The sequence below is a fragment of the Cupressus sempervirens genome, chromosome 7, assembly GCF_028749045.1.
Source record: "Cupressus sempervirens isolate cs-2001-9-10 chromosome 7, ASM2874904v1, whole genome shotgun sequence".
Lineage (NCBI taxonomy): Eukaryota > Viridiplantae > Streptophyta > Pinopsida > Cupressales > Cupressaceae > Cupressus > Cupressus sempervirens.
The window spans coordinates 290,369,104-290,513,282 of record NC_143124.1 but is presented as its reverse complement, the minus strand read 5'-3'; the positions used below and the strand labels follow the sequence as shown (position 1 = coordinate 290,513,282).

The 144,179-nt window shown below is 34.8% G+C and overlaps 1 protein-coding gene across 2 annotated transcripts; it reads right to left on the bottom strand.

Annotated features, from left to right (window-relative positions):
* Positions 1–80,798: 80,798 nt before the first annotated feature.
* Positions 80,799–115,526, bottom strand: LOC149546566 (uncharacterized). 2 transcript variants are annotated; one of them, XM_089791264.1, is made up of 3 exons: positions 115,450–115,526; positions 110,870–111,591; positions 80,799–81,251 (listed from the first exon to the last, which is right to left on the bottom strand). In XM_089791264.1, the coding sequence occupies exon 2, from the start codon at positions 111,541–111,543 to the stop codon at positions 110,896–110,898; it is 648 nt and encodes a 215-aa protein (XP_089647390.1). In that variant the 5' UTR covers positions 111,544–111,591; positions 115,450–115,526; the 3' UTR covers positions 80,799–81,251; positions 110,870–110,895. The 2 variants fall into 2 exon arrangements, with proteins under 2 accessions (XP_089647390.1, XP_089647389.1); XM_089791263.1 differs by having other exon boundaries at positions 110,870–111,565.
* Positions 115,527–144,179: the final 28,653 nt, after the last annotated feature.

The window sequence follows — 144,179 nt, the reverse complement described above, 5'->3', positions numbered from 1 at the left end:
ATATATGGATTCTTCAATTCTCAATGGGTCCTTAGCAATTATAATATCTTCCTTAGGATGAGAAGCAATAACATTTGAGATATTCCCTATAATAAATGAGTTCTTACTAGCCTGTAAACAATGAGAAGACTTATGAAACCAAAACTGGCATTGCTAAAATAAATCATCCAACTATCTCTTGTTGTAGTTAACATCTAGGAATCCTTCCTCTTCTGCAATATCGAAAATTTGTTGGAGGCTATTTTTGAAAATATTTTATCTTCAATTTGACAATTCTTCCAATCAGCCAATCCTTTACAAATGTTAGAATCTGATGGTTGAATAGGAAATAAAGATAGTGTGTTTGGAATATTCAAATGATATGTAATCAAATCATCTCTCTTGAATGGAACAATAGCAGTCCTATTAGAATGCTCCATCAAACAAAGAATAGAAAACATAAGTATTTTTAACAAATAGGAGAACATTGCATCTAAAAATTTGTAATGAATAGAAGATGTGGATGTGTCCGGAATGGTATCATGATATGGAGTGTGGAAATCTTCTACTAGAGTACCTTTTCCAGCTGAAATTTGAGGATCTTCTATTAATCTCTGAAATGTGAAAATTTTTGGATCTGTAGTATGATCAGAGCACACTTTTATTGAATCTTGAACACCATTTAGACATTGGGTGTTAAAATGCCCAAGAGTAGATTGGAATCTCTGAATTGTGTCTACATCCTGAACTAGAATAGGTTGATTCCATAACCCCATGGAGAATTAATTTGAATATTAGATGGGATGTTTTTTCTCATATCTAGAAGCACACAGACTCTGACACACAGATATGGTCGATCATATGGGATGAGATCATGCTTCAAGAAGATGCCAATTTTATTTGCAAGAACTTCAATAATATTCAGATCCCTGTATTCTAAAGGCAATCGTGGAAAGGAAATCCAGAATGGATAGAACTAAATCTGTAATGATTCTAGGTTAAAATTTGGAATCTTGATCATAGTATACAAGCCATACCCCAAACAAAACCATTCTTTAAATCTATGCATGCAATCTCTACCTTCTTTAGATTCAAAAATTGCAACAAAAAACTGTGATTGTTGGTCTATATAAAAAACAACTTTAACACCTATCTAGTTTTTAAAAGCCCATTGTTTAATATCTAAAATGTTAATGGAATCCAAATTTATCTTACCAATGAGAGCAGATTGTCATAGAACATCAACCGATTCTTGCAACATGTGACTTGGAAATGTGATGGACAAGTGATCAATATTATGCTACTGAATTTCATGTGCTGTACCATCTGGGAAGGATTTATTTCACCAAACTAGCCTTTGCTTCTTTGGTTTGAAGGGAACTTGATTTGAATCAGGCAAGGAGTCTGAATGCAAAGTATGATCAGTGGCATCAACCGACTTAATAGGTTCTTTACCAAGTGCTTCATTAGGAACAAACCCTTCATTCGGGGGCTTGGCATTTAGTATGTGAATAGGGGACCCTGGTGGAGTTCCATAACAAATGTCGAGGATAGGTTGCTTGTCAAAATGCCTGGGCCCTAATGAAGAATGGCTTCTTTTCCAACTGTTGCGATCTTGCAAATGATGCCCTGGATGAAATTGATTTGAATTTGTGGTTGTCTGCCTAAAATTTTTGAATTCCCTCATTTTCAAAAATCTTTGCATGGCCCATTTAGATGTCTCACCAAATTCATAAGAGAAAAAACTTTGCCAATTCTATTTGTCACATCCTTCATCAACAGGTGGAATCTTCATCCTTGGCATTGAATCTAGAACTCCATTTTCAAAAGATTTACCTCGATGATCAGTGAAGAGTGGATTGACAAAAAAAGGCTTTCCAGGTTGAACCACTGCCTTTCTGTGAAAAATAGACTTGAAACCCTGACCTAAGTTCTTTATAGGAAATTTGCAACTCTGAAATTGGGAAGCATGCATGATAGCCTTAGCTAGTTGAACAACAGGTGTGGAGGAAAAAATTTGAAATGGATCCATTACGATCTGAAACCCTAACCCTAGATTTATTCTGCTACATTAATATAAGAGTGACTATTTAAATTGCAGGTGTGGATTCTGTTGCAATGGTCATGAAGAAAAAATTGTCCGCTACCACCTATCCAAAATTGTTACTCGAACACAAAAAGAAAGACAGACAGGAGGGACACCAATTCCTCCTCAAAGCTAATTCAGATCAACCCTAAGAACATGAATTGTCACAGGCACACCCTTAACATATATATTATTATTATAGCTATAATAGTATTATTATTATTACTATAGATATAACAGTGTAAATATTTAGTGTTTATTTATATTATTATTATTATTATTATTATTATGCTACAATAGTATTAATAATATATAAATATGTCATCATTTAATGCGTCAAAGGGGGTCATAGATCACCCTATGACCACCTTTGACCCATATGAACAATTCTAATATGTCCCTAGGGGTCCTAGGACCCCTAGGGACATATGTCGTCATTTAATGGGCCAAAGGGGGTCATAGGTCACCCTATAACCCCCTTTGACCCATAGCAACAATTCTAATACGTCCTTAGGGGTCATAGGACCCCTAGGGACATATGTCATCATTTAATGGGTCAACGGGGTCATAAGTCACCCTATGACCCCCTCTGACCCATATGAACAATTCTAATATGTCCCTAGGGGTTCTAGGACCCCTAGGAACATATATCGTCATTTAATGGTTCAAAGGGGGTCATAGGTCACCCTATGACCCCCTTTGACCCATATGAACAATTCTAACATGTCCTTAGGGGCCCTAGGATCCCTAGGGACATATGTCATCATTTAATAGGTGAAAGGGGGTCATAGGTCACCCTATGATCCCCTTTCACCCATATGAACAATTCTAATCCGTCCCTAGGGGTCCTAGGACCCCTACGAGCATATGTTGTCATTCAATTGGTCAATTGAGGTCGTAGGTCACCCTATGACCCCCTTTGACCCATATGAACAATTCTAATAAGTCCTTAGGGGCCCTAGGACCCCTAGGGACATATGTCATCATTTAATGGGTCAACGGAGGTCATGGGTCACCCTATGACCCCCTTTGACCCATATGAACAATTCTAATACGTCCCTAGGGATCCTAGGACCCCTAAGGACATATGTCATTATTTAATGGGTCAACGGGGGTCATAGGGTGACCTATGACCACCTTTGACCCATATCAATAATACTAATACATCCCTTGGGGTCCTTGGAACACTAGGGACATATGTCATCATTTAATGGGTCAATGAGGGTCATAGGGCACCCTATGACCTCCTTTAACCCATATGAACAATTCTAATATGGGATGTCCCTAGTGGTACTTGCATGCTTATGGATATATATCATCATTTAATGTGTCAAAAGGGGTCATGGGTCACCCTATGAACCCCTTTGACCCATATTAACCATTCTAATATGTCCCTAGGGGTCCTAAGACCCCTAGGAACATATGTCATTATTTAATGGGTCAAAGGGGGTCATAGGGTGACCTATGACCCCCTTTGACCCATATTAACAATTCTAATATGTCTTTAGGGGTCCTAGGACCCCTAGGGACATATGTCATCATTTCATGAGTCAACGGGGGTCATAGGTCACTATATGACCCTATTTGACCCATATGAACAATTCTAATACGTCCCTAGGGGTCCTAGGACCCCTAGGGACATATGTCATTATTTAATAGGTCAAAGGAGGTCATAAGTCACTTTATGACCCCCTTTGACCTATATGAACGATTATAATATGTCTCTAAAAGTCCTAGGACCCTTAGGTACATATGTCATTATTTAATGGGTCAAAGGGGGTCATAGGTCACCCTATGACCCCCTTTGACCCCTAGAAACAATTCTAATATGTCCCTTGGGGTCCTAAGACCCTTAGGGACATATGTCGTCATTTAATGGGTCAAAGGGAGTCATAGGTCATCCTATGACCCCTTTTGACATATATGAACAATTCTAATACATCCCTAGGGGTCCTAGGACCCTAGGACCCGTAGGGACATATGTTATCATTTAATGGGTCAACAGGGGTCATAGGTCACGTTATGACCCCCTTTGACCTATATGAACAATTTTGATACGTCCCTAGGGGTCTTAGGACCCCTATGGACATATGTCATCATTTAATGGGTCAACAGCGGTCATAAGTTACCCTATGACCCCCTATGACCCCCTTTGACCCATATGAACAATTCTAATATTTCCATATTGGTCCTTCATAGGTCACCCTATGACCTCCGTTGACCCATATGAACAATTCTAATACGTCCCTAGGAGTCCTAGGACCCCTAGCGACATATGTCATCATTTAATGTGTGAAAGGATGTCATAGGTCACCCTATGACCTCCTTTGACCCATATTAAAAATAATAATACATCTGTAGGGGTCTTAGGACCCCTACGAACATATGTCATAATTTAATGAGTCACAGAGGTCATAGGTCACCCTATGACCCCCTTTGACCCATATGAACAATTCTAATATGTTCCTAGGGGTCCTAGGACCCCTAGGGACATATGTTGTCATTTAATGGATTAATGTGACCTATGACCCCTTTTGACCCATATGAACAATTCTAATATGTCTCTAAGGGTAGGGACATATGTCATCATTTAATGGGTCAAAGGGGGTCATAAGTCACCCTATGACCCCCTTTGACCCATATTAACCATTCTAATATGTCACAAAGGTTCTTAGGACCCCTAGGGACATATGTCGTAATTTAATGGGTCAAAGAGGGTATTAGGTCACCCTATGACCCCTTTTGACCCATATGAACAATTCTAATACATCCCTAGGGGTCTTAGGACTCCTAAGAACATATGTCGTCATTTAATGGGTCAACGGAGATCATAAGTCACCCTATGACCCCCATTGACCCATATGAAAAAATTTAATATGTCCTTAGGGGTTCGAGGACCCCTAGGGACATATTTCATCATTTAATGTGTCAAAGGGGGCCATAGGTCACCCTATGATTGCATTTGACCAATATGAACAATTCTGATATGTCTCTAGCGGTCCTAGGATCCCTAGGGACATATGTCATCATTTAATGGATCAAAGAAGTTCATAGGTCATCCTATGACCCTTTTTAACCTATTTTAACTATTCTAATATGTCCCTAGGGGTCCTAGGACCTCTAGAGACATATGTCATAATTTAATGAGTTAAAGGAGATCATAGGTCACCCTATGACCCCCTTTGAATCATATTAACCATTCTAATATGTCCCTAGGGGTCCTAGGACCTCTAGGGACATATGTCGTCATATAATGGGTTAAAGGGGTCATAGGTCACCCTATGACCCCCTTTGACCCATATGAACAATTCTAATATGTCCCTAGGGGTCTTAGTAGCCTTAGAAACATATGTCATCATTTCATGGGTCAAAAGAGGTCATAGGGTGAACCTATGACCCCCTTTGACTATATGAACAATTTTAATATGTCCTGTCATCATTTAATGATTCAAAGGGAGTCATAAGTCATCCTATGACCCTATTTGACCCATATAAAAAATTCTAATACATCCCTAGGGGTCCTAGGAACCCTAGGAAAATATGTTATCATTTAATGGGTCAAAGAGGGTCATAGGTCACCCTATGAACCCCTTTGACCCATATGAAAAATTTAAATACTTCTCTAGGGGTCTTAAGACCCCTATAGACATATGTCATCATTTAACGGGTCAAAGAGGGTCATAGGTCACTCTATGACCCCCTTTGACCCATATAAACAATCCTAATATGTCCTTAGAGGTCCTCGGACCCCTTGGGACATATGTCGTCATTTAATGGGTCAAACACCTATGAACCCCTCTTATCCATATTAATCATTCTAATTTGTCCCTAAGGGTTCTAGGACCCCTAGGGACATATGTCATCATTTAATGGATTAAAAAGGTCATAGGTCACCCTTTGACTCATATATATTAATAATATACATATATATTAATAACATAAATATTAATAGAATAATATATGTATATATTACGTTATTATATTTAATAAAAATATTACATTATTATGTATATTAATAAGATACATATTAATATAATAATATATAATACATATTATATATATATATATATATGTTACGTTATTATACATATATTATATTTAATGAAAATATTACGTTATTATATATATATATATATATATATATATTAATAACATACATATTAATATAATAATCTTAATATAATAATATATAATACATATTTTATATATATATTACTTTATTATATTTAGTAAAAATAATAATAATATAAATTATATTTATAGGTTATAATAAGAATAACGTAATATATTTTTATATATTACTAGATTATTTCTTATATCTTTACATTACGTTAGTGTATATATATATATATATATATATATATATATATATATATATATATATATATATATATATATATATATATATATATATATATATATATATATATAGATATATATATATATATATATATATATATATTAGAGTACATCTTTACATAGTAATATAATTCAAATGATTTATAAATCATAAGCTATAACTCTTATACTCGATTTTCCCTCCAAAATGGGTTGGCATTTCAAATTTTTCAGCAAAATTCACTGAGCCATATCGGATATCCGATTAGGCTTGGTATTTACCAACCCTTCCCGGTCGACCCAAAAGACGTGTTTGAAGAGGGTTTTAGTGATACTCAAAGTTTGGGTAGCCGTCTGACAATGTTATTTTGATCAAAATTGAATGAAATGAAAAGCGTTCTTTAATATCGCTCTCAAGATTCCATCAATATAATTTCTGTCAAATTCTGAGTTCAATAAGTATTTATTAGTTAATTATCAATGAAGATTATTGTAAAGTGTTGATTGACATACTGATTGAAAAATATCTATAACTTTCAAACGGTATAACATTTTTCAAATCTAAAAGTTGCGTCACATTCTATGCTTTGCCTAGTATAAGGGAAAAAATTAAATTAAATTTGGTAAAAATTTTCTATTAGTTAAGGTGGTCAGACACGGGACTTCTTTTTTTCCGAAAAATTTTTGGTAGAATATTCATATTTAATTTTTTATTTTGAATAAAAATACCAAAAAATATGCGTCTCATCCGGGCATGAGTCTACTTTTCATATCTATAATTATATTTAAAAAAATAATCATTTGATTTTGGTTAAAGTGGTTAGACATACACCTACTTTTTATTTTTGCCTTGAAATTTTTGTAGTATTGCATTAAAATTCAAACTTTTTACCAATCAATTATTTTTTTCTCCTAATAAGGCCTAGTAGTTTAGAAACTACATTCAATTTCCTACAGATTATTTTCTTACAAATTTTTGATATAAAGTCCATAACCACGTTAAAATTATGTGTCAAGTTGACATAACCCTAATTTGTTGATTTTTTACTGCCACTTAAGGCCATAGTTTGGTTGACCATGATCCTGCACATACCCTATTCACTATATGTTAAACATGGAAAACATCTTTTCTTTATACCATGCTCAATAATAGATCCTTAAGTTAGCTTCCCACTTAATTATAACATGTTAATTAAATGATTACACATTTAATTAATGTTGTCAGCTCACAGTTATAAACAAACTTTCACATGTGCGACTTTTGTACATGCACACTCTCTGACATCATTAACGGCTAGTATACTATCTCTAATTAACTGCTCAAGCCTTCACTATATTTGTGATGAGCTATAACAATCACACAATAGGAACTGGTTTCCTAATTCTTTGTTTCCATATGGTTCTCTATAGATCAATCCTATCTTTCGTACACTATCAAATTAATTTCTACACACTTGCCCTTGTAACAAATACACACTGTAGTATGTGCTAGAAAGTGCACATCATCAGATAAGTAATATAATGTTCTTAATGCAAAAATCATAGTTTGTTGCTTTTTCAGTCTTTTACAAACTCAATACTATGTTGTCATCAATGAAAAATGCAATCATGAATACATTATATCAATATTCTACAATGCTCCCCCATACCATTAGTATTAATACTAACAATCCCCCCTTTGGCATTGATGGCAACATAAGATGAAAAACATATAAGTTCCAAGAATACCAAATATACATCTTCTTCTTCATCATGTTATACTTTCTTCCCAATTGAACTACATAAAATATTTTTCATGTCAATCTCTCTCCCATTGACATCAATGTCAAAGATAATACACAAATGGTTCAATTTCTTGAATATACAATAATTTATCAACATGACCAAAAGTCAATCTGTTGCTTTACAACTTTTGTATACAAATCCATAAACAACTCAAGTGTCTAGAGACACTGTTGTATACCAATTACCAAGAGTCCTTTGTTGACTCTGTTCATCACAAATGCTCACTCATTGAGGAAGCATCAGCATTTATTCTAGTCTAACAATGGTGCTATGTACCCTGGACTAATGCACTTTTGTATCTTTTATTTAGAAGTAGGCAGGGGCATAACCCCAAGCATACTTCTTAGGTACTCAAATGAGTCCTTTGGTAAGGCCTTTGTGAAAATGTATGCAAATTGTTCCTTAGTGTTAATATATTCCAATCTAATTTCTTTCTTTGCAACTTTCTCTTTCAACACATGATACTTTATAGATATGTTCTTAGTCTTAGAATGCAAAATAGAACTTTTAGACATACTTACTATACTTGTGTTATCAGAGTAAATGATGAAAGGTTCTTTGAATTTAATTCCAATATCCTTCATTATCTACTTCACCCATATGAATTTATTATAGTTTTTTGCTACTGCAACATATTTTGCCTCTATAGTACTCTATGAAGTGCAATCTTGTTTCCTGTTATGCCAAGAAACTAGTTTTCCACCAAGAAAGATTGCTCCTCCATTGGTTCTTTTTCTATCATCTATATCTCTAGCCCAATCAACATTAGTATAAGTGCAAAGAGTAAAATCATTACTTCTATCATACCAAGTGCAATAATTAGATGTTCCTTTTAGATATATGAATATCCTTTTTACTGTTGCATAGTGATATTCTTTACAATCAGCCTAAAATCTTGCAACAATTCTAACTGCATTAGTTATATCTAGTGTACTATGATTCAAATCTTTCAATCCTCCAATCATAGATTTGTATTTCTTTTTTTCAATAGTAGGTGTCTCATCCTTGCTTAATAACTTGTGACCAATTACCATAGGAGTTTCAAAAAATTTACAATTTTCTAGTCCAAATCTTTTCAGCAAATCTTTCAAATACTTGGTCTGAGAAATAAAGATACCTGCTTTGTTTTGAGCAATTTTTAATCCTAAGAAAAAAATTATTTCTCATATCATACTCATCTCAAATTCATTCTTCATATCTTCTAAGAATTTGTTACTAGCTTCATCATTTGCTCCAAAAATGATATTATCAACAAACCATTTCTATTTCTTTCAAGTAAAATTTAATATTTGTTGTTCCTTTAATAAATCCAAGCTTTTCTAAGCATTTATCTAACCTTGTATATTAGGTTCTAGGTGCTTTCTTTAATCCATAGAAGGCTTTCTTTAATCTGCAAACCATATCCTTCTCTTCTGTCAAAGGAAAACCTTCTAGCTGCTCAATATAAACTTCTTCTTCAAGTTCTCTATTCAAGAATGTTGACTTAACATCCATTTGATATACCTTGAAATTTTTATTTTCTACATATGCCAAGAACATTCTAATTTCTTCCATTCTTGCTACCAGTGCATATGTTTCCTCACAATCTATTCCTTCTTTCTGAGAGTAGCCTTTGCATACTAGTCTCACTTTGTTTCTTATTACTTTTCCCTGTTAATTCATTTTGTTTCTAAATACCCACTTAGTGCCAATCACATTCTTTTCCTTAGTTCTAAGAACTAATTCCCATGTGTCATTCTTTATTATCTATTGAAGTTCTTCTACCATTGCTTTCATCCAATGATCATCCTTGATTGCTTCATCTACACTCTTTGGTTCTACTTGAGATATTAGGCATAGTTCTTCATTGATTCTACTTCTTGTAATTACTCATTTTTCTTTACTTCTTATTATCTAATCAGCAGGATGATTTCTCATCACATTCTTATTGGGGTGGGAGTTGTTGCTTCAACTCTTATTTCAGGTACTACACTCTATTCTTCTCTTACTTCTTTAGTTTGCACATTATTCTACAAGTCATTGTTAGTCTTGAAAAATAATTTATTACATCTATTGGTCATCCTAGAATAATTATCTTCATCAGAGTTATAATCCATCATCTTTTCTTTGGTGCCAAACTTTTCATCTATTCTCACATTTGCACATTCTACTATAGTTTTTGTTCTATAGTTGAAACATCTGTGAGCTTTACTTTTTAATGAATAGGCAAGAAACATACCTTCATCGCTCCTTGGATCAAACTTACTAATATCATCATCTCTTTTGATGTAGCATCTGCTTTCAAATATTCTAAAATATTTGACCGATGGTGAATATCCAAACTATAAATCATAATGTGCCTTCTCCATACATTTTCTAATTTGTACTCTATTTAGAGTGTATACTATTGTATTGATTGTTTCTCTCCAAAAATTATTTGGTACATCATTCTTGAATAACATAGCTCTTGTTGTTTTAGCAATTGATCTATTTTTTCCTTTAGCAGTCCCATTCTACTCAGGTGAATGAGATGAAGATAACTATATCCTAATTCCATGTTCTTCATAGTAGATATTGAATTCTCTAGAAGTGAATTTTCCTCCTCTATCAAATCTTAAGCTTTTGCTTTTAACTCTAGATTCATTCTCTACTTTGTTTTTGAATATCCTAAATTTATCAAATGCCTCTAATTTTTCTTTAAGAAAAGCTACCCACATTATTCTGGTAAAATCATCAAAAAAATCATAAAACACCTTTCTCCATAGAATCCTCTTGTTCTTGCACAACCACTCAAATCTATATGGACTGATTCCATCTTTTGTGTAGTACCAAACTATTTGCTAGGAAATGAAACTTTCTTCTACTTAACCAAGATAAATTCCTTACAAACAATGTCAGTGGGCTTAATGATCTTAGGTAAATCTCTCACAGCAAGTGTGTCTTTGTCTTTCACAATGTTATCAAAGTTTATGTGACAAAATATTCTATGCAATAACCAACTGTTGTCAACGTTAGCTACTAATTAAATATGTTATTTTGGTAGTGTTCAACTGAAATACATTACCTCTAGCTTTTGTGCCTGTACCAAGAAATTTTCCTTCCTTGTCCTTGATGATACATGTGTTATTACCAAACTGTAATTGGTAACCTTTGTCCATAAGTTTTTCGACACTTAACAAGTTATGTTTCAGTCCATCAACAAAATAAACATCATTAGTATTTAGTTACCATCAAGTGTGATAGATCCAATTCTTGTAATGTGATAGGCTGCATTGTTCCTATCTCTAAAAATCCCTTCATCATTTCTTTTGAATTTAACAAATTTTCTCATATCACCAGTCATGTGATGTGAACAACCACTATCAATGATCCAATCTTTTCTTTCAATGTGTGAAATCAGCATACTTTCTTCTCTAATCTCTTTGTCAAAATCATCCTTCTTTATAGCTATGAATCCCAATTCATCTTCACTTTTACTTTGATTAGATTCTTCTTCTTCTTCTTCTTCTTCATTAGCATATAAGCAATTCCTAGGTCTTCTACATTTGAATCTTCCCTTATACTTCCTTTCTCTTTTATGACACTTAGATGTATAATGATCATATTCATTGCATGTCCAACATTTAAAGATATTCTTACCATTTTTTCCTCTTTCCACAAGAAGAGACACTCCTTGATTTTTTCCTCAACAGGCTTGTTGCTACTAGCAATGTCTCCTTGTGCCTTTGTGTTCTTTGCTAGTCTAGGTTTAACACTTAATGCACTAAATTTTATCTCAACTTTTGTTAATTCTCTAGATTATTTCAGATCAAATTCTACAGCTTCCAATCTACCAAGCAATGTTTCTTTGGTGAAATTTGTAATACATGGTGTCATTAGCCGAATCATCTATGTTATTATCTTGAAAGATGGTGTCAAACTTTTCAAGATCTTTCATATTACTTCATCATCAAATTTATTTCCATGATGAGATGTGATTCCTATAAAAATCTCAAATATTCTGCCAATATAGCTTATTATAGATTCATCTTTCATCATTCTAGCATCTTGAAATGCATAATGCAAATTTTGTAATCTAACTCTTTTTGCATGTGTATCACCCTTATAATTATCTTCTAAATTTTTCCAAATTTCATGAGATGTTTTGATTTGTTTTACCTAACTATACTTACTTTCAAGTAGAGCTGACAATATTTCTTCTCTTACCCTTATGTTGTACATAAATACTTCTCTTTGCTCCTTGGTACAACTTTCAAGATTGTCTTCTTCCACAATATTCTTAGATGCCTTGGTTACAATCCAATATCCTGGACCCATACAAAAGATGAGTCTTCATCTTATTCTTCCATTTGTCATAATTGGTGCCAACAAATTTTAAACTTTCCTTTCTAAACATGTTCGCCATAGATCTCCCAAAGTTGTTAAACTTTTTCTTCAAAGACTTGATGCTCTGATATCAATTGTTAGAAATAATAGTCCACCAAAATGACTAAGAGGGGGGCTGAATTAGTTATTTAAAATATTCATCATCTTTAAACAATCTTAAACATTCAATCAAAGTAAACAATAACCATAAAGAGATGTACATAAACAATTACACTAGATATGTTGACTAGGGAAACTCTTGATTAGAGGGAAAATCTCGATGAGAATGATGCCCACAAGATGATGTACCAATATGAATATTATTTTTTAGAGGATGGACCTGTTAGGAGTCTATTACAATATTTAGTACAAAGAATCCTTGTCAGGAGACTTTGAATCCCTGTCAGGAGTTGTGGAAGGCAACTAAACCCACTATCTAAATAGCTTCAGGATCAAATCAATGAACCCACTATCCAATTGATCTTGGTACTATTCCTTTCAAAATAATAGATATGAGACAAGATTTTACTTCTTCCTCTATCTAGTACATTGCACTCATTCTCCTTCATACCATGCAATCAAATCTGGAACTATATACTTAGTAACAATAACCCTTACGGTCACTTACACGCATTGGTAGGTTATTCTACTCTACTGCTCAATAATTCACAAGTCTCATATGTTCACTATATGTTAAACATAGAAAACATCTTTCCTTTATATCATTCTCAATAATAAATCCTTGAGTAGGCTTCCCACTTAATTATAAAATGTTAATTAATGATTGCACATTTAATTAATGTTGTTGGCTCATAGTTATAAACAAACTTTCACACATGCAACTTCCATACATGTGCACTCTCTGACATCATCAACAACTAGTATATTGTCTCTAGTTAACTATGCAAGCCTTTACTATATTTGTGATGAACTATAATAATCACACAATATGAACTAATTTCTTAATACTTTGTTTCCATACAATTCTCTATAGATCAATCATATCTTTCATACATTGTCAAATTAGGTTCTTTGCACTTGCCCTTGTAACAAATACACACTCTAGTATGCACTAGAAACTACACATAATTAGATAAGTAATATAATTTTCTTAATACAAAAATCATAGTCTGCTACTCTATCAGTCTTTTACAAACTTGTTACTATGTTGTCATCAATGACAAACATAGTCATGAATACATTATATCAATGTTTTGCAATGTTCCCCCATAGCATTAGCACTCATGCTAACAATTTCTTGATCAAAAATAGAGATGAACAAACACATTATTTTTGGTTTATGCCCTACTTGCATCCATTTTTTCATGGAGATAAGTAGCAATACATTGCAAAATTACCACCAAAAAAGAACAAACCATCAAGCAACCTTTCTGTGTAAAAGAAAGATAATTTTATAATATCTCTATGAAGATTTTTCCCGCATAGGATTTATTTTCCTTATGATGAGGGATCATGTATCCCTCAAGCATGCATTAAAATCCAAATTGTTGGAAATACAATAGGGAAGTAAAATCTGAGAGGGGGGGTTGAATCAACACTTAAAACTTTTACCCTCCAAAACTATTCACCACACATCCATCTCACAATCTATGCATATAAACTAAAATACCAAATTAAGCATATACATCCATAGCTTTAAAGTAAAATATTCAACACATGTATGACACAAGGTATTTGGTTACAAAGAAACCCTCCAAGGAGAAGGTAAAGTTGGGGTGGGGATGACACCCACAAATCTTCAAAACTATGGTAGTAAAGTGTATCTAATGAAGGTTACAATATTTGATCATGACACATGATCTACCCTGTGAAAGGTTTTCCCTATTAAAGCCTTACAAGATTGTTAGATCTTACCCTGTTAATGGATTTAAACACCCTTCTATATGTGTGCCCAATAAAAGGACTTTAACTTACAATGAAATAAACAACCTATTAAAGGATTTACTATAGACTGTTAAGACTACTCTATTAAGAGATTTAACTAATTCACCTATTAGAATGTCTCAGCAATGATTCTGCGGTTAGCACTCTATTGCTTGATGTTAGATCACCTCTATATTGGTGTGTACTTGATCCTATATGATCAGAATTATCTTTGGTGTCCTCTAATTCCTTTCCTTTGTTCTCCTTTAACTAATTATGCTGTGTAACTCAATTCATAACACCTTAATCACCACAAATGCTATGTTTGTGCATGCAAAACTCATTTCAATTCTACTTAGAATTATTTTTAAAGTTTAGGGTTTGTCTTCTTTAAGAAGACCTAGGTGACTTAGGGTTAGGTATGAATCAATGGTAGTGATTCACACATATTTTCACTTAAACATTCTCTTTTTTTTATTGGATACATGTAATGCATAGCAATTCACAATTAATATTCATCCTTATCAAAAAATATTATAAATCAATCCTTAAGTTAGCCCAAAAAATAGTTTACATAGAAGTTTGTACCATTACAAAGAACTATGTCAAAATTGTGTAATTCAACACTTGAAGTCCCTGATGCTCCACATCAACTACAACTTCAATATTGTCACTCAGAATTTTAATGAATTGGCATGCACTATCTTCTCGGCACTTGAATCACTTAGCACATACTATCTACTCAACATCTACGTGACTTGGCACTTGAGTGGCTTGGCATATACTATCTGACAACTTATGCTTGACATGTATTACTTGTTCGGCATAAACAAAGTAAATGACTTAAGTATATTGTCACTCATATGTCATAACCAATCTGAAATTAACACAAATATGAGACCCAAGTGATGAGTAGTGTGCAAATTTAATGGTAGTTTAGTACAATCATATGCTATTGATCATTCTCTCTTTTTAATTGTGCTTTGAGTAAGGAGTTAGGATATTTGGGTCCAATATTTGCAAATTCTCCTAGCTAAATATTATGAGTGAATACATGGTAGAGGCCAATAATGGATTGATTTTATTAAATGGTCATGTTGAGGTGTAGGTGGAAAAGAGTGTAGTTTGTTTCTCATATATGGAGTGTCTATCCATAATATCCAAGGATGATATACACAAATTTTTGGGTTGAGGTGTTAAAAATATTGAAGACTACTTTGAGCTCCTATATTTTAACTAATCACTTGGGAAAAATAAACCATGTTTTAGTCAAACACAGGTGCATAGGCCTCCTATCATGTAGGATATGGCCTCCTATATTATTCTTCATTGTACACATTATTATTGTTTGTGGTTCTTGTAGAGTGGTTATGATTATAGTTGATGCATAATTGATCTCATCCAGTATTTTATACAACTCTACCACCTTAGTGATAATGATAAGAATTCTATAAAATGTGCTTTTAGCTTGCAAAACAACCATAATTTTTTAGGCAAAGTTTGGTTTTTCATAATTCAAATTATTGAAGATTCAACTCATTTATTTTGATAAATTCTTCTTAAGAAGGCCCTACCTTCCTTAATAGAAAAAACACCAAAACTCCCTAATTCTATATTAATGTGATTCAGCTCTACAAACAGTGGAAAATCCCATGACTATATGTAATTAGAGCCACAATCATTGCTAGTGTGATCTAATCTTTATTGTAATGTCAAAATAGATTCAAACTATTAGATTTTTTATATTTTTGTTAAGAATGATAGATAATTTATAACAAAATAATGCTAGTTTCGGACTAGATGTAAAAGTTTGTGCATTTTTTACGTTATAATTTATAATGGAGAGGAGCCATGTCATAAAAGACTAACATCAGGTGTTTTATAGACTAGCCAGTCTTTCTCTTATTTTACTCTCTTTCACAATTCTCTTTTAATTTGTTGTTCCCTTCTTAATGCAATTCAACAATCAAGTTTGCATTGTAGGTTCTTGTGTATTGTATATTAATGTATAACTTGCAATGTTCAATTTTATAATGGATGATAGGGAATGAATATTATCTTTCATAAGTCAAAATAACTTGATTTGAGATTTCCAAGTGAAATCCATTGCTTAAAAATAGTTATTTAAGCCACAAAGCTTTCCATTTCATCACCTCAAATAGTCCATGCACTATTTTCCATTTTGTCATCAATGGTGGAACAAGTAAATTGACTACTTGTGCTTCTTGTTCCTTTGCGCCCATCCTGTCATATTCTTTACATGTAATAATAACTGCGATATACCTAGATTAGAAATAGTAGTCATTATAGCATCAGTTTTCCTTTAAATGGTTTTGAATTGTTTGGATATCAAATCAATCTCCAGAATATCCAGATTTTTGTTGCTCCCACAAGAATGCCTATAGATATATTATTTCACCTCCATTACATCACATCTACCACTATTCAAAAAATAACACTAGATAAAACCATTATAGCTACATTATAGCTCTATTACTTTAATCAAAACAAGAATTTTTGTTTGGGTACATCTGGTAGATTGACTAGTATACATTCAGGATCATCTAATTTAGTAAAATCAACACTATTTCATAGTTAACAATCCTGATGATTGGTAAATTAATAATTTTGATCTAAAACATGTATATGAAAAATAAAGATGGGATTTTTATCTAGATGTTTCAAATAGAAAATGTCACCTAATCCTCCACCCAAAACATCGTGAATGCTCGGTCTATTAAAGAGCCAAGAAAAATCCTTATTAGAACCCTTATGGTTTGAATCCATAATACATACCTCATTGTAGTGTTTCCAATTTGAATACCATCGTAAGAGGACCCCACAACATTATTACCTTAATGTGAAATGGGTGCAACCTTATGATTAGATTTTTTGTTGCAATAATCTGAATAGGTGTCACACCTTGGTATCTTGTTTTCATCCTATCCAATAGGCTCATCCATGGTTGTAACCATTTCCACTTTCTGATCAACATGTTGACTCAATGGCATGGTATGAATCATTGGATCCAAAGTTGTTTCTTCATTAGAATACCCACCTAATGACTAATTTGGGTATTCATTGTGATCACTTCTATGTTACAAGCTAGAAACAAGTGATTCACCCTTGTTTGGTATACCAAGAATTGTGTGAAAGGAAGTATATCCTATATCTCTTAAGGAAGAGAGAAATACTTGTCATAGCTAGTAATTATCACTTTATTTTTTGCTGAGACACAAGGGCTCTTCTAAGTTGTTTCTTTCTATCCCTCTTTATTTACATAAAACCATTCCATAATGTGCAATTCTACTACCCATAACCAAAACTAAAATTGAACTGAAATGATAATAACTTCTCTTTAGCCTACAAGCTAGAAAGATCATGCGCTTATACCACTAAAAGATCCCTTGCCAAATTCAGCCTCAAAATTAGAGACTCAAGGAACTTTGTTAAATACATTGCAAACAATATTTCTGCATGTTGTTTCAATGTTTTAGTCTATTAAAGATGGCTTGAAATGATGTCAAATGTATTATAAATGCTCTCAAATTGTTACTAATATGTCTATGTAAAGAACCATAATGCAAATGCAATTTTTTTTTTACTTTTGAATGCATATAGATGATCCACACTATGTAAATATACAAGTAGACATTAATACAAATAGTTTTCATGCAAACTAAATATGAGAGAGATAACTTTTGACATTTAAACACCTTGTGACTGAAATAATGTCAGAATGCAATAAAATTGATTATATAGTGAAATGACAGGAAAAATGTCACCTTTTGGTTTACAATGATTTATTTGATGTAATTACCAAACTCCATAAATTCCTATCAAAATGATGAACATTGAATTGAACCATGCCAAACATGCAATACTTTATTAAATTCCATCTGTTAATATGTTGCAACTTCATTCAAATATTTATTGCAATTGAAGGGCACAATACATTTTGGTATGAGATATTTAGGGAATGATGAATTGCTGCTATAGGGAATTGTGGGTTTTGACTAGGTGGGAGATACAAGTGATAGGAAGAGGATGTTAGGATATTGTTTTAGAATATGACTTGTCTAACAATGATATGCTACTTAGTGTAAGTCTAGTTCAACTTTTAAAAGTTTTGTTTTAGATAAACTATTAAATACTAAATGCCTACTTATTTTCTAGACATCGACATGAGGTAATGATTAATTTTCATTTTTTTCATGTAAGCTTTAAATAATAGTAGTGCTTGATATGAAGTTTCAAATTTTCTTAGTTAAGTTGTGTACTGGCAAGACCATGAGAATGATGATGCAGGGGACGAGGAAGAAGATGTTGATGATGAGATTGTAGACATTGAAACTCTTAATTATGATGATTTTGAAAGTGTTTCAAAACTACAAAAGACTCAATGCTATATTGATATCATGCAAGTATGTGTACAAAAAATATAGAATATATGAAAATAAAATAAGCATATAACCATTGAAAACTAAATAAATCCTACAATATTGTGAATTTGGATTAACCATCTAAAATTGGAGTTGGCATAATAATTTCCCAAGTGAGAAAATCATTTTGTATAAGATTATTGGATTAAATATGATTCTAGAAAAAGTGAGATTTATCCTTGATATGGAGCCCCCTACGGATGTCACTGGACTCAACTCTTTCTTGGACACATTAGGTACTTCTAGAATTTCATTAAGAACTTTGTATAAAAATCTTATTGGTTGGATAAGTTGACTCGAAATGGAAAGCCATACGCATGGCAGATTGCACAAGGAGAGGCCTCGAAGGAGCTCAAACAAGGCTAGTGTGTATGCCCATTTTGATTGAATTGGCACAAGTATTTATAAATTAGAGGCATCCACATGAACATAGAAATCCTTGTGCCAATTCAAATATGAAAAAATAGGTATACTACTCGAAGGCCTCTCTTTGTTCAATCTCCCATGCATATGGCTTGCCATTTTGAGTCAACTTATCCAACCAATAGGATTTTTATGCAAAGTTCTTCATAAACTTTTGGAAGTACCCAATGTCCAAGAAAGAGTTAAGTATAGTGACATTTGTAGGGGGCTCCATATCAAGGATAAGTCTCATTTTTCTGGAATCTTCAATCCAATTTTCATTTTTTTTAAAACAAAGTAGGTTGCTAAAAAATTCAACCAATGCTAGTATGAATCTATCACAATTTTGACCAAACTTGGTTGAATTTTTTACCAACTCATCAACCAAGATGTTGTCATGGGTTTGGCATCCTAGTCAATCAAGGATTATAATTGGTTGAAATTTTGACCAAACTTGGTCAAATTTTTGACCAACGTATTGACACTATTTCTCATTGGCAAAGATGACATTTTTGACAAAATTGTGTATCAATATTTCAAAGCTCAGAGGATTTGGCCAAAATTTAGATGACAAAAATAGAGACGAAACTATTGGTCAAAAATTTGACCAATATGAGTCAAAAATTTGACAATTTTTGGTCAAAAATGAATCAAAATGTACTAGTGCAAGAAGATTGAGGAAGGAATAGCCATTCTTGTAAGAAGAGAAAAAGATGGTAAGAAAATATTTAAATTTTGGACTTTTGATGAATTTGGTCATTATGCATCTAAGTGTCCTAAAAGAGAGAAAAGGTATAAGGGAAAGTTCAAACCTAGAAGAGAGAGAGATAGAAATTGTGTGTATGCAAATGAAGATTAAGAATCTAATGAGAAATGTTAGAGTAAAACTGATGATGAATTGGGATTTGTGACTACCAAAGAAGATGGTCTTGATAGAGAAATTAGAGAATAAAGAGCTCTAATTTCCCAAGTGGAAAAGAAATCTAATTGGATAATAGACACTAGTTATTCACATCACATGACTGGTGATATGAATAAGTTTGTTAAGTTCAAGAATCATGATGGAGTTATTGTTAGAGTTGGTAACAATGCATCTTGTCATATAATAGGAATTAGATCCATTACTCTTGATGGTAAAACTAATACTGATGATGTTTATTTTGTTGATGGATTGAAGCATAACTTGTTGAGTGTTGGATAGTTGGTGGACAAGGGTTATTAGCTACAGTTCACTCGAAAGACCTCCATTATCAAAGACATAGATGGTAAGATGATTGGAACTAACACTAGATCCATAGCCAATGTATTTCAATTGAATCCTACTAAAATGACATGTTTGGTAGCTAAAGTGGATAACAATTGGTTATGGCATAGAAAAAATTTTCACATCAACTTTGATAATATTGTCAAGGTTAGTAGCACTTTTGTAGTCAGAGACTTGTCTAAAATTACAAAGCCTACTAATGTTGTGTGTAAGGAATGTATTTTGGCTAAGCATAAGAAAGTATCATTTCCTAGCAAGAAGTTCACTACCACAGAGAAGTTGGAGATCATTCACACAAATCTGAGTGGTCCCTCTAGAACAAGAGGATTCTATGGTGAAAGGTATTTTATGATTTTTGTTGATGATTTCACTAGAATGATGTGGGTAGCACTTCTTAAAGAGAAATCTAATATTTTTAGAAGTTTAAGATATTTAATAATAGAGTTGAGAATGAATCTGGTGTTAAAATAAAGTGCTTGAGATTTGATAGAGGGGGGAAATTCACCTCTAGAGAGTTTAACATATTTTATGAAGAGAATGGAATCAAAAGACAACTATCTTCACCTAGAACACCTAAGAAAAATGGGATTGCTAAAAGAAGGAATAAGTCAGTAGTAGAAGACGCAAGAGAGCTGATGTTTGAGAATGATATTTCTAACACATTTTGGAGAGAATCGGTCAATACAAAAGTATACACTCTAAAGAGAGTGTAGATTAGAAAAGGTATGAACAAGACACCTTATGAACTATGGTTTGGTCATTCACCATTAGTTAAGTATTTCACAATATTTGGGAGAAAATGTTACATTAAGAGAGATGATGACATTGGTAAGTTTGATCCAAGAAGTGATGAAGGTATATTTCTTGGTTATTCATTAAAAAGAAAGGCATATAGATGTTTTAACTATAGAACTAAGACAATAGTTAAATGCACAAATGTAAGGATTGACAAAAAGTTTGGAACTAAGGAAAAGATGGTAGAATATAATTTAAATGGAAAAGAAGATAATTCTAGAATTGTTAGACAGAATGCTAAAGTTTTCTTTGAGACTAACAATGATTTGCATAATTATGTGTAGATCCATGATCCAAGTTTCTTTTAGACTAATAGAGAAAAAGAAGTACATTCCATGATTGGAGATTTGTAGTATTTGACTCACACCAGACTAGATATAGAAAATGCAGTTCAGATTGTAGCTAGATTTTAAGTTGATCCTAAGGAATATCATTTTGTAGTAGTGAAGAGAATATTCAAATATTTGAAAGGGACATCTGACTATGGAATTTGGTATGACAAATTGAGTGATTTTACTCTATGTGCATATAGTGATGCAGATTGGGATGGTAGTATGGATGATAGAAAGAGCACCAGTGGTGGAGCATTCTTTCTTGGAGGAATATTGGTTTCTTGGTTAATCAAGAAGCAAGATTGTATTTCATAGAGTACTACTGAGGTAAAGTATGTTGTAGTAGCAAATAACTATAATCAAGTTATGTGGATGAAGCAGATGTTGCAGGATATTAAAATTCATTTTGAAGAACCTATTATCATTTATTGTGATAACTCAAGTGTAGTGGGTATTTTTAAGTATTTGGTATTACATTCAAAGACCGAGCATATATCTATTAAGTATCATGTGTTGAGAGGGAAACCAAAAGAAAAGGATATCAAATTAGAGTATGTGAGTACTAAAAATCAGATTGCATATATCTTTACGAAGCCTTTGCCTAAAGATAAATTTAAGTACTTAAGAGGTATGATTGGGGTTATGCCCCTACCTACTTCTAAGTAGATGATGTAGAAAGTGCATTAATCTAGTGGTACAAAGCATTATTGTTAGCCTAGATTGAATGTCGATGCTTCCCATATGGGGGAATATCTGTGATTATCTAAGTCACTAAGGACTCTTTGGTATTGAGTAGTATATTTGGACACTCGAGCTAGTTCTAAACTTGGAGCAGCATATTAGAAATTGATATTTATCAATTGGTATGTAGTAACATTGAGATTGAGGTCCATGAAAATGATGTCAATGGGGGAGAATATGCATTGAAAAACACATCTCTTTGTTGATCAAATAAGTAAGATTGACAAATGAGTTTCAACACACTTAACCATCTTCACTATATATGTTGAGTATACAATGGAAGTCAAGCCAAAACTCTAATACATGTTGAGTTGCAAATAGTGCCAAGCAAAGCAGAAGTTAATAGGTGCCGAGTAGAATAGGAATTCCATAGGAGCCGAGTAATCAGGAAACACAGTGGATGTCGAGTAATCCAGAATAGATGGTGTCGAGCATCAGTATTACTTCATGTGCCAAGAAATGTAGGATCAACATGAAAGTTTGTGCAATCGCAAGCTAAGATGTGAAACGGTTATGCATGACTCATGATAGGATAAAAGGATAAGATCAAATCCTCACAAATGCCTATGCAATCCTCATGCAACCAATCAAAAAATTAGAGACTGTATGCAACCAATAGGTGAATTTCAAGGGTTTGAACGAGAACATTTGAATCAAGGATGCATGATGAACCACTAATATTTATAGCGGAGTCTTGACACCATTGAAAAAAGAGAGAGATAGAGGAGTCCTGAGAAGAAGGAAAAGTAGATCCCATTATTAAGGTCATTGCAGAACATTGGTGTCAAAGATTTAGTGGAAAGGACAACATTTACACATCTAATTGATCAGAATAGAATAAGGAACATAATCAAAAGATTAGATCTAGCAGAGATTAGTGATAGAAGAGCATATCAAGTACCTGAGATTAGCATCAAAGATTGCATTAGATCAGGTGCATTATTCTAATACTCTATCACAATTATATTAGGAACTTGGAAATCCCATGGATTTGGGTAGGTTTAATAACCTTATGTAAATCCTCTAATAGGGTGACATTCTAAGTTGAATGTTCTTAAGTCCTCTAACAAGGCACACTCCTGATAGGGTGTAGAAATCCTTTAACAGGGTCACATTTAACAGTGTATTGTAGCCTTTAACAAGGCAAACCATTAGAAGTGGTTGAAATCAATTACTGCAATAATTTTGTGGGTATCATCCCCATCGTAGTTTTAGCTTCTTATTCATGGAGGGTTTCTGGGTCATCAAAATATCAAGTGTTATGTGGTGATGCATGTTTGTTTCTCATAATTGTTTAATGTTTATATGCATGTATGTTAATTCCAATTATATGTTATTAAGGGTTTAAATCAAAAGAAAAGGTTAGTACTTATAATTCACCCCCCCCACCCCCCCCCCCCCCCCCCCCCCTCTCAAAAGAACTCTTCCCATTAAGACATTCCAACAATTGGTAGCAGAGCCTATTTCTCTCAAGAAGAAGCCTAATAGCTTGGAGGAAAAGATCTGAAGATGGAAGTCTTCAAACTTGGGAAGATCATTGAGAACCAAGTGATTGATGTGCATCTTGCTCTACACAAGGTAGAGGAAGCTAGAGAGGAATTAAGAAAATCCTTTAAAAGAAGGAAGGAAATAGCTATAGCCAAAAATGATATTCACTACAAGGAGATTGACACCACACAAGTATTTGCCAAAGGAGATTCCAAAAATTTGATGCAACAATAGCAAAACTAATGGAGAAAAATAGAGTACAAGTAGAAGAGATAAGTCTCTCAAGATGGAACATGAATCACAAGCCATAATGTTATGTGAAATCACTGAGCAAAAGAAAAGAGCAGTTGAGGATGGAGTCATGCTTGAAGATGACAAAATAAATCTTGCAAACAAACTTGAAGAAAAGTCTGTTGAACTAACAAGGATCTCAAAAATGTAGATGGATACACTTGCCCAACTGATGAACCTTCATCATGAACTCAATATGAAAGATATTGAGATCTCTACTTTGAGGATGCAAAATGAACAACTACAGAATGAATTAGAGAGAGAAAAATAAATAGTAGAGATTCATCTCAACAAGTCAAGTGAAGCTATCAAGTACTTTGAACAATTGCCAAAATCTCCAAGATCAGCCCATGATACATCAGGACTTGGATACATTAGCACTGAAGTTGGCGAATCATCGAAGAATGTTGAGCAAAGAAGTGACAAATATAAGGATTTTAAACCTACTTTCCATTACTATAATAAAAAGGGGCATTCTACTAATGTTTGTAGGAGTAGAAGGATGAATCAGCTAAACATACCCAAAAGCAAGGGTTGCTATCACAAGTGCAACATACAAGGTCACATGACACAAGATTGCAGATCTAAAGTCACAAAGACGCAAAGATTTGATGGACACTACCATAATTCCAAGAAGAATGGACATAGAGCCTTTGAATGTAGATCAAAACCTATGTGGACACCAAATCAGCATGTAAGGAGGGACAACTATGTACACGATTACAATTGGGACTACAATACAAGGCAAAGCTATCACTATTGTCAAGAGTATGGACATATACCCTAGAACTACATAAGAACACACTTCAAGGGGAACTATAAAAGATGGTTGAACCAAACTACTTGCTTTAGTTGATTGAAAATTGGACATGTCAGCGGGAATTATCCAACAAAGGCCAAGGTACCCAAGACTGAAGTAAATAAGGGCAAAGAAAAGGTTGATGTGGAACACATTAGAATAGACATGAAGAAGACATGGCAAAAAAAAGATGAACCAAGTACATCCAATGAAAGGGTCACTTCACCCAAGAGGTCAAGTGGTCATATCTCATCCAACTAATCACAAAATGAGCCTATGATGTTGATACATATAAGGAAGTATCATACATCAGCCCTAAACCATGATGAAGCACTGCAAAGTATAAATTTGCATAAGATAAGATGATAAGACAAAACTAGAATGATAATGTCGAGTTTTCTTTGGTTGCCAAGTGAAACTGCTTTGGCAGTCGAGTTAAGAAGTTTAGTGGAAGTCGAGTAAAACTGCAGTGGTTGCCAAGTTATTAAAAAAGTTAGTAGATGCTGAGTGAGAATAGCTACCAAGTAAAATGGAGTGGATGTCGAGTTTAAAACCTTTGGAAGCTTAGTGATAGGTGAAGTTACAAAAATGCATTAAATGCAAGGTTTTGAGTCACTGAAATGTGAAAAATGATTCATTTTGAGCTATTTAAACAAAAAGTGATTACCAGGAGCACAATTGAGCAATTTTCATGCATTCAACCAGTGATTTCTAGTAATTCAGCATCTACCCAAGTGATTTAAGCATTTAACTAGGTATTTCCTTCAGGTGCCAAGTTGTACAGTTTGAGAAATTTATTTTAAACATCAAACCCTAGTTTGGTTTAAAATGGCATCTAATTCAAAGTCCACCAAAGGGAAGGAAAGCCATGAGATTTAGATTGTTAGTAACAAGGTTAAGCAACTTGAATTTAGGCCAATCCTAGAAGTTGCATATAAAAATGATCTTGTTGGTGCCCTATCTACCATCCTTGAAAAAGTTGTTATGGTTTCGGATGTGTGAAAGAGTTATAACTACAAAATAGGAGCCATAGGAGACTTGGAAATCTTTAATGCCTTTGACAAACTTTGTGACAATGGTATATTAAAGGATGAATTTTCAATCATAGAGAAGAAGTGTTTAACCAAAGCCCTAGTTTTCCCAATTGTATTCAAAACTGAGTGGCTACACATAATACTTAGCAAAATCCATGATGGATCATTTTGGTTAGAGAAAGGACCAGTTAAAATTACTAAGAAAATGGTTCATAGGGTCACAAGTTTTCCAACCCTAGATCAGCCCAAGACACTTAGAAGTGACAAAAGGGAAAACATTGAGAAAAAAAAGGAGCAAAATGGAATAACAGAGGCTTGACCATAGACACCATTACTGAACCCCTTCTAGATTTTGTTGTGAGGATCATATCACACAAATTTTATCAATCTAGTAGGTTGAATAGTGTACCCTGCATAGTAGTGGATGTGGCATATAAGCTTGTAAAGAAAGACCACACCTATGACCTCGTAGAGCTCATGTTGCAAAAAATAAATGAAAATCTTGGAGAAATAAGAAAATCCAAGGGGGCACAATGCAAATTTGGGTCATTGTTAGTTTGTATGCTCTTCTATGTGATGAAAGAATTCCCTTCATTTGGCAAAGTCAACTAGAGTCAGAATAAAATAATTGTTGATTAGATAAATGATTTTATTGCACAAATGGGAGACAGTTTTGATGATCAAATGACTATATATTTTGATAATTTCAAGAATGCAATGAAAAGGAGAATGAGGATACAAGTTTCATTGGTAGAAAAACATATAAATGACATATTCTTTCTTGTTGATATTTACTAAACTTATATCCAAGTAGTCCTTCCAAGAGCAAGATGGCTCAGACCATTGGGATATGAGCTTGATGTGGATCAAGCTTATGTAGCTATTACAATATTACTTGCAAAGAAGATGGATAAGACTACAAAGGCATTTGGAACATATGACACAATCAGATCAAGAGTTGTTTTAGAACTCAAAACAACCACAACAGTCAAGAAGAAGGAGAAGCTAGCAAAAAAGATAAAGAAGAAATTTGGTGTTGAAGAAACAAGTGCAGCAAGAGAAGCAGAAGAAATTAGTGGAGATGAAGAGGAAGGTGATTATAAGAAAGACAAAGATGAGAGTGTCAAGGAAGAAGAAGCCAAGGAAGCACCCATCAAAAGAAAATTCATCAAAAGGAAGGCAAAGACGCCTCTTGCTCCTTAGCCTAAACCAAAGAAAGCCGCCATGCCAACACCCAAGAAGCCAACAACTAGAGCTACAAAAAGGGCCTCCACACAAAAAGCCAGAGAGGAAGCCACAAAGAAGAAAGCAACCAAGAAGGCACTGGAAGAGCCAAGAAAAAGAAGAAGATATATGGCTCAACTTGATACTGATGAGAAAGATCAGATTGAAAAGGTAAGTCATCCTCCTAAGTCTTCAGTTGATACATTATGTGAAAAGATTAGGAATGGAGACTTAAGTGTCATGAAAAAGATTGATTTCAATAAGTTCACCAAAGAGGAACAAAATAGGATAGAAGAATCAGTCTATGTAATGATGGCATAGTTCAAATATACACCTCTTGAATTAGATGGACAACTGCCAAAGGAATTCTCTAAAATTGTAGAAGATAGATGGCATTTTTGTCTAAAAATGGAGAAGGAGATGAGAGAATCAACCCTAGCAAGCTTACTACCTAATTTGACAAGGGAACAAGTAACTAAAGTAGTCAAAAGGCATAACACTAGGTTTACACCTAAGTATAGGGCATTCTCCATTCTCCAAAATAAAGTTGAAGAAGTTGTACAAAGAACCACAAGATCGTGGAAGAATTTGTATAAGAAAACTGAAGATGTCTTTGAAGAAGAGTACAAAGAAGAAGCTACTACAAAGCCAGAAGAGAGAAGAAAGAGGAGAGAAGAGAAGACAAAAGTAGAGAAAAAGGTTGAAGAGGAGGAAGGAAAAGATGAAGATAGGGGTACTAATAGGCAGCAAGACCAAAGTGTGCAAGACACACAACTACCACCTCCTAGCCCTCCTCACTCTTCCATCACACTTGTAGAAATCATAAAGATTAAGGATGTTACTGACACAACAAGTCAAAACATCAACCCATTAACTATAGAGGATCTCACTAAGATCCTTTACCAAACAACTCTTCAAACACAATTGTGTACAAGTCCCATAATGGTCAGTGTTGATGAGCTCCAAAATTCAAAAGATAAAATCAAGAAAGGTGAGGTGCCACAACAAGAACCACCTCAAATCACTCAAACTACTAGACTTTGATTTTTGCCACCTCCATCACCACCAAGAATAGCCATGCAAGCTCATTAGGAGCCAAGTACAACAACATGAGAAGTCACAGGTACACCAGTACAGATAACAAGTACACCCCCAGTAGTAGTGGTACAAGAAGAGGATAAGGATGAAACACAAGATAAGGAGGAGTCTGCAATACAAACTTTGGTTGAATTGTCAAAAAAAAGAACTCCTATCAAACCAGTTTAGAAGTCGAGTACTAACATTTTGACTATACAAGTCAGTACACCAAGCTCAAGTTCTACTAGGGTAGCCAGGACCATTCATTATGGTATTCCTGAGCTCGATGAAGAAATTCAAATACCCTATTATGATTCAAGCACTTTAACTGAAGAAAAGATGAATTAAATACAAAGTGCATTGGACAAAAGAAGGAGGCAAGAGGCAATGAGGAAAGACTTCAAATACAAGCAAGCAATGAATGAGATCAAAGATATATTCATGGATGTATTCAACCTACAACCTCCAGATTCAAGCAGGCCAATCCTTGAGCAACTATCTAATATAGTTGACCAAGTGAATAATGAAGACCATGATACTAATGTAAAACTCATGGAATAGTCAGAAAAGAAGTTTCTAGGCAAGGTCAACCAAAAGATAGCTAATAATATTATTTTGGGATAGGTTGACCTAGCCAAGAAATTGTATAAGGTAAAGATTATACTAGGGAATATCTTTTCCCTCTATAGAAAATTGTGTGATTTTTCCAGGTTCACACAAGAAATAAATCCAAAAAATTTGAAACTTGAGAGAAAACTCAAGCTCTCTAGTATGAAACTACCCCCAAATCCTACACAGAGTGTGAAGCAATTTTCTCAAACACTTCACACTCAAAGGGAATTAGTTGCATTATCAGCAAAAGAGGTCACTATTAAAGAAAAGCTAATGCAAATACAAGCCTCAATTAATCTTCATTTGGAAGTATTACACAAGGAGAAAATGTATGCAAAATAGTCCTAAAGAAGGATCCAAACATTTCTACACATGAAGAACTTGTTGATCTAGCAACAGAGCTTGCAATCCAACACAAGTCATTAGATATTACACTAAATAACTAGGATGCATCTCTCAAAATTCTCCTTGAGGTAAATTAAATAGTTTTGACCAAGCATGGCATTACCATTTAGAACCCTTTGACATAAGTGTCAAAAAGGGGGAGATAATACTCTAACGGGGAGTTATATTAAAGGAGAATAAATTTAAGGGGAGCACAATTCAATTGAAAATTTTTGAAATTTTGATCAGCTTGAAGTTGAATGATTGTAAATAGCAATAAAGGAGTGAAGGGACATGCACATTTTGGTAATCACATAGAGACAAGGTCATCAAATAGATTTGATACAACAAACAGGATCAGAAGGCAAGAACAGGTCAAAAATAGAGAACATCAGGAACAATGGCACAATTTTCATTACATAATAAGGCATAAACAACATAGGAGGAATCATAAGTTAAGTATTTTTTACACTAATGTCAAAGGCGGAGATTATTGATCAAATAAGTAAGATTGACAAATGAGTGTCAACACACTTAACCATCATCACTATACATGCCAAGTATACAATGGAAGCCAAGCCAAAACTCTAATACATGTCGAGTTATAGATAGTGCTGAGAAAAGTAGAAGTTAATAGGTGTCGAGTAGAACAAGAATTCTATAGGAGTCGAGTAATCAGGAAACACAGTGGATGCCGAGTAATCTAGAATAGATGGTGATGAGCATCAGTATTACTTCATGTGCCAAACAATGCAGGATCAACATGAAAGTTTGTGCAATCACAAGCTAAGATGTAAAATGGTTATGCATGACTCATGATAGGATAAAAGGATAAGATCAAATCCTCACAACTACCTATGCAATCCTCATGCAGCCAATCAAAAAATTGGAGACTGAATGCAACCAATAGGTGAATTTCAAGGGTTTGAGTGGAAACATTTGAATCAAGGATGCATTACGAACCACTAATCTTTATAAGGGAGTCTTGACACCATTAAACAAAGAGAGAGATAGAGGAGTTGTGAGAAGAAGGAAAAGTAGAGCCTATTATTAAGGTCATTGCAGAACATTGGTGTCAAAGATTTAGTGGAAAGGGTAGAATTTACACATCTAGTTGATCAGAAAAGAACAAGGAACATAATCAGTAGATCAGATGTAGTAGAGATCATTGATAGAAGAGAAGATCAAGTACCTAAGATCATTATCAGAGATTGCATTAGATCAGGTGTATTATTCTAATACTCTCTCACAATTGTATTAGGAACTTGGAAATCCCATGGATTTGGGTAGGTTCAACAACCTTATGTAAATCCTCCAATAGGGTGACATTCTAAGTTGAATGTTCTTAAGTCCTCTAACAAGGCACACTCCTAATAGGGTGTAGAAATCCTTTAACAAGGTCACATTTAATAGTGTGTTGTAGCCTTTAACAAGGTAGGCCTTTAATAGGGAAAACCATCAGAAGTGGTTGAAATCAATTGCTGTAGTAATTTTGTGGGTATCATCCACACCCCAGTTTTACCTTCTTATTCCTAGAGGGTTTCTGGGTCATCAAAATATCAAGTTTTATGTGGTGATACATGTTTGTTTCTCATGATTTTTTAATGTTTATATGCATGCATGTTAATTTCAATTATATGTTATTAAGGGTTTAAATCAAAAGAAAAGGTCAGTACTTTTGATTTTGCACTCTTCCCATTAAGACATTCCAACACTCCTAAGGTATGGGGGAGAGCATCTCTTGGGCATGGAGGAAAGATATCTCTTTAGAGATATTTTGAAAGATTCATGAAAGGAAGTAGGAATATTCATTTGATGTATTGTGAATTTTTTAGTGTGATGTAAAAAATTGATGTCTAAGAAGAATGAGTATGCACCTGTTGTGCACCTTTTTTTTTAGATTCTTTTTAGCATGTGGACAACTGATGTTGGTCAACATGAGCAGTAGAACAAAGTTTGGTATTCTTGGAACTTAGATGGTTTTTTCATATATTTTGTCATCAATGTCAAAGAGGGAAATTGTTAGCATGAACGATGATGATACTACATTTGGGGAGTATTCTAAGCATTGTAGAGTGTTGACATGTTGCATTTAGGACTATGTTTGTCATTGATGTCAACATAGCACAATTTGTGTAAAGACTAGTTGAGTAATAGATAGAGATCTTGGTGGTACAGACAATGGTTTGATTATTTGGTGATGCAAAATTATGGACATGTTTAGCATAGTGTGTTGATGATGTGGTTAAGTGTGCAAAGTCTAAGTTGAAGATATATGAAATTTGAACCTAATTTATAGAGAGTGGTTTAGAGATAGAGTATTGGGAAAGTAGTTCCTAATGTTTTTTTTGCTAGGTTACATTTGAGATGCAATAAGAAGATTTGTAGTCATGCAGTGATAGAGGATAACTATCTAATGACATCAGTGAGTATGCAATCCTTAGTATCACATGAGTGAATTTTCGTATAGACTATGAGCCGATAGTGCTATTATAATTGTAATTAATTAATTATCTTATTATAATTAATTAAGAAAGCCCCAAGGCTGACTCAAGGAATTATTATGAAGATATGGTATAAAGGAAAGATGTTTTCCTTGTTTTTAATGATGTATGAAGTCTTGTGATCATTGCATGAAGCGTGAAGTTTTGACAAGAAGTAGATTGCTTATTGAATGCATGTAAGAAATCCAAGGGATTATTGGATATAATATTTGTGATCTAGTTATAAGATAAAAAGGAGAAAAAGTTTGGTTGATAGGACAGAGAAAGAGGAAGGAATAATATAGCATAGTTCTATTATTTTTCAAGGAATAATATAGAGATCATTTGGGCAGTGGGTTCATTGGTCTTTCCCTTGAAGCTATTTGGGTAATGGGTCCAGCTGTCTTCCACAACTCCTAACAGAGTTGGAATCTCCTAACAAGGATTCAAAGTCTTCTAATAGGGACTCATATGTACTGAATGTATTCATGGACTCCTAATAGGGTTCATCCTCTAACGAGTAATAGTTATATTAATACATCATCTTGTGGGTACCATCCCCACAAAGGTCTTCCCTCTAATCAAGGGTTTCCCTAGTTAACATATCTGGTTTGATGTGTATGAGTAACTTGTTGTGATTTTGGTTTATATTGCTCATATGGTTAAGTTTGTTTAAGGTTGATAATTGTGATAATAGTTGGATAACTGATTCACCCCCTCCCCCCCCCCCCCTCTCCTATTAGTTATATCAGTGGACTATATATTCTAATAGCTTCAATCTATCAACAAAGTAAACATACTCAATGTTAATTTTACCATGAAGTGTTATAGATCTTTTTCCCTTAATAGGACACGAGGAATTATTACTAACTCTAACTACTCTATCATCATAAACATTGAATTCAACATTTTTTTTCTATCTCTTGTCATGTCATGTGAGCATCCACTATTTATTATCCAATCAAACCTTTTCTTTTCTTTTCTACATGTGGTACAAGTTTTTTTTCCTCTTGTTGGAATTCTTTAGAATAATTAAGAGGGGGGGTGAATCAGTTATCCAAGGTCCAGATGTACAAATAAAACTTTTCACAACTTAGTAGACCCATATCCATAAAACCTTATTATGCATGTATCCATTAGATCATACAACACTTAAACATTTGTAGGTTACTATCCTAGGTCAAAACAAGTTTGCAAAAATGTAAACAGGAAACATGATAGATTCAATAACACATTTGACAAATAGATTTTATGTGGAAACCCAATTTGGGATAAACCACCAGTAACATGCTACTAATTCTCACTCTTCTGAAGTGATTGTGACCAAAGGTGCCCTCCTACCAAGGATTGAATTTAAAATATTTAAACCCACCCAATGGTCACAAGTTTCAAATTCATGTTATGTTTCAAGTCTCGAAGTTGTGACAAATTGGTATGGTCCCGATCTTACGATAGCTCATGTATCAGAGGATCATCAAGAAAATCAATAAATGATAAGATACTATGAGACTCATGTTGATCAAGTGGTCAGGTTTTTATGATATTGCAGATAGTCAAGGGATCATAAGCCAAAGAAAGGTCTTGCCCAATGTTACAATAGTAAGCAATCGTAATATCATAGGTGCCACAAGGATGTCTTCCAAGGATATGGAGTGGAGGATTGGAATAGCATCAAGTTATCATGATATCAAAGACCTCATTAGATCATGAGCCAAAGGGATATGTGTTTTGACGTTACAAAAGTCAATGATCGTAGGATCGTGGGATTGACTTCCTAGGTTCCTGAGGCTATGAAGGGGAAGGTTGGTCATATGATCTTAGATTTGAAAGGTCACGAGCATAGGAAAAGATGCCTCCCAAGGTCACAACAAAGGATAGTTAAAGCATGATCATAGGATTGTAAGGGTCATTGCCATGGCTGCCAATATTATGATAGACTACAATTACAAGATTGTAAAGGTTAGCTCAACCATGTCTGTGACATTGCAAGGGGAGAATAATTGTACGATGACCTTATGCTAGGGACTTTTTATGTCATTGTTCTATTGTGAGATCGTAGGACTTGTTGTTGTCAAAGGATTGTATAAAGAATAAAGGATGGGCTCAATTCTAGGAGGTATGGTTGATTGTAAGATCATAGAAGTCAAGGTTATGAAAAAAAGGTGACATGAAGGGTTTTGACCATAGTTGATGCTCATAGAATCATAAGTTTCAATGTTGACCAAAATATATAAAGAGTTTCACCCACCAAGCTAGAAAAGGAGGAGTTCCCGACCAATCAGGTAGTAAGAAGAGTTTAGAGTGACAGTTGAATACAGTTGACCTATGATTTCCTATCTAATTTAGAAAGTGCATGATAGAGGAAGCAACTCTTTGATGATAAACCTAATCTTTTTTATCTCCTACAGCTAGTTTCATCATTTCCCAGGCCTAAAAAATGCAAAAGATCACTCCATCATCGATTGTTAATCCATATACTTAGTTAGAAGATTAATGGTCATCATTCTTATCCTCTCAGTGATTTTTTGGTAGACAATTGATCTTCTCATGTCTAGATTTGTGTTGTGATTAGATCTTTTATAGTTTTTAAAGTAATTCTTCTCTACAAATTTGAATGCAATTGTTGAGTTTCATCTTAGGGTGGAAGCTATCTAAGTCAAGCTTACACTATAAAAGAAGATTTTGTAATCTTTCTTAGGGTTGGGTTGTCTCTATTTCTTTTCTATTTCACTAGCATACTACTATAAATTCTATCTTTTTCCTTTAAATTATATGACATCCTATCTTATCTCCTTCAACCACTGATGTACTGTGCAAGTTTTATCTGCCTCTCTTCAATGTACTATGGATATCTATAACATATATTTATGTATCTATTTTGGCCTATGAATAATAAGAAGTGAATCTCTTTTTCCTCATGTTATTTATTTGGTTATCTAGTTTATGTGTGGCTAATGGATTAAAGCAAGTTTGAATCCGTATATTTTTGGACTGTCATGATAATTTTACTATGCATGTATGTGTAGAGATTAGGCTAGACACCCTATTTTGGTGGATCACCTCCTTAGAATAGATTAGGTAGTTACTTTTAATGTATTACTTTTCCCTTTTCTCTTCAAGTGTAGTTTAAGTGCATCTTGATAGTAGAGGAAGTCAGCCTTCTCCGAAGACACAACCTCATAGTTCAAGTCCCATAGCTTGGAGGTTGTTTCCATGTTTCATAAGGTTGTCCTTAGGTAAAAACTTTGGACCAAGGTGAAAGCTTTTGTGACAATAGTGATGCCCTGTGAAAGTCCAACCTTGTTAAAGGTTACAATATACATTGTTAAATGTGACCCGGTTAGAGGATTTCAATCACCCTATTAGGAGTGAGCCTTGTTAGAGGACTTTAGACCACTCACATGGAATATCACTTGGTTAAAGGATTTATAAATGATTTTTAGGTCAACCTTAATCCAAAGGATTTACCCTAGATTGATGCAATGATTAGAAAGTAATAGTAAGGCTTGATTTAATAAAAAATTACAACTCACTTGTAGATTACTAATCTTTGTTTTAGTCCTCCATTATGCTTGTCTTTCACACACTTTAGCTCTGATAGTTTGTTCACCATTCAAGCATTCATACTCTTAAGCCTTCTTGCTTTGCTTTCTAATAGCAATCTCTTCTATTTGACCACTAAATGAAGCAATACCCTAGACTCCCTGTCTTCCTTAGGTTCTCACATATAACAACCTTTGCTTCTAACTAGTTCTCTCTATAAATAGAGATTTAAGGCATTTTTTGGTTTTACCTCAATCGTTCATTTTAAGGTTATGCAAGATTAGGTAGCATACAATGAATCTGCCCACTTTTTTATTTGGTTCCTCTAGAAATTTCTTCTACAATATTCCTTGAATTTGCCTCAAAATAGTTTACCTTGAATTCTATGCCACTAGCTCATCATAGTTATTTTCCACACACTTCACACAATTCAAGAAAACAAAATAGTTAGCTTAGATTTGTCAAACCTATGATTTAACATGAATACTAGCACTTGGCATGAATATGATGTCAATTTTCTTCCATATTTTTCTTTCACTCAGCTAAGACCAGTTCACTTGGCAAACACTAGAGTTTACTGATGCTCAGCACCAACTAAACTTTACTTAGCTTACACTATGTTCACTTGGCCTACATTGAATCTTCACTTTTCTTGGCTCCAACTAATTTTTTGTTCAGCTTATACTAACTTTTCTTGACACCTACTGTGCCCTTGGTCAAGCTTGATAGACACAATTCTTCTTAGTTGTTCTTCTAGACTTAATCAGTGTATCCAACATTTACAATCTTAAGTAGATAAATAGTACACTATATCATCATTGTCTTAACTAATATTTGTACTTCTTTTTCATACCATAACTCAACCTTTGCTCTAGGTTCTCTTGTTACCCCATTTGATCAAATCTTCTTCATCAATCAAACAACTAATAGTACCCAAATCAACTAAGTAGTTATCTTACTAGCAAGTAGTAGGTTTGACATCAGTGACAAAATAATGATTGTTCCATTACAAGTTCTTTACTTCAAAACAATCTCATATCAATATTTCTTTCACAAGACCTTCTTTTATAGCAACAAATCCTATTTCATCTTTTTTATCATCACTTTCTAAAATAAAAAAAAATTCTTGAAATCAAATGTACATCATCCTCATTGACAAAAACTTAATTTTTTTCAATCTTTGATTTCTAAGGCTTCTTAGGTTTCACTATATTTTCTCTTTTAGGCCATTGATATGAAAAGTGATCAAACTTTGTGCATGTCTAACAAGAAAAACCTCTCTTACCTCTTGGTTCTCTCCTTGCAACTAATGAAAGAGCTTCCTCAATCTTCTTATCTTCCTCACTTACATATGTAAACATTCTTGCAGAATCTCCACTAGTGCTTACACTTTCGATTAGTATTTTCTTATCCTTTTGTAAATTGGTCCTAAAAGAAGTCTTAGATCTAGGTAAGTTCTATTTCAATCTTGACTTATATGTTTGCAATTTCCCAATAAATATTTCTCTATTATAGTTTTACATAACTCGTATAATTTCTTCAATAGCTAGTACATTATTCTCATAAGAAGAGATCACATATCTCAAAATCATATAACAAACCTAAGTTTCTTTAATAGTTCTTTGATAGCTTTGATGTTTGCAACAATCTCAGAGATTCTTTCTGTAAATTCTCTAATTGATTTGTCTTCCAGCATCTTTGCATTCTCAAGTATAGCTTTCCAATTTTGCATGATGATCCCCTTCATAGAGAACTTCTAAACTTATCCAAATATCATGAGAATGATGTAAACCTTTTGCCTCAAATAATTTTGAATATAGAAGTGTTGAAATTAGTATTTCTCTAGCAAACATGTTGTTCATGAGTAGGTCATCATGTTCGGTCAAGAGTTTATCTTACTTTCCTCTATCACAGTCTTCTTATCCCTTTTGATCATCTAGTATTCAATTCACATGCATAGTAGATGTGTCTTCATCTTATCCTTCGAACTGGCATAGTTCTCCCCATCAAACTTTGGACTTTTCTTCTTGAATGATATCATAGATCTCCTTAAGCTATGAAGCTTTCTAATCAAGGACATGATTCTCTACTATCAATTATTAGAAAGTAAAATCTACTAATATAACTAAGGGGAAAAAATTAGTTTAATGCTTAATTATATTCTAATTACCAAAATATGCAACAACCATAAGATAAGAAACATGCACAGATATACAAGATTTGTTAACTAGGATCATTCTTTATTAGGGGGAAAATCCCAATGGGAGTTATGCCCACAAGATGATGTACTAATATAAATGGTCCTTGTGAAAGGATATGACCCTATTAGAAGCCATTTCAAAACAATCACTAGATATGAGTCCCTATTAGTAGACTTTAAATCCCTATTAGAAGATTATGATTTTGTTAAGAGCTACTTCAACCCTATTAGGAGCTAATAAGAAGTCAACTGAACCCACTGTCCAAATTGTTTTAGGATTGTCTTCACAAAAATTCTTTAGGATAACATATCCAAGGGTGTTCTGAGTAATATAGAAACTTCTTTATCAATAAAATTCCTTTGAAGTTCTCAACACATCATCGTATGCCTTGATCTCATCACATTGGCTTTAACCACAATAATCACAACATGACCTTTACAACCAAGGAAAATAGCTTTTCTTTATACCAAGTCCTTAAAACTAACTGAGTTAGCCTTGAGGATTCCCCAAAGTACAATGAATAACATAGAACCAAATTAAGATAATATATTACACGTTCCATCATATTTACAACATCCAAAGTAGATCCTAATACATAGTCAGTATGACAATGAACATGTGACATGTTACACTTCAGAGATCATCATAGAATGATCACTAGCATCTTTTCCTTGAAGTTATCATCATGAACATGAATTCAACCAAAATCCAATATTACTCAACTAGATTCTATCTCATTAAATAAATACAATTCATTTACTAGTAAACTACTTCCTACACACTAGGTTGCAACCAGTCTCCACAAAATCTTTTGAAACTCATGCAATACTTTATATAACTTTCATGATTATAAACCTACAAAACTAACTTATACATCATGTGATCTTTTTGGCCAAATCTTCCTCTGCAACTCTAACTAACATAACTAGAAATCATATGTGTTGACATCAATGACAAATCAAGTCATGAATGCAACACATAAGCACTTAATTATCTCCTTAAACATATTGACAATCTATCCCATAGGAATATCATCAGCATTCATGCTAATAGCATGTATTTCTAGGGGGGTCTTGATTACTCCATTCATCCATGCATATTATGTATTTTTATCTCTCTTTTTGAGATAGGGCTTTCCCCATGAGATTTTCTATCTTTCTTTGCTTTAGGAGAGATTGCATTGCATATTATCATGGGTACCTAACATGGCCTAGTAATCAAGACCCATCTTGCATTGTGAGTTTAAGTGCATTCCCCTAAGTTTCACTTAAGGGGGGTGGTGGGGAGGTGTGGTAATTAAATATTCACTAATTATACTTTACCTAAGCTTACTTAATATAATGTATTGCATGGTATTTTTTCATTGAGACACCTAAGAGTTTGTACCTCTACTAAGCACATGGTATGGGAGAATTTTGGCTTAGGTGGTAATATTATTTATTCAAATTCACTTTATGTGTGAGATCTACCTTTAGCACACATATCACATTTGGCACATACTTCATTTCATATGGAGGATGGTCCACCTTTGGTGGCATGTGATTCCACCTTGCATAGGTGATAGTTTATCTTCTCCTTATTACCGTCTCTTATTCTCTTTCCTATATAAGTACTCCTATTATATATTTTTTAATTATGTCTAATATCCATGTCCATTACCAATAATATCATTATTTCATTTTAACACAATTATCTTGTCATTCTCATGTTCAAGTTGTATTTTTTTTCCTTTGATCGTAGGACTATTGTAAAGTCACCTAAAACTCTAACACTTTGACCAACACGAGGTACAAAGAAAATCTTTTAAATGTAAAAATGTCTAAGCATGATAATTTTTTCTTTTTCATTTAGGATTTTATTGCAATTAATTTAGATGATGATATGGATGATAATGATGCTAATAATTTTGATTCTACTAGATTTTATGATACATATAAGAATTTTAAATTAAGCATAAACATTGTTCAAGATTTTCCAAAGCATTAATCCTAACATATGACTCATCATTAGATCATGGTCCTTGTTTGGAACTTGTGATAGCTCCATATAGTGTGCTTGATGTTGTTCCTTTTGCATCATCTCCACCATCATTAACTAAGCAAGATTTAAAGGTGGATGGTATATTTCACTATCTTTTCTTGTGCAATAGACTCTTTTATGTATTTTTTTTAATCTAAAATGATGCCTTCATAATATTCATATTGATATTGTCATTGTACAATGTTAAGCATTATTTTCACAACCCTTTTTTATCTCTTAGAAAAAATAAAAGGACCAAAATTATCATGGCATTCTTCTATTTCTATGTCAATTCTTCTATGTTGTGCATTTTCTATTATCATAAGTGTGCATTTTTGTTGGCTACTTTGGATTTATGAAAAGTCTTGAGATTCATCTCTTATTTCTAGTTGAGCCACCATGTTAACCTAAAAAGACTTGTGTATGTTCATCTTATGTGCTCTTCTTCCATTGCGTTAGTAGTTCAACTTCCTTTGTGGGATGAAGTCAATTCAATGAGATATACTTGATATACATGAGTTATCAATCCCACATATTGACCCCAGATATGGTATCTCTTTTTTACTCTTTTTTGTCATGTGTTATATTTCCCTTGGGTGTCCTTTCCTTGGGGCATATCTTTGTGAAAAAATATTCATCTTTTGGATGCATGTAACCTACCTTAAACTATTCCTCTCTAGAAGGCATGTACAATCATTTTAATGTGGAAACATACACTCTTCTAAATGCATTTTTCTCTCTTGGTATTTGATGATAACCTTCAAAAGAGAGAATCCAAGGGAGAAAAGAGATGATGGAGAGGCCAAAATCAAGACTTCAAACAAAAAAATGCTTGAGGATAAGAAGGATGAAGCTCAAATTCAAACTGAAAATTCAAGGCAACAACATAATGTCCCCAATATTATTTAATAATTATGTATATGGCCCCCAAAATTATTATTATTATCTGTCAAGTCCCTTTTAATTTTATTAATAGTAATGTTTTGGTCAAATTGGCACATACACAATCCTTTGAAAAGTTTCTTAGAGCCATATAGAAGGTTAGGTTAGTTATTGTTGTAGGTATGTGAATTTGATATTTCCTTTTATGTGTAAATTTTAGTTAGAGTTCAATTGTCTTTCATTTCAAAGGTGAAATATTCTCCCTAATTGGCACCCATTATTTTGATGGGATAAATCCTCAACCAATTCTTCTTTAGTCTTGATCTAATATTGTTGTATTGAAGATATATTTGGTATAATCTGAAGTGCTATCATTATTTCTCTTGCATTTCTATTTGTGCACAATAGCTTATACCATAGTTCTTTATCTATGGTGATATTATATTTTATGAGTGTGGAAGTTGAGTCAATAATACTGTAAAAAGAAAGTAACCTACCATAAAGATTGTAGAGGGGAGAAAAATGTTAGAAGGTGATGTATAGTCACCACCATACATAACCAACCATCACCACCAGAAGTCCATCACTATATGGGTATTACACACCACTGTTCAAATTGAACTATTGTATGAACTCCATTCATTAATGTATAGCTTAATCCACTATGTATACATCATCTGGAGCCATCATCCATTTTTTCATGGTTTTCTAGTCAACGTAGGGACACAAAATAGGGATTTTTTATCATTACTATATGACCTTACTCAAGACAATTGTGTGTGGAGGTGGTTTCAGATAAAGGTCACATTTCTAAATGTGGTAGCCTGTTGTCATATGAGACTTGGGGACTTTGTTCCCCCTATACCCAACGGTGCCACTAAATTTTTTTGCCACTATTGAGGATGGGTGGGCATCCTAGTGTTGACTATTTATTGATTTGACTCTTTCGGTTCAATGTTCCAATTCAATGCAACATCCAATTATATACTTTTACATTTTTATATCTTATATTTCAATATATCTTTTCATAACTAACATTTTAAGTGTCATATATATAGTATATACAACCCTCCTTTGTCCCTTACCATCATCCCCTTTTCATCCCAAAATTAAGGCCCCTCTATCCATCCCATCCCAAAAACTTGCCTCTTATCCCCCAAGGTAGTGTAACTATACTTGCAAGGAATCTCTCACGAATGGTGATCATGGAATGGTCACTCTCAGCCACAATCAAGTGTCCTCATGTGTTGAATTCATGGAGAGGCTCATAGATCCTTTGATAGGAAGGATCCATAACTTAATTTTAAGGAGTTGGTGCAACTAAAGTAATATGGATTTTTCAACAATTATATTACAAAATTTTAAAGGGTGTTTATCTTGGTAACTGATATCTAGGAGATGTGATTAATTGTTGTATTCATGGATGGGTTGATGGAACATCTAACATGTAAGGTGAAGGTTTCAACCCCAACACACTAGTTAAAGAAATTAAGAAAGCACACGGCATGGCCATATCTTTTTTTAATAATTACACACATTCATCACCACATATTCTACAAGAGGACAAAGACAAGCAGCCAACTTAGAATAAGTCACTAATGCATAAAGTCACTTGTTTGGAGCTCTAAATGAGGAAGCTTTATTTTACTTGTAAGGAACCTTAGGGACCGTGTCACCATTTCCTTGGAAAGGGGAAGATTCACTATCTCAAGGTGTTACCTAATGATGAGGAAGAAAGTAAAGTACACAAAATATAAGAGGTAGAGACTAATCATGCAGAGAATATTGCATTTTTTGTACAAAAGGGGCATTCCATTACTATACTTTCTATAGTTTCCAGATGTAGTATATTTTGGGTGCATGCCACAATTTGAAGGGACCAAGTCATACTCATGCTTGATAGTGGATCCACACTCAATTTTATCAATTCATCATTGGTTGATAGGAGGGCTTTGCATTTACTGTACCATTGAGGCTTTGAGGTCAAGGTGGAAAGAGGAACTTTACTACTCTACATTCATGTGATTCCATAGTTTAGCATTACCATGGGACACTATACAATGATGGATGATTTCTTTGTGATAGATCTCAATGACACATATGTCATTTTTGGCATTCAATGGAAGGAGACCCTAGGTATGAAAATATATTCTTAGTATCTAGAAGAACATCTTTCAAGATTCAACACATAAACCAAGAACTATTTACTATGCTTTTGTTCCTTTTCTTCAAATCCTTTCCTTCAATAGACAACTATTTACTATGCTTCTTCACATCCTTCCTTAGTGTACCATAGGTTTGTCTTCCACACTAATCTCCACCCCTTCAAAAATCCCTCAACTCAACTCACCAACCAAAAATTAGGTTCCTCCTACCAAGTTCCACATTTTGCAAAGCAATTATGGAAAATTTATTGCCACCCTTCTCAATGAAAAATACATTCTTACCACAATCATACACTGCCCTAAAATCATACTTCCAAGGTCTAAAAAGTAATATATGACAACTACTCATGTCCACAATATCGCATAAAACCTAATTCTTTATACTATCCAATCTAAAAATTAACAAGACATTGCTCCCTCACTTTGAAATCATATACATATTGCAACTAACTAATCCTATAAGGACTAGGATGGCTCACTCTCTTCAAACCAAGTTTCTAAACCATCTTCTTAGAAACAAGGTTATCACTACTATTGTAATTTCACAATACAAGCCCCATTTTTCCTAAAGATGGGGATCCCTAGTATAATATTTTTCTTCCCTAGACCCATAGTCTAGGGTTTGAGTCTTTTTTAGGGTTCTACTTGGTGTCTAAGCCTAGTCTAGCCCTCTACTTTAGAAACTCAATTGACAAAAACTGGAGATTTTGAGAGAAAAGTGAACTTTGGATGTCAAAGGTGTGCATTAGTGCAACTATCACACCTAGCACACCTTTGAAGGTGCATTAGTGCACTAGTGTGGCAGCACTTCCCTTTGGAAGTGCACACATGTATAGTTGTGCACCTCCAAAGGTGCACTCCATCTCAGGCCTACAAAAGCCTAGGACCTTGCCCCTTCCTTACTTCATTTTTTTCCTCTATCTTCTAGTGATTGCACCTCCACACCCACAAAGGTGTGCATCATCTTTTGAACCTACACACAACACAAACAAACATATAAGGAAAAAGGTGCACACCCTACACACCTATCCAATGTGCGCAACATGTGCACTCTTTTTTCAAAAAAGATTAATAAATCTTACAAACTTTTAAAAACTTAAGCATTCACCTAAGTGAAAGGTGCACATGTGCTCACCTATCCAAAGTGCACACATATGCACCTTTCAAATACAAAGTATTCTCCTATGCACAGTAAGGATACACACATAGCGCACCCCAAAAGGTGCCCTATCTGTGCACCCATTTTTCAACACTTGGCCTACTTTTTTGCATTAGATGTGCACCCCTCAAGGTTTGTTATGTGCACACCCATAATCTCTAAAATATTTCCAAAGGAGAAAGGAACACCTAGCATGCTCTTAAGGTGCACAAGCTGCACTAAAGTTTTGTCTAAAAAAGTATAGAATGATATGCTTTTAGCTATTTTTAGGTTCTATGTTTGACTTTTTCCTAACTAGGGTTTGTTTAAATTGATTTTTTCCACCTACTAGACTAATGTATTTTTATTTTGTGTAGATTAAATGGCTTCCTCCTCATCCTCCCTTGCTAAAAAGATTGCTCCAAAATTGGTGGTCTTCAAATTTCAAGGTGTTCAATCAAAATCACACTTCTAGGATGCACATTCAAAAGTTTAGGACACTGAGATGGGTCAAATTGACTAGAATTCATTCTTGGTTCTATGAAACAAACCAAATGAGAGGCCCCCATGGTATCTGCACTCATCAGATCAAGATTGGTAAGTACAGCTTTACACTCAATTTTAATAAAATCTTCTGAGTTCATCATGACTTTGGCTGAGAATTATGTTTCAAAAGAGAGGTTGGTTCAAAGAATAACTAGAGAGATCATCCTAGATGTGAGGGACAAGAATATTGATAAATTATTCCATCTTCTGAGGGGAGATTAGTATATAAGACTGACAAACCATCAAGCAGAAAGGTGGTATAGAGATAATGAACAAGAAGCCATAAAAATTATTCAATCTTCATATCTCATTGATAGAACACCTTTGGGAAGAAAAGCTAGTAAAGTAGATATGACAAGAGGTTATATGAAGAATGATATTGGACATTCCATATTGCTCTTGAGAAGAATCATGGGATTACTAGTAGTAGGACACTTAAACATATGGATGATACACTTCATTGAAACCATCAAAATGAAAAAGATGCCAATTGATTGGGCCACAATTCTCAGTGAGAATTTGGATGAACAATTGGTGGCAGTCAAAAATGACCTAAGGTTCTATATGACATCTTATTTGGTGTGTCTATTAGCAACAAGAACTATAGATTACCTAGGGTTGTTTAAAAGTGGAAACTTGTAAGATGTTGATGCATGGCCTTATGTGGTATACCCCAAGCTAGTGAAGAAAAATCTCTCAAATTACAACAAGGAATTCATAATAGTGAATAATGCCTTCATTTTTGTAATCATCTAAGTCATTGAGAGAGACTATGCAAAAAGGATGTCATAAGAGGTAGCAATAAAGATTATAGAAATAGACGCCTACTACATCCAATTCAAGACATTCACCTACCTAAGGATAGTGGGCACAACTATAAATCCTAAGAAGTTCATGAGATATCCATGTGATAGGCTCATTTTTCTAGAGATTGCATTACAAGTCTTATATGCATATGATAGAGAAAGGAAGAAGCATAAGAAGACTTGAGTATGGCCCATCACTATAGGCCCATTTCGTGTCAAGAAGAAGTAGGATATCATGACTTTTGAGTCAGAATGGGATTAATATCCCTTGGAGGAATATAACTCCCCTCATCCATGTTTTGAAAATATTGGCAAAATTCAATACTTGGTAGGGAAAAAGTTCAAACACAAAGATGCCATAAAGGATCAATTGATGAATGTAATAGATGACTACGAGATCCAAATAAGGGATTATTGTAGGATGACTCTTTATTTGGTAAGAAGTTCCTTGAAAATGAAGGTCCCGTTAAAGATTTTGTAGCAAGACACTAAAGAGGTCTTAGATCCCTTATATAACTGAGATAACATATATAATCGGCCTATCATGAATGTAGAGATTGATGGAGAAGAAAATGTAAATATTAACCATTGGGCAAGGCATACCATCTAGTTGACCAAAGAATGGATTAAGAGACCATTCAAGTTGGATTTGGTTCCACAAACAATAGTTTTCCAAGCTACAACCTACCCAATGAAAGGTAGAGGAGCAAAGGATATAGTACCAACATTCACAGCCCAATCTCCAATTAGGCCAAAGATAGTGTATCAACATGATAGGGAAATTAGGTACTTCAAGGCAGAGAAGGGAAAGAATAAAAGTAAAAGAGTTTCTCCATAGGGAGCTAAGCCCAAGGATGAAGGGACTCAAGATCAAGAAGCAACTCAAGCCCAAGAAGTCATTCAAACTTAGGATAATCTATTGTTGTCACTGCCAAAACAAGGGCAAGAAGCTAAAGAAGAAGTACAAGAAGTGTCTCTGCCTACCCAAGAGGAAGTAGCATCTCCATCAGCTCCTAAGAAGAAAAATATGAAAACTCCAATTAAAAGGACAAGGAGACAAAAGGTTATAAGAAAGGTTATTCCTTTACCATCAGTCTTAGAAGTTATTCTAGAAAAAGAAGAATAGTTTGACAAAGAAGAATAGGATAACCTTCCCTTAAGTTAGAGGACTTGTCTAGTGAAGGCTACTGAAGTAGAACAAAGAAGGAGTTCCACTATAACTGCACCATCCATTACTACACAACCTATTTAGGTTACTACTTTAGAGGATGAGTTGCAACAATGGATTGATAAGAAAGAGGGTCAACACATTGATGTCTTTAATATGTCATATTTTGACTTCATGCTAGTGGGTACTGAACTTGTGGGTGATCAGATAAGGGACACACCAAAAAATAAACCTCCACAAAAGGATTGGAGTCAATTTCTGCCTCAACCACAAGGACCTCTAGGTTCCCTACCATCACTAGCTCAAGATGTATCTTTTGTGGATAAAGGTTCAGCCTCTCCTCTCCCTCTGGTTAATGAAGAACGGGTGCAACTAGTGCAAGAAGAAGAGCCACAAAAATGACCTACCACTGAAGTATCAAAGGAGGGGAAAATATATGAAGAACCCCAAAAAACTTCTCAAGATATAGAGGTAAGGACAGAGGAGTCAATAGATACAATGATGCCTAATATAGATACCTTACAAAAAGAAAGGACTCCAGAGAGGACTAATTAAGGAAAGGATCTAGTTGAACAAACCCCCTCTTCATCTAGGTATAAGTCTCTGATGGAAACTACTCCAAGGTGATTGAGAAAAGAGGTGATAGTTAGGCATAAAAGGCAACTATATTTTCTTGAGGAAGATGGAATGAGAGAATTAGTTGAAGCTCTCAAGAAGCCTGAATTACCTAAGGGTGATGTGCATACATTGGCCTTCATTATGAAGGACAAAAATCAGGACTTGTTTGCTCATATTGCTATCTCTCATCTACATGTAGATACTGAGGATTCGATCACAAATGATTACCCAATCAAAGAAGTATTGCTTGGAAAGCCAACTATGGATACAGCTAAATTGATGGTCACTACTGGGATTAAAGAAGTGTTTAATCACTTAAATAAAGATGAGGCTGAATTGGTTAAGTTAAGAAAGAAAAATGAAATCATGAGGGGATTTCTCTATGAGTTAGTCGGTCCTATTGACCTAGGTAATCGAGAGGCTATTCTTGAGGAAGCTTTAGAGAGGAAAGATAAAGAAAAGGCAATTATACAGTGGATCCATTTTTGAAGCCTTGTCAGAAATGAAGGGAAATATTTCAGGAAAAGGGGGTGCAGATAATACAGGGGAACCTCAAGTTATTGCACTATATGCAGAATAATGTGCAGAAACTAGTTGTCATTTAAACCAGGATTTTGGATTGATGGATGGGGTACATACATGGGGAAATGACCTTCAAACATTGCAATCAATAAAAGGTTAGAGGTACCAGATTCTTGTAGAGGTAAATATAGGGGATGAGCTAGATAAAATAGATGATTGAATAGAAAAAAATTATGGATGGTAATAAAGTAATGGAGACATTACATGTGGATATTCATAAGATCAAGGATCAAGTCCAAGAGTAGATTTTGGAAGCAGAGAGACATTACAGTGATGCTTTCCTTGACAATTTTGAAGATGATTCAAGGGATAGACTCATGACTATACAAGCAGTTGTTAAATAATTTTGGAAGACTTTTGAGGAAGCTTATGTTGATGAGGATATTAGGCAAGAATTTAAGACTGAAGAGGCATTGCTAGAATTAGATGTGAAATTGGGAGATTTTGCAGAGACTCTCATAGAGGTGGGAAATTATCAACAAAAAGTAAAGGATAAATATAATGCTTTAGATTTTATGGATACAACCCAAGTGATAGAAATCATAGAGAAATTCAAAAGCAAATACCCTGACATAGCTCTACTATGAAGGGGAACAAAACCCAGAAGCTAGAATTTTAGTTTTGACACTTGGGAAAATATTGTATTTTTTTAACCTATCTTCAGGGGTGCACTTCTCCCAAGGTGTGCAAGGTGCGCAAGGTGTAATTTTCCAAAGGTGTGCTAAAATTTTTTGAAAAAGTTAGAGGTGCACCGACAATTAACTGTTAGTTCCAAATTTAGAGTTTTACATGCATCAAAAATGTATTATAATGGTAGTTTAACTCCTACAAACATCTAGAGAAGGTTGAGCTTCTATTTTTGCCATCTCCAAAGACTCCTACATCATCTAATGGCTTTCTTCTTATTATTTTCTCATCCTTTCTTTTTTTTAAGACATGTAAAGCCTCATGCACCCATTAAATGATATAAACAAGGGTGGAGTCCTATTTAGAACCTCCTAAAGAGTCATTTTGCATATATTTAGATTTTTTTTATTAGTTTTAAGCATATATTTGCATGAAGAGATCTCTCACTCTCAACACAAATTGAGGAAATGATTTCTTATAAATTGAGGAATTAAATATGTATTCCAAGGTGTAATTTTGATGCAATAATATATGTTATTGGTGCTCTCATTTGGAGTGTAGTTATTCTTTCCTAAGTGTGTTATATTTTGTGAATGTATGTTAATGGAGTGTAATGGAGTGTAATGGAGTGTAATGGAGCCAATATTTTTATTGTGTTATTTTCATTGAGTGATCTTTTAATTTTGGTGTTTGCCAAGTGTTTACAAATTCTACTAATGTATTTAGTTGGAAAAGAGATCACCTATTGTTCCTATAGAGATTTTTTTCTTGCATGAGCATACTTTCTATGGCCTTGCAATTTCATGAAAATTAAAACATCTTATGGTTATTGAATCCCCATTGACAATTGCATCAGTGTAATTAAGGAAGCACTACTACTATTTTCATTGGTTACTTACCAATATTTTCAAAGGCTTAACTTGCAAACATATTATTTCTATGGCTTATGTCAGTTAGGAATTTACTTTTCAAGTCATTTTCTTAAACTTCTTGTTACCCTATCTTCCTTATTTGCTTTTACAAACACTTGGTTAATTTAGGAATTCATATATATACCAAGTTAAAACTAAATTCATTATAAACAAAAAAAAAAAAAAAATTATATTTCTTTTTGTTTGGTATTTTTTCTTTTGAGATAGCAAGTAGATTCAAGATCTTATCTTAAATTGGTCAGAACTAGCAAAGGCCTCCTCATGAACACTCACATTTATCTTCTACTGAATAGATTCTAATAGGTTGCAAGATCACCCAAAACCATGGAGTTGATCCCAAATTAACTTTTCAAGAGAAGAGTTCAAAAGGATTCCTATCGTTAAGCATCATGCAAAATGATAGGTCAACATAAATGGCACTAAAAGGAGGGCCCGAACTATTAAAAATAGAAGAAAATAACTTGCAATTTCCAAATTTTGCATTTTTCACAAGTTTAGAAAATTTTCTAAACTATCACTATTCCAAGGTGCACCATATTTTTTGAAAAAGTGTTCTTCTGTAGAGGTGTTCTTTTTCTAGAATTGACACAAACTGGAAGATCTTGATTTGTCATCTCCATTTTAGTGAGCATTAAGATCTTCACTTGGTACACATGTGTTCCTCAAACTTAGCCACTTTTGAAAGCCTCATAGTGACAAAGGATTTCCTAAAATTCTACCACTTCCATTCAACATTTCATCATCTTCTTCAGTTCTACCTCCACAAAAACCACCTGTTATTCCACCAAATCCCCCAATGGCCTTTTTTGAAAATTTTGCAAATTCACCAATCAACTTAATAGGAGTACTCAATGACCTTCCTAAGAATCCTAAGAAGCTTTTCCCAAGGTTCATCTATGGAGAGACAAGAATAGCTAAAGATCACATCAAGGTATTCAAGGAAATTTGCAATTGAAAACAAATTGTTAACGAGAATGTGGTTTTTTTCTTATTCCCATACTCATTGGGAGAAGTTGCTTTTAATTGGTATGTCAATTTACCACCTAGATGCATTGAAGACTAGCATACTTTCAAAAGATTGTTCTTGGAACAATTCAAAACTTTCATCAACCTAGCTATGATACATCATCAATTCATATCAATCAAAAGGGACCTAGTCGAGATGGCCTCATGCTTCAACCATCACTTTCATATGGCATACTGCAAGTTGGAAACACCATACACTATACCAGTTGAATCTACTATTCAGATTTATGTAAATTTTATGGACCATCTTACAACCATTTTTCTAAGAAGACTTCCTATGACAGATATCGACACATTGGAAATAGTCTTCTTAGAAGTGATTACTTTCACAAAAGAGGCCAATCCTAATGGAGGAGGATTGATGCCCCCAGCACAAGCTATTAATACAATACAAACATGATAAAGATTGATGTAGAGCCAAAATTTAAAATGATGATTAAAAAATACAATGCACCAAATGAGGTGACATTCATACAATCCAATCTAGGCTCTTACAAGGTGATGGCTTTTGATACAACTTCAACTAAAATATCAGATGATCAAGATGGAAGATCCATGATTTCCATCCCAAAGCAAGAGATCGTAACATAGTTCATAGACAACATGATGGCCAACTTACAATTCTTAGGAGAAAAGGTTGACCCTAACATTTTGCTTCTCCCAAGATTTTGCAGATTGAATCAAGTTAGCAATTCAGAGTTTGAATGTTTACATTGCCAAGAAGAAGTTACTAAAGTATTAACACAAATAATGAAAATAAAGAGTGGTAACATTCCAAAATAAATATCCATATGAAATCAAAGTTCTACAAATATAACTAAATTTATGGAAAAAGTTGGAGAGAAAATTGAAGATCTCAATGCATCATATAGTGATACCTCTTTAGATGGTGAAGGTTTGTCTTCTTCCCCACTAGGAATGATAAAGGTCCAAAGAAGGAAAAAATATGTAAAGGGTCAAGGTTGGACTTCAGTAGTTGTTCATCCTAAACACAAAGTGGATAAAATTACAAAATTAATTGGGTAAATTTAGGAAAAACAAGATAAATATACACATCTAGTATCAAGGAGTAACAATGGGAAATCATCAAGCCCACCCTATGAGAGATTACAATGGATGTCCAATAAACAATCCTTCTAGGCCCAAGTAAAGGAAAAGCTAAGGATGAAAAAACATAAATCTAGGAAGCCCAAAGAAGATCTAATCTAGACACTCCACTTTGATGGCTCCAGATGTAAATTGGGAGCTGGCACAAGTATTGAGTTAATCAACCCAAAAGGTAAGTCTTTTTACACAGTATATCGATTATAGTTTAGATGTACTAATAATGTTGTAGATTATGAAGTGTTGATCTAAGGACTTCTTTTCACACTAGAGAAAGGAATCATAGCTCTCATAATCAAGGGATATTCCCAATTGGTTATAAGACAAGTGAAATTCGTATACTCTTGCAATGATAGGAGGTTGCTTGCTTATAGGAAAAGAGTTTGGGATCTAATGGATTATTTTGAAGCTTTGAACATAAAGTCCATTCCAAGGAGGAAAAACATGGTAGCAGACGTTGTCACTATTTAAGCTAGTGCATTACAGCCATTTGAAAGAACAAAATTAAAAATATTTTCAGTAGAATTGATTGTTGCTCTATTTATCCTAGACAATATTACAAACTTCCAAGTTTTTCAAGACAATCAAAATATACTCAAATTTATCATGTGCAATGGCCACTTTAAAGGTCAAGAGATTGATGACACTCTAGATGACAAACCTGAGGATGATGAACTTGAAGATGAAGATGTGAACCTCAATTTGAAAACCAACACTATTCCTAAGGGAATGGTTAAGTTGGAATGTATTTTTTATTGTCATGAGTCCACACTTAACAAGAGAATGGTCAAAGAAAAGGGGATCGAAGACTATGATTCATATAATATGGGTGCTAGTGAAGATCCCAAAATGGTAAGGGTTGGCAAGGCATGTAATGCTCAAGAAAGGGAAGATATGCTCAAACTTCTTATAGAATACAAGGATTTCATCGCTTGGAGCTATGAAGAGCTCAAAACATATGATCTTGAAATCATGACACATGACATTCTATTTAAAGCCAAATTCCAAGCCTTTCAGAAAAAGGCAAAGATCTATTTATCCTATTATTGAACCATTGATAATGAAGGAAGTTAAGAAATTACTTGATGCCAAAATCATCTTTCCCATATGTCATTCTGCGTGGGTGACTAACTTGGTTCCTATGCGAAAAAAGACTGGAGAGATTCATCTTTGTGTATATTTTCATAACTTGAACCTTGCATCTGAAAAGGACAATCACCCTTTGCCCTCACTAGATGAAGTACTACAAATTCTCAATGGATCCAAGATGATGTCTTTCATGAATGGATATTCAAGATATAACCAGGTAATGGTTGAAGAAGAAGATAGTATAAAGAATGCAAATAGATTTGTAAGTTATTATTAGATCAAGCCTTAGTGTTACTCTCTAATAATTGTATCAGTCTAGGGTAAATCCTTTGGATTATGGTTGATCTAATAGTCATTTTTAAATCTTTTAACCAGGTGGCATTCCAAATGAATGGTCTAAAGTCCTCTAACAAGTCTCACTCCTAATAGGGTGATTGAAATCCTTTAACAAGGTCACATTTAATCGTTTGTATTGTAACCTTTAACAGGGTTGTCTTTTCACAGGGCATCACTTCAGAAGAGTGAAAAAGAGTAGCATGTTAGTAGTGGTTTTTCTCAAATTAGTTTTCCACATAAGTCATTGTGTCAAGTGTGATGATGAATCTATTATGTTTCATGTTTACATTTTTGCAAGTTGATTTGACAGTAACCTACAAGTTTTAAGGGATTGCATAATCTTGTGGATGCATGCATAATGATAATTTTTTTATGGGTTCACTAAGCTATGAAAAAATTTATTTATACATCTAGACCTTGGATAATTGATTCACACACACCCCTTCTCAATTATTCTAAAGTATTCCAACAATTGGTATCAGAGCCATCTACTTAAGAGGACTAGTTTGAATGTACTAGAAGAATAAAGATCAATATGTCAAAAAGAGAAGTACCCAAGCTTGACAAAGATAACTTTCTTGCATAGAAAAGTTTTATAAAGCTACACCTTGGAGGACTTGGAGATCATGCACAATCTACCATTACTATTGAGCATGTTGATCATGTTGGAGCCCCAACAGCTGAGGATATGAAAAAGAAGAAAGAACATAACCAAGCAATGTTGGAGATTGCCTCTGCTCTAATGTCTATCAAATTTGATGATATCAAAGGTCTTGACAGTGTAAAGAAAATGTGGGATGCCTTAACCACCATCTATGGAGGAGACATTGATGTTCTAAGAGCCAAAGCTAAAAGTCTCAAAGGTAAGTTTGATGATATTACAATAGAAGAAGGTGAAAATAGTGTTCAATTTGTTGCAAGGATAAAATAAGTTGTTAATGCAATAAGAGGAGCTAATGGTAAAATAGATGATGATATTGTACTAAGAAAAAATTTAAGAACACTATTGCTCATATATGCTATTAGAGTATCTGCAATTCAAGAACTAAGATGCATACCTAGAAATAATCTATCAATAGAAGGTTTGGTAGGTAGACTCACTTCTTTTGAGCTATCTAACTTTGATAATTACAAACATTGAAGGTACCTTGTGAGAAGAAGAAAAGGAAAAAGAAAAAGTATGTGTCCAGTGACAGTGATACAAATGAGGAGGATATAGAACAATTTGAAGCACTACTGGCAAGAAGATTGTAAAGGCAAGTTCAAAGGTAAATTACCTATCATTTGTTTCAATTGCAATGAGGTTCATCATATTGCTGCTAGATGTCTAGAGAAGAAGAACTACAAGTACAAAAGTAGGAGAGATGAAGATAGCAAGGACTACAAAGTAAACGACAAAAAGTCTTGCTATATTGCTAAAGAGCAAACAAAAGATGAATCTAATGAACATGATGATGAAATGGTGTATGTTGCAATGAAGAATGAATCTGATGAAGATGAGGTAGTTGCACTTGTGACTTGTGTAAACAAGAATGATAGATGGATCAGTGATAGTGGGTGTTCACATCATATGACTGGAGACAAAAGTAAGTTCATTACTGTTACCTATTTTGGCCTCCTGCCAAAAATTTGAATTCAAATACCTGAGCCCACCCAATGGTCTCTTCCCACTTTTATATTATTTAAAATGCCCTGAAATATGAAAAATAAAACATTTAAAACATTATGGAATTTCTTTTCTCTCCTATTTTTTTTCTTCTTACCCACAACTTTTCATGCCGTCAGATCTTTTGTGATCTATGATGGGAAATTTCCTACATTCTCAAGATGCACTATCTTTAACAATGTGGGGAAGCCCCTTCATGATGCACGGTAGGTGGGTCCATGTTTTGTGTGGGCCACAAAAGGAAAGAAGGTCAGTCCAACTAGCAATTTGATTGGCACCCATTTTTCTGCATTCTATGTTTTTTCAGACTTCCTGACAATGCGAGCAAGCGCTAGGTCATCATATGTCCTCATGGGTCCAAAGGAATAAAAGCTAAAGCTACAGTGATGCCACATGTTCTCAGTTGTACCTTCCACTATCTGATGCAAATAGATCAAGGGCTAGCGCTTGCTCGCAATATGAAGATGCAGGGATGTTAAGGAATGTAGGCAAGTGCCTCATTGCCGCATGTCTTTGTGGGGTCAAGTTGGTTTGGTATGCCGCAGGGAGATTTTAGATGGGGCCGAGTTAGGCTGAGTCAGATGTTGAGTGGTTCGTGGGCCTAGAAATTGTATGGGATAGGCATAGTATAAGGAGGATCTTTCATTATCATTGATCTTATGGAGATCAATGATCAGCACTTTCCTGCAATATGAAGATGTGAGGAAATTAAGCAATGCGGGGAAGTGCCTAAAGGACACATGTCCTTGCAAGCTCAGGGAGATAATGCTATAGTTAGCATTCGTAGTTAAGGCTAGCAATTATGCGACTGCCATGGTCAGGGTCTTAAGGAGGTGGTGCAATCAATTGGTTTGGTGGTCAAACTCATGAAGACTTTATGGGGTGGCAAAAAATTGAAAGACTATTGGCCCATGTGGCTCATCCTGGTGGCAGAGTTCAATTGACTTGTTGACTTTGTTGACTCATGAGCTAGAAACAGAGGGGATTGAGTTTTGTTGCACAATTTGATCCTCATGATCAATTTCAACCACTCTTGAATGAATTTTGAACCTAGTAAACAGTAGGAAAACACTCTACCACCTCAGTTTATCCACCTACTTTGTCAGAATGGTTTAATGGCATCATTTCTATCAGGGCCCTGTTTCAACAAAATATCAGATTTTCTCTAGATCTTTATCAAGACTTAATGGCAGTGGTTGTGGAGTAACTTCAGTTAAAAAATATCTCAGTTATGCCTGAGCTATAAAGGAAATTTTTGTAGATTTTGTTCTGGTCGACTCTTCTCTGACTTATCTAATATTGCTCTACAATTTCATTGTAATTCCCTTTGCCTCTGAACTGTATGAAATTCTTATCTCTTTTTTCCATTGATGTGAAGTGCAAGAACTATTTGCCTCTCATTGGTGTATTGTAGAGATCTGCAATCTTGCATGATTGTATCTTTGTTGGCCTATGAATGGTATATAAGTGAATCCTCTCTTTCCTTGTTTCATTCATTTAATTTTTCTGATCTGCATGTGATTGTTAGATTAAAGCAAGTATGGATGTGTATATCTTTTGGTGTCATGATGGTTCAATAGTGCATGTATGTGCAGAGATTGTTTTGAACACTCTATTTTTGTGCATTACCCCCTTAGGTGAGAGTAGGTAGATTTGCTTCTATGCATTCCTTCTCCCTTTTCCTCTCCAAGATTAGTTAGGTGCACCGTGATAGTAAAAAAAGTCGGCCTTCTCTAGAGACTCAACCTCACAGTTCAAGTCCCACAGCTTAGAGGTTGTTTCCATGTTTCACAAGGTTTTCCTTAGATAAAAACTTTGGACAAAGGTTCAAACCTTTGTGATAACAATTACCCTGAAGTGTTATGATGAAAATAGTGTAAGATTTGGTAATGATGCACCATGTTTGATAAAAGGAAAAGGTTCTATCAAACTCATAGATAAGATTTTATTTGGCAATGCTTACTATGTTAAAGGACTTAACTATAATCTCTTGAGTGTGTCACAATTGAATAATTCAGGATGTAAGGTTAAGTTTGAAAACAAGATTGCTAAGATATATGACACAAATAGAAAACTGATTGGAAAGGGTGATTAAACTAGGCGTAATCTATTATATCTTGATATAGAGGATGCTACTTGTCTAGTTGTAAAATTTGATGATTTATAGCTATGGAACAAAAGGTTATGTCATGTCAATTTTGATAACCTAGTCAGTACTAGTAACATGAGAAAAGTTAGAGGTTTGCCTAAGTTGAAGAAGCCTGATAATGTAATGTGCAAACAATGTCAGTTAGGAAAAATGACAAAGTCAAGTTTTAATATTAAAACTCATACCTCTAAACATATACTAGAGATTGTTCATACTAACTTGTGTGGACCAATTGAAGTGCAAAGCTACAAAGGTACATTATGTTACTTGATGACTATTTTAGAATGATGATAGTTATGTTTATGAAACAGAAATCTGATGCTTTCCAAGTGTTTAAGTGGTACTTAGCAAGAGTTGAGAATGAAACATGTAAATTTCTAAAGTTTTTGAGATCTAACAGAGGAGGAGAATTTACATCAAATGAGTTTGAGATGTCTCATAATGGAGAAAAAATGTTACTTTTAAATACTAGAGAGAAGTTGTAAGTACAGCTATCTATGCCTTGAACCGTGTGCAAGTCAAGAAAGGTACTCATTCAACACTTTTGAACTATGGTATGGATACTCACCCAATGTAAAATACTTTAAGGTATTTGGAATAAAATGTTACATTCTTAAAAACTTTAGGAATGGGATGTAAAAAGTGAAGAAGGTATATTCTTAGGATATTCCACAAGAAGTAAAGCTTATAAATGTTTATATACTAATGCTAAAAAAATTGTGGAAAGTGCAAATGTAAATTTTGATGAATATATAAAAGTACATGAGGTTGAACCTATAAAAGAACTAGAAGAACAAAAATCATTTGTATGCTCTTATGAAGATATTACTACTAAAGAAGATGCTCCAAATCAAGCTACAAACCAACAGCGAGTTCTGGTGACTATCGAGTCACATACTATGAATGTCAAGTTGCATTCAAGAACTAAGGTACATTCAGATGCTGAGTTACATAATAAAGTTGAAGCACATTAAGTTTTTGAGATTAGTGGACATGTTGAGATACCTAACGGAGATGTACACAGTGATTCTAAAGTTGAAAGACAAATTGGAAAAGCTAGTGCTGAACCAAAATTGTCCAAATATGTGAAGAGACATCATCCTGTTGCACAAATTATTTAAGATAAAGATGCTAGACGAATGACAAGAAATAGATTGAGAAATGATACATGTTTACTAAGCATGAAAGAACTTAAATCAGTGAAAGATGCATTAGAAGATGTAGACTGGAGTAGAGCCATGGATGAAGAGATTGAACAAATTAAGAAAAATAAAACATTGACTCTAGTTCCTAGACCAGAAAACAAAAATGTGATTGAAATCACAAGGAACAAGGAAAGATTAGTCTACAAAGGATATGCACAAGATGAAGGAATTGACTATGGAGAGACGTTTTCCGTTGTTGCTAGATTGGAAGGAGTAAGAACATTGCTTGATTATTCTAATTACAAAGGTTTCAAAGTTTATAAAATGGATGTTAAATCTGAATTTTTGAATGGCATATTAGAGGAAGAAGTTTACATAGAATAGCCAGAGAGATCTATTGATGTTAACAACAAGAACACGGTATGTAGATTACACAAATCTCTATATGGTTTGAAACAAGCACCAAGAGCATGGTATGAGAGACTTCATAAGTGTCTCATGAAGATTGGATTTGAAAGGACTGATGATAATAGCAATCTATACATGAAGACAGAAAAAGGAAAAGGTACTTTGGTATCTGAACTTTTTGTTGATGATATCATATTTAGAGGTCAAGATGCTTTATATAAGACTTTTGAAAATGAAATGAAGAAAGAATTTGAAATGTCTATGTTTGGAGAGATCAAATTCTTTGTGGGTTTGCAAGTATATCAAATGAATTATGGTATACACATCACTCAGAAAAAATATGTCAAGGAATTACTAAAAACTTTTGGACTAGAGGATTCCAAACCAATAAGTACACCTATAGTGATAGGACACAGTTGTCAAAGAATGATGATTTAGCTAAGGTGAATCAAACATTACAGAGATCTATGATTGAAAAATTACAATATGTAGTACATAGCAGACCTAATATAGCATTATTTGTAGGGATAGTTGCAAGATTCTCTGCTAATCCCAAGGAGAATCAATTGATGGCTATAAAGAGAATAATGAGATATCTGAAAGGAACAAAGGAGTTTGGTCTATACTATACGAAAAATGAGAAATTTGAATTAAGAGCCTATATTGATGTTGATTGGGCTGGAAAATTTGATGATAGAAAGAGCACCAGTGGAGGAGCATTTTTCCTAGGCAAGAGGTTGGTTACATGGACTAGCGAGAAACAAAATTGTACCTCATAGCCTGATATAGAAGTTCAATATTTTTTTGCTAATTTAAATTCTACAAACATTGTATGGATCAAATAGTCACTCAAAGGTATGAAAGAAGAGATCACAAAACTAGCAACACTTTATTGTGATAATACAAGTGCTATTAATATATCAAAGAATCCTATGAAGCACACAATGACTAAGCACATTAGAATTAGTTCAAGATAAAGAGGTGAAGATGGAATATGTTAACACTAAAGAGAAAATTGTTGATATCTTTGCAAAAGCGTTACCTAAGGATGCTCATGAGTATCTAAGAGGTAAACTAGGGGTGATACTCCTATCAAAGGCTATCTAAGTAACAAAAGGAGTGCCCTACATCAAACAAGTTGATTTTCATATTTTACACATTGATGTAGTGGATCTTTCTTTATGAGCTACCTAAAACAATCAAAGAGCTAAAACTTCAAATCAGTCACAATTAAGGTGACAGAGGGAGAAACTGAAGAAATTCATATTTGCATGTTATGATGACAAGTCTTTGGCATTTTTGTCAAAGAGGGAGATAATTTCTAATCAAGGGAAACATAAGAAAGAGGGAGATATTTATTGATCAGGAGAACAAAGAAAGAAGAAAGAAAAATTCTAATTCTAACATCTACCTAGTAAGAGGGAGATACAAGAAGAAATTCAGAGGGGGTTATAAGGAAGAGTTTTGTAACCTATTTAGAAGATGGAAGTTGTTGATAGAGGGAGAGATTTCAATACAAGGAATTATTATTCTTGGTATTTTGTTGGTCTTACTATTTTTGTTGACATATCAGTCAAGTTTGTTATTATTGGCATACACTTATTCAGATTGTAAGTATCTACCAAGCTTATTATACAATTAACAGTGTTTACCAAGCATTTTAGTTGTTATCGAGTTTTACAGTTGCTACCGAGTCCTTTGGACAAATTCCAATGTACACTGAGCAGTTACAATTAGTGTAAAGATTAGCAGTATAAACTAAGCATCTCAGTGTATGCCAAGTTTATCAGTGCAAACTGGGTTGTGCAGTGGTTACCAAGTTCGTAGTTAATGTGATACAAGTCCAATGTTAACCGAGCTACTCTATGCTAACCAAGTGACTCAATTTATACTAAGCTCAAGGAGATAGTGTTTACCAAGCTATGTAGAGGTAAACAAGTGATTTAGTTTATATGATGGGTTTCACAGTATTTATCGAGTCACCAATGCAGGCTAAGTTTAAGACTACTTGGAAGTGATCAGTATGGATCGAGCTTCTATGTCTACCAAGTGCATCATGATGTCGAGCATTGACAATGGATGTTGAGTATCAAAACCTCACTGAGTCAGTCTTTAGAACCTAAGTGTCTATATTTGAGCCAAATTTGTAATATTTGTGTAAACTTGTATTGTGGTCGACTTTGTAACTTGTATAATTGGATTGGTATATATGTAATGTATTGTATCACATCTAGTGTGTGAATGTATGTGTGAATATATGCATGGAATCAATTTGATCATCAAAGAAGAGCAGAAAGTGTGAATTACAAAGGCTACAGTAGTATAAGGAAAAACAAAGATTCATCTATCATAGCAAGGTGATTCATACACTTAAAGAAATCTCATTCAGCAAACCAAGTTGCAGATCAGAGATCAGCTACTACTTCAACCTAACAAGTGGATCAATCAAATCCTTTAAAAAGGTAGACCTAACAATCTTATGCAAATCTCTTTACCGAGTGCATACTTCATTGTATGTTTGTAAATCCTTTCACAAGGTGGACTTAGTAGTCATTATTGCTCCTAACAAGGTAGATCGTCAAAAGTGATCAATGTAAGCCTTAACAGGCCAACTTTATACTAGAGTACTAAAGCTTGTGAGTATCATCCCCACCCCAGTTTTACTTTCTATTTGGAAGGTTTCTAGGTCACCAAATCTTTGTGTCAAAATGTTATGAATGCTTTCATGTTTTAGTTTCTCATGCATGTAACTAATTCAGAATATTCATATTGGATTAAGTGTTAATTAGATTAATTTTTTAGAAGTCTTAGAAGTTACTAATTCACCCCTCCTCTCTCAGTAACTTAGCCTTGTTAAAAATATTTCTAACAGTTTTAACCTAGTTAGTTTGGTTGATCAGTTTGGCTTTCCATCAATGCCAAAGAGGGAGATTGTTGAAAATAGATTGAAGAAGATTATTAAAAAGGGATATTGTTGAGAACAGATTGATACAAGTATGATCAATATGCTTTAATCATTGTTTTTTCACTGATGTCAAACCTATTATTTGTTGGTAAGACAATTGCTTCTATGATTTAAGTGCTATCACTTATTTGATTGATGAAGAGGATTTGATCAAAAGATGTAATAATATCACCTAGAGGAAAGGTTGAGTTACGATTATGTAAAGAAGTACAAAAATTAGTTAAGACAGTGATAACATGATGCATTGATAATATACTTAAGCTTACAAAGGCTAGTTACACTAAGAAAGTTTAGAAGAACAAGTTACACAAAGTTTGTCTACCAAGCTTGACTGAGTGGATAGTAGGTGTTGAGAAAAGTTAGTTCAAGCCGAGCAGAAAATCAATTGGAGTCGAGTAAAAGTCTATTCTAGTGTATGTTGAGCAAAACAATGGATGTCGAGTAAATTTTAGTTGATTTCGAACACTAGTAAACTTTAGTTCATGCCGAGTGATTTTATAGAGGATGTTAAGCAATGCAATATGTGTTGAGCATCAGAAGTCAGATAATGCCAAGTGGCTACATTATTTGAAAGATCATGAATTCGATGGATCTAAGCTGACAAGTTTATTTTCTTGGACTATGTGAACTAGGTGGAAGATAAGGTTGATGAGTTGGTGACACAGAATTCAAGGTAAACCATTTTTAGGTGAATTCAAAGAAAATTTAAGGAGAATTTTCTAGAAAAGATATGAAATATAGAGTAGATTCATTGTATCCTACCTAATATGTCCTAACCCTAAATTGGGCAATGGAGAATGAGCGCAAAAGATCTTAATTTTTTATTTATAGGAATGGCTAGTTAGAAGCAAAGGTTTTCATGTGCGAGAACCTAAGGAAGACAAGGAGTCAAGGGTTTTACTTCATCAAGTGACCTAAGAGAAGAGTCTACATTGGCATGTTAAACAAGAAGGCTAAGGGCATGAATGCTTGAAGGGTGAACAAGCTACCAGAGTTGAAATGTATGACGACCAAGTAGAATAGAGGACTGAAATAGAGATTCATAATCTATAAATGGAGTTGAAGTTGTTATCAGATCAAGCCTTGTTGTTACTCTCTAATAATTGTATCAATCTAGGGTAAATCTTTTGGATTAAGGTTGATCTAACAGTCATTTGTAAATCCTTTAACCAGGTGACATTCCAAGTGAATGGTCTAAAGTCCTCTAACAAGGCTCACTCCTAATAGGGTGATTGAAATCCTTTAACAGGGTCACATTTAACAGTGTGTATTGTAACATTTAACAGGGTTGGCCTTTGAAAGGGTATCATTTTAGAAGAGTGAAAAAGAGTAGCATGTTACTAGTGGTTTTTTCCAAACTGGGTTTTCATGCAAATCATTGTGTCAAGTGTGTTGATGAATCTGTTATGTTTCATGTTTATATTTCTGCAAGTTGATTTGACAGTAACCTACAAGTTTTAAGTGATTGCATAATCTTATGGATGCATGCATAATGATAATTTTTTTATGGGTTCACTAAGCTGTGAAAAATTTTATTTATACATCTAGACCTTGGATAATTGATTCACCCCCCCTCTTAGCTATTCTAAAGTATTCCAAGAAGCCACTATCCCCACTTAACCTCAAGATTCCTATTTTGAAATTCATGAGTGAGTACGCTAAAGATGTTGATAGGGTTTAGATCAGACTAATGAATCTCTTGGAGATGGATGAGAAACAAACAACTACTTTGGAGCATATGGAAAAACATCAAGCTTTCATCAAGAGGTGGTTCAACAAGTAGGCCACGATAAAATCTTTCAGAATATCTGACCTTGTTCTTTTGTGGGACAAGGAAAAATAAAAGTCAAGTAGCCACACTAAGTTTCAGCGCTTGTGGATCGGTCCTTATCAAACTACAAAAATTTTGGGAGAAATTGATTTTAGGATAAGTTCCTTACAAGGGGAATTGGTTCTATTGCTAGTCAATGGGCAGTTCTTGAAACATTACTTTGAGGCCTAAAAGCAAAAAAAAAAAAAAAAAAAAAACCTTTCTACAAGTGTGTTTATTTTCAGTTGTGTGCTTGCTTTCATTTGTGTGTTTACTTTCAAAGTTGCATCAGTTTGGGGGTTAGAAGCACTTAAGATTTTACCTTGACATATCTCATTTTTAAAAAAATTGGTTTCAACTTTTGAGAAGAGATATTTCTTTGTCAAAACATTTTAATGATTTTCTTTCTTATACCAACTAAGGAATAGATGTTACTTGCAATAATAGAGGATTTTCAGGCTTGAATTCAGAATTGCAAATCAACAAGTTTTCAACACTTTGTAAATTTAAAGATCGATTATCTTAAGTTTTTTTGAACCAAAGTTGATGGCAACAAGGGATACTCCAAACCCTACCGATTCAAAAAAAGGGATCTTCTCAAAGGAATTGCTAAGATCATTGTTTGGCATGAGAGTTTCCATAAACTTCTTGAAAGAGGAACACAAGGGATGATAACTAAAGATTGAACCTAAGAGATGACACCAATGTCTTGGCCAAATAGTTTAAGCATGGTCATGGTACAAAAAGAAAATTAAAAAAAGGAAAAATGGTGTTAAGAATGAAAGATTCTACAAAGTCTGAGAAAGGTAACCTAACTATAGGGATACATGCTCCAAATAGGCTATCCAATATCAAAACAATTTCTTCATCAAAGAATCAAATGGCGACATGTGAGTTACATGAAGTAAATATTTAGAAGATTACCTAGGACTTCAAATAAAAAGTGATAACCCATTAAGAGCCCTCAGAACTAATTCTCTCATCTGGTCAAGCAAGTGATTGATAAATAGCTTTAGTGAGGATTCCTAATGAATTGATCGGCAAGGTGGAAGATTGTTTCCAAGTTGTTGGAAGCTTTTGATAGATTGTATTTTGAGATGTCAAAGAAAATGGATATAGTGAACATGCATTAGACTTGGAGATTTGAGATTCTGAGGTTTTGACTATGAAGTGACTCGAAATATGCTAGGAGAATTTAGGATTTAGTTGGTATTTGACATCATATTGGAGGAATGTTTGTTGATGAAGAAATACTTTTGTCATTCTTCCCTTTTTATTGGGGCTATTTGTTTTGGTTCCACAATGCATGCCCTATTTCCCCTAGAAATGGGGACCCCCTAGTATAATTGTTTGCTTCCTCAGACCCCTAGTCTGGGATATGAGCCTTTTTTAGGGTTCTATTTGGTGTCTAATCCTAGTTTGGCCCTTTTATTGAGAAATTTAGTTATTAGAAATAGGAGATTTTGAGAGAAAAGTGAACTTTGGGTGTCAAAGGTATTCACTAGTGCACCTTTCAAGGTGTGCTAGTGCGTTAAGTGTACTAGTGTGGGAGCACTTCCCTTTGGAACTGTGCACCTACACACATGTGTAGGTGAACACCTCCAAAGGTGTGCTCCATCATGGGCTTATAAAAGCCTGGAACCCCACCCCTTCATTTTTTTCCTCTATCTTCTAGCAAGTGCACCTTCACACCCACAAAGGTGCACTTCATCTTTTGAACCTACACATAACACAAACAAACATCTAAGGAAAAAGGTGTGCACCTTGCATACCTATTATGCACCTTTTTTCACAAAATCTTAATAAATCTTAAAAAAATTTAAAAATTTAAGCATTCACCTAAGTGAAAGGTGACATGCGCACCTTTCAAAGACAAAGCATTCTCCTATGCATAGTAAGGGTGGGTATACAACACACCTCAAAAGGTGTGCTATGTGTGCACCCTTTATTCAACACTTAACCTACTTCTTTGCATTGAAGGGTATGCACCTAGTGCACCCCTCAAGGTTCGTTATGTGCACACCCTTAATCTCTAAAAGATTGCCAAAGGAGAAAGGTACACCTAGTGCACCCTTAAGGTGCGTAAGGTGAGCCAAATTTTTGTCTAAAAATGTATAAAATGATAAGTTTTTAGTTGTTTTACGATGTTTGCAGGTTTTGGGTTTGATTTTTTCCTAACTAGGGTTTGTTTAAATTGTTTTTTCCTACCTGTTGAACTAATGTGTGTCTATTTTGAATAGATAAAATGACTTCCTCCTTGTCCTTCCTCGCCGTAAAGATTTCTCCAAAATTGGGGGTCTACAAATTCCAAGGTGTTCCATCAAAATCACACTTCCAGGATGCGCATTTAGAGATTCAGACACTGAGATGGGTCATATTGACTAGAATACATTCTTGATTATATGCAACAAACCAAATGAGAGGCCCCCAATTGTATCTACACTCATCATATCAAGATTTGTAAATGCAACTTCACATCTAGTTTCAATAATCTTTCGATTTGATCATGAGTTTGGCTAAGAATTATGTTTCAAAAGAGAGGGTAGTTAAAAGCATAACTAGAGAGATCATCATATATCTAAGGCTCAAGAACATCAAGAAAGTATTCCATCTTTTGAGGGCAGATTAGTAGATAAGGCTAACATCCCATCAAGCAGAAAGGTGGTATAGAGATCATGAACAAGAAGCCACAAAAATTATTCAATCTTCATATCTCATTGATAGAACACAATTTGAAAGAAAATTTGTTAATACAACAAGAGGTTATATGAAGGATGATATCAGACATTCCATAGTGCTCCTAAGTACAACATGGGATTACCAGTAGTAGGACACTTAAACATATGGGTGGTACACTTCATTGAAACCATTAGAATGGCAAGCATGCCAATTGAATGGGCCACAATTCACAATGAGAATTTGGATGAATAGCTGGTGGCAATCAAAAATGGCCTAAGGTTCTATATGGCATCTTATTTGATGTATCTGTTAGCAACAAGAACTATAGATTACCCATGATTTTTTTAAACAGGAAACTTGCAAGATGTTGATGCATGGCCTTATGTGGTATACCCCCAGCTAGTGAAGAAAAATCTCTTGGATCACAGCAAGGAATACAGAATAGTGAATGATACCTTCATTTTCGCAATCATCCAGTTCATTGAGGGAGACTATGCAAAAAGGATATCAGAAGAGGCAGTAGAAAAGATTATAGAAATAGGTGCATACTACATCCAATTCAAGACATTCACCTACCTAAGGGTAGTAGGCACAACTATAAAGCCTAAAAATCTCCCAAGGTATCCATGTAATAGGCTTATTTTGCAAGGGATTGCACAACAACTCTTCTCTACATATGACAGAGTAAGGAAGTAGCACAAGAAGACCTGGGTATGGCCCATCACTATAGGCCTGTTTGATGTCAAGTAGAAGCAAAATATCATGAATTTTGAGTCAGAATTGGATCAATATCCCTTGGAGGAATATAACTCCCCCCGTCCATGTTTTGATAACATTGGCAGAATTTAGTACTTGGCAAGAAAAAAGTTCAAACATGAAGATGCCATAGAGGATCATTGGATGAATGCAATAGATGACTACAAGATTAGAATAAGGAATTATTGTAGGATGACTCTTTATTTGGTAGGCAGTACCTTGAAAATGAAGGTCACATTAAAGAATGTGTAGCAAGACAATGAAGAGGTCTTAGATCCTTTATATAACCGAGATAAGATATATGCTCAGTTTATCATGAATGCAAAGATTGATAAAGAAGAAAATGCAAATATCAATCATAGGGCAAGGCATATCATCCAGTTGACCAAGGAATGGATTAAGAGACCATTCAAGTTGGATCTAGTTCCACAAATAGTAGTTTTCCAAGCTACAACCTGCCCAATGAAAGGTAGAGGAGCAAAGGTTATAGTACCAACATTCATAGCCAAATCTCCAATTAGGCCAGAAATAGTGTATCAGAATGATAGGGAAATTAGGTACTTCAAGATACATAAGAGAAAGAATAGAAGGAAAAGTGTTTCTCCACAAGGAGATGAGCCTAAGGATGAAGGCACTCAAGCCCAAGAAGCAACTCAAGCCTAAGAAGACATTCAGACTCAAGATAATCCACTGGTGCCACTGCCAGAACAAGGGCAAGAAGTTGAAGAACAAGCACAACAAGTATCTCCACCTGCCTGAGAGGAAGTAGCCTCTCCATTAGCTCCCATGAAAAAAAATATGAAAACTACAATTAAAAGGACAAGGAGACAAAAGGTGATAAGAAAGGTTATTCCTTTTCCATTAGTCCCAAAAGTTATTCTAGAAGAAGAAGAATAGGATTATGAAGAAGAGGATAACCTTACCTTAATTTAGAGGACTCATCTGGTGAAGGCTACTGAAGTAGAATGAAGAACAAGTTCCACTATAACTCTATCATCCATTCCTATACAACCTATTCAAGTTACTACTTTGGAGGATGAGTTACAACAATGGATTGATGAGTGGGAGGGTCAAGACAATGATGTCTTTAATATGTCAGATTTTGACTTCATACCAGTGGGTACTGAAATGGCAGGTGATCAGATAAGGGACACACCAAAAAATCAACCTCCACAAAAGGGTTGGATTCAATTTCTGCCTCAACCACAAGGACCTCTAGGTGCCCCGCCATCATAAGCTCAAGATGTATCTTTAGTGGATAAAGGTTCAGCCACTCCTCTCCCTTTGGTTAATGAAGAATAGATGCAACCATTGCAAGAAGAAGAGCCACAACAAAGACCTACTAATGAAGTATTAGAGGAGGGGCAAATAGATGAAGAACCCCAGAAAACTTCTCAAGATATAGACGTAAGGACAAAGGACTCAACAGAGACAAGGATGCCTAAGATAGATACCTTACAAAAAGAAAAGAATCTAGAGAGGAGTGATAAAGGAAAGTGTATAGCTAAACAAACCCCCTCTTCATCTAAGTATAAGTCTCTGATAGAAACTACTCCAAGCTGGTTGAGAAAAGAGGTGATGGTTAGGCATAAAAGGCAATTGTATTATACTAATGAAGAGGGAATGAGAGAATTAGTTGAAGCTCTCAAGAATCCTGAATTACCTAAAGGTGATGCGCATACATTGGCCTTCATTATGAAGGACAGAAATTAGGACTTTTTCGCTCATATTGCTAACCCTCCTCTACATGCAGATACTAAGGATTTGACCAGAAATGATTATCAGATCAAAGAAGTATTTCTTGGAAAGCCAATTATGGACACAGCTAAATTGATGGTCACCACTTGGATTAAAGAAGTGTTTAATCACTTAAATAAAGATGAGGCTAAATTGGTTAAGTTGAGAAAGAAAAATGAAATCACGATTGGATTTCTACATGAGTTGGTCCTATTGACCTAGATAATATGGAGGCTACTCTTGAAGCAGCTTTAAAGAGGAAAGATAAAGAAAAGGCATTTATACAGGTGGATCCATTTTTGAAGGCTCGTCAGCAATGGCGAGAAAGTTTTGAGGAAAGGGGGTGCAAATAATATAGGGGAACCTCAAGATATTGCATTGTGTGTGAAATAATGCAGAGAAACTAGTTGTCATTTTAAACTAGGATTTTGGATTAATGGATGAGGTACATACCTGGGGAAATGACCTTCAAGTGTTGCAATCAATAAAAGGTTAGAGGTACCAGATGCTTGTAGATGTATATACAGAGGATGAGTTAGATAAATAGATGATTGGATAGAAAAGATTGCAGATGGTAATAAAGTAATGGAGACATTACATGTGGATATTCATAAGCTCAAGGATCAAGCCTAAGAGCAGATTTTGGAAGCAAGGAGAAATTACAGTTATCCTTGCCTTGACATTTTTTAAGATCATTCAAGGGATAGACTCATGAATGTGCAAGTAGTTGTTGAACAATTTTTGAAGACTTCTTAAGAAGCTTCCACTGATTTGGATATCAGGCAAGCATTTAAGACCAAAGGGGCATTGCTAGAATTGTATGTGAAATTGGGAGATTTTGCAGACTCACATAGAGGTGGGAAACTATCAACAAAAAGTAAAGGATAAATATGATGCTTTAGATTTTTTGGATGCAACCCAATTGATGAAGATCATAGAGAAATTCAAGAGCAAATACCCAGGCATAGCTCTAGTATGAAGGGGAACAAAACCCAGAAGCTAGAATTTCAGTTTTGATAGTTGGAAAAATTTTGCATTTTGAACCCTATCTTCGGAGGTACACTTCTCTGAAGGTGCGCTTCTCCAAAGGTTTACTGAAAGTTTTTGAAGAAGTAAGAGGTGCCTCGATAATTAATTGTCAGTTTCAAATTTAAAGTTTTCCATGCATCGAAAACGTATTCTGACAACACTTTAACACCTACAAACATCCAGAGAAGGTTGAGCTTCTATTTTTGGCATCTCCAAAGACTCTTACATCATCTAATGGTTTTCTTCTTCTTATTTTCTCGTGCTTTCTTTGTTTTAAGACATGTAAAGCCTCGTGCACCCATTAAATGATATAAACAAGGGTGGAGTCCTACTTAGCACCTCCTAGAGAGTCATTTTATATATATATATATATATATATATATTTTTTTTTTATTTTTTTTTTTAAATTTTTTTTTTTTAAATTTGTTTTAAGCATATATTTGCATGAAGAGATCTCTCACTCTGAACACAAATTGAGGAGATGATTTCCTATAAGTTGAAGAATTAAATATGTAATCCAAGCTGTTATTTTGATGCAATAATATATGTATTTGGTGCTCTCATTTAGAGTGTAGTTATTCTTTCCTGCGTGTGTTATATTTTATGAATGTATGTTCATGGAGTGTAATGGAGCCAATAGTTTTATTGTATTATTTTAATTGAGCGATCTTGTAATTCTAGTGTTTGCCATGTATTTACAATTATGCTAACATATTTGGTTGGAGAAGAGATCACCTATTGTTCCAACATATTTTTTTGTCTCACATGAGTGCACTTTCTGTGGCCTTGCGATCTGATGAAAAGTGAAATATCTTACGGTTACTAAATTCCTATTGACAATTGCATCAGTTGAATTAAGGAAGTGTTGTTCCTATTTTTATTGGTTACCTACTGATCTTTTCAAAGGCTTAACTCACAGACGCATTGTTTTTGTGGCTTATGTCCATTAGGAATTTACTTTTCAAGTCATTTACTTAAACTTCTTGTTACCCTATCTTCGTTATTTTCTTTTACAAACACTTGGTTAATTTAGGAATTCATATAGTTGCATAGTTAAAACTGCATTCATTATAAACAGAAAAATACAAAAATATATTTCTTTTTGTGTAGTTTTTTTTCTTTTGAAATAGCAAGTGAATTCAACATCTTATCTGAAATTGGTCAGAACCAGCAAAGGTCTCCTCATGAACACTCACATTTATCTTCTACTGAGCGAATTCTAGTAGGTTGCAAGATCACCCAAAACCTTGAAGTTGATCCTAGGTTAACTTTTCAAGAGAGGAGTTCAAAAGGATTTCAGTCATTAAGCATCGTGCAAAATGACAACTCAACAACTACTACACTATCCACAATAACATTACAACATTTACCTCCAAACTTACATCGAGTCCTAAACAAATTCTTCCTCTGACTAGGCTCTAGTACCTTTTTACTAAACAATACTTGTGGAGCTAACAAGTTATCTCCCACCTTAGGCACATTCACTGAGTCCTTGTTTTTAATTCACCATAGTAGCTCTTCTATCACCGACCTTCCTATCAGGATAGGAACATTCAAAATATTTTTATCCTTCACCACAATTATAACAAGTACCTTTAAATCCACATCTACATGTTCTCCTTTGTTCAACAAGTTTTGGTTCATCCTCAACAATTTGTTATCATTCACCAAGTGTTCTCATTTCTCCTTCCCTCGGGAATTACCTTGATGTCTTCTCTTCAACTTATCTTTTTCCTTCAGAGCATATTGATAAGCATCCTCAACTGAATAAATCTTCAACATATCAATCTCATCCTAAATATTGAATTTCAAATCATTAATATATCTAGCCACCTTTTTCTTAGAAAGTTCTATTTCCCAAACCAAATTGTTAACTAGTAAAATTCCTCGATATAATCCTTTACAAACATATCCTTCTATGTCAAATTCTACAACCTTTTTAACAACTCAAGTTCATAATCAACAGGAATGAAATTAGCCTTCAACTTTGCCACCATCAATCTCCACCAAGTGATTTTCATTTCACCTTCATCTTCCCTATCATGTTGCAATTCTTTCCACCATAAAACAACATGTCCTTTCAACTTAATATATGCCAACCTTACTTTGAGTGGATCACCAATATACTCTAACTCTTCCAATTCACCAATCCAATAAAACAAGTCTTCAAGATTCAAAGTACCTGAGAAATTAGAAATATTCATCTTATTCTTCAACTTCAACCAAAATCCAAATCTATCCAATGACCAGTTCTATCTTCCACAGATCTCTCCATGCGACCTATTCTATCCTCGCCACTAGGTCCAACAACCTTTAAGTCTTCAGCAGCTTCCTCATAAGCATCTTTAGTACTCCCATTCCTCGATACACCAACTATAGCTCTCATTATCTTAGTGACCATATCATTCTTCATCAATTCCATCTCAAATCTAATATCTGATCTAACCTTTTCTAAATCTTAGTGTCCACAACATCATAGAGATCTGCAATCGCCCTAGGATCCAATCTTCTCGGAGGCATCTTCCAAGATCTTTGAAAAGTCAAAGAAAAAAATCACATAATAGATCAACCTGGCTCTGATACCATCTAACATGCAAGGCTAAGTGAACCCCCAATGGAGTGACCACGCTCCCAACATAGTACCACATAGCGAAAACACAACACAACATGAGATCTGATAGAAAGTCTAACTCTCTATTTGTCAAATAATTGATTACATGCAATGTGTCGGGTTGTAAGGCCTTCCTAGTTACGGCCAAATATAAAAGCTATTACAGTAAAAAAAATTGCAAGACCTCGCAAGATCCAAACCCTAGGTAGCCCATATTTTTAATAGCACAACAATCTAGTAGAAACTTCAAGATCTAAACTTGCTCGCAAGCCACCAAGCAATCTTCTTGTGTCCTAAGCCCACACTCAGCAACTAGCTCTGCTAAACTTTGCAACTCCATATTCCTTCCTAAATCTCTACCACTATCCATTCATTGCGTACAACACTACCCAAACCCCTCTATTTATACTTGCACAACCACAAGTTGACATATTACAAAGAGAATTATTGAGAACCCAAATAAACATAATATGTCTTAGTTGGCTTACAACAATCATTAAATGCACAAAGGAGAAGAACCACGACCCTAAAATAGGTTCTCACATATCCCATGATAGGTCCACATCACGATCACAAGCTACACAAATTAAATGCACCAATCGACTGATCAAATCTCCCAAGAACATCTAATCAATGAACCAAACCACTGAGCATCAGCAGCAACCACCAAGCACGTTGAGTATACACCGAGCACAACTAGCAAGCACTTCCACCAAGCTCCCACATGATCATCAAGCACTAGTTCCACCAAGCAGATAATCAATCGAGCACCACAAGCTAAATCAAGTTGCTTTTGTCTCCAAGTTCCTCAGTTAAAACCACAACCTAGAACTACCCCAATAATGATCAAGCATCATCTCCTTTCAACCGAGCTCTCCAACACATAAGATTGCCAACTACCCTAGGATGATCCTTCATCAATTTCAATATCCCACCCTATTTTAGTCGTGTCAAGTTGGTCTATCATGATGTAAATGAAAGATTGTGAATTGTCATAAGGTCTAATAATGGGCATCATTGTGGTAGTCTTATTATTTGTCTTATGTTATTGACTTCTTCAATTATTTGTTTCATAACCACATGATAGTATTGTATAGAAAATCCTCACCATTGATGTGACGTGATATTGATCATGCTGGCTAAGATTATGTAATGTCACAAGACAACAATTAAGCTTTTTACTTAATATATTTCATGAATGAACAAAGGTAAATCATTCAACTCAATCTACAACTATAATTTCAAATATTTGAAGGACCCCGCATTATAAGATTATCCATAAGATCACACATCACCAACCATTTTAATTTTTCCAAATTATTACAATGCTTCAATAGTATTGTAGAAATACTAGAGAAATTTGTGATAAACAGAATAAAAAAATTATTCCCTTAACTCTTTAGCAATGTTGATGTTTTGTAGTTTTAGTTGGATAAATTGTTTGTGTGTGTGTGAGAGAGAGAGAGAGAGATAATGAACAGACATGTGCTAGAAAAGGACATGTCTATTCTCTCACTCTCTTATAAATATTAAGAAAAGATGCAATTGAAAAACACATACTACATATATGGTATTGCTAATACACTTGTAACAATCCTCTAAAAACCAACATGATATTAGAGCCAAATTATAAATCCAAGATAACAAGAAGAAGAAATATCGACAAATTAGCTTTGGATGATAAGTAGTTAAGCATTTGTGGTATCTTGCAGTCGCCTTTTTCTTCATCACACCACTGAACAAACTAGTCTAAAGAGTAAAGGGAGGAAAGAATTCGGTAGGCAGGTAAAGTATCCATTCTCAAATTTAGATTTTCGACAGTGTTTGGGTTTCAAGCAGTCGCTTTTACAGAATTGGGATGGATGGATTGAGAGGTTAAATGTGGAAGGGGGTGAGGTGGGGTTTTCTTTGTGTGAAATAATTTTGTACGTAAACGCACAATCGCAAGTGGGCAAAGGCCTTAGTCCCTACTCACTCTTCCTCTCATCGCACTTTCAAACGAGCTTGTCTCTATGTTTCTTCTTCCATGTCGATGCCTATGCCATCTCACCCTCAATCTTGATCACAATCACAATTTCAAATTAAATATATGAAAAGAGCAAATAATAGCACGAGAAAAAGAATTGAGACCATTAAAAATGCAATCAAAGAACTAAAATCATCTCCCCTAAAAGGATATAAGATTTGGTACGACATACTCCCATTTGCTATTGTCCACGTCAGTTGCTAACTATGTAAGGAGCAATAGTATTGGAGTATTAAAAAAATGGGGTCAAACTCATTAGCCGAAGGAATTATGGAAATATGTATTGCCACGTATGGCAAGTTAACAACATAACACCCGCATAATGGGCAATGAATGGAGAAAAAGATATCTGAAAGGGCAAACACATACGATCGTCCAATGCCCCCATACTACATTTGACATTTTCCATTAGTCATGGGAGGTGGAAAACAAGTTAAACAATACCTTGAATAACTTGCCCTCTCGTGTGGATTCCATTGGTAGGGAGATAAACCAATTCACAAGTTGGGCTCATTGGTCCACTACACCTCATACTAATTATTATTTACATGTTGACGCCAGCCTACTAGATATGGGAACTTACACATAATTAAATGGGTATTTAAATTATAATAATTTTTTATAGGATTAACATTTAGCATGGCTGTGACTAACTAAACATAAAGGGTATGAAGTTTAAAGAAAATAATACATAAAAAATTGATAATATGATTTTTGTGAAGATAGTTATAACTATATAGAGGTTGAAAAAAGTCTATGAAAAGCTGAAGTTTGAGTAATCCAAGTGTCTTATGAAGAGAAGTCATTTTCAAAGATACTACTTCTATAAGGATATTAAGTGATATAAGTATTTTCCAATTGTTATATCTTGAGAACTATCTTTATTTACTTTTTTGTAGCTAATCTCTTATTTGTATTTATATATGTACTATAAGAACTATTTTCTTTGATCTTTTCCTCTCTATAGGGATATTATTGCAAGAAGAGGGAGATCAAGATTCAAAGGGAGTCTAACAATTCATTAGAGACAATTTTCAAAGAGAGGAAGCAGATAGAGGATATGATTCAATCAATATGTGGTTATCTCTATCATATTTATTCAGATGGAGTAATCCATATCGAGATGGATTCTCCATTTATCAATAAACGACAATAATCAAGAGAACTATGACTCATGAATACACCTCATGACTGTGTTATTTTAATGGGCCTACCCCCTGTGTACATATGAGGAAATGACGGCTTCCAAATAATGTCACTTGTATTTGCAAGAGTTATTGAAAGGTGACGATCTTACAATAACTTAATTTTCTATTATGACATGTTTGTATGTCATGTCCCCAATTTTTGGTGACAGTTCGATTTAATTAATTTAATTAACGGTTGTCCAAGGACGACTAATTAGTTATTTTAATTAAATAAATAGTTATTAAAAGATAACTTTATATTTAATAAAGTGACTTGGAAAATATTTAATAAAGTCACTTAAGAGATAAGATCAAAAAGGTTCTAGAAGTCTCTGGAGAGGATGGAGGGAAAAGAATAAATAGGCACCCCGGGGCTCCATTCGAAGGCAGGCAGTTGATTATCTCTCTTTGATTTTCAGGTTGTGATTCAATCACAGGTGCATTGTGGAACCTAGGGTTTCTACAATTGTCACAACTGGCCATTGAGAACGATAACTCTCAATTGGTACGCAATTTTGAGGGTGTGAAATATCATCCGAATTATTGCAGATTGGAGGTGACATTCAGTCATTTCATCAGGGTGATTAATTGCGGCTTAAGGCCAAATTGTGGTTCTTGCATCATTATTTCTCGAAGGATTTGATTCAGATCATCAGTGCAGGGGCAGAATTGAGGATTTGTTGCAAATATCATTTATGGTGAAGCAACTATGAGCAATAATTGAGCCAGAAACATTCGCTGCATCAGGGAACAAGTGTATTATTCAGATTTGAGGATAGTTTCGATTTCTCAGCTGACATAAATTTATATAAGAGACGACGCAAGGCTTTGGTCGGATTGGAAAGCAAATCATTGCCTGTCACAGCCGCGTCAGGAGTGCCAGATCGGAGGGAGGAAATCAATTTATTAAAACCCGCAGAACGAGTATAAGGAGTAACGGCCAAAATGGGCAAATCTTTAGACCAGCCCACCCACGAGCTGCAAGTTTAAAAACGTGGGTCACATTCCGATTCGGAAGTCTCTCCACGACTTCAGCACATTATCGTGACTCTTTGGAGTTAACAAAATCATCAAGTCAAACCGAACTCCATTCGCTGAATCTATAATCAACTCTTGTTCATCCATTGGAGAAAGGCACGGGTCAGTCCAGAATTGGTCAAGCACGACAGGAGAATATTGGGACATAACTGATACGACCTAGCACACTTGCTGGATCACTCCAGGCAGACTGCAAACTTTATCCCAGATAACTTCAGACCAGCCACCACGATCCTAGACGGAGTCAATACCGCTGGGCAGGAGAGGGCATTCATTCCTGATCTTGGCATCGTTAGCAGCAACTACACATCATCGAATGTCTGCGACAGATCCAGACATTATTACTGCCGGCTCCACACAAGTTCGGTGCTCATACCCGACCAGTGGACATCGCCAAGTCTGAGCACACCGATATTGTTCTTGGTGGATGTCATTTTCCAATTGCAAGACGGTGGTTGGATAAGGCGCCAGGCATTTTGGGTCGCCAAACAGAGTTAGACAATAATCCCAAGTCTGTGAAGTACAGATTTTCGAGATTGTTGTCTTCTTTGGGCTGTGATTACTGTGGTTGGGAGGCAACATTGATTGCTGAAGCTGATCGTCTTATAGTAGCAACTGAGGGCATTGCATACTGGGTGCAATTGGCTATAAGGGCATTCTTCTTGGTTGGCTGTGGAGACTTTCTTCTCAAACTGTGATCTCCTAAGTTTCGCTGCCAGAAGCTAAAGAGGATTGATAGAGACGTGGTCTGCTGCAAACTTTTGGAATCAGGTTCTTTGCATTTGAAACTGTAATTTGTTGTGCATTTAATAAAGGAATTAGAGTTGTCGATTGAAGTTTTATTGTAGATAACTCATAATAGAATGATGATCTCTTATTGCAAATTGGCCATCAAGAGCAATTTATTGCAGCCTGATTCATTTAATCTCAGTATTTGGCATATCAGTTATGGCTTGCCTATTTGCATCTAACATTGTTCAAAAACTATAAAACAACAAACTTGCACAAAGCAATACTTTCATTCGGGTTGAGTTTGTTTGCCAAGTGCTCAACAAAATGTCAACAATTGAATGGTGAAGAAATCGGTGTTTGTCAAAGTTATAACCAGATCGGGGATATTTCATTGTATGGTAAGCATTAAGAGAATGTGTCTACACGTACCCTATTAACATTTTTTGAGCACATGGTGAATGTTATGCAAATTGATGTTCTTGAGGGCCATTACACAGAGTAATAAGTGAATATCATTGAATTTGATGTTCTGGAAGGCCATTACTCACAGTGCTTCATGAATATTTTGCATCTCAACATTCTAGAAGCCCATTACTCAGAAAGTATTTGGAAAATATCATTGATATTTTGGGAGACCTATACTCATGATATCAGGTATGATATCAACTATTTTTTGTAATTGGTGAATATCATGTATTGTAGGAGACCAATACTCATGATATCAAACATGATATCATAACTTTTTGAGTACTTGGTGAATATTGAATGTTGATATTCTGGGAAACCAATTCTTATGATATCAAATGTGGTATCAACCTTTATTAATTGGTGAATATCATATGTTGATATTCTAGAAGACCAATATTCATGATATCGAAATGTTGAGTATCTTTTGATCAAAGATATTCTTATATTACATTGAGTTAATAAATGGTCATGTGTTTATCCTTCTTAGCTAAGAGGGAGTGTTGATGTTTTGTAACTTTACTCAGATATATTACATCAAGGTGTGTGTGTGTGTGTGTGTTTAGCCTCCCTAGCTAAGAAGAGTGATGTTTTATAACTTCACTCGGATAAATTACCCATATATATATAAAATAAACAGACATGTCCTATGAAAGAACATGTCTATTATTTCACTCTCATAAATATAAAGGGAAGATGCAGTTGGAAATCACATACTACATATATGGCAGTGCAAATACATTTGCAACAAGCCTCTGAAATCAACAAGCACCAAGCACAATTATAGAAAAATCATTCGAAAAAGAATGAAGTCAAATGATATCCCTAAATATCATGGTAAGGTTCTCATGTCTAGAATATACTGAGCCACTAAAACATTATAGTTCTCCTTGAATCTAACATAGTGGCCATCGATATTTTTCATTGCCCGACTTAAACATTAGAAATGTCCCGTTTAAATTTTACACGGCAAATAAAATAATACTCGATGTTTCTACTTTGAATGTCCTCGTAATTCTCCCCCAAGTTTCTCGATGCACAAGCGTTGCCCACCACTAAACCCTTAAGTCAACTATGAAAAACGTCATCTAGACCTTTCCCCTTGATATTCTTTACATTATTTTGTTGAGCCTAGAGAATATATTCCATAAACTAGATGTGCTTTGTACTTCTCAACTGTTTGTTAAAATATTAGGTAGCCAAAATTTATTCTTTCATTGAAAGAATACTTTTAACCTACAGCGGATTGGAATATGTGTTTATTTTGCACTGGACCTATTTTTTGGAGACTGACAAAATCAGACAAGAAGGTAATACAGATAAGTTTGGCTGGTCAACGATGTCTTGACGATAAGATTTTATAATTTGTAGCGTAAAACTGAAACATCATTATAGAATAAATTTGAATAGGAAAAACAACCATTCAACTTATATGATGTTTTATCAACCTCCAATTGCATAATTTTTCAAGTTAAAACTCATTAATCCATATTTCATGAACCACCTATATTGTCTATGTTGTTCTATTTTAATTAAACCACCCTTTATTATAATTTCAGACAGTTGTAGAAAAATTGAGCATTTCTCCCACACTTTAAGATACAGCTTTTTGAAAAAATGGTATCCTGTAAAGGCTGAGACATTTTCTAAACTGCTACATAAATTCCTACGTGCAAATTGGAGGCCTCCAAATGATTTTTCCGTGAAAGATAAACCAGGCAAAATGATGGTTACAATTCCTATCTATCAAAAATTCAAATTGCCAATGTAAATTAAATCAAGACTGTTTTCTAGAAGATGCACGGCTACACATTAATTCCCTCACATGGAAATAAGAGGCCTCCAAATGATTTTCCGTTAAAGCTAACCGAGCAAAATGATGTTTACAATTACTATTTGATAAGCCGAAGTAAAATAAAACAAAACTGTTTCTAGAAGATGAACCATTTCCGCTTGAGCAGAATGCATGGCGAAAATAAACGATGGTAAACACACTTTTATCACTCCAAATATACCAAGAACGTTGGTCAAATAGCCTGAAATTAGTAGCATTTTGAACACACTTCTATTGTTACAAAGATGTCAGGCCACCTTAAACATATGTTATATCGCAATCTGATTGTATTGTGTATTTAACTTGCACACGGTAAAAACTGTTTTACAGACACTAATATTCATCTATCATCCCTAAATTAGCAATATTCAGTGCTTCTAATATCGATGTCTTCTTTGGTTTTCTGTTGTTATGTATATTGATCTGTTCCGGTAACCGTTGCTCTGTTGCAGATCTGCAGAGTGATATTTTACTCTGGTTTTTGAGCAGCCTATTTTCCCAATGTATTGTGCATATACATAAGAGATCAAATAATTCCTAAGATCTCCTCAGCTTGTCCTTAATAAGTGGTAGTATTCCCGTAAATCTGTTATCTATAAAGCAAAATTTGGTTCATGTTATAAAATAACCAGCTGAGTACACAGTACCTCTAATAATTGTGCCTACTTGATTGACAAAATATACTTACTACAGGCTTCTCAATATATTTAATACAGTATTGAATCTGTCCAACAATGACAGGCTTCACTGTCAAATGCTAACCTGGTTCCTAATTCAGTGCACTGCCTAGTAAATACGAGTGCCATGATTGTGTTTGGTTTATTTCATGTATCTCCAGATAAGCTCTATGATAAATTCATACAGATTGTGTTTTATTCTTTGAATGTGATTTGTGGCCACAGTGTCTTACTTAGCTTCCTTCACCCTTGCATACAAACCTATAAACTTCAGCTAAAATGAAGGCAACATCTTTTATCATGATAAAAAGCACAGAAAACCAAAATAACTAGTTATCTACAATTCTTGTTAAGCCGAGAGACTTTCTACAGTAGCAGCAATCTTCAATGTAAACATTTCCCATTTTGAAAAAAATTGATGTTCATTTACATGTCAGAAAAATAAAATAGAATGTTAACAGTTACATAGATTATATAAAATAAATTTAAATTTAAAACATTTATTACCATTGTTTATTTTATTAATCATTGTCTAAATTTGATTTGTTGCGATTTTCCAGTCATATAAACTTATGGAAGAATTTTTAAATTTAAGATTTCTATGTTTTTTTTTATAGATTTAAAATTTCTATGTATTAATATTAAGGGATAATATATATAAAATAAATACAAGAATTTATTCATAGATTTTTTGTGCTCATTTGAATACAACAATTATTAAACTTATACTTGAAATTGGATACCTCTCGGCTTACTTTTCAAAAAAAAATGAATTAAATTTTTAGGAAAGGCAGATAAGAGGGTTTCCCGTTTCAGTAGAATTAACCAAGCAAAATACACTCACTTACAATCTCCCTGATTACATTTACTCAATATACAACTTGCCATTACTCAAGTATGCACACATCAGGAAACAAGAGAAATATAAAACAGCAGGTATCGTTAAAAACTACTTATCCATTTACATTACCTAGAACTTGGAGATATATAACATAAGAAGCATCACAAAAACATACAATATAAAACAGCAGGTATCGTTAAAAATTACTTATCCATTTACATTACCTAGAACTTGCAGACATATAACATAAGAAGCGTCACAAAAACATATCCATTTACATTACCTAGAACTTGCAGATATATAACATAAGAAGCGTCACAAAAACATACTTATACAAGGCCAGAGCAGGTATCAGGGAAAATTACTAATCCATTTACATTACCTAGAACTTGGAGATAATATATACATTACCTAGAACTTGCAGATATATAACATAAGAAGCGTCACAAAAACATACTTATACGAAGCCAGAGCAGGTATCACGGAAAATTACTAATCCATTTACATTACCTAGAACTTGCAGATAAGATATAACATAAGAAGCCTCACAAAAACATACTTATATGCAGCCAGCGTAAGAGATTCAATACCACCTATATGTTACAAACATTTTTTTTCTTTAAATACAAACTGCTCACTTAAGTAAGTGGTGTTTCCCGGTAGTTGCATACAATCCAACTGAACCTAGAACTTGCAAATAATATATAACATAAGAAGCCTCACAAAAACATACTTATATGCAGCCAGCATAAGAGATTCAATACCACCTATATGTTACAAACATTTTTTTTTTCTTTAAATACAAACTGCTCACTTAAGTAAGTGGTGTTTCCAGGTAGTTGCATACGATCCAACTGAACCCTCTCAACAAGTCATCCTACTTTGTGGCATATCTTCTTCCTGTCTGTGTGCTGCAGAATCCAGTTTCCCCTGCAAATCTCAACAATAATAAAATCAGCAGGAATAAAGTTACAGACAAATCCAAATCTATCAACTCTCTATTTCACATAGCTTCTAAGACCATTCCAATAACGTTTAGAGCTGCTTGCAAAAATATTTGACACGAACAAAATGACTGATTGGGGAAGAGAGGAAATGTGGCTGCTAGAAATGTGACATACGGTCGTACCAAACCAAGCCCCATTTAAGAAATTAGAATAATGGGATTATATGTGTAATGCATATTGTTCTATTGGGTTAGATTGCATGGCATTTATACATGCAAAACTAAATGACTGTGTTTGGCTTACACCAAAAAGAAAAAGAACAATACACAAACATCCCATGCAACTGAAGGCGAGCTTGTGGACTCCCATCTGTAATGAGATATTACTCTAAGCAGCAATTGTACCTTAAAGAATGGTTTGTACCTGCTGACTCTCATCTTAAGGATTATTAAACTAGATAAAACTGAAAACCAATCAAAACTGCTGAGCTTTGAATGAAAGAATTTACTAACACAGTAAAGAAATGCTAACAAACAAATACTCAGCTCTGATCCAAATCACATCAGTGCTTTATTAATCAGAAAACAGAAGTTATAAAGCTTTCAAACACACACTAAACACTGTATAATTAGGACACGTAGCCTAAGCCTCCTTTTAGAGCTGAAGAACAGATACTAGAAGTACACTGGATACATCAACCCTTGATTTGAAGTCTATCTTCCAAATTTGTGCCCTAAAAGAGACAAAGTCGAACTTGTGAAAAGAAAATTGCTGAATAAATAACTGCTATTGTGAAACTGGAAAACAAACTCTACAAAAGCAACTGTATATCTGGAAAGCCATGAGTAGGAAGTGCCAAGAATGGAACAGCCAGAGGACAGAAGAGAGTACAACTTCTGTTCTCTATGACTACACCCTGCTGAAATGCACAAGGGTTCCACACATGAACCGCTGGAGGAGACATTCTTGGGTAACCATAATCTAACACTCCCTCTTACTGAGGAATGTGTTTTCCACCAAAACCAATCTATCCTCAAAACTTTTACTAAGTTAGAAGCCTTATTAGAATGTCTGCAACATGCAACCTGCTAGATTGTTTAAACATAGACTTGAGCAATCTTTCAATGTGCTTCAAGCAGTCACAAAATACTTGATTCTCAGAGTCTGATACAACTCTAATTGTCACAATAAATGACTGGATGACCCACCATCTCACCTGTCAGCTCTTCAATCAACTCGCAAAACCAGATGGCTTCACAACTAGTTGTGCTACCGTGTACTCTGCCTCTGCCAAACCCAATACCATGTAAGTCTGCTTGCTGCTGAACCAGGAAATGACTTCTGATCTCAAAACAAAGCAACATCCTGAAGTACTCTTCCAATGGTTTACATCTTCCCAATCAAGAACCATGAATGTATGTAGCATCAGTTCATTACCCCCTGAATATTGTAGACCACATTGTATCATGCCCTTCAAGTTTCAAAGTAAATTCTTTGCAGAGCACAATGAATTGGCTTTAGGTCAACGATGAACTGGTTCAAAGTGTTCACTGTGAAGTTGTGAACAGATATCTGATCTGGTACTAACCATATACATCAAGGATCCAATCAACCACTTGTACACTAAAGGATCTCACAGATCCAAATACATGTCAGCATGCAACTTCACTTTCTATATCATAGGTTTGGTAAGGGGTTTGCAATCCATTAACAAGAAGCTCTTCAGAACATCAACTATATATTGTCCCTACCCGAGGAAAACCTCATCTATATTTTGCTACACCTCTAGACACAAGAAATAGTGCTGCAGTCCAATGTCCTCAATGCAGCAATATTTGGCCAACTCTTCCATGCACCCTACCATGAGCTTCTCTGAACTCCTTGTAAGCACTACATCATTGACATACATGACCAAAATCACAACTCCAAATAAATACATATTGGATTTCTAAAGCTATATTGGCAAAATCCAAACATCGGTCATCATCATTCCTGGAGTAGCAAGCACAAGATGTCTGCTTCAGCCTATAATGACCTTTTCTTCAATCTACATATATAGGTCTCTCATCTATTCACTAGAAATTCCCTTATCTCATTATTGTGCACATCTTCCTAAATTAGGCCATTCAAGAAATTTATAATATCCAATCGATGCAACTGCCCGCCAATAATTGTAGTTTAAGATGTAATGGTCTTGATGAGTGTTGATGTGAGTTTTGTTACATGACAACATACAGAATTGAACACCTAACATTTAAAGTGAAACACTAAACATTCAATCCTCTTGAGTAAAGTCACTTCTTATGCTAAGATTGCAAAGAAAGATCATAAGATGACTTCAAGGTTCCTTCTATTGTGGATACTCACTCACAGATGAAATAGTGATTTGCTGGATCACTAGGCGGACTAACGTTGTTCCTCAAGACTTGTCAATTTTATTCCAAAGATTTGGCTTCCCAATGTGCAATGAAAGTTGTCTTCATTTTTTTTGGCTTTCCAATTTTCCTCTTCAACTTACTAACTTCTGCTACTCCTACTCCTACCTATGGATGCAAAAAAGTATGACTGCACTTGAACTCTACTAGATGCAATCTCATCAATAACTTCACCCATATAGTGCAAGCTTCTAAGGTGTATCCAAATGATTTTCAAATCAATACCTCCTCTTCAATCTCGTTAATGGATGCAAACTAAAGATTGAGTACATTCAAGTAAAAGCTAACCATAAACAACACACTTACAATCAGCAAGCGGCTAGTGGTCTGGTCTATGTTTGATTCAAGCAAGTATACATTCACAATTACTCTTATACAACTAAGTTACTTAAAGAAAATTCTATCTGAACAATTTAGAAATCAAATCTATTCTAAATGAGGATGAAGACTGCCATACAATAAATCAAGCTTGACCCCAAGAATTCACCATCTTAGACACAACAATGAAGAGTAGAGCGAAATTGGCATTATTTTAGCAACAATTCTCCAACATCTCCCTGTACAAATGAGGGGAGAATGCCTTATATAGGGAGCTCAAGCACAATGAATGGCCTAGATTAACTCATACAAACTCTAAATAGGGTTGGCACCTATCAACCAATGAGATCAAAGCACCTCAAAATAGGCCAATAACAAAATTGCAAACAAGTGACAACCAATCAAATGGCACCAAAATGGGGCCAACCAGAATTAAGCATCTAACATAACAACCAATGAGAAAATTGTTCGCCACTTGGCTTACATCAAATTATCATTTAGAAAATGATTTCCTTTGTGTTTTGCTCTTTTTCCAATTCAATGAAACCTCGACAAGATATTGTTGAGCTCATTCATTGAAGGCATAGATGCCTTTTGCAATTTCCAATCTACTATGTCCAGTTCAATTTTGGTTGTAGAAATAGTCTTCTCCCATTTTGGTAAATTGTCTTGAATTGAAGTCATGAGAACTATAAGGAGTGTAAATCTTATAAAATGCTCTCTCTTGATACTGCTATTATCCTCAAGGCCACAAGTTCTTAAATTTTCCTTCTAAATTCCCAAGTTCATGTTTTCTTCTCTTTTATCACCAAACTGAAATGTCACTCACTGCTTCCTTAGCCTTTTCACTCATATTCTGGATAGAGGAACCAAGATGATAGCTACCATTTCTTATTTTCTCCAATTTATCTTGCCTGTGGATCAAAGCAAAATACTATTCTATCACATCTTTCATTCCAATTGTTCTAATCACCTTGCTCTACTCTAGTAGCTTCTCAGGAAGCTCTATCATTGACTGTAATTAAAGCATGGTTTTATCTCTTATGGGCTGAAATTCTTCGCAAAGTCTATCCAAGGCTTGAAATCTTGCTCTAAGTGTTGTGATTATCTGGTATTTGCCTCAAGAATCTTGGGAAAAAGGTAACCACCTCTGGTGAGACTTCTTCATCCAATCTTGTGTGTCGTGGTCTTACATCCTTGACCTCTCAACATTATTAATTGATTCCCTCTCAAGGGTGAGAGGTGGTGTGAATGTGTAATCTCTCTATTGGATGGGGTTGAAGATATGTTTGAAGTATTCTATATATCTTTGTGTTTACTTGTGCTTCTTTGCAACTCCCTTTCTCACTCTATCTCACAAGTATTAGAGAGCATCTTGGGCCTCCTCAAATTCTTGCTTCTTTGTACTAGCTCCCATTTCATGTTCAATTATTTCACAATACTATCTCTTGTCTTGTCCACCTTTGGAATGGCAGTTTGGACTTTGCAAGTCCTTGAATCGTCTCTAATTCACCTTGGGGATCTTCCTACGAGTTGAGTCTTCTTCCTTCCCAAGATTTTGTACAATACCTTCAATATTATCTATTGGTTTAGGTTCCAGAATTTCTTTACCTTGTATAATATCTCTCAACCATGTTGTATTGTGCATTCCCCTAATCCAATATTTGACTTATCTTGATTTTGATCTTCAATTGGGATGATTGTTGTGCCTTCACTTGGGCCTTCATTTGGAGGTGGGATTTGACCATCTTTAGGAGACTCCTCAATATCAATAATCTCATCCTCATTCTCTTTTTGTAAGGGAAGATTTCCTTCCATTTTAGTTGAACTCAAAGGAAAATATCCTAAAGAACTTTAGCTAACACCATCCTTTGATTTGGAGGTGGAATGTTTATTCACTTCTTTTCCCTTGGGTAGCATAGTCTTTCCTTGTTTTGAAGTAGCACTTTCTTCGGATGAAGGGGCAGCTCGCTTTTTCTTCTCGGCTTGTGGCTCCTTAATCCTTATCCCTTCATTCTTAAAATTCTTATTTAGTGGAGCTTTTCCAACACTTTCTTTTCTTTCCAACTTCACCTTGTTGTACACTTAATGCTTGAGGTTGCTCAGATGACTCTTACTCAACTTCTTCTACCTCTTTCATCTTCTCATATGTCAGAGGGATTCCTCTTCTTACTAACTTGTCATCTTTCTATCGAGCCACTCTTGAGTGAAAACAGAAACTCAAATCATCAAACTTTCTAGCTCAACCACCTTATCATCATGTCAATCAATCATCTCCAAGTCCTAATTTGTAGTGACCTTGAAATCTCCTCTAACTTCCAATTGGTCAGGAACTTGAATTTGCTTCCATTTGTATTTCCTAATGATCTTGCTTATTAGCCTTGAGAACATCCTCTTCCTAGCTTCCAGATCATCATTTGCATTTGCCCGATAATCTTCTTAGCTTCCAAATCATCATTTGCATTTACCCGATAATCTTCTATGTATGGAAGGTGGATATATCTATTCCCATATGCTCTCTTTATCCTCTTCTCAAGATCAAAGTTTCCTCTTGCCTCAATATCCTAGCCCATAGAATTCAAATTCTTGCTTCATTGCTTCAACCATTCCTTGTGACGGACAAGTCTCACTTTCAAGATTGAAGTGGGATCCAACCCCTAGCTTGTGTTTGTGCTTTAGAATCCTATCATAGGCAAGTAGTTGTCTTGCCACCTCCTTGATCACCATCTTATTTGTAGGATATCTTGGAAACTTCCTAGGACAACAACTACTTCCCAACACTCAAATGTATGTGAATTTGGGTATTGTATGTAACAAGACCCATTATTTTCAATCAATTTCTTAGCCTCTTCAAATAGTCTCACATGTGGGACTTCTTGCAACTCTCTAACAACTCTCATAGCAAGTGCACCATTGAAAACCTTAAAAATGTTCAGTTTTGTGAAGGTGTAGTTATGGATAGCATTCATGCACTATAACTTCTCCTATTGCCACTCCACATCTACACAAACTTGTTAATCCTTGAATTTGAAAACCATTGCCAACATTTACATAGAATAGGAAGTCGTGTAAAATATCTCTTTGCTCTTTATTGTCCTCAATTGGAGGTCAAGGTTGTCACTGAGTATTTTTGTCTGTAACCCGAAAGGCCTTACAGTCAAGAACATTGCATGTAATCAGTTATTTTATGAATCAAGTGTTGTGAATTGGTATCAAATCTTGTATTGTTGTTGTAGTTCCACTGTGTGGTTATTTGCAGGGATCCGGATTTCCTCCAGTAGGGGTACCCTTGGATTCTCACTACATCAGTCCACTCAAACATCACCTTTGTTTTAGATATCTTGTAAATGAAGTAGAACAGCCAAGACTCAAATATAGGTCCTTGAGGCTATCCCATTACCTTGCTCAATATGATTATGAGGCCACCATAATCCTCCTTGAAATCTGATCTAGTTATCTTGTTCAACTTCAAAAGTTTGGAATGATGGCTCCATGGTTCTACTAGCCACTCATTCATCATGTTAGTAGATGTATCCACTTGATCATTGTAGTGCTTCAAGGCTTGCTCCTTTGTGACATGGGCTCCAACCTTGTAATATGATATGTTGAAAGTTTCTTTAAATGCCTTTTCTAATAGGAGAGCCAACATCTTCTTGTCCTTTTTGAGGATTTTAATACATTGCACACTCAAGGACTAGCTCAGTTCATTGCATGATAGGAGGAAAAGTAGTCGCTCACACTATTTCATTCTTGACCATTATTCTTTCCACTGTTGAAGGATTTGCCTCTATAAATTTTATCCCTTCTTACAAGCACGTTGACAGGTCCAAGATTGGTATCCTCAATCTTCTTGTTCTTAATGGTGAAAGATGTCTCAACATCATGTCCATATTATTTTTCCCTTGGAGTTGTTTATCCTTCTTCGAACTTGCAGGGTTGGCTCCTAACATGCTTACCCCCGCCATCACAATTTCACCATTAGTCTTGAGTTTTAAATTTGGATTAGTAGATTAGAATTTGGAATTTAAACTTGGATTGGATTTCTTCCTACTTTGAAAACATATCATTCCATTGCTCGAATTAATGAGAATTCTAATTCGTAACTTCCTAATTTTCCTTTCTTCTATTGCATTCTAATTATTCTCAAAAGAAGACTAGAACTTGAATTGAGACCTCATTACTTGGAGTTGCAATTCCATTAATCAAGTATCTTTTCTCTTGCACATTTTGAAATAAATAAATGTTTGAAATCTGGTAAACAAGTGAGCTTTGCAATACATAGTGCCCAGATTTCATTATCTTACCAACTTCTAACCTCTGATCTTTTGAGAGAAATCTAATATAATGTTCAAAATCGCTGCCTTATAATATCTCAAATTATTCAAATTGTTGTTCTCACAAGACAATTTGCCACCTTAGATGAGGAAATTCCCTGCCTTTTGCTGCTCACAAAATAGTTTATGTCCCTCTTCAAGGTGACTTCCTTTCCTTATGATCTCCTTCTCCTTATGAGTTCGCTGCCCAAAGAGGATGTCTTACTCCTCTTTTAGGAAAAGATCGCTATCAATTCAAGAAGATTTTGCTGCTTCTTAAGGAGGTAATTAGTTGTCATAAGATATAAAATTGTTTTGATTTGATGTCAAAATGATTTCTCATCACCCTCTTTATATTGGCAATCAACATCTTGAAGAAGCATTTATTTATAGAGCAACTTGGCCTTTTTAAAACAATCAAAACATTTTGTTTAATCATTTTTTCTTCTCCATAAGGGTGACATGTTTAGAGGAAATCAAAGACGTGTTCTTTGTTAATCATTCATTGAATCACATATTTTCCTATCTCCATCGAGCCTCTTCTTTTAGGAGCAGAAAAAAGATGTAGAGAGGAAGAATGATTCCTTGCAAGGTGGCAAAATCCACCCCCTTTCAGGATTTTTCCATTTTCACTTGATCCAAATCTTTCTCAATTTCCTTGCTAATATGCTATCACTCATTGCTTCTTCCATTTTCATGTGATTTGTAGAGATGACATGTTTTGATTCTCAGCTTAGCTACTTGCATTTCCTTATTAGAATCCACTGCCCAAAGAGGATGTGTTACTCCTCTTTTAGGGAAAGATCGTTGTCAATTCAAGAAGATTTTCCTCAATCTTAAGGAAGTAATTCGTTGTCATAAGTAGAGGTAAAAAAAAGTGATTTAATATCAAAATAATTTCTCATCTACCTCTTTATATAGGCAATCAAAATCTTGAAGAACCATTTCTTCATAGAGAGCGTACTTGGCCTTTTTAAAAAATCAAAACACTTTATTTAATCATTTTTTCTTCTCTCTAAGGATGACATGTTTGGAGGCAATCAAAGACATATTCTTTGTTAATCATTCATTGAATCACATATTTTTGTATCTCGATCAAGCCTCTTCTTTTAGGGGCAGAATTTGAGAGGTAGAAAGGAAAAATGATTCCTTGCAGAGTGGCGAAATCTACCCCCTTCAAGGATTTTTCTATTTTCACTCTATCCAAATCTTTCTCAACTTCCTTGCTAATATGCTACCACTCATTGCTTCTTCCATTTTCATGTGATTTGTAAAGATGACATATGTTTTGATTCTCAACTTAGCTACTTGCTTCTCCTTATCAGAGTTCACTGCCCACAGAGGATGTCTTACTCCTCTTTGAGGAAAAGATCGCTATCAATTCAAGAAGGTTTTTCTGCATCTTAAGGAGGTAATTTGTTGTCATGAGCGGAGGTAAAATTGTTTTGATTTGATGTCAAAATGATTTCTCATCACCCCCTTTATATAGGCAATCAACATTTGAAGAAGCAGTTATTCGTTGAGAGCAACTTGGCCTTTTTAAACCAATCAAAACATTTTATTGAATCATATTTTCTTCTCCCTAAGGGTGGCATGTTTAGAGGGAATCAAAGATGTGTTCTTTGTTAATTATTCATTGAATCACATCTTTTCCTATCTCCATCAAGCCTCTTCTTTTAGGAGCGGAATATGAGGTAGAAAGGATAAATGATTATTTGCCAGGTGGTGAAATCCACCAATTAAAGGATATTTCTATTTTCCCTCGATCCAAATCTCTCTAAATTTCCTTGCTAATATGCTATCACTCATTGCTTCTTCCATTTTCATGTGATTTGTAAAGATGACATATGTTTTGATTCTCAGCTTAGCTACTCACACCCCTCATCTCTCACATTGAGTCACATCTATTTCTACACAAAAAAAGAAGCATGGTTGACAATTTTAGCATCCTCAAGGGATGGCAGAATCCAACATGCCTTGAGGGTTTTCCTCTTGTCTTCCATTTTTCAAACTCATCATTTCCCATGACTTCGGCTAGCTTTAGTCTTAATTCTTCCTCCTCGAGTTATATTGCCACTTTCATGTTTTCCTCTCTTTATTTTGTGTTTATTGTGCATACTAGAATGTTATTGTGTTTGCATCATTGCCCAAACAGGGCAGAAATTAGGGGATTAAGAGGATTTCTAATCCTTTCCTCCAAGCTCTTCAAACATATTACTTCCTCGTAAGATTCTGCCAAAGCTTGATTTTCCTTGTCATTCTCGTATTCTTGTTCATCATTCACTCTCCATTGTGCAAACTACAATTCAAGGCGGAATTCAAGATGGAGTGAGGATTTGTAATCCTTTACTTCCTTTCCAATTGCACTCCAAACCCTTAATGCTTCATCCTTTCATTTTATTTTTTCTCAACAATGCAAATTTGGAAGATTTGATACATGTTCCCAACGCCATCAAGGCAGAAATTGAAGGTAGGAGAGAACATGATTCCTTGGAGGGTGGTGGAATCTGCCACCCTTCAAGGAATTTTCCTTAATCATTTGATCATCTTTAAACTCAATTCCCATGTTTATATGTTTTTTTGTTAGTGTTTCCCTTGCCATCCAGAAGGCAGAAATTAGGGGGTCAAGAGGATTTTAAAATAGTTTACTGGACCCCACTCTTTACTTTGTGCAAGCCTCCACCTTGATAAGGTGAAATTCAAGGCTCTCTAAAGATTTTGAATTATCTCTTTCACTCTTCACATTCAGTTCTACCCTTTATATCTTTCATCCCTTTGTTTCCATTTCTCCCAACACAACTTGGAAGACTTTAGTGAATGTTTCTATCACTTTCTCACAAGGCAGGAAATTGAGGTAGGGTGAGGACAGAAAATTTAGGTAGGGCAAGGATTTTTTATCCTCTACTTCATTTCAAATTGTTTTCCACCCAAAACTTGATCTTGTCCATCATTCCATTTTCTTGTTTTCCATTTGTGTAAATTGAGAAGATTTTGTCTTGAGCTTGTTGCCATGAATCCAAAGCAGAAAGAAGGAATTCAAAGCAGAAAGAAGGGGGATGATGAGAGGATTTTGGAATCCTTTGGGGTGAGCAGATTCTGCTCTACCTAGACGAATTTCCTCTTTCACTCATCATCTTCCTTATTTCATCTCACAAATTGAAATTATCCACTTCATCCCTTGTCTCACAAATACATTTCTAGCACACCATTTCATTTTACCAAGATTATCCTTTTTCACACATCAAATCATGTTTTGTGTTGTCTTCCTCTAGATGGCAAAGGTTCTACCCCTTAGAGGATTTTCTTCACATTCATTTGCCCAACCATCTTGCTTTTGAGTCTAAAGCTCACATCATTTATGCTAATTTGGGGGAGAAATGAATTTTTTTATCCTTACGTTGACTTCCTTACTCATACTTGATGGTGGAATTTGGTAAGTAGAGAGGATTTTAAAATCCTCAAAGGGTGGCAGATCCCACCATGCGTAGAGGGTTTTCAACTTATAAATCCATCTTCTTTGTTTTATCTTGCAATTTCAAATCCATCCTTTTTCAATTCAATCAAGCCTTCAATCTTGCTTCTAAGATGATTTGACATTCAATCCAATCTCATTTGGGCTTAGTTGAGTCTGATTCCATGTTCATCTTCGTCTTCCTCAATCTAATATCTCAATACTCCCTAAAGATTTAGACTTCCAAGTCATGCCCATTTTCTCACTCAATGACTTGATTGCTTGCTCATAGGCGGAAATGATGGGTAGGGAAGAATTGCAAACAACAAAGACGAGGCGAAAATTTTGGGTGCTGAAGATCTTTGAATCCTCAAGGGCAAGCCAAACCCACCATGCCAAGAAGAGTTTCTCCTATATAACTCTTGGTCCGCACTTAATGAATTTATGCCCTTCAATGGTCCCACTTGAGATGAATTTACGAGGAAGACTTTTCTAATGGTTATACTTTAACCAAATTGAATGCTATAGCCTCCACTTATTTATCCTTATCATTCACTTGCTCAAACTCAAACTTAAGGACTTAGCTGATTTTGCTCTTTCTTTCCTTCCCTGAGTTGACCTTACAAAACCAAATTGAATGTTATAGCCTACACTTATCTATCCTTATCACACACTTGCTCAAACCCAAGTTAAGGACCTCATTGATTTTGCACTTCCTTTCCTTCACTGACTTGACCTTACAAAACTCTCCTTATTGACTAAAACAACCCCTCCACACCTAAGCAAGAAGGCGAAAAGGTAAAAAGAGAGGATCCCCATTTGCAATGGAGTGATGGCATGAAAACCTCACAACAATAAGTACACCTAACAACTACAGAAATATTCTCGTCATAGTCAACACCCTAACCTCTACCTACATGAAAAGCCTTGTACTTTTGCACACTACCATTAGTTGCACACCTTTCCTTATACAACAACATTTCCACCAATGATATGCCCACTAGTCTCAACATTACCTCCACATATTGTAATTCATTATGAAGTTGAACTCCACCATGGAATCCTACTACAACCTTCTAAATATTGGAAAGCTTCGTATCGATGATGGAAGATATCAAATTAACATAACTCAAAAACTTCTTTGGCAAATGACTTGCCCAAAAGGAGTTCTTTTGAGCATCAACTAGTTCCTCTGCCTCCTATAATGTTTATTGAAGTCATTTTGGCTAACTAGTTATGCAAGGGAATAAGGTTGTCTCCTTAATGGTAATAGAACCTATCGTATTTAAACATATAGTTCCTAAAACCTATGGATTAATACTTCAAGTATTATCTCTAAACCGTTGGAAGCTCTTGGGACTTGGAAGTCCCTGTATCCTCCTCCACCTTCACATCCCAACCCACTCCTATCTTCTTGTAATATATAACATAGATCTTGTAAGTCTTAGAGGACTTATTGTGGCCAAACAAAATACTCTTCAAACTGGAGGGTCCAAGTTTCATCTTCTTCTCTTCTAGAGCATGAAAGAAAATAGACTCCTAAATGCTTCGAAAGGAAACATATAATTTACCCATTCTATAAAATTCCTATTATATCTTGTTCTTCAATACTCTAGAAGTACACTTGGTCAATGTAGATCATAGGACTACGAGCTTCTACCTAAAGAAACATAAGCAGATCTAAGTCATTAATTGTAGACTTAACAATCTCTACTACGCACTTTTTTTTCCTTTGCAATCCCACTCTAATAAGGATAGTATGTTATAATAAAGCTCCTCTTCATCCCTATTCTACCAAATGAATCAGTTATTGGAGATATAATCCACTATATTGTTTAGTTCTTGTCATCTCTCACTTTCAAACATGGTCTTCTAGGTGTAACTTTGATACCCCTCTTGACCATATCTCCTAATCAATCTGTCATCTTCCAGTTTCCCTGCACCACCTCCTAGACCTTTATGTGGCCTTCATGTCCTGTCGTTTAAGACTAGGTCAACCTGGATTGGACTAGGTTGACCTGTCCTCCCAAGTCTGCCTAGTCCCCGGTGATTGCAAGGTTCAAGGACCAAAAGTGCTCGAGTTTACCAATTAGTTCAATTAACTCCCCAATCGGCCTAAGTTTTTTTCCCACTCGAAAACTAGTATAAAAGGAGGCTTGGGAGCTTCATTTTCATATCTCATTCTCAACACATCAAGTATTCTCGAATCATCAAGCAAGGCAAGGAGTTAAAGCATTCAAGCCAAGTTACCAATTCGTCCCCAGATCAGCTAGATTCGCAAGAGGATACATGTGGATTCTGGATGAGTCTGAATTCCCTGCGTGTGTTGGCCGAAAACGAAGCACAGGCCTATAGATGGCTTCCAACCAGCACCCATAGGGAATTCAAACGCATCAAGAGGAATCCAAACCAATTGAACTGCTTGTGAATACTCATGAAGGCACAAATCTAGACAGCCTTCAAAAATATTTATGAATGGGTCCTAATCCTAACATTAATTGGTCTGCTTCACTTGGCTTTGCTTTGATTTGTGATGACATCTCACTAGTTAACCAATAATCATCATATCTTGACAAAGATTTGTATGCACCAAATTAGAAGATCCTTCTAATGCTTGTGCATGGTAATTATGAAAATATGTTGGTGATAAAATGCATGGGACCACATCTTCTAGGATACAGTGTATCCTAAACTGATGTTGCCATCCTTTCTTATGAACATAACTAAAACAAATAATAAAACTGTGTTCAACTCAATTTCTAAGCATCTGACTATAAAAAGTATATAAGAAAGCAAAATCATAGAGCTTAGATAAGAAGTAAAAAGGTGGCTAATATCCCCATGTAAATAATACAGTAGTATACATCAAGGAAGTAGTATATTTTCTTATGTGGGCAAAAATATAAAAATCACAAAGACAGAAGTAAAGGATATTATCCACTTGTCTGATAGTGAATTGAAATACAAGGGTGTAAGATGGCTTGGAATCCATGTGCAATCTACTAGAAGACTCCAACAAGAAAAATATATTAAATAGAAGGTTGATGATGCAATTTATTAGGATGATATATCATATATTGTAGCAAAAGCATCATGTAGTTGAATTGAAGACCATCTTCTTAAATAGTAGATATGAATATGGGGACGATTTATATGGTGCAGTTCTTAAGGAAAGGGCAACTAATTCAAGCTACGAAACATTTTCGCCAATTCAAGTTACAGACATGATTTTGAGATTCCAATGATTTTTTTTGTATATTTCTTCCATTTCTTTGCATATATACATACACACACTTTTCATCCCACGTCCGCATCCACAAATTTTTTTTTCAACGCATCCCATATCCACTTCTAGAATCCACTTTTAAATCAGTAACTTATCATTCAAGCATTCAAGGATCTTTTGTTAGCATTTCCTCTTCAAGATCTACCATTTTGTTGGCCATTAAGGAAAGAGATCTACATTGAGGCATTCATTATCTTCTTCATTAATGCACATTTACATCTATGGCTCCATGATGTCATTATGGTAGGTCCAATGCAATTGTGGAGATATCCTACATCTTTCATATCGAATTCATGATCTACAACATACATCACGACAAATCCTTATTAACAAGGATTTGTACAAGCAAGGTGAATATTTACATTTATCTTGTTTCCTTTACTTTTACCTTTATCATTTACGGTTAATTCCTTAACCTAGGGCTTGACCAAAGCAAGCTTTCCCCCAACAAAACCCCCAAAACCCTTCTTTTCTATGTTGATTTGCAAGTGGCCAAAGAAAGGTTTACAAATCTGGAACCTACTTTCCAACAGCTTTTTGGAGAAGTATGTTTTAGGTCAACAAACTACATCAACCTAGTTGTAGGACGTCCTTCCAAGTCGACCTAGTCCTTCAATCTCCCTTTTCGGGAAGATTTATGGGTTTTGTTCCTATCGTCATTTTATTCCAAGATTCGCGGACAAATATTCAGAAATAGTTCAAATCTGCGAGTTGTGGAGCCAAAATACATCTTCCTCTACACATTTCAAGGTGAGTATTCCATGTTTTATTCCCTTTCATAACTTTACTCTAGATCTATATTTTAATTGGGCTAATTGTCTTCACGAAGCATCTAGATTTACATTATCCTATTAAGGGTCAAAGAGTATACTTCCTTGTATTGTATTCCTCTTTATAATCTGAATTTAGTATTGGAACCCTTCTTCCTTTGGTTCCTAGCTAATCTAATTTGGATCATAAGTGGAATCATATTTTGAAATTCTTTGCTTTCCCTTTCATACATATTTGAATGAATCGGTGCCTTGTAAAGTGGAGGCCTATATCCTATTAAAGTGCTTCCACTTTACCACTTAACATTTTGGTGAGTTAGATTGTTTACATTAGGTATTTACCTTCTTTTAGGTGAACCCGGCACCTTTTCCTCTTCTATTTGCATTTTTGGAGTTAGATTGCTTTATCTCTTCTTTTTGCTTTTGTAGTTGCACAAGCGTATGCATTTCACTCATGTTGCAAAAGTTGTTTAAAGTATTTTTCAACCATTCCTTTATCCCCTTCTCCATAAAACACGATCCTCCTTTAAAGTATGTTTCATCTAAAAGGAATCACTTTAGTGTACGTGATGCTGCCTTGTCCTCTATTACACTGCCTAATGTTGCAAAAGTTGTTTAAAGTATATTTCAACCATTCCTTTATCCCCTTCTCCATAAAACACAATCCTCCTTTAAAGTATGTTTCATCTAAAAGGAATCACTTTAGTGTACGTGATGCTGCCTTGTCCTCTATTACACCGCCTTATAAGGAACCATTAGAGCAAGATTACGATTTTAACATCTCTCTTAATGCTCCTTTCTATTTGTGAGGGAAAATTAGAAATTGATGTTAAGCATTTCTCCTAATATAGACCTTATCTTTGAGGACACTTTCGGTAGAGATGATTTTCTACCTCCTTTCATGGTATGCTTTCTTGATAGAGATATTCTTCTCTAGGATGATTCTCCTTTTTGGGATGAACCCTAGGATGATGACATAGATTACTCTCTTCCTCATGAAACAACATTACTTACGAACAATGATATAATGGATGACACCTCTTCTATCTCATTTTCACGTGACATAGTTGAAATTTCTCCTCCTCTTAAAACATACCTTCCTTTTAGGGATATTTTAGCGCAAGAGGAGATCATTATAAAAACTTTCATCAATGTTACCTTGCGTTCATTCGATGATCTCAGTAGAGATGAATTATTAATGGATATTTACAAACCCTATTCTAAAGATTCTTTAGGAAAAGAGGATATCAAAAACCTCCTTAATGCTCTCTTCTAGTAATGTGTCTATGGTGAAACAAGCTCTTAATCAAGTTAATGTTGCTCAACCTATTCTCACTCTCAAGGGTTACCCTTTATCAAATAAACCTCTCATTGACATTTTGATGATGAGTTTGACGAAAGATCGTGCATACTTTGTTGCGTACATCTATAATTATGATCAGCAATGGTATGAAAAGAGTATCCATGCCACCCATTGCCTAAGGGCACATGATTTTCATCACTAGATTTAGTAGATTCATCAAGGGTAAAATCGTGCAACAAGTTAATGCTATGCACGAAGTTCCTTCAACTCTTCATCAAAAAGTCAAGTTTATCTATAATAAGATGTGCAATCTTCATACGGATACTAAGCCAAATAGTTGTCTAAATGTCAAGGAACGACAATATCAAGAATCTAGTGATGATACTCCTTCTACAAGTGTTCTTTTAGAAGATGCTTAGAGTACATTAGATTTTAATCCTACTTTCATTGATGAGTATAGAGTCAATGATCTTTCATTCTCGAAACCTAAAGAAACTCCTCTTTCTAATAACCTTGTTAATACTTCCACTCATGTTGAATCTCTCAAAGCTAGTGATATGGATTTTTATTTTCATCCTATTATCATTGATTCATTGAGGATGGCTTTCGTAAATAACCACACCATAATCATATGCCCTTAGGCAATGGGGGGCATAAGCATTCTTTTAACAACAGTGCCAACCATAAACTAAGATGTGTGCAACAGAGTATTGAATCTCATTCTTTGTCCATGTCCTCTCACATATCTTCTACTGATCAAGAACTTCTTTTACCTAAACTTCTTCGTACTAAGGTGATTACTAGGCTTAAACATAGAAAAAAATATGGTCAAAAAGTCATGAATCTTTTGCTTTGCATGTATCACCATTATCATGATCATGTTGAATTAAAACTCATAAATCTTTTGCTTTCCATGTATCACTGTTATCATGATCATGTTGAATTAGGAGGCTCTGCTGCAAATGTATTAAGCACTGCCTTTGTATGTGGTATGTGTGTTCCAAATGCAACATCCTCTTAGATTTACATCAAATAATTAATATAATAATATAATAATATATATAATATTAATTTCTCTCATATATTTGCATTTCAATTTTATCTCATATATATATATATATATATATATATATATATATATATATATATATATATATATATATATATATATATCTGACATAAGCTATCAAACATCAACACTCCCTCTTAGCTAGGTTGGATAAACACAAGATAGATATTAAATCATTGGTAATATTATAAATTTTAAGGATATCTCAGAAGTTTTCTGCCATTTGATATTGCATTCGATATCATAAGTATTGGCCTCCCAAAATATCAATGATATTCATCAAGTACTCAAAAGGTTTTGATATCACATCGGATATCAAGTGTATTGGCCTTCCAAAATATCAATGATATTCGCCAAGTACTCAAAAGGTATTGATGTCACATCTAATATCAAGAGAATTGGCCTCCTAGAATATCAATGATATTCACCAAATACTCTGAGTAATGGCCTTCGAGAATGTTGAGATGCAAGACATTCACCATATACTAAATTTGTTTGATCTCATAATACAAGTTACTGTAAGATCGTCACCTTACAGTAACTCCTGCAAATACAAGTGACATCATTTGGAAGTCGTCACTTCCTCATGATGTACACAAGTGGTAAGCCCATTAAAATCACATAGCCACAAGGTATATTCATGAATCACAGTCCTCATGACTGCTTTAATTTATTGATCACTGGAGAATCCATCTCGGCATGGTTTACTCCCTCTAAATCAATACAACCAAGATCACTGAAGGTTGACTGAACCATATCCTCTATCTACTCCCTCTCTTTCAAGGTTGCTTCTAATGAAATGTCAAACTCCCTCTAAATCTCAATCTCCCTCTTCCTGCAATAAGATTCTCTCACATGAACTTTACTTAGCGGTGTTTATGTTCCATGTATCCCAAATGTGGAAAGCAATTCACACACGTGTATAATCTTCTTTGGTGGTCCCTCCATGTCACTATTACATTTGTGCAGGAATTGGAGACATTAGGTGATATAAAGCACCGAAACCTTGTTACTCTCCTAGCCTATATAGCTCGGCTTGATTGCCATCTACTAATCTATGAATACATGAAAAATGGCACCCTCCGTCAAGCCTTATCGAAGGTTGGAGAAGGAACATTAGAGCTATCACGACCTGTTCATCGTAAGATCACCATGGGAATAGTTGCCAGTCTACAACACTTGCACTTCCACAACATAATGGAGATTATTCAGAGTGATCTCAAGCCAAGAAACATCATCTTCGACAAGGACTTTGAGGCCCACGTTGCTGATTTAGGCCTTGCCAAGGTGCTTCCTGAAGCAACCACACATGCCACCAGCTCAAATGTAGCGGGAACAATAGGTTGCATCGGTCCCAATATCATTAGACCTTGAAGTTAACAAACACATGAGATGTCTACAAAATGTAGCGAGAACAATTGGTTGCATTAGTCCCGAATATCATTAGACCTTGAAGTTAACAAACACATGAGATGTCTATAGTTTTCGCGTTGTTCTTACTGTTTTAGCTTTAGGCAAAAAAATCATATGACGATTTCTTCCAAACGATCCCGCAAGCCAGCATTTTCCCCTCCCACAATCATAACATTGATGCCTCCTCTGTTAATGATCTACTTCACAAGTGCCAACTCCTTCCTCTAATTAAAGGACTATACGGTTATATTACACCAGCGCATTCAAAATCTCTTCAAGAATGTCTTAAAAAAAAAATTTGCGCAATCAAATAAGAATATTAGTTGCAATTAAAGAATGCATTGTCTAGTAATTGATTTGACCATTGTTGCAACCACAAATGATATGCACGAAAATATGGGCTCAAGAAAACGAATATGCAACCAACACCAATGTTTTAAATGGTGATTCAAAATGAGAACTTGTGATCTGCTTTACCAAACACCATCAGCTAATCACAAGGCCCCATCTATAACATTGCAGCTACTAATGCCTCCTCAATCAGGTAAAATGCAATTGCCACAAGTAAAGGATGATGTTGCCCTTTGTGACACATTAATCACCACAAATAGATGTTCTAAAGCATGGATGCTAAGCAATTGATGGTTGATCACAAAACAACCATTAAGACCTCAACCAACATAAATACCAATCACGTAGCCATACCTTAAAAAGTAAACCAAGACCAGTTTATGATGCACTCCAAATTATTTTCATGTGCTTATGCAAAGTTGCTTTGAACTAGTGTTAAAACATTTCATATTGACTAATAAAATAATTAATGACTGTGACTGTGCCATTGCAGCCATAGTAATTGCAGCATTCTTTCTAAATGGTGAAGTCATCAACCTCCACATTCATAAATGTCGGTTACGTCGATACCCTCATGTCATTAATAGAAAGCATATATCTTTTGGTTTCATAAGTACAATCTTGACAAGAAATCTTGCCTAAGACTATGTATTTTTCTCATATCTATATCACCTTTTGCAACAATCTTAAGCCAATCTTCGAACTAAGTTGATCCCTAAGATCAAGTTGCTTTGATAACATGTTGAAATTGGAGAATCTGCTGCAAATGTATTAAGCACTACCGTTGTATGTGGTATGTTGTTCCAAATGCAACATTTGCAACATTCTCTTAGATTTATATCAGATAATTAATATAATAATATATTTAATCATATATATATTTTATCTCATATATATATATATATATTTTATCTCATATATATATATATATATATATATATATATATATTTCTCTCATGTATTTGTATTTCAATTTTATCTCATATATATATATATATATATATATATATATATATATATATATATATATATATGTTTATTTGACAGAAGCTATCAAACATCAACAAATCACTCTACTAATAATTGTTGAGCTTTGCATTACAAAATTCAAAAACTCATTAATATTGGGGCTATTCACATATCTCCTTATAATGAGCTCTCTTTCACGTATGATTTCTTTTAATAACATTTAAGTCCCTATTATGTTTCTCCGTGCCATGAAACATTGTAGCCTTCTTTCTGGCGGTTCATTATCATACATGATTTTCTTTATGAGAAGCATAATACGTTTGTTTTCTCTTCTCTTGATCCTATACTTGGGGGGCAAGGGACTCATATCTAATCTTACATCATTTGCAATTGGATTTTCATGGTAGACAGCTCACTTCCCTGGGAGCCTCATAATAGTGTATCCTCCTTTTCAAGGATTTCCTTTTTCACTTCTTGCATGGTGTCTCGTTGCTTTCTACCCTTCCATGACCTCATAGGAGCTATGACCTCTTTGGTTTGGACTAGGTGTTGCTTATGGATACTATCTTGATGTTGGAATAGCTTTATCCTCCTCCACTTCCTTAAGATGTTAAAATAAGCATTTATTTTTCCATCTTAAGGGGGCATACATGGTCCCCTTATTTTCTTATGTTTTATTTTTCAAACACAACATATAGAGTACACTAGCATAACACAACTTGCTAGGGCCAACTACTCTCTCTCTTTATACATGTCTTGGATTGGTTGACTAGCATGCCACACACACTTGCTAGACCATTTGACTTATCCTAGTGCATACACAAATCATTATTGTAATATAGGAGTACTATATCATGAGTGTAAAGAAAATTTGTGGGATTGACTATTAGGTACACAAACCTACTAGACCATTCAATCCTTCACTTTTCTTCGCTTTGTGGGATTGACTATCGAGAACACAAACACGTTAGACCATTTGATCCTACCTCCTTTCTTTTTCATAGGATTGAATATCGGGCACACAAACCCGCTAGACCATTCAATTCTATCCTCTTTTGTGTGATTCACAATAAGGAACACAAACCTTATTGGGCAAGTTAATCACACCCCCCTTCTCTCTCTTTCTTTATTTTCAATGGTATCTCTTATTGTGATTTTGGGATATGATGAAGACTCAAGTTCCTTAGGGGCAAACACGGATTCTGAGTATGGCCTAGAGTAACTTAACCTTTCCGGCTTGGTATGATCCTTCAAATATCTTCAAATCTATGCATTGTTCCTAGCTTGATGATTTCTCTGTCTCCTAAGTTGTAATAAGATCATCTTTTTATTTTAATCTACCTTACTGTGAGTTTGAGGCAGCTCATACTCCCACTAAAGTGGGGGCTAAATGTATCATCTTAAAATAGACACACTTGCATTTTAAGACCTTTTAGCACCCTTTCCATAATTCCTCTCTCAGACCACAAATAAACCTGTGCTTGATGTCTCTTTTTTCTCCTCTCCCCTTCCATTTCATGCTTCTTCGTCATCTCTCGCTTTTTGGCATGGTGTTCTAGGTGTCGCTTTGATACCCCATTTGACCACATCTCCTAATCAACCTGTCATCTTCTAGTTTCACCTGCACCACCTCCTAGACCTTTCTATGGCCTTCATGTCCTGTCCTTTGGGACCAAGTTGACCTAGTCATCTCAAGTCAACCTAGCCCCTGTTCGTTGCAAGGTTTGGGGCCCAAAAGTCCTCAAGTTTACCAATTAATTTAATTAACTCCCCAGTCGGCTTAGTTGTTTTCCTACCCCAAAAACTATTATGAAAGGAGGCTTGGGGGCTTCATTTTCATATCTCAATCTCAAGACACCAAGTATTCTCAATTCATCAAGCAAGCAAGGCAAGGAATTCAAGCACTCAAGTTCCCGCCTGAAAACTATTATAAAAGGAGGCTTGGGGGCTTCATTTTCATATCTCAATCTCAAGACACCAAGTATTCTCAATTCATCAAGCAAGCAAGGCAAGGAATTCAAGCACTCAAGCAAACAAGTTTCTTCAAGCATTCAAGGATCTTTTGTTAGCATTTCCTCTTAAAGATCTAGCATTTTGTTGGTCATTAAGGGAGGACATCTACATTTATGCATTGATTATCTTCTTCATTGATGCACATTTGCATCCATGGGTCCATGATGTGGTTATGGTAGAACCATTGCAATTTTGAAGATATCCCACATCTTGCATATCGAATTCAAGATCTAAAACATACATCAAGACAAATCCTTATTAACAAGGGTTTTTACAAATAAGGTGAATATTTACATTTATCTTGTTTCCTTTACATTTACATTTATCATTTACGGTTAATTCCTTAACCTAGAGTTAAACCAAGGCAAGCCCTCTCCCAACAAAAGCCCAAAACCCTTCTTTTCTATGTTGATTTGCAGGTGGCCAACAAAAGGTTTACAGATCTAGAACCTACTCTTCAGGAGCTCTCTGGAGAAGTTAGTTTCAGGTCGTCAGACAACATCAACCTAGTTGTAGGATGTCCTTCAGTCTCAATTATCAGGGAGATTTCTGGGTTTTGTTCCTTTTGTCGTTTTGTTTTGAGATCCATGGAAGGATATTCAGAAACAATTCAAATTTGCAAGTTTCAGAGCCAAAATACATCTTACTCTAAAAATTTCAAGGTGAGTCTTTCATATTTTATTTTCCTTCATATCTTTAACCTAGATCTATATTTTAATTGGGCTAATTGTCTTTAGAGAGCATCCAGATTTACATTAGTTCAATTTCACATTCAAATTATCCCATTAAGGGCCAAAGAGTAAATTTCCTTGTATTATATTCCTCTTTATAATCTGAATTTAGTATTGGAATCCTTCTTCCTTTGGTTACTAGCTAATCTAATTTGGATCATAAGTGAAATCATATTTCGAAATTCTCCTCTTTCCCTTTCATACATACTTGAATGGCTTAGAGGCCCGAAAGAGAGAAGACCTACAATCCTATTAAAGTGTCTCCCTTTTTCCCCTAACTACCTATTAATGAAGTTCCACAAAGGTCTAAATGAATCAAATCCAAAATCCCCCTCAACTATATGCTCACTGTTTAAAAAATAGGGCTTGGTATGCTTTCCAAATGTGTGCACATCTCTTCTCCACCTTTAAGTCAAGGAATCAAACCTTTATGTCCTTTGAAACATAACACAATCCATAGCCCAAGGCACTATTTCTTCTTAGCAAAAGCTTGCATAAATTATCTCTACTTCACTAGATCTAACAACCTATAAAGGCAACCCTTTTGAACCCACTTTGCCAAGATTTGTACAAGATTGAGGCTAGCACTATTGATGAGTATTTGTTGATCATCAAACTCAACTCTAAAATTCAAATATATTGGCTAAGAAACTAAAAAGAGATTTGTAATCATCCCAATCATGCATATTATCTCATGTAGCTCAAGAACTTCCCTTGCTCACACGTACAATGAGATTGACCCTATCTCAATCGCTGAGTACTTGGCATAATCACTTAGATTTGACTTCTATGCTACTATCACATTCCTCTAATTTGATGAAGGTGCTGTTCAAAGTCATATCTCTCAAGCTCCCAATATCAACACAAATTCCAACACCAAATCTTATATTAGTGGAAAGGCACAATACCATGGCAAAGGTTAATGCTATTTGCAACACATCAATAATTTTCTATACAAGTAGGGAAAACCTTTCATCTTTTGTCTACTTCCTTGCCTTAACTTTGGATTCCCACCCTTGATATCTAGTTAGAAATGGACCCCTTAGTCAATTTTGCATTTGGAGGTTCTTTGCCTCCCCTCATACTTTAATCATGTTCCGAAATTGTATAAATCCTCATAATTTTCAAAGTTCAAGTATGTTTGTGCATATTTCAAGCCTTGAGTGAGCTCTCAAACTTTTCCCCACTAGCAAGCTTTTCTTATAGTCCCGACTTCCTAACATTTTTGGTTTTCTTCTAAGCCTTATGCACATTTTGAGTTTTTGAGCTTTGTTGTTATTCCCCTAAGCTTTCCTTCCCTGTCCCAACTTTTCCTTTAAATTTTAGGCCTCCAAGGTTTCGCTTTTCATCTTAGCTTTTCTTCAAACCCCACTTTTCCTCTTCTCTTTTAGCCCTAGGATTTCAAGAATGTTGTTAACTATATATCACATAAATGGCCAATGCACGACCCCCAACATCCTCTAACCTTCTTCCTTCTATTCTTGTTCTATCATAGTTTTTAGTCAATCCTTTTCCATTCATACACAACAGCTTCCTATCCATCCACGGGTAATCAGCTTGGAATATTCTTTCGTTTCACCACCATATACTAGGCATCAAGCATTAAATATTCCGCATCCTAGGCATCTCTTTTCCTTGAAGTCCCCAATACTAAGCTTCCAAGATTTGTGTAAGTAGTTTCTCTTCGTCTAGTTCTCCAAAATCCTAAGGCTCCACCATCTCAATTTCATTTCACCTTCAAACTTTCAAAGTTTATTGTCCTTCCTTACCTCGCCAACTAAATGATGAGGTAGCCCAAATTATATTTCCTATTGAAGTTGCAAAACCAATTTTTCTTTGTGTAATTGTTTGAGCTTGCAATTAAGTCATATCCCTGAGCCTCTAGCCCCACGACCTAGCAATCTATTAACTTTTCTTCTCCACATCATTCAGAAACAAATCTTCCACACTTCTAATCCCCTTGTTTGCCATTTGATATTACGTGTGCATGTTGATCTGCATTTTCATTTCCCTTGAGAAGTCCAAAGATAGGTTTCTCTCCACGCTTGCAAGTATCAAGTACTCCAACTTTTTGATCCACAAGTCTCATCCTTAGACCTTCAATATTTCACCTACTAGATTCTATTATGCCAAAGTTCATTCCATTGTCATCTTTGCACTCCAATATCGAATTTCCCACAATTATGTCTCTTTGATGATATCATCTTTGTCTAACCTTCAGAGTTTTCCCACATTGTCTCCCTTGGCATAATCATGTTCCATTCTCTACTTTCCTTATCACATGATACTTTGCCTCCTTCAACACTTTGAATCTTCTTCCACCTACCTTTCTTGGCTCTTGGACCTTGACTCCAACCATCTCGCCACTTCCCCTTGAGCCCATAGACGTTTGCCTACGTTCCACAAATTGTATGAGAGGACCCCAATCCATGAGTCCCTATTGTGTCACCATTTTGTTTACTCTCCTATGGACTCTATTCTTCACAATTCACTTTGAATCCTAGCATCCAAGTCTTTGAAATCCCAACCTCTACTATCATTTTCACCTTTGAAATTTCATGCTACTTTGTCCCTACAAACATCTTCCCCCTTGAGCATCTAGCATCGAAAACACCCAAATCTTGCAACTCTATGCATGTACTACTATTGGACTATTCAAACTTTTAATAATCATGTATCTACATCTACATCCCTTCAGAAATTTCACGCTACCTTGTCCCTATAAGACATATTCTTCCTTGAGCATGTAGCATCCAAAATACTCAAATCTCACTCCTCTACACATGTACTACTATTGGACTATTCAGACTTTTATTAATCATGTACCTAAATCCCTTTGGAATTAAAGCTCTCAACCTCCCAACGCTTTGACCAAGCATCAAACCTTCTCTAGGAAAGTACCGAGCTACCATTAATGCACTCCTTGGAGCTTGAAAAGGCTATTAAGACCCCCATATGCTTTTAGGTAGTTGTGTACCCTACAAAGACAAAAAAAAAAATTGGTGAGGCTAAAAGAAAATTTACAACCATAATAAACTATTTCCAAATAATCTCATAAAGAAATATATAAAAAAAAGTATTTAGAATGCACAATGCAAAAGAACAGATATACGACAAATGATGTACCCATAGGAAGACCCTCGTAACAAAAGAAAACTCTAAAGGAACTCACATAATAAATGCATTGTCTCATGAATTAAATTATAAGACACTTGCAAAGTCTCCATTCATAGCTTCTAAAACATTGAGCTCCTTTTTTGCACTTCATGTGAACAAGCAAATGAGAATTATGTTACTACACATCCTAATTCATGCCTCTCTTCACATATTCAACTTATAAGAGATGCTCAATCAATCATAGTCAACAAGCCAAAAGTTACAATAGCCAACCTCAACAGCTACTCATGTGCTTGTTTAACAGCAATAAGCTTGCAAAAAACTACCAAGTAGTATTAGCCCACAGCCCTTGTTATAACAGCATCTCATATGCCACTCAATGACCCTTGCAAAGACAAGGTCTAGTAACCCTATCACCTTGAGTAGCTTGTGAAATCTCCTTTCAAGAGAAGAATCATACCCTTTGCCTCCTGATTGTATATCATGTAGCCTATGCTACTAAACACTACGCAATCAATTCATCTACTCCTAAAGCTTATGCACTCCTTGCTAACAGTTTTTGTTGTTGCTTCTTGCCCTTCCCTTTCTTCTTCTTTGGACACTACAATGCATTGAGGCTATGCATATGGAAACTGAAGCATTAATATGACTTAAATTCTTCTTTTTCTAATTAGAAAACCGTAGTTCTTGTTTCTTCTTCTAAAGATCCCTTGATCCTTTCTCTCCTCCCTTCGTTGCCTTCCCAATCAAGGTCTGATTTGGAATATTATCCTACAAGCTGCAAGAGGTTCTTGTCTCCTCCAATGAGAGCATCCCACAACTTCTTAAATCAAGTAACTTATCTCAACCATTGATAATCTAAACAAACTTGTCCCACAACAGATAACCATTCAAAGCAATCCAAACTAATTCATTATCTTTGATTTAATAGTTGCTAGTTTGCAAATTTGTCCTTCTAAAATAATTCCTAGAAATGACTCCCTATGCCCGAGATTAAAGACAAATTAGAAACCAATCATTGAAGAGACCTTCATTGATTGGATGATCTTCCCCTAAATTTTAGATGTACAACTCCCTCTTATGATGCAATTGGGGTTTTTCAAGTATTTCAAGGATTTACATTGAACTAGAAAGTAGGAATGATAAATTAAAAGACTCACGAACAGTGGGAAAATGCAAAAATGACACAAATTCCACCTTCTTAATATAGCACACAACAAAAGAGGTATTTTAATAATCCAATTCTAGACAAATAAATGACCTAGAACTCAAAGTTTCCAACACAAGCGTATGCATAACCAGATCAATCGAGAGGTAGCAATAAGAACAACCATAATAACTCAAAGTTTGCTTTGTAGTTAAACAGAATACAAACAAACACATGGTTTAGAAATGTCTTCAGATGCTTAGATGCCAAAACAGATGACACAAATTTCACATGTCCCTGTCCAAAACAGCTACATTCCAGAATTTTTTAACGAGTATTTTCCCCTATTTTCTCTTTACCTTAGTCGCTCTATCCACTTTATATTTTCTTTTCCAAAAAGATTCTGTATGTATACATTTCAAAACTGTTCCTTTTTATAGCGGTCTTTGAAAGCAGCTGGTACAAAACAAGAAAAGGACTTGAAATGGAAAGACAGTTCTAGAAACAAAAATTGTCACTATCTCGCTAAACACGAATAAGTTCTTAGCATTTCCAAACAAGGAAAAAATTAACCTGCTTTGGGCATAGGGTTCCTGACTGCATCAAGCCGCATCTCCATGAAGAGGTCAAGAAGCTCAACTTGTCTTTCTTCTTATTCCAATAAAAATTTCATCCTTCGATACTCGATGTAACTAGTTTTGTCCTTCCATGCGACCAAGAGCACCTGAGAAACAATGTCTTCTTGTTCCCTAAGGCCAATTCAAGTCAAGTTGAACAACATGTGTCAGCTCTTTGCACAGAAACCTTCCATTTGGGGGGAGCCCCATTCTGAGAATATTCTTTTCAGTTATCATTGTGGGAAAGACTAAGTTTGAAAATGCCATCATCTTTCCTTTGCAGTCAGAGCTTTAAAGCTCATTTAGTTTTGCTTACAGATAATATGATTTGTCATCTCTAAAATCATGCTATTACCTTGACAATTTACTTCATCAAACTTGTCATTTAAGAGTTGTACTTTCTCAAGATTTGAAGAGACTGTGCTTCAAAAGATGTCTGACTTAATACAACTGGGGAGCCGGCATGCGGCATGAACTTGTATTCTGAAGAAAAGGCTTGATAATAACCCTGACTAACTGATAATCAAGGACTCGCAAAAGCGGCAAATAAGCAGTCATCGTGCAGTCGAGGAACTTAGGAACCTCTTTGATGTTCCAATCTGTGTAAAAAGATATGAAAGCTCAAAATTTCACCCAACTCCCTGATAACCAACGACTTAGTGTATTGGTGAGTCAAAAACTTTGCAGACTTTTGGCCAAGTTTAAAACCGAGTATAAAAATTTGGAAACTTGACTGATTAGGTATCCAAACAGATGAAACAACTGATTATTTTGGAAGAAACTTAACATGATTTTGAGTTGGACTCCATATTATATCAGGACTTTGAATACTCGAGATAACACCAAGAATTTAAAAATTTGGAGGTTAACAACCATCAACAACACCAATCTGAACTATAAGCTCTACTAGGTCCATAGATAACTATCAATTGTTTTTGTGCATGATCCTAGATGCATACACACTCTAATACAAGGTTCCCTAGCCACCATGCATCTCCTTAGTAGTCTTCTTGGTGGCAATATGAGGTATCAAATGCTCCTTCACTAGAATCAACAAGATTTTACTTCACCTTTACTGCCTTCTTGTTATGATTGGACAAATCTTTGGGATTTGTGAGAAGCAAACCTTTCTTCTCTACAATGTACCAGAACTCTGTTTCTTCTAGGATATTATGCATCTCAACTTTCATGGCACCTAGAGAGAAACCCTTCAACAAGCAACCATCTTGCATACTAGGAGTTTCCATTGATGCCACTGTTTAAGCAAGATTCAATTGCCACCAAAGAGACCTCCAGCTCTCCCAAATCCTCCACCTCAAGCCCATCCACCATCTCCCCCACCTGAAAACAAGGAAAATGTAACTGTACAAGAAGGGACTACACAACAAACGTCTGCAGCAAACAAAGGGATGCCATTTGGTTGAATTCAACTGTATAGGAGATAAAAATTAAAATGGATGAGCCACAAATGAAAACCAAGCAGTCGGAATCATGCAAGGCATCTCCAAAGCCCCAAGAGCAACAATCTCTAGATCAAATAGGGACTTGCACCCCAGCACTATTCATACGTCTGTGTGCCAATTATTAACACAATTCTGCTTCAACCATCAAAAAAGCTTTGGACATACAGCCCCATTGAAATCCTTAAAATAATCTTTAGTCCCGACAACTAACCTCCCCATATAAAAAATCTGGAATTGAAAACTCAGATCTAATACCATGTTGAAATTCCTCTAAATCATGGTAGCAGACTCTTCATTAACACTATTCAAAACTGTTAAAATTTCAATGGTAGAATCTACAAAAATATACAACAAAAACAATAACTGAATTTAGATCAGGTTCAGATCATGTGACGGTTTTAATGAGAATACACAAGTTACAATGCTTTGGAACACTCTAGAAACTGAATTATTAATAAATCTATCCCAGATCACCTTTAATGGCTAGAAAGAGAACCTTAAACAGAGAATGAAGGAAAACCACACAAAACTTCAAAATGAGATAAACTGCCCTATTTTAGAAGAATGTCAAAGCAAATCCTAGATTCAAATATTTTACAGCCTTGTCCCTCCAAAATCAGCACATGAATTTATAATTGAAAAAGATATTTATACTACCGATAAAATTTCGCAGCACCCTTTACTAATGATAAATTTGCCAGCATTTACACTATGATAATCCCAATTCAGCATAGTATTACTATAACAACTGATATCTGTGTCATTCTGACATATAAAAAAGCAATGAACATAAATGCAGTAGCAATCAAAAGAGCACAACTTCTGCAGATCGTACCAAAAACAAAGATTTAGGCTAGTAGCCTAATCACCGTCATCATCACTATCATCATCACTTGACACATCATACTGGTATATAGTGGGCTGCATGGATCGTCTTCGAGATCTATCAGGTATAATATTGTCAGGATCAACCCCATGCAAAGATTCATCAGAAAGATCCCCCTCATCATCTTCATCACTAATTTCTATTGCCTTTGCTTTTGGCTTTCCCTTGGCCTTCAGGGAACCTTTTTCTTTTTCATCTTTCACCTTGATATTCTGACCTGAGCCCAAACCTTTTACAGGAGCGCTCCCCTTAGATTGAAGAACAGACTTTTTCATAGGCTTCTTCTTTTGATATGTGTCTTCATCTTCAGAATCTTCATCATCATCACCAGACTCAGATGTGGTATCTTCTTCTTCCTCTTCCTCCTCTTCAGATTCTTCATCTTCATCAGTCTCATACTTGTCCATCTTTGATACACGCTTTGGCTTTGGTTTTGGCTTCTTTTTTTCTTTCGATTTTTCTTTCTTCTTCAAGGGACTGACCTTTCTTTTGTCTCCTATTGCTGGCTTCTTATCGGGGAAAGTCATTGATGATATGCTCTTTCTTTTATGCTTTTCCCCACTTTCTGCTTCAGCCTTTCTCTTGGCTACCAGCGCTTCCAACACCTTCCTCCGGTCTGACATGACTGGCCAAGCAACACAGGCGCTGCAGCCAATAGCAGACTTTAGTCTCTGTTATTCATTTTTTCAATCCATGAGGAAAAAGAGAGCTTGGAAATGACATCTTTTATTAGGAAAAGAGATATTTGCTAAACTGAACATAAAAAAAAATTATTCATCCAAATTTCTGGCATAGCAGATAGCATTTAGGCTTCAGTATATAATGAGTCAAATCAAAAGTCAAATATAGCAAGATAAGTCACGAGGGGGCAAATCTTACAGGAAATAGCGGAACTTGAATTTTCAATTCAACTATCTCAAAGACAATATCAGCAGGAGATTTGAAACAGAAATCATTTTGAAGCAACTCAAGGTCCTTGACTGCTCAGTGTATGGACAATGCATGCTTATATTAGAATTGAACATAGTCAGCAACACTCCAGGAGATGTGAGTACAAGGATTGGAGCTCAGTTTACTTGTTACATGTAGCCAGAAAGAGGCATTAAAAATGCACATAAAGATGCCAAATAAATATTCCAAAATGCGCAGATCAGTACTTCGGTGATAAGAGCATTCGAATGAACTGTCCTGGATTCTAATACTATACAATCCACGTTTTCCATGAAAAACCAAGCTTGAAGAAAATAAACAGAATATTAACAGTGCAACACCAGCACTGGGATACATCAGGATGGCGGGACACCAGAACAAGCTTTCAGGAGAGGGGAACAAAGGGCCTCAATTTCGGGACGGTGGGGGGACAACCAGGGACAGTGGTGGGTTGACGGTGGGGCAGGGAGGGGTGTTGTATACTATACATATTGAACTTGAAATGCTAGTTATGAAACGATGTTTCAGTATTACATACCAAATTGAAATACTTGACCATAGCAAAATTGCAACATGAACCAGAACCATTGAACATTCAACAGAGAAATTCAAGTACCCATCCCAACAGCAGCTCGGTTGCAGAACAGCAGAGGTGGGGGTACTTAGGTACTTCAAGCACCCAGTGTGGGGACCTCTCAAGGGATGGTGCTTCAAGGATTTTTAGGGGTGGGAGTCCTTCGGTTTCACTGAATATTAATGATCAATGATTAAGCAATAAACATTTGCAGCACCCCAAAATCTCACGAATTTGAAGTTTTCAAGATGAATTTACCCACCAAGGAAGTTGTAAGACACATCATAGCACCTAATAGTACAACTTTTTCTTGAAAGAAACATAAGTTACCGGGTTTGTACCAACAGACCCTGAACCGGGTTCGGGTACGCACCTAGTACTGGTTCATGTGTGGGTACTTGCAGGGTAAATGATCTGGCTGATTCAAATATATTTCAACTATCAATTGGCATTTGATATTTATCTTTTGGCATTTTGTGCTGATCAACGATCAAGTATCATACTATGAATAAATTTAATTTTACAATTCTGTCTATTTCTCTTATTTTTTGTATATATACACAAACACACATATACCTATACATGCCCAAACCCCTAAAAGAAATCCATGTACCCACATAGTGGGTTCTTGTACACACACACATTCCCATACGGACCCAAACCCCTAATACAAATTCAAGCACCCACATACCAGGTTCTTGTCCCTGCACCTGTTCCCGAACCCAAACCAGTAACTTAGAAAGAAACCAAACCTAAAATTTACAAAAAGACATCAAAAATCACAGAAATGTGTTCTCACACTTGTCATGAAAGAATATGAAAAATAAAAGATCTTAACTCAAAGTCTATGATCCAATAGCCCACTCAAATTAATACACGAAAAGGGACCCTGGTCAGTAAGGGCCAACAGGAAATGTAACATTTCTACTCAACTATAGAAAATTTTAAAACTTGGAATGAGGCTTACACTTAAATTCAAAAGGTGAAATAGCAACAAAAAATAAGTAGTCACACACTTGTCATTGGAGACAGGTAACACATAAGGTTTGGGAGTCAACGTCACTGGTGGGAGTGTTCTGCTAAACTTAATAGACAAGACGTGATACCTTACTTTGATCAAGAACACCACCTCAACAAAAATATATGTTGAACCTTCCATTATAACTTCATTCTGAGACAGACAGATTTTTGAACTTCTTAGCCTTCACAAACTAGAAGGTAAAATTTTGAGAAATTCTCAAACTAAGCAGACAACTGAGATTAAAGCCTCAAATTTGCCTCAACAATGCAAATGTTTTGTTACTTCATCAGAATCACAAGAACCTGATTTTAAGACTTCCCACTTTGTGATTGCTTGAAATAAAAAGAAAACTTACTCCAATTAGACAGCTTAGCTAATTATGCAAACAGAAAAAGCTCTAAACAGACGAAATTGCCTATTGCAAACAGTTAGCTCCAAACAATCAAATTACCTCAAAAAGTGCATAGTTAATATTTTGTCAAAACAAACCAAAACCTGCCCTTAAAAATTAAAATCTCATACTTTGTGTTTATCTCTAGGAAAAATAAATTTTGGCTTAGCAGATAAACAAGGCATTTGATAGAATTAACTAGCCAGGAACATAGTTAAACCCAAACGCACACAATTTTCCCTCAAAATGTAAACGTTTGCTATCACTTCCCAGGAAAACTAGATTTAAACTACACATTTTCAAAAGAAAACATTTAATTTGACCAAATTAGCCAGTTCTATGCATATTATTAAGCTCCAAATAAACATCTGCAAAATTTAGACCTGCCTTTAAAACCTCATAGTTGGTATTTGCTTGCAGAGGAATGCAAATTTCTAATCAGAATTTTATTAAAACACAATTTAAAGATTAAGACAATTATGCAGATGTTAAAGCTTCAAACCCTCTAATTTGCATCAGAATGTAAATTATACAAGAAACTAAGTAAATCCTGGCTTTAGAGAATCAGCGTCAGTGTTTGCTTTGAGAAAAAGCAAAATGAAAGAACAAATAAACAACTGGTTTAAGAAAATTGGCCAAAATTATGCACAGTTTTAGGCTCCAAACCATCAAATTTGCCTCAAAATAATCATTCCAACGGCATGCTAGAAGCTACTGCGAACAAGTCTTTAAAACCTTGAACTTAATGCTTAATTCCAGAAAAACATCAATGTACTCAAATTTGACAAAACAAAAGCGTATTTAGCACAAATAATTGAATGCTACTGATTGCCTCAATGAAAGCTTAAATTCGTCCAACTTTTAAAAAGGCTTCAGCTAATATAAACAGATAATTTTGATGCATGCATTGAAGCTTCAGACTCTATAATTTACCTGAACAAGTAAATTCCTATAGTTTACTAGAAACTAAAAGAAACTGTCATAAATATATTATATTTTACGTTTGCTTCGAGGAAAAAGTAATTAGACTCAGAAAATTAAAGTGGTGTATTTGAAGAGATGCACATAGAAAAGCTTCATACCTTACATTTTATTCAAAGAGCAAATATTTCAACATTTTGACAGCAATTTACACAAAGGATAGCTTCAAAAAAACTAGCTCCTAAAGTTCGCTGTTCGCTTTTTCAGAAGAAAACAAATTTCCTTTAAGTTTTCGAACATAAACACCGTATAGTGTACATATCAGAAATAGTTAAGCACGCGGAGAATGAAGCTTGAAACCCCCGAGTTCAAACATTTTGAGCTTGTTGACAAAAACTACGCAGAATCTGCCATTCAAACATTCCATCAAATGTTTACTTCGGGAAAAAAGGGCAAATTTGAACACTAAATTTTCTCGAATCTAGTGAAACTGACATAAGTAGCTAAAGGTGTACATGGGGAAGTTTGAAACCCTCCGAAGGTCTATATTTCAAACTATTGTCAAAAACAAACTTAAACAGCTTTTGAAACCTGCACTTGAAGTTTTCTTACGGAGAAAAAACAAAATCTTTGAACTTCAAATTTTCACAATTAGAAGCGTCTTTCACATAATTAGCAAGCAAGCTTCAAACCTTTAAAATTCTGCCACAGCCCAATATTTATGCTCCAAACGAAATTCAGCTCCTAAAGCCGTCAAGCACAGCACAACAAGCATCACAACACTCGGAAACCACTACAGATAGACATAAACGTAGATCTTTTACCCAGGCACTATACAGTACGGATTTTTACTTATGCAAAAGCAAAAGCGAAAAGAGATCTTTCATAGTGAAAATTTAGGAGCGCACTTTGCAAGGACAAAAAATATAAAAGCTTTAGTCAATACGTGTCGGTAAAATGACGAAGCTTGACCAAAGCTGAGAATTACGGGAGAGGCTTTAAAAAAACTGCCGTATTTTACTCCGTAATGAGTCATAAAAAATCATTCTGATAACTCAAAAGATTTTTCTCAATCCACCGAAATTTCCACGCATGTGCACTCAATCCAGCATTCAGTGGAACGGAAAGCGTTTTCCTAGAGTCGCATCGAGTGGCTGTTTAAGTCGTCGAATGAAAATGAGCATTTTATGTTCGAAGTGGCCCCCCATAAGAGGACCCTATGCGGTATTTTTAGTCCCGCCCATCCAAAAACGAGACTAATGTTTTCGCTCGTGGCAGTTTCGAATTAATGGCATCGAAAGTTGTGCCTGCACAAATAATAAATTAAAATTTAAATATTTCTAAAGTTTACAGTTCTCAAAATTTGAATTTTGATTTTCTTCAAATATTCGAGAATATTAAACAATAATATTGTTTTGATAAATAATCGTCTAGAAGGTAAATATTTTTACACATACAATAATTTTATAAAAATAAAAAAATATTCTAATATCTTCAATTTATATTTTAATAATATTTTAAATTGTAATTATTTTTATTATTAAAAAAATTAAAATAATATCAATATTTTTATTCTTTAGTTTGAATTATTTTTCTTTCAATTAAATCTAAAAATTTTATGATAAAATGGATGATCAAAATTATATCAGTAATGTATCTATGTATTATATTTTAATAAATTCAAAATAATTTTTAAAAAGTCTATATATATATATATATATATATATATAAAATTAAACATTAATTTATTTATTTTGAATTATATAAGGAGAAGTACAAAAGGAGGAGTGGGGAAGCAGAGTCTCAACCCATCAAGTTCACAACAAAACAATTAATATAAAGTAGGACAAATTATGACAGTAGATAACAGTTGTCGAGAGTATAAACACCAAAAAAGAGCCAATAGCAGTCAGAGCAAAACATTACTATAGTCTTCAATCCAAGAGGTCCATCCTTGAGCACCCTCCATCCAAACAACTTTCTTCCTTTCTAGGATATGAGCAAATAATTCAAGTTTATGAAAATAAGGCCCTCTAGTAATCATGATTTCTTAAGAAGCTTCTTAAGAGCATCATCAAAGGCAGTCTGATTGTCCGCAATTTTGGCCTATTCAAAGCCATTTTTCATTTCATAGATAAACATGGTGGCATGGTCATCATGATGAAATCTTTGCAGCTTCTCCTTCTCTAGACGCATCACACAGCAAACCTACGAAACGATTTTAAATCGTATGAGTTTTCTAAGAAAACCAATAAGAGCTCTACCATTACCTTGAAATTTTTCCTCATTTCTAAAGTTCCAAATAAACCAAAGGATGTAAGAAGAAAGGATATGCCATAAAAGGTTAGCATCTTCTTTTAGACCAAGAATAGATCCAAAAATGATATTAAAAGTATAAGCATGTTTAGTTAAGGAAATTCCAAATAGCATCCAAACTTCTCTGGCAAAAGAACAATCAAAGAAAATGTGCCTCATACTCTCAGGCATTTTACAAACAAGACAAGGATCAAACCTGCCTTGTTGAGTTCTAATAGATAGTCTATCCAACATGAGCTACCATTTGAAGCATTTAATCTTGGGGGGAATCGGGGACTTCCAAAGTTTTCTAGTTAGTCGAGGGGGGTTAATAGTAGCATACCAAATAGAATTAAGATGATCCAAAGTCGAGAAAGAAATATAATATCTAAAAACTTATTATATATGATTATCTATTTATAAAATTAAACAATCTATTTTGAAATATACATAGTTCATTATCTCATTTTACATATATATTTAGATTTGTTTTGTATAAATATATGTAATATAATAATAAATAAAATTTAAATTTAAATTTTATGTAATCTAAATATTTAATTTTATATCATAAATAATTTAAAAATATTAGATATTCAAAAAATAATTTAAATCTATACTTTTATTATTTTTCTTCCAACTTAAATATTTTATTTTTTTAGCATTAATTTTTTTCTAGCTAATGTTGAGCGCAATTAAATTTATGATCAACAAGTCTCTTACTTTTGCAATAAGGTGGGACTATAGCTATTACATAGCTCTTGTTTTCTTTATATAATGAATAAAGTCGGGATGATTGATACAAGGCCAGTGTATAGGTAGTGCTAAATCAAATTAGATTCAGGTATCAACCATGCTAGTATGCTAATTTGATGTTGTTTATATATATATATATATATATATATATATATATATATATATATATATATATATATATATATATATAAGCTAGTAGCAGTCGTTGCGCACCATTGAAAATATTTTTAAATTTTTTAATCAAGTGTATAGTTATATTATATTAATATGAGCCTCTCTATTATATGGATTATTATATTATTATATTAGATATATTAATATTTAATATATATTATTATTGTGAATAGCAAGAAGTTTCCAAGAAATTGTAATAAGAGTATCCCTAAGTCGTGAAGGCCATGCTCTCTAAGAAAACTAGGTCATACTGCTAAACTAGTGAACATGACAATACTAAAGAAATTTAAGTTAGAACTATTGACATATCAATCAAGTTTGTTATTAGTGACACACTTATTCAAATTTTGTATGGCTACTGAGCTCATTGAACAATTTATAGTGTTTGCCAAGTATTACAATTGCTACCGAGTCTTTTGGACTAATCCCAGTGGTTACCAAGCAAATACAATTAGTATGAAGTCCAGTAGTTCAAACCAAGCATTCCAGTATACATTGAGTTTATAAGTGGCTACCGAGCATTACAGTGCCTACTGAGTTCATAGTTCTGGTAATGCAAAGCTAGTGCTAACCGAGCTTACGATGATAGTGTTTATTGAGTCAGTCATGGTAAACAAGTGATTCAGTTTATGCTAAGTTGCACAATATCTACCGAGTCACCAATGTAGATCGAGATTGAGACTACTTTGAAGTGATCAGTATGGACCAAGCCTCTACATCTACTGAGTGCATGATGATGCCGAGTAATGATAGTGGGTTTCGTGTATTAGAACTTCACCAAGTCAGTCTTTAGAACCCGAGTGTCTTTATGTGGGCCGACTTTGTAATATTGGTGTTAACTTGTATGATGGTCAACTTTATAATTATGTAATTTGGGTTGGTATATACATTTAATGTATTGTATCATATCCATGTAGAGTAATGCAATGAAGTAAGGAGAATGTGAATGTGAATTGTGCAAGTAATACAACAGAAGAATTGTGAAGGCCATATCCATATAATGTGCAGCAGAGTCTTATTTATCATAGAAAGGTGATCAATACTCAAAAGGAATCTCACTCAACAAATTCAATTGTAGATTAGAGATCTATTATTTCATCCTAATAGGTGAACCAATCAAAATCCTTTAACAAGGTAGACCTAACAATCTTTCATAAAATATCTTTACCAATGCATACTTCATTGTATGTTTGTAAAACCTCTAATAACGTGGACCTAGTAGTCCTAATTGCTCCTAACAAGGTAGATCATTAGAAGTGATCAATGTAAGCCTTAACCAGCCAACTTTATGTTGTAGTATTGGAGTTTGTGGGTATCATCCCCACCCCAGTTTTACTTTCTATTTGGAAAGTTTCTAGGTTGCCAAATTTGTGTGTTCAAGTGTTATGGATGCTCTTATGTTTTCAGTTTCTCATGCATGCAATTACATTAGTTGTGATGAATTAAGTGCTAATTAATTTATTGTATTAAGAATTGAAAAAGGTAAAGTTTTAGAAGTTACTGATTTACCCCTCCCCTCTCAGTAACTTTGCATAGTCTTGAATATTTTCAACAATTGGTATTAGAGCATTGTGGTTCTCAGAAGAAAGTTTGATAGCTTGAGCAAAGATCAAGGATTATAGAGATATTTAGACTTGATAAAGCCATTGACAATGAAAAGCTAGATCTAGAAATGGCCATTGCTCAACTCAAGAAAGCAAAGGAGCAACTTTCCCAATCCATGAAAAGAAGGAAGGAACTTGCAAATTAGATGAATGATCATCTCTACATTGAAGAAAGAATTGAATATTTTTTCCCTTCAAGCAGCTCAGATGAAGCAAATAATGCAATCAAAGAACTCTTAGAAAAGAATGGTTCATTGCAAGAAGTAAGGAAACTGAGAAGAGAACAAGAAATCTAGTCAGTAAGGCTATGTGAAATCATGGAAGAGAAAAACAAAACAAAAGCAGAAATGGAAGGTAAAAATAATGAGATTCAACATCTATCCCTCCAGCATACTAACTTCATCATTCAACTCACTGATGCAAATAAAGAAATCATGAATCTGAGATCAGAGAATGAAAGATTGCAAAATGATCTAAATTCTGAAATGCAACTCAATGAAAGGATGATGAAATCCCAAGTAGACATGGATCAGTTGAATGAGAAAAATCTCTATAGACAAAAAGGAAAAGTAGGAATTGGATACAAAGAAGAAGGTGAATCCTCCAAACAAGGTGCTCAAAAGAATCAAAGACCTACTTGCAATCACTATGGTAAGATAGGTCATACATCAAACAAATGTTGGATTAATGGAAAGGAAAAATTCAATGGAAAGTGTTATAATTGCAGTCAGCATGGTCATAGGGCTAATGAATGCAAAGAAAAACCAAAATTTGAAGGCAAGTGTCACAAATGTAAGAAACAAGGGCACAAGGCATCAAAATGCAAAACCAAGACATTCAATCCAACAAAGAAAATTGTGAAAGCAATATTTGGTTAGGACTACAATACCTGGTGTAGATGTCATTAATGTGGAGAGTTTGGACACATTGGCATGAATTGTGTTAAACATCACATGAGGAGAAGAAATACCACAAAAAAGATGTTTCACTTGTATAGAACTTGGTCATCTTGCCAAAAAATGCATGAATATAGGTAGAATTGAAGATGAAAAGAAAGCAAAAGCTAACAACATCTGAAAGTAGATGAGACAACAATGAATTCCTAAGTCTACTGAGGATAATAGTCCAAGCAATGTTGATCAAGTCACTCAAGAATTGGGTGACTTCACCACTTCTAATTAAGTTCTTAAAGGAAAACTAGGACCAGGCTATCAAAGAAGACATCCAAAATGGTTCAAGTTAAAAGGTGACAAAGATCCAAATCTATATTCAAAATACAAAAGGGATCACTGAGCAAGATCGATGTTAATTATCACTGAGTTACCTTCTCGACCAAGTAAGGTCGGGTCATAGACTCTACCAAGCAAGGTTGGGAGTAACAAGACACTTGTTGTTATTGAGTCACAAAGTCTTCACTGAGTGATCAAAGAAGAATAGTAGATGACAACCTGTCAAGCATGATGTCAACTCATCCACCTTCATAGCGAGCATTAATGATGAAGTTTTAACAAAAGGCATGGAATTGAACTCATTTTTCACCATGAATTTTTAGAGCTATTGCAAAGAAGCTATTTTCAATGCAATCAAGCGACTTGAGTGAATTTCTTGCAATTTTTTTTTGAAATTTTCGCAGGCTACTGAGCAAAAATGGCATCTAGCGGCAGCAAGTTCAAGAAAGGGTCTGACATGTTAGTTTGAGGATTTGAATGGAAAGCGTCAGATTTCAAGCTCATGCCTGCGGTTGCTAAAACCCTAGATCCAAGTGGAGCTCAATCTCAAATCCCTCCCAAGGTACTTCTTATTAACGATATTTGTACTCATTTTAAATGTGTTATTCAAGAAATTGGTACTCTGGAGATGGATGATGCCCTAGGTCAGTTATGTGTTGATGGAACCCTAAAACTCGAGCACCAACATTTGGAAGCAAAAGGATTGACACATATTCCCCATATGCTCTAAGAATTTCAAATTAAATGGATTAGGTTTATCCTTAGTCGAGTACATAACGAATAACTATGGTTAGAGCAACCAATTTTGATTACCAAGAAGATGATTCATTGAATCACTAACCTTCCCATTCTTGCAAAAGCCAAAACAACGAAAACCCTAGGTTGGGCAGAACTAGAGAAGAAACCCCTATCCAAATGGGATGGTAGAGGTATGAAGATAAGCAGTGTTATAGATGCAGACTTGAAATTTAGAATTCATGTCATTACTCATAAGATATACAATTCAAGTTGTCTTAACAGTGTGTCATGTGAAGCTATGGATTTGGCATATAAAGTGTTTAAAAACAATTTATCTTATGACCTTTCCGACCTGTTGTTGAATCAATTCAACAAAAACATTGAAAGTATTAGAACTTCAAAGAATAACTCATGCAAATTTGGTTCAATGTTAACCTATCTATTCTTTTATGTTCAAAAGTTTTTCCCTTCTAAAGGCACAGTAATCTGGAGAAAAGATGTGCCTATACTATACCAAATAAATGAATATATTACAGAAATGGGTGAGAACTATGTCAGCATCATGGACAACTACTTCGATTTGTTCAAAGATAAAATGAATAATAGGTTCAGAATTTCGAAGAAGTTAGTTGAAGACTACAAGGATGATGTATCCTTCATGGTGGATAATAACAAGGTGTATATCCAGGTAGTTAGGTCTAGAGTTGTGTGGGTCAAACTTCTTGGCTATGAGGTAAATATTGATGAGACCAAGGATATCATTGAAGCCCTTATCAATGAACCTATTGATCCTAAGGTCCCTTATTTTGGAACCTATGATGAAGCTAAGGCCAGAATAGAGCTAGAAATAAAGCTCCCTCGGGTGGCTAACAAAGGGAAGAGAATGATAGCCAAACTAAAATCAAGTGCACCTCTCTTGTTAACCGAGGGCAAAGGTGAGGATATGGAGGAAGTAGAGGATGTGGAAGAATATAAGAAAGAAGAAGAACCTATAAAGAAGAAAGGCAAGGTGATCATCACCAAGCTAGCCAAGCCATCCACTGCAATCTTTACAAGAAGGTCAAGGAAGAAGGTAGACAAAGTAGGTGGTGATATCATATTCAGCCAACCTCCACCCACCTTCTAGGATAGACTAAAAGAATTAAGAGATGGAGCTAGTACAACCAACTTCAAAGCTTCAAAATATGAGACTAGGATAGAGGTTGAGCAAAAACAAATTGAAGATTTGGTCATGGACAAAATGGGTCAATGGAAGTATTCACCTAACCAGCTAGCCTCACAAATTCCCAGTGTCTTATGAGACAAAATCAAGCTGAGGTGGGAACATACCAAGCAAATTGTCAAAGATATATATGCACAAACCTTGAGACGGTACCAAGCATATTAGATGCTGAGGTGAATAAGGCGGTAAAGGAAAATGAAAATAAAATGACTCTCAAATTCAATACTTGTCTAGTTTTGATGAAAGATATTGAATATGTTGTGAAGAATGTAACAAATACCTGGAAAAATGTCTATCATCTTCACAAGCCAAGTGAACATTTAGTTGAAATAAAAGATGACGATGATGATGATAAGGATGAAGAGGATGATGAAGGTTCAAATTAGTTTTTCATAATTGACTATGAGGAATTCAAGGAGCAAGAAGCTACTGAGGAAGATAAGGAAGATGATGAGGAAATTGACCCAGTCAAGATAGCTATAGAAGTCGTTGCCTCACTTCCTCACTCTTCGAGAAAACCATTAGCTACATCAAGTACAGAGATAGCTTCAGCAAGTTTGGTTGTGACTACTATAGATACATCAAATGTCCAATCACTTTTTGCCCCAACTCAGCTCAACATATCAATGAGTGAAGTAACTTCTACTTTATTCACCGAGCTGTAGACTCCTTTAGCTATCAAGTTGAGTTCTTCAGTCTTCATCTCTCCAATTTTGACTTCTATAGTTTTAAGTACTTCAGTGATAAGCTCTTCAATTTTGTCTACTTCAGTTTTGGATTCTACAGTTTTGACTTCATCAATTTGGATTCCTTGAGCATCTCTATAAGTATTCCATCAGTCAGTATTGTACCAATTTTTACTGCAAGTCCAACTATATCTACTATTTTTTCTATTTTGGACACAAAGGCAATAAGTATAAGGATAGTTGAACCTAAGGCTCAACCGAGTACACAATTTTTGGGGAAAGGAAAAGAAATAGAGGATGATATTGATCTAGATGAGGAGATAATATTCCCAAATTGGGATATCTACAAGCTTACCCTAGACCAAATGCAATTATTTGGTGAACTCCTCCAGAAAAAGGAAAAACAACAAAGACTCAGAGAAGAAAGAGATAAGGAGCATAAAATTATTGATGATGCCAAGAACATTTTGTTAGAGGCAATAGGAATTGAGGTTGATTCTTCTCAACATATTTTGTTTCAATTAGCAAAAGCAATCCAAAAATTCAATGAGGACACAAATGGACAAGACAAGCTAATTGAGAAGGTTGAAAAGAAATTTGATAATAAAGTGTTGGAGTACATTACTTAGCAAATAACTATCCATCAAGTAGAGCTTTCTACAATTTTGGTCAATCGTGAGACATCCTGTTCCAATGTGCCATTACTTTTTCAAAAGCTATGTGATGTCTCAAAATTCATAAAGGAAATAAAAGACAAACTATCCAAAATTGATATGGATCTAAAAGCTAGTGCTCAATAGCTGCAACTTGACCCTAGTTCAAGCTCTGCACATTTCAAGAAGATCAGGGTTTTATAAGACATGCAAGCAAAATTGTTAAGAGAAGAAGCAAGGATCCACTCAACATTAATTGATATTCAAAATATGATCCTTCCAGTCATGGTTGCTATGTAAAAACATATTATACATTCAAAAACTCTAATCCATGATAATAACTTCTTTTTTGTAGACCACATGATTGAACTATAAGTAGAAGTGCAAATTGCAATTCATACATGCAGGGTCTTGCAAGAAAATTGGGATAAAACCTTGGCAATCATCCTCATTTTGGTGTCTCTATGTAAATATGTTAGAATATATCTTTGGCATTACTGTCAAAAAGGGGGAGAGACATTTAGTATACTATATTTTATTTTGAGAGACACATAGTATGGGGGAGAAACATGCTATGAGGGAGAATGTATATAGTAGAGGAGAATTTGTAGATATGATATATATAGTAGAAGTTGTATAGTATACCTTACAAAATCAGTTTTGAAAAATCTCAAAAATAGTATACTCTACCGAGTTAATATCACGCAATGATGAATATAAGGTATTTAGTTTTTTGCTAATAAGTATTTTTGTCACTAATGCCAAAGGGGGAGATTGTTGACATATCAATCAAGTTTGTTATTAGTGACACACACTTATTCAAATTTTGTATGGCCACGAAGCTCAATGAATAGTTTATAGTGTTTTCCAAGTATTACAATTGCTACTGAGTCTTTTGGACTAATCCCAGTGGTTACCGAGCAAATACAGTCAGTATGAAGTCCAGCAATTCAAACTGAGCAAATACAGTCAGTATAAAGTTCAGTAGTTCAAACCAAGCATTTTAGTATACACTAAGTTTATCAGTTGTTACTGAGCATTATAGTCAATATGAAGTCTTTTGGACTAATCCCAGTGGTTACTGAGAAGATACAGTCAATATGAAGTCTAGCAGTTCAAACCGAGCATTTCAGTATACACTGAGTTTATCAGTGGTTACTAAGCATTATAATGCCTATCGAGTTCACAGTTTTGGTAATGCAAAGCTAGTGCTAGCTGAGCTTATGTTGATAGTGTTTACCAAGTTCATTCATAGGAGTTCAATCATGGTAAACAAGTGATTTAGTTTATGTCAAGTTGCATAGTATCTACTGAGTCACTAGTGCAGACTGAGTTCAAGACTACTTTGAAGTGATCAATATGGACCGAGCCTCTATGTCTACTGAATGCATGATGATGCCAAGTAATGACAATGGGTGCCATATATTAGAACTTCACTGAGTCAGTCTTCAGAACCTGAGTGTCTTCATGTGGTCTGACTTTGTAATATTGGTGTTAACTTGTATGATGGCCGACTTTGTAATTATGTAATTTGAGTTGGTATATATATGTAATGTATTGTATCATATCCATGTAGAGTAATGAAATGAAGTAAGGAGAATATGAATGTGAATGCAAATTGTGCAAGTAATACAACAAAAGAATTGTGAAGGCCATATTAGTATAAGGTGCAACAAAGTCTTATCTATCACAGAAAGGTGATACATACTCAAAAGGAATCTCTCTCAACAAATTCAGTTGCAGATTAGAGACCTATTGTTTCATCCTAATAGGAGAACCAGTCAAAATCCTTTAACAAGGTAGACCTAATAGTCTTTCATAAAATCTCTTTACCGAGTGCATACTTCATTGTATGTTTGTAAAACCTCTAACAAGGTGGACCTAGCAATCCTAATTGCTCCTAACAAGGTAGATCATCAAAAGTGATCAATGTAAGCCTTAACTAGCCAACTTTATGCTACAGTATTGAAGTTTGTGGGTATCATCCCCACCCCACTTTTACTTTCTATTTGGAAGGTTTCTAAGTCACCAAATCTGTGTGTTCAAGTGTTATGGATGCTCTTATGTTTTCAGTTTCTCATGCATGCAATTAGATCAGTTGTGATGAATTAAGTGCTAATTGATTTATTCGATTAAGAATTGAAAAAGGTAAAGTTTTAGAAGTTACTAATTTAGCCCTCCCCTCTCAATAACTTAGCATAGTCTTAAATATTTCCAATAGGAACAACTCCTTAAAAATTAGTTTGATATTTTAGTCGAGCAGCATGAAGAACAAATTAGAGAAATAGTAGAACACTATCAAAAGACATGCAGGAAGCCAACACAAAACCCTAATCTTGGAATGCTCAAAATTGCAAATAATGAAAGAAACATTGTAGAAGAAGAAGGGTGGAAGCAAGTTCACACATGAAGGGAGGCACAAAAACAAACAATTCTAAAGCAAAAAACCAACAAGGGCAACCAAGAAGGAATTTTATAGAATCATGGAAAAGGAGACAAAGATAGATAGAAACAAGAAGTTATTTTCTTTGAGAAGACCACATATGCAAGGGTTACACAATTGAAGAATACCAAAACAATCAAATCATTCTCTAAGCACGAAAACAACATGAAATCAAGTAACAAATCTAAGGGTAGACAAACCCTTAAGTTCTCTATCACTCTAACACACCCTAAACCTTTTAAAGTTTCAGAAGCCAATAACATCCCTATTAATCCTCACCCTAGTATCCATTCAATACCCTCATCAAAATTTATCCCTGCTGATAAATCAACAACATCTTATCAACCCCAATTTCAATTTGGACAATTTCATTATGTTAAACCAAGCATAATATAGCCACACTCAAACCAAAAAGTAGAAGCAAAGATGGATACCACGATCATTATTAGCAACAAAGATAAATGGTTTGAGTGTGAAAAAATGGTTTGTACACTATATGGACAAGACCGAAATAAGAAAGATCTAAAATGGTGAAATGGTTCAAATCCATGGATTTTAAATAGGTATCTCTTTCCTTTTAGATTCTTTAGTGTATCTCCATTGCATAGATTTAAATTTTAGGGTTTTTTTTTCTTAAAAAATATCTTAAACACATAAATGGATATAGTTTAAATTTTTTAAATGGAAACCCAACTTTAATGAAATCGCAATGAGATCTCTTAATCTACAAATATGGGTATCATTAAATAACATCCTAGCTGAATTATATAACATTACTATCTTCATCCAAATTGGAAAGATACTAGGGGGAATCAAGGGTTATGAACCACATCACTCCAAATCAACAACAGTAAAACTCTTAGTCAACTTGAAACCAGAACTCTATGATCAAGAAAAAAATAAAATTATTATGAATAGGTAATTATATAAAATAAACTTCACCATATACCTAGGGAAAATCAGATATGTAAAATATCTAAAAGAAAGGAGAAGGGTGGCTTCAAATAGTTCATATTTTGAAGAAATTGGGTTGGATAATAACATAAAAGAATAACATCCAGAGTTGGTTACAAAGGAACAAGGAAACAACATAAGAGAGATCAAAATGGAGAACAAAATAGATAGTCTTATATTAGCAAATAATAAGGAGCTTGAAGAAGGTGAGATAATAGAACTATAGATCATATAGAGCATACTTAAGAGCATTGAAAACAAATCTAAAAAGTCAAACAAAGAAGACATCAATCAGATCACACAGAGGAGATATAGGGAAGGAATCAATCTCCTCAATTCATTAAGTGAAAAAGTAGCAAGTTTAAAAGAAGATTTAAAGAAACTAGAAACATAAGTGATGGAACTAGAGGAGAATATTAGAAGTATTAAGATACTTAATGAAGAAATCACACTCAAAATCAATGATGCCATAGATCATATAGAGATCCTAAAACCAAAAGGGGTTCAGGAAAAATCAAATAAAGAAAAATCTATATCAGAAAGTACAAAGGATCATAAAAAGTTGTTAAAAAGAGAAAAGAAAAGGAAAAGCAACAATTGAAAAAGGATTAGGAATAGGAGCAAGAAAATGGGATAGTTTAGAACAATAATAGAGAGGACTTAGAACATGAGAAAACAAGGATACAAGCTATTAAGGACATAGAAATTTTATGGCTTTTCAATATAGAGGAACATCAAAGACTGGATATGAGTACCCCAATACTGCATAAAGGGATATATAGAACAACATTAGTATCATAATAATCCAAAAAAAAAAAATTGGGAATCAAATATGATAGTTAATGAAGAACATAATATAAAAGGATTAGTTCCACTAGCAAATTTAGCACAATGGAGCAACATCACCATAAGGAAAGAGCCAAAAAATGGAGTTATACATTTTGGGAAACTCCAACAAATGGATTAGACCCTTTTGAATAACAACCCAACTTAGAAACAAAGGAGTCAGAAGAATACTCGGATAAAGTAATAATTTCTACCTCAACAAGAGAAGGTACAATATTAAGAACTCTAGAATAAAGCATTCATCAGGATTTAGTAGAAGATAATGAGAAAGGTAAATGGTAGAATTGGGAAGAAAATGGAATCCTAATGGATATAGAATAGAGGAATGCAAATGAAAAAGTAGATGAAGAGAGCACATAAAACAATATGAAATAGAGATTGATCTAGCATAACATAAAATCAAAGAACTAGAAGGAGAAAAAGAAAATGAGGAAGGAGAAAGTCATACAACAAGCATCAACAATATTCAAAAGAATCTAGAACACTTGGGAATCTCAATAAACTAGGCAGGCATAAAGACTCTGAAATGTGGTAAGAAAAAGTCAAAATGAGGGAGGAAATCACTTAAAGAATTAAGAGAAGTAGATGGGCAGGCATGAAGAACAACAAAAGATAGTCCAAACTCTAAAATTAGGGAAGGGGAAGAGCCTTCCCATGACAACATGAGGATAACAACATGGAATGATAGGGTCCTTAATGCACCTAGCAAAAAATGATTACTGTTGTCACAAAAGTTTTCACCCTTGTCCAAAGTTTTTACCTAAGGACAAACTTGTGAAACATGGAAACAACCTCTAATTTATTGGACTTGAACTATGGTGTTGAGTCTTTGGAGAAGGCCAAATTCCTTTGCTATTAGGATGCACCTAACTACACTTGGAGAGGAAAAGGGAGAAGGAATGCATAAAATCAAACTACCTAATCTAATCTAAGGGGGTGATGCACCAAAATAGAGTGTTTGACCTTATCTCTATCCATAAATACACAGTTAACCAGTTATAACCTCAAAGAATATAGATTCAAACCTTGCTTAATTCAACAACCACATGTAGATCAAACAAAAAAAGAATGCCATAGGAAGAATCTTCACTAATAAATATCATTCAAATGTCAAAAGTAGATACAATCATGCAAATTTCAAAATATAGACAAGAACATTAACCAGAGGCAAATAAATCTTGCACAATGTGTTAATGGCTAAAAGAGACTCAATAGAGGATTACAATGGCTTAGAGGCATGAGAAATCACAATAGTATGCATACCAACAATACTAGAGAATTAGAGAAAAGATCAGCCCTTACAAAGATTGCAAAATTTGCCTTTATAGCTCAAGCATAACTAAGATATTTCTAATTGAAGTTAATCCACAACCATTGTCATTAAGTACTCAAAGAATAATTAGGGTGATCCAAACAATAGATTTGATGTGGTACACTTGTAGAGGCATGAAAATCATGGAAACCTTGACTAGAGCAAACCCTGAAGTGATGGAAATGACACCAATCAATGCTAAAACTCCTTAAAATGGATGATTGGATGGTGGAAAGAGTGTCCTTTCTGTCATTTAAAACCTAACATTAACTTGGAGTGGTTGGGATCAATTAGAGAGATCGAATCATGCAAGAAAGCCCAATTTTCATTTGTTTTTGGCTTACAAATCAGCAAGGTCAATAGTCAAACAAGTCTTGCAAGTAGGATGAGCCTCATGGACCAATAACATTATTTATTTTTTCCACCTTGCAAGATCTTCATAAATTTGACTGTCCCATTGGCTAACTAACCGTGTCACCTTCTAAACTTGACCACGATGGCTTTATGAAACTGCTAAATTAACTACTATTGACTGTAGTGTTTATTTCCTAAACTAGGCCCACTGGGACACAAGGTAATTTTTTGCTTGTTTTCAATGCTTAATTTCTAACAAAGTCCATAATGTAGGCAAACGATGATTTTCGATCACCAAATGATCAATAATGACAAGAGACCCTAGTTTTTATTGTGCATGCTCTTAAAACTTATGGGCCCATTGAACACTTGACATCCACCTTTGCAAACATGTAAGCCCTTGACCAATCACCACAAAAAAAATGACACATATTTTCCACCTGGCATCCACCTTTTCAGCCCTAGCAATCCACATAGAAGAATGGACCCAGATGTCCACATGTCAAAAAGTCGCTTCCTCACATTGTTAGAAACTCTAACAAAATATAAAATACGGGACAACGACGACCAATCAAAATGCCAATGAGCACCAACATGTAAGCACTGTTAAAAGATGGCCTACAAACAAGAAGCAAGGCCCCACCTTGTACACATGGAAAAGGTCACTTCCCTACATTCATTAAAAATTGGACAATTCCCAAGTGTGGGAAAGTGACTACCGATGATCTGTGAGAGATTTGATGGTTAGAGAAAGTTGCGGGGATCAAAAAAATAACTTAGGAAAATAAAGAAATAATATAAGGTTTTCATTTAATTTATTTCATATTTCCATTCCATTGTTTAATATTAAAGGTGGGATGTGACCATTTTACATTTAAATTCAAATATGGCAATTTTGGTGTCAAGGCAAATTTGGTCATTTTGGTGACTTGGGGGGATGCAAGCTAGATATGTATAGACCAATAGCTTGTGCATCCATCGGGCAACATAGTCATAGAAATCATGAGAAACCGCTCAAAAAAAACCCTAAAATCATAGAAAACATGCCCAGGAACCTCAAAACTGCCTCTCTACAATTGAAACTAGGGATAAAAATCCTCTACAACCTCTACAAAAATACATGTGCTCGTGCACTTCTTGGAAAATAGGAAACCATAGGAAGGAAACTAACCTAATTATATACATGAGATATTCATCTTTTATCAAAAGCATGCCTTAAGATATATTCCATTAATTGGAATAGGCAGAATTTGACATTAGGCTTGCTTAATTGAAAGGCATTGGTCTGTTTGCAACTGATAACCACATAGCAACCACTCCATAGTGCATCAAATTTTGAGTGCCTACTTGGTTTTTGTCTATCTATATCCCACTTAATCACAAGGTCACCCTCTCTAAAGACTCTAACCTTGGCCCTCTTATCAAAGCTCCTTTTCATCTATTGCTAATATGCCTCTAGGGTCTGCATGGCCTAGTTTTCTCTACTAGCTCCATCAACTTTGCTATTCTTACAGTTATGGCATCACTTTCCATTAGCTCCAACTGATGAGCCAATTTTAGAGATGAGAATTCTAATGAAATTGGAAGCCTTGCTTCCCTACCATATACCAACATAAAGGGTGAATTTCTTATGGCTCTCTTATGCGTTATTCTATCTACCCATAGTATATTCTTTAAATTTTAATGCCAACACCTCTTGTTATCCTCTATAGTCCTTTTTATAATCCTAATTAGGTTTTTGTTAGATGACTCAACCAATCCAGTGCCCTAAGGATAGTAATTTGAGGATGTGCTCAAGTAGATATTATGATCAACTGTGCATGTACAAATCTGAGCTCCTACAAAAGATTTTGCATTATCTAAAATAATTATTGAAGGGGCACCAAACCTGGTAATAATTCCATCAAGGAATTCAACAATTGAAGATTCTACAGCATCCTTCAATGTGACTACTTCTGTCCATTTGATGAAGTAATTTGTAGCCGCTAGGATCCATTTGTGACTAGGACTAGAAAAAGGATTGATGGGACCTATGAAATCTAATCCCCATTGAGCAAATGGTTGATCTACTTGAATGGTGTGAAGAGGAAAAGCTACAAGTCTTTGCTTACTAGAGAAGAAGGCACATTTTTCACACTTCCTCACATGTCAATGACAATCACAAAACAAGAATGGCCAATAATAACCAGCTCTCATGACCTTAATTACAATTGTCCTTACTACAAAGTGGCCACCATCAGGACCATCATGGAGCTCTTTGATCATTTATTCAGCTTGGTTTGTGCCAATGCATCTCAATAGGGCTCCATTGAAATCCCTCTTGAAAAGGGTACCATCAACTATGGTATAAGGAATTGACTGCAACCTATACTGTCTCCTTTTAGCTCTATCCAATCCTTGAAGATATCCATTTCTTGACAAGAAAGTCATTATATCATCCATCCAATTTCTTGGGTTATCATTTCTTGCTTCTTTTTGTCATGTCAATACCATAGCAACTTCCTCATCTGACTCCTGAGATGAGATCATATGTTTGCACAATCCCTTCCCTCTTACCAACTTGGTAATTTGGATATCAACACCCTATTCCATTACCTTAGTGATCCATCCAGATCTCTTCTCACTAATATCTTTTCTTAAAAGAAAGTCCTTCACACTTGCATGGGGTACTAACAAATGGATCTTGTTGTGTAATAGAAGGTACTTGAATTTCTTCAAAGCTCTTATGACTACAAGGGCTTGCTTTTCTACATAACTATATTTGTCTTCATATTCCTTGAGCTCCTCACTAAAGAAGACAATAGGTTGCTTCTCATCCTTATCATTTGTTTAAGTCAAGACAACATAAATGCTTGACTCACCACCTAAGGTATAAAGAATAAATTCCTTCTCAAAATTTAGATTGGTGAGAATAAGGGCTGAGGCTATGGTTGCTTTGATCTCTTCAAAACTTATCTTCCCTTCCTTGGTCCATGTAAACACTATATGCTTTTTAAGCATGGCTATGAGAGGTTTTACCATGGTAGCTAAATTAGGGATGAATCCCCTTACAAAATTTATTCTACCAATACAAGTTTGCAAACCTTTATTATGACTAGGAAGGGAGAGAGCAAGTATTGCATTAGTTCTCTTTGGATCAATGGTCAGACCATCCTTTGATACAATGTCTCCTAATAATTTTCATTGATTGGTCGCAAAGAAATACTTGCTTGGGTTAAGCGATACCCCAAACTCTCTACACCTTATGAACACTTGTCTAAGATGACCAAAATGAGTTGCTACATTTTTTGAATATACTATGATATCATCAAGGTAAACAAACACAAACCTTTCAATCATGTTCTTGAAGGCCATCTCCATTACCTTATGACATGTAGGCATTTTACTATAAGCATAGGTGCCTTATTTGGTGGTGAATATAGTCTTGTATCTATCAGAATCTTTAACTAGCACTTGATTGTAACTAGAGAATCCATCAAGAAATGAGAACCTCTCTAGATCATTGACCTTGGACAATATCTGCTCCATGGAAGGAAGTGGGTGGTGATCTTTAAGGGAAGCTTGGTTAAGATCCCTAAAATCCACACATAATCTAATTTCTTCATTCTTTTTCCTAACAGGACAAGGTTTGCTACCCATAATGAGTGCTTGATAGGGAAAATTATATTAGCTTCAATTAGCTTGGATAGCTCTTTTCTCATTAATGGTTCAATCTTAGGATTCATTGGCCTCTACTTTTGTCTTACTAGTTTGACATTATCAATTAATTCTATGGTATACTAAAATAAACTTGAGTCAAAACCCTTTAAATCATCACATGTCCAAGAAAATACATCATTAAATTCTTGACATAAATGAATAAAATTTTCTTCTTCAATTTTAGAACATACCTTTCCCATGTTTAAGGTTTTCCCATCAACAGCCACAACTAGTGTATACTCATCTTTGTCAGCAGTTAGGTTCATGCTTTTGTTTCTTGCTTGCTTATTATGGTTGAAGACACTCTCTAAGGTAATGAGACCTCTAGGCAATTTATTAGAACTAAGGTTGATGATTTGACCCCTATACTAGTCATGCAACCTAGGTTGGTTTCTCTCTAAAAATTCTTCTTCATTCTACAAGAAACTTACAATTTGTGCATCAGATTCAAAAACTTGTAAATTGGTGTTGTTGTTGGGAATTATAGGTCTAAGTACCACTTTGATTTGTTGCTTCTCCTCCTCCTCAAGATTCCTTGGCACATCATAAGATGCACCTACTATTGTGAGTTTGTCAACATGCCTATTCTCTTTTCTAGGGATGCTTCGAATATTAAATGCATTGAAACTTTCAAGCAAATCCCATACTTTATGTTTATAAGGCTTGAGCAAACCGTTCTTAGTGATATTCTGATTTCTCACCTGATTGATCACTAACTCGCTATCTCCATATACACTTAATGCTTGAATTCCTCTTTTTTGAGCAAGTAGAAGACCTTAGATCAAGGATTCATACTCAGCCACATTATTGGTATAGCTAAATTAGAGCCTAAAGGATAAGTGGTACCTTACTTGTGCAGGAGAGATCAAAATCACACCTACCCCTGATTCATTCTTATTTCTTGATCCATCAAAGTACATACTCCATATACCACTCATATCTTCTTTGGTCCTCATAAAGTTAGGGACAAAATCATCCTTTTTTGATATGCAATACGTGTCAAGGCCTATCTCAAGGGTTTATGATATGGGATCAAATTGATTAGCATTAGCCCATTCATCTAAGATAAAATTAGGTATCCCTATTAAAGAAGTGGTAGACTCATTTACTATGTCATTCTCATCTAGCTCTAGGATAGTGCAATTCATATTGATGAGATTAGGGGTGTAGGGTTCAATATGCTAGAGGGCTATCTGACTCTACTATGATTGAAGCCTTGGTTCCATATCTTGTTCTAAAATATATATATGACCAATCAGAAGATATGTAATCACCTATTTGTTTAGTGAGGTCTCTTGACAAACAAATGGAAAAGTGTGGCTTGACCTTAGCAACTAATATATCTTGAGTTATAGTACAATCAAGGTATACATGTAGGGCCATTTCAACATTCTTGAGGATCCCTATAGTCTTGACAGTGCTACCGTCCAACTTTAATACATCCTTAACAATAGGCTCATATTTCATCTCTAAAGCACTAGCAACACACCTAGGCATCACTAAACTACTAGCCCCTAAATCAATCATGCAATTATGCACTAGATTATCCATTATAATTAGAGAAATATAAAATGGAGGTCTAACCTTCTTACTTGTTTCTACCTCCCTTGGTGGTTGTATTGGGCTTGTGGCACTTTCCATGCTAGGTGGCTGATCCTTTGGTTCAATACTTTCTAATTCTTACCACAACAACCTCTTTTGCATGGATATAGTAGCAACAACATCCCACATGGAAATATTCACATTTGTATTCTTCATCTACTATATCACACTAAATAAGCTGTTAGGTGCTCTAGTAGAAGCCTTGGGAACTTCATGTGTAGGGGATTGAGTTGGAATAACCCAAGGGCCATTCATATCTCTTCTGCTATTATTCTATCTTTTTTTGTTGAGGGACATTGGCTTGATCATTCATCATTTGCTCATGAGGTACTAGATTTGATGTTGAAGCTTGATTAGGAGGAGTAGGGGTAGCATCTTCAATAGCTCTTCTTTTTCTCCTAGTATTGTGAACACTAAAATCTTGGTTTACATTACAATGTTCCTCCACCTAATGATTCATAAAGGAGCAATCACCCTATCTTTTCATATGTGAGACATCTTTGGGTTGCTTCTCAATATATGACTATCCTACTGTAGGCTCTTAGGTGGCCAAAGCCAAATAAGATTTAGCCTTTTGACACATACAATAGGCATAGGAGTAATTGTAGGAGGAGCAAAAATCTTGGTCTTGAGCCATATTATTTTGAGGGACTATGGCCCTACTTTGATTTGCATTTGAGGTAGAAGCATGAATATTCTGCCTATTCTAATCAAAAGAAGTATTCCCATAATTATGATTTGGAGGCCTACCATTGTTCAGAGTTTGATATTGCAATTGATGAGCCTTATTACCTTGAGCTTGTTGTCTCTCCATAGTCACCACTTTGTTGCTCACTTTTTGCATAATAGAGAATCTATCTTCCAACTTCTTCTGTTGACCTTGAAATCTTTATCTATGTTCAAAATCATAGATTGAATCATCTCTTTAATTTCATCCATTCCATTCGAAGATGTGGAAGCAAGGGGTTGTGATGTAGAAATTGTGGGAATAGGGGCTATTGTTGGTTGGTGACTTGGGATATCAAGGAAAAAAAGGCATAGGAGGACTTGGAGCTAACTTTCCTCCTTGTATCAAGATGTTTTCTACCCTTATTACTATTTCATAAGTATCAGGTAAGATATCTCCTCCCATGGTTTGGATTGTAGTGGCAATATCACTATTAAAATATCTAAGGTAATGCAAGAAGGCATTTCTAGGGATGGGATTCACTAAAGTAGGTATTTTGTCCCATGTCTTCTAAAATTTGTAGTTGAAATTAGTCATACATTCATGGGGGGCTCTTTTTATAGTAGTTAGCTTTTCTAAAAGTGATAAATAGTCACTTTTTTCCTCAAAGTGTTTACATAGTCCTACTCCTAATCCATCCCAATCCATTATAGAACCATGTGATAGTCCCTAGTACCATTGTAGGGGTTTCCCTTTCAAAGATGAAGCTAGGAGTCTAATGGCCACATCATCTTCTGTAATACAATGGATATTATATACATTTGCAACCTCTTGAATGTGTTCTACGAGAGAGATAGAAGTTTAATCAGTAAATTTAGGTATACTTTTAAGTGCAGCTACTGGTATGTCATGTCTTTGGGCCAATAAAAGAGGACTTCCACCATTAAAGGTGGCAAAAGCACGAGCTCTACCCATATGTAATTTATTAATATGAGCTGATGGATTTCTAGGTTGAGATCTCACAATAGGAAGAGTGGAGATTGATCTTGTAAGGGTATATATTTCTTCTCTACTCCTAACTGGTGATAGAGACAATCTAGGCTTTCTTCTTCTAGGATTAGAAAATGAAAGCTCTTGATACTCAAATTTACCTCTAGAAGATGCCCTTGTTTTAGCTTTGGGCACAAATCACAACATGGTTTGGAACCAAATATGAGGGGTGTATAGTCGCCAAGTGCTTTGTAGAAATGAGCTTCTTGAAGGCCTAGAATACTAAGAGCAACACTATCTTCTCAACATCAATTTGAAATTCTTCTCTTTTGACACCAGTAGGCTTTGGAATCTTCTAAATATTGTCCCACTGAGTGTGCCAAAACCTATTGTCACAAAATTTTATACCCTTGTTAAAGTTTTTACCTAAGGACAACCTTGTGAAACATGGAAACAACTTCCAAGTTGTGGGATTTGAACTGTGAGGTTGAGTATCCAAAGAAGGCTAGCGTCCTTTTCTATTAGGATGCACCTAACTACACTTAGAGAGTAAAAGGGAGAAGGAATGCATAAAATAAAACTATCTAATCTAATCTAAGGGATTGATGCACCAAAATAGAGTGTTTGACCTTATCTCTACCTATAAATGCACAGTTAACCAATTATAACCTCAAAGAATATAGATTCAGACCTTGTTTAATTCAACAACCACATGTAGATCAGACAAAAAAAGAATGTTATAGGAAGATTCTTCACTAAATATCATTCAAATGTTGAAAGTAGATATAATCATGCAATTTGTATAATATAGACAAGAACATTAACCAAAGACAAAGAAATCTTACACAGTGTGTTAATGGCTAAAAAAGACTTAATAGAGGATTACAATGGCTCAAAGGCATGATAAATCATAGTAGTATGCATAGAAACAATACTGGAGAATTAGAGAAAAGATCATCCTTTATAAAGATTGAAAAATCTTCCTTTATAGCTTAGGCATAACTGAGATATTTCTAACTGAAGTTACTCCACAACCACTATCATTAAGTACTTAGAGAATAGTTAGGGCAATCCAAATAGTAGATTTTATTTGGTACACTTGCACAGGCATGAAAATCATGGAAACCCTAATTGAAGAAAACCCTAAAGTGATGGAAACAACACCAATCAATGCTAAAACTCCTCAAAATGGATGATTAGATAGTGGGAAGAATGTCCTTTGCATCATTTAAAACCTAGCATTAACTTGGAGTGGTTGTGATCGATTAGAAAGATCAAATTATGCAAGAAAGCACAATTTTCCTTTGTTTTTGGCTTACAAATCAGCAAGGTCAGTAGTCAAACAAAGTCCTACAACCAAGATGAACCTCTTGGACCAATAGCATCATTTCTTTTCACCACCTTGCAAGGTCTTCATAAATTTGACTGTCCTAATGGCCAACTAACCATGCCACCTTCTAAACTTGACTGCAATGGCTTTATGAAACCGCCAACTTGACGCCCAGTGACTCTAGTGTTTATTTCCTTAACTGGGCCTACTAGGACATGTGGCCATCTATCACTTGCTCATAATGTTGAAAATTTGAGCAAGTCCATAATGTGGGAAAGCGACAATTATTGATCACCAAATGATCAACGATCATGAAAGGCCCTAGTTATTACTGTGCTTGCTGTTAAAACTTTCAAGCGCACTAAACACTTGGCATCCACCTCCATAGACATGTAGAACCTTGACCAATCTATACGAAGCAACTAACACATATTTCCCACTTGGAAACTAGTTGGCATCCACCTTTTCAGCCTTGGCAGCCCATACGAAAGAATGGACCCACATACCCACATGTCAAAAAGTCACTTCTCGACATTATTAGAAACTTTGAAAAAATACAAAATGCAAGAAAGCAATGGCCAATCAAAATTCCAACAATTGCCAACATGTCAGCAGAGTCAAAAGATGACCTGCAAACAAGAAGCAAGGCTCCACCCTAGATGCGTGGCAAAAGGTTGCTTCCTACATTCATTAAACATTGGGAAATTCCAAAATGTAGGAAAGCGACTACTGTAGATTTGTGGGAGATCTAATAGTTAGAGAATGTTGTGGGGGCCAGAAAAATAACTTAGGAAAATATGGAAATAGTATAAGGTTTTTATTTAATTTATTTTGTATTTCTATGGCATTGTTTAATATTCAAGGTGGGATGTGAGTGTTTAACATTTAAATTCAAATATAGCAATTTTGGCGGGAAGGAAAATTTGCCAACACTTACTAAAGAGAAATATATCACTATTTGAATCCAAAATTATATTAAAACAAGAAACTAAACTGAATAAAGAAGAAGGAATTAAATTAGAAAGGAAACTGGGTAGTTGGAATATAATACTACAGGAATGAAGAGGAGCTTCAGGAGGGTTAGGTATGATATGAAATCCAAGGAAGATAACCCTAGATTTGATAACCTCGAATCATAACTAGATGAGTTATAAAATTCAGAGTGTCAGGAATAATCTCCAAATAATATTAATAAATATATATGGGCCAACACATACCGTAGATAAGAAACACTTATGGGAAGAAATAAGCATATTCATTAGAGACTATAGCAATGAATACATACTAACAGGTGGGGATTTTAATGTTATACTAAATTTGGATGAGAAATACAAGGGCATGCAACATATTTCACAAGCTTTTATGGACTTCAAGAGATGGACATAACAAAACAACTTATTAGATATACCTACCAATAATGGAACTTATACATGGAACAACTTAAGGAAAACTTTCACCTACATAGTAGAAAAATTGGATGGATTTTTCTTCAAGGGGGATTTAAGAGATATAGACATGGTATTATAGTCAACAACCTTAGCAATAATAGGATCATATCATTATCCGATAAGATTTGAATTAACTAAACCAAAAAAACCTTTAAGAAATTCCTTTAAATGTGAAAAATGTGGTTTCCAGATAACATTTTCATGGAAAACATTAAATTATGGTGGTCCAAAGGAAACTTCCAAGGGTCAAAAATGTATTGCTTTGTGTTTAAGATGAAAATGATCAAATAAAATATACTAAAATGGAACAAAACACACTTTAATAATATTTTTTAAAGAAAAATTAGATAATGAAGAAAACCTAAAAAATCTAAACAACGAAGTGATAAAGATGGAATGGATATAGAGAAATACCTAAAAGAAAAAGAATTACTTTCAAAATAGGAGGAAATATTGGCGAAAGAAGAGATCTTTTGGAGACAACAATCTAGAGAAACATGGCTAGCAAAAGGGGATCATAATACAAAATGTTTCCATAATAGCACTGTTTTTAACTGATCTAGAAATAAAATCACAAAAATCAAGGATACAGAAGTTAAAGTTATCAAAAACCCTACAAATATAGTAGAAGTATTTCTAGATTATTTCAAAAACATATTAAATAACTTTGACTGCTCTAATAGGTCTGCTAAAAATAAGATGTTAGAATCTATCCCAAAATTGGTTTCTATAGAAGATAATAAATTTCTTAACAAACCTCTATCCTTAGAAGAGGTTAAGTCAATACTCTTTAGCCTTAACCTTGATAAATCACTAGGTCTAGATGGCTTTCAAGCTTTCTTCTATAAAAAATGTTGGGATATTAATGTGATAGATTTATGGGAATCTATAGAAGCATCTAGAAATGGTAGATCAATGTTAGCAGAGATTAACCATACATTCTTAACTCTCATACCCAAAAAAATAGATTTAAAAGATCCTAGGGATTTTATACTTATAGCTCTTTGTAATATGATGTATAACATCTTCTCAAAAATATTAAGTAGATGACTTAAATTGATACTTCCTAAACTCATATCGGAGGAACAAACAAGTTTTGTAATTGAAAGATCCATTTTAGATGTTATAATCATTATTCAAGAAATGATACATTATGCAACTAAGAATAAAAAGACAAGTATGTTTATGAAATTGGATATATAGAAAGCATATGATATGGTGGATTGGAGATTCTTATGCAAAAACTTAGAAGCCTTTGTTGGATACAATTGTTAATTGTGTATTGTCTTTGATGTTACACAAATGTCATATTAGCCATCAGATAGAGTCTACCGAGCTCAGACGGTCGGCAAAGAAATTTACAGTGTCTACCGAACGTTCCTGAACATTACACAGTAAGTTAGCTCTTACCGAGCTCACTCGGGCATCAAAGGATCTTGTAGCAGAAAGTTAATGTTAACCGAGCTCCCAAGGTTAACAAAGGGAAAGTCAATGTTTACCGAGTTCAATGTCTATCGAGTTCACTCGGTCATCAAAAAGAAAGTTAGCTTTTACCGAGCTCACTCGGTAAGCGAGAGAAAGTTAGCTTTTATCGAGCTCACTCGGTAAGTGAAGGAGGGTTAGCTTTTACTGAGCTCACTCCGTAAATGAAGGAAGGTCAGTGTTTATCGAGTTAACTCGATCTCCGAAGAAAGTTGCAAGGTTTGCAATGTTTATCGAGCTGTACTTGGTTAACACTGGGGATACCATTCTGGAGAAATGGTCACCGAGCTGGGTTGGGCAGCAAAGAATTTTATTGTTCCAAAGAATTAAGTTTAATTGTCTTGTGGAGCTGAGTGATTTAATGTTTTTCAGTTGTTGTAACTTGTAATTGAGCCGACTTGATAATCTGAAAGGTATATATGAAAGGTCAAGTTGTGAATTCATAAGATAAAAGAGTGTGGATGCATAAGAGTGCGAATGTATGAATGAGCAGATATATGAGCGAATGTTGAGGAAAGATTAGATATCCTTATGAAGCTGCAAAGTTGTGTTCGATCAGTGAGGATCTAGTGAAGCAGAACAGAGATCTGTATTCAACAAAGATAAGTTGCATATATTTCAGATCACTTGATTGTTGCTTTCTAATCATTGTAACAGTGATTCAAAACCTCTTAACAGAGTTGGTTTGACAACCATTTTGTAAATCCTCTAACAAGGTGACAATTCAGTTGAATTTTTTTAAAGACCTCTGATAAGGCCACTTCTAACAAGGTGATTAAATCCTCTAACAGGGTCACACCTAACAGTGTGTTTTGTAACCTTGAACAGGGTTGGCTCCTAATAGGGCTCACTTCAGAAGAGTGAAAATTGGTAACTAGTTACTTGGTGGTTTTTCCCAAATAGGGTTTCCACGTTAAATCTGGTGTCTCTTGTGTTCATGTTATTTCTTTATGCATGCATGTTAATCACTTTAAATGCTTAATAAGTTAATAGAACATCTATCAAGTTTCAACATTTATTTGTGTGGTTACCGAGTGTCAGTAGCAACTTTATTTTAAGAGTTCCAAGGATTTGTGGATTTATTTTTGTGGTAACTGATTCACCCCTCCCCTCTCAATTACTCCATCTCTATTTCCAACAATTGGTATAAGAGCATTTGGTGCTTGTAGGAAAGATTTCAAGGATCTAAGCCAAAGATCAGGATATCTTACAAGAGGGAAATTTCAAGGCTTAATAGGAATAACTTCTTAGCATGGCAAGGGTCGATGAGACTTCATCTAGCTTCTATTGGAGATACAGGACTAAAATACCTTGATGAAAAATATGCAGAACCAGCTGGTACACTATCTATTAATGATATTGCTGAAAAGAAGACTCACAACATTATGATGATAGATATAGCATCTACTCTGAGTTATGAAGAATTTGATGATATCAAGGACTGCAAATCTACCTTTGAAATGTGGAAAAAGTTGAAAGAGATCTATGGAGGAGATGATAATGTTAGAAGAGCCAAAGTAAAAAGTCTGAGAGGACAATTTGATCAAATGAGGATGAGAGAGGATAAAAACATTGCAAAATATGTTGAAAGAGTTAAAGCATGTGTCAGTGCAATCAAAGCTTTTGGAGGAGATATCAGTGAAGAGATAGTTATAAGTAAAGTTCTCAGAACTCTACTTCCCATTTATGCAATCAGAGTTTCTGAAATTCAAGAAAGAAGATGTGAAGCAAATCACAAGATAAATCTAGAGGCTATAGTTGAAAGATTGACTGCATTTGAACTGGACAACTTTGATAACTATGTTCTAGCTTCCAAGAACATTGAATCAACATTTGAAGCCAAACTTTCACTCAAGAAGAAAGACAAAAAGAAATCTCAGTCAGAAATTGAAGATGAATCAAACCAAAGTTCAGACAGTGATCTTGAAGTAATTGAAGCCCTTCTAGCAAGGAAATATTCTAGAGGCAGAGGAAAATACAAAGGTAAAGTACCCCTAATCTGTTTTTCATGTGAAGAAGTTGGTCATATTGCTGCTAGGTGTCCAAACAAGCAGAATAAAGATGAAAAGAAAGATCACAAATGGAATGGCAAGAAAGATTTCAAATCATTCAAGGATAAAGGTAAGAAAACATGTTTTATGGCTAAAGATTCTAATGATTCTAATAATGAAGAAGAAGATGAAATTGTCTACATTGCTGTGAAAGATGAATCTGATAATGATGAGGAAATGACACTCATTTCTCATATGAGCAAAAATGATACATGGATCATAGATAGTGGTTGTTCTCATGACATGACTGGTGACAAAACTAAGTTTGAATACTTTGAAGACTATGATGGTGGTAGTGTAAGATTTGGTAACAATGAACCTTGTTGTATAAAACGAAGAGGAAGAATCTCTCTAACCAAAGAACTTATATGTGATAATGCCTATTTGGTAAAAGGACTAAAGCATAATTTGTTAAGTGTGGCACAACTACTCAATAATAGATTCAAAGTAGAATTCATGCATGGTAAAGTAAGACTGCTGGATGGCAAAGGAAAGCTGATTGGATCAGGTACTCAAACTAAAGGTAACTTGTTCTATCTTGAACTAGGTGAATGTTCATGTTTCATTGCTCAAGTTGAAGAAAGTTGGTTATGGCATAAAAGGTTGTGTCATGTAAACTTTGATAATTTGGTAAAGATAAGAAAATTCAAGAAAGTAAGAGGCATTCCTAACATAAGGAAACTTGAGGTCGGTCTATGCAAAAATTGTCAGATTGGAAAGATGGGAAAGATTAGTTTTAAAAGTTACAAAAACTATCAGTCTGAAGATATATTAGAAATTGTGCATACTGATTTATGTGGACCCATTGGAATTGAAAGCTATACTAGAGAAAAGTTCTTCATTCTTTTTGTTGATGATTACTCAAGAATGATGACAGTCATGTATCT

What these genes read in the sequence shown, in the direction of transcription:
- LOC149546566 (XM_089791264.1), bottom strand. Translation starts at nt 111,543, where the DNA reads ATGTCAGACCGGAGGAAGGTGTTGGAAGCGCTGGTAGCCAAGAGAAAG.